The sequence below is a fragment of the Aythya marila genome (genome assembly GCF_965140915.1).
Source record: "Aythya marila genome assembly, chromosome: 1".
Taxonomy (NCBI): domain Eukaryota; kingdom Metazoa; phylum Chordata; class Aves; order Anseriformes; family Anatidae; genus Aythya; species Aythya marila.
In genome coordinates this window covers 171,264,212-171,389,781 of record NC_139042.1, presented here as the reverse complement: position 1 = coordinate 171,389,781, position 125,570 = coordinate 171,264,212, and the positions used below count along the sequence as shown (strand labels likewise).

The following is a 125,570-nucleotide window of genomic DNA, read 5'->3' as shown; positions in this document are numbered from 1 at the left end:
TCAGAGCACAGTGTTGGAGTCAGTGTTAGCCAGGTACCATTACCAAGCGCTGTGGTAGGTCTTGTAGGCACTGGATGAACAGATAGAGAGCCAGCTATGCCTCTCCTGCAAGGTATGCAGGGTTGGTTTCCTCCAAGAGGTACGCGTTTCTCCCCTAAGGTGGAGCAGTGTGTATCTTGCTGCCAGGCAGCATAAAAGGATGATAAATTTTAGGGCAAACACAGGCCCATTCAGATATGGTTGAAAATCACCACAGAAGTACCTAAAGAGATGTATCTTAGATTTGGGGTTTCTCAGCAGGGAGGTAAAATGGCAAACTCTCCTGGCAACCCACTTGCCCTCCTTTGGCAGACCACCAGAAAAGCCAACTCCCCCTTCCACCCAAGACTTCTGAAACTATCCAGCTCCTTCCCTGTGACAAAATTGTCTGGAAGCTTCTGTAAAGAAATGTCTCTGTTCCCTTGGGTTATGTCTTTTCAAATGCAGTGTCCAAGATAAAGTTTGAGATAAAGAGTTCGCCTAAAGGTGGGAGCTGAATCCATTTCTGAATGTGATAAATTCACTGCTGCATTGAGCACCCCTTTGCCAAGCCTGCTGTAAAAGCTTGGGGAAAGGAGAAGAGGATCACAGTGTTCCTTTTCGATATGTAAATGCTGCTGGATGTTTGTCTGAAGCACTTGGTTCCCTGTAATTGCAGTTTTGACTTTAGGACTAAAATGTGTATTTGTTTACTTTAGATTTCTAATCCTGTTCATTCTGTCATGGAACTGCACACATTATTCCAATCATAGCAGGGCAGTCCATAGCTTCTTGACTTACCATGTAGCCAGCCCAGCCTCTTTGAAATCAAAGGCTTGGGGCTTATTTTGTTTCTTTTGCTTCTTTTAAATAAAGAGACTTTCCAAACAAAAAGCCAAGCAAATTTTCCTGTGGCCTTCCTAGATTTGTTCTGCTTCAGTTAAAGAAAGATGTAGGACAAGTTAAAGTATGTTAAGAAACAATGGAAAAAAAAAAAAAAAACAAAAAAAAACCACCAACAAAGAGTAATCCACTTTTTCTGTGCTCAACCTTTTAGGGTTTGAATCTGGGCGTCCTTGCAATCTGCGTCTGACCTCACCTCCCAGAACAATGAACCCCCTCACAAAGCGAGTGCCAACTGCGAGCTGAGTGTTCATTTGAACTTCCTCCAGCTCGAGAAGAAAGGGAAGCAAGAAATTCCTCTTGAGATGCCAGCGGGTCTCCTATGTGTGACTGGCAGCTCTGAGGGATTCCAGATGGCTTAAGCCCTTCTTTTGAACATATCTTTTGATCTCATTTAAATTTCCTCCTGATTTCACCTGCTCTGTGTTTACCAACTGGAGAATACGCAGGTGGATGTATTAACTCCACCATAGGGTACAAAGGGATTAAAGGGAAGTTATGCGCAGGATGGAGTTTGTGTAGTACAGCTAATAGAGCTCCAGCTCTGCTCCATGATTTATGATTCAGAAACCACAGTATAATTTTAACAGACAGAACAAACAAATGAAAAACTTTCTCCATCCCCAGCGTGTGTTTTCTGAATGGTACATTGTTTACTCTTCAATCTGGTGGTCACCTAGAAAATCAAGTAAGACCAAGAAACTTTTTTAGAATTAACTTTTGGGATCACAAATTTTATCCTGTTCCTTGTTAACATATTTACAGCTCTCTCTATTCACAAACTTAGACAAAGTCATCCTTCAAACTTTCAAACTATGCTTAGCTGTCAGACTTTTTTTTCCATAACAAGTAGCAACAAATAACAGCACTTGTGCTAATGACAGTGATCTTGTAACATCAATGTTTTAGCTGAATGAACCATACACATTGCAGAAGGAGGCAGAACAGTCAGGATCATGCCCTGGATGCAAGAAAACCTCAGAATCAAACAGATAAACAAGACAGATGCACTGGGTCCTTGTTAAGGAGGTCATGAAGCAGGTCAGTCTGCAGAGACAAAGACTTTCTTTGGTTGGGTTAGTGTGTACTTTCATCTGAGAAGGGATTTTCTTGCTCCATTTAAACTCATGACTGTAGAGCACTTCTTAACTTTGGTGTAGGTAGGCACCCCATCTGTATCTCAGCTGTGTCAAGATGAGACCCAGGTGTAAAATTTTCCCCATAGTGTGGTTTCTGTGGAGTATATAAGCTAGGAGAAAGCTGTTTCACACTTTTTCCATGTTTATGGTGCACTGCCATGGACTTCAGACATCAGGTATTTAAGTATGTGTTTGTACGTCACTTCGTGCAGTCTCAGTCTCAGGCACTGCAGATAAAATAGGTATTTTAATCTTAAGCTGATGGTGGAATCAGATAACTATACGTCAAGACTGCACAAGCTACTGGCACAAGTACAGTGATGCAAATGTGAATGGCACGGCCAGATAAAATTAACTCTACCTCATCTGAAACTGAAAGAGGTACATTTCAGGATAACCCCCTCATCTGCTTAGTGGTGTCTAGCATAGCAGATGTACGCAGCCCTTATGTTGTGTCTCTACTTCAGACTTTCATTGACTTCAGTGGGAATTGTGCATAGATGTGATAACATTTGCCTATCACTTGGTCCAAAAAAACTTAATAATAATAGTACTTGCAACAGACAACAGAGAAGATGAGATTTGGAGTTTTCCTACTGGAAACAGGAAGACCTGAAGTTTTACTCTCATCAAAATCACTGGAAAGGAGTACAAGAGATGACATTACTCATCAAAAATAGGTCTAAAAACCCTGTGCAGATGAGGTTTGCGCCTACTGTGTCCCTATGCTATACCAGATTTTTCTGTGATCCAACATTAGAGCTAAGAGAAACTGAATTCACCTAGCGACTCTAGGTGAATAGAGACTCATCTGCTTCCTCAGCTATCATGCACAGCAGCAGCTCCCATGCCTGTCCTTCCACCCCTCCTTGGCCCTAATATTGCATCTCCTTTAGAGGATGGGACTGTCAGAGTCAATGACATGGTGGACACCATTGATGATGCATACCAGCCAGAGAACATGCATCGCTTAATGACTGTTTTGTTACTTGTTTTTAAGTAAAACCCCAATCATGTTGTTTTCCAGAAATACATGAGCCTTCCCCTGCCACATGATTCATACCTGCTGGAAAGATATGGTTAGGTCCTCAGCCAAGTCACCCAAACACCCTGAGCTTGCCCTTTCTGACTGCTTGCTTCAGAAGAGTCATCTGACCAGCGTAGATGTTTGTAACTCAGAGAGCCTTCCAGACGCCATCTCTAATTAAAGGAGAGAAACAGGCACTTCCACAGCATGATTCTTCCCATCCTAAATAAACAAACAGAGCAGTCGCTCCAGCAAACAGCTCCGCTGACTAGAGAGGGAACATGTGGCAGCCAGCATAAATTTAACTCCCTGCCTAACATCAAGCGAGAGGAGACCTACCACTTATTGATGGCAGAGTCACACTTGTTCCTTGTCCTCCCCTCGGGGTAAGTCAGTAGGGATGCCTCTATTTTCTTATTTTCACTCGGTGTGGTGCCCAAACCAGCTTGGCACGAGGCAGGCTGAGAGCCCTGCCTGCAGCCATTCCTGTGGCTGGCAGCTGGACGGGTCTCCCCTGGCCGTGGCATCTTCTCATCCATTCACATCGTCGCTGAGCAATGCGAGGCACCTCCCGCTCCTCATCTCTCGAGGACTGAACATGTTGCTTTTCAAACGTTCCCAGCTCTTGCTGCTACAGCTGCTGAAGAGCTGCCGTGGGTTTCTCTTCTGAAGAGCCCAGTCTGCTGGTCCGCAATCACACCAGCCAGCCAGCTCCAGGTTCTCCTGACCTAAACATGGGAAGGAAAAACCCTGCTTGGGCTTTGCTCTGTTTCCAAGTTCCCGTGGAGCTTGTCTGTTTAATTAAGGCTTCAAACCCACAACCTATAGAAGGCAAAGAGAGCATTTGATGATGTGTACATCTATACCTTTGGTTTTCAGATAGACAGCACGGTGACAACATCCTCCTTGTTATGCCCTGGCTGGTGACTGCGGCCTGCAGTCAGTATATGCTGTCAATTTTCAGCCTTGGAGAGCCAGGTCTGGCGGCAAATGTTTCTCACCATTTCTTCATGGTAGACAATATTCCAGAGGCTACAGACAAGATGGAACGGTTTAAAGAACAGCCTTTTGAAACACAGACATGAAAACGAAGCTCTGTTTAGCTGCGCTGTGTGGCAGATGTATCTCTCAGCTCTGGGTACAATGCTGGTAGTAAAACCACGTGAGCTTTCAGGCGATGTCCCAGGAAAATGTTCACATGTTGACTTTATGTGCATGAACGTTCTACATGGTGTGGAAATCCTTTTGTTACCCAGTATTCAAAACATTTTCTTAGAAGAAAAGTGGGAAAATAAATGTCTGAGAGGAATAAGCAGCTGTTTGCTGTTAAAGATCAGCATGTTATACAATCAAGTTTACAATAACTGCTTTTAAATATAAACTAACTTCTGACCAGTGTTTTCCAACGTACTGCAAAATCTGCATGTCATTCTTTTTGTCATTTACAAGTAAACACCCACTGGAGTGTTTTATAGTTTGTAAAATATGAAAAGGGCTTTGTTCATGAGAGACCACTTTGATTTACGGTAAGATGAAAACCTATGTGCCAGGAGCTTTTTTGTTTTTCTTGATCAGAACCGAGCAAACTTTTCTGCAGCTTGACCACTCTGGTCTCGTTGCCTAAACACACCAGCAAACAGCTAACAATTGTGGTGTCTTTTTTTTTCCTTTCCTTTAACATAGCTTTGCTTCCCTCTGGACAGGGCAGATGTTGGAGAATGGCTTCGGCAGCCAGGAAAGGCCTCTTAATCTCCTGACAGGCCCACAGTACTTGAACCCACAAAAACAACAATAATGAGGAAGCTTGAAAAATAAACAAACCAAGTGGGTGCATCTCCATCTTCCCAGTGCCTCCACGCCAGACAGTAATGCTTAGCTACTGTGTAGAGCCAGCAACTGCAGCTATAAAAATAATGTAAGGTTAGAAAAGGTGGGGAAAAAAAAATCCCTCAGAGTCACTGATAAAAAGGTAGAGTTGCCACACCTTTAAAATTTTATTGTTACAAAGGAAACACTGCCAGCATTGTTGGATTTGCCAACCTCATTATAACATTAGACAAAGAAAATGTCTTGTACACTACATGCTAGCAGCAAGAGCAACTTCTACAGATAACAACTTCCTTTCTTCTCCTTTGTTTTCACAGGAGGGAGAGGGAAAAAAAATATTAATAAATAAATAAATAAATTAGTGTTGATTTGAATATGAAGCAAGGATCTGCAATTATCTTGAAATGTCTCCTACCCATTTCTGAAGCAGGTTTGAAACTTTTGCAAACAGCAACTTCCCCAGTTCCTGTTGTATGGCTGTTTGCATGGCATTGCTTTGCTACCCTTTCGGACACTTTCCCTATTATACGAGTCCCTGTTTCTCCCATTGCTTAATCAGAAGGCGAGACCAGGACTTTGCTCCATTGGCTCTGAAGTTCGAAAGATTTTTATAGAATTATTTCCTCTCATGGAGAAAAAAAATTAAAGAAGTGGATAAGGGGTAGTGACTATTGCAATGTTTACCACAGAGAATGGGAGTACTTTGGATACAGCTCGTTTAACAGAGAAGAAAAAAAGAATAAGCCTTGCCTAGGGTATGTTCACAATGCCATAGGACACCATGCGAGACAGACACCTCCTTTGTCTGTCTGTCTGTCTTCCCAGGCAAGGCTACCTGGAGACTTCTGACTTTTTCCTGCCCTTGTCTAGTGCAGAGACATCCTCCTCAGCTGAGGTCACGGGGAGCCAGCACCAAGCCTCTTTCTCATCCCAGTCCCTTGCAGGCAGAGAAGGGCAGAGTCTGCCCTACAGCTTCTGTGCTTAGGGAATTACTCATTTATTTTTGAATGACCTTAATCTAAAAGTCTTGTGGGCAAGAGTAGATGGTGGGCAAACTATGGGCACTGCTGGGTCTGTTGTAGAGCACAGTAGTCGTGAACGATGTCTCGATAAATCCGCTGCAACTCTTTTGGTTGGTTATTAGTTGTTAAATTGGCCACAGCTGGGCCAGGTGGCACTTTGGAAGGCAGGAAATAGCTGACGGGATCTGGATCAAGCACGACCAAGTAACAGCCTCAGCACTTTCTCATTCTGGGGCTGAATAATTGGTATGGACTGGGAGGTGTGGGGGAAGAGAGGGAAGAAAAATGCTATGTGCAAGGCTTTCTTTTTCCAGTGAATTCCAGCAAAGTTTGCATGTTATATCATGTCCCGTTGGGTTTGAGTCTTAAATGGGAGATAAAAATAAACTTCTTTATGTTCTGTGAGTAGATCACTGAAAGAGTGATTTAGGAGGAAGGAAAGCTAAGCCCTTTTTCCTAACCATCCATATGTTTATCATATGCGCATGGGAGCAGACAGGGACTTCTCACCCTGGAGAAGGAGCTAAGGCACGGGAGAAATTCCCAGGGACTTGGAGAAAATTTGGAGCTTCTGCTCTTTCTTTTCTAGAAGCTCTATTCTCAGGAATCCCTAGACAGACAAAAAAAGGGGTGGCAAAAGATGAATTATGTGCTGGAACAATAGCTGGGTTTTAAAAGAGGTTTATGTGTGGCTCAGCAGGGCTTTGTGCTGGATCGCTCCCTGAGAACCTGCTGGGACTTCCAGCCTGGCACCAGGCAGTTCTGGGTGTATGACTAAGTTCATGGATAAAGTTAATCTTTGATCTAAACATCTGGAAAGAGGGTCATTTTCAGGTATCTGAGTATTCAACAGGAAACCATCTATGCCAGCAGGGTGATGGCAGGCAGGCCAGAGATGTACATCTCCTTTTGCTTCTGAAGATCAGTAACAAATGCTCTCCCCTCCTGCATTTACACCCATGGTTTCCAAAAAAAAAACTTCAGCTGTCCTTACTCAATACTATAAAATGTGGTGGTTGGCGCATTCACATGAGAGGTTAGAGATGTATATGTGAAGCTGGATCATGACACAACAAGGAATTCAAGACATGATGTAGGAAAATAATCTAAAAGGGTGTTGGGGGTGGTGACAAGGAAGGAGACAGTCCCACGGTATGCTTTCCTGTCTAATAGGAGTCCTGTATTTTATGTGAAACGTTCCTTGGACAGGAGCCCTTGGAGAAGGCATCCACAGGTGTCTGTGTTAGCCACCGAGCTGGAGACCAGCTCCCCCACAGAGGCACGAGCACCTGGTGCAGCGTGCTGGGCTCCACAGCTTGGGTGGCTGCAAACCTCAGAGCCAGATACTAACAGGTGAAACCCATAAAAACAATCCAAGTGCTTTTTCAAGCTTACTTGGGGAGCAGTAAAGCATCTCCCCTCATCTTCCTTATGCTCTGAGTCTCAGGCACAGGAAGGATATGTACAGCTCCATGGAGCTGCCAAATTGCATACTCACTTCACAGATCACACCCCAAATCTGTTATGCATCTAAGCATCAACCTCAAATTTTGGTGCTGCTTTTCCAGCAGCTGAAATAAAATGTCTTGTCCTGCAGTCCCTGCTCCCACAGCTGTTTGTGTAGCACTGAGGAGCCACCAGCACCCCCTCCATGTGCTGTGGCATCCCAGGCACAGCCTGAGCACTGACCACCTTCCCTCTCCCATTTACAAGTCTTTCTTTTAGATTTTCTGGGCTCCAGCTGGATCTGAGAGCTCTGAGCAGCTGTGAAGCTGTATCTGACTACAATACCGTGACTGCTTTGCCAATGCTAAGGAGAGGGAACATAAATGTTTAGGAGATTTGTAGCTGTAGGAATAAGGTGGCACACAAATTTGAAGCTGAGAATGATTCTTGCAGGACCAGTATGTTTACCCGGTTCCTTGAAGAGTCTATCCAAATAATTTGAGAGCTAAAAATGATTGTTTCGGAGCACTTTCATAGCCGCAGACAATTTTAGCATCTTGTTAATTGCATATTTTGCAGGAACGTTACTTTTGGCTCAGGAAGAGGCCACAAGATGCATTGTTTGTTACTGGAGTTGTAGCCTTGGTGTCCTGGGTGACTTTCTCCAGAAGAGAGGTGCTTCTCAGGACTCTTTGACCCTTTTCTGTTGAACTCTGATCTTCCAGCTACGTGGTATGTAGGTCTGCTCATGACTACCCTCACACAGGTTGTCGTGGGCTTTAAGCAGTTGCTTGCTCAAGGACAAAAGGACAAAACTAAGTCTGTGAAAGACAATTGTTACCTGTATTTCACAGATGGAGATTTACAAAGTTTTTTGACTGAGGTCACTTAGCTATGTTTCCACAAGAGCAGAGGACTGAACCCAATGCTCTTCAGATCAGAGAAGAGCATGACCACAGTCTAGTTTGCTCTCATTAAAATTTCCATGGAACAATGTATGTAGCACAACATTGCTTGATTGTGCTATAATGGGCTCGGTTTAGTAGGTTAACTTCTATGGTGCTATGGTGTCTTTTCCTTCATTTAGGATGAAAAGTGAGCTAAAAGCCTGTGCTTCTTTTTATTTATTTATTAATTATTATCTGTTTTTATACAAGTTTTTTTTCAGAACAGAAAGGGAAGGTGGAGGGATTTATTTATTTTATTTTTAAAGAAATCTTATAGATGAGACCCATCTGGCAAAGACTGATGTGCACTCTTACCTCCTGTCTGTGATGGACACCTCACAACTAGTTAACACAAGCACGGCCCTACTGAGCCTGGACCCATGGTCGTAAAGGGTGCCTTATGAGATTTGGGCTTAAAGGTATAAAATGGATAGAAACCCTTCTTAATACTCCAAAGAACTGAAAGAGGCCAGCTTACTGTGGAGTCAGACTTACTCTGTGAATTTGGCTTGGCTGATTTAACTTGAAAATAATAATGCACACAAATAAGAACCTGAACTCCTTCCCCTAGGGTTTCCTGCCCTGATCTTTTGCTTGAAGAGACAATTCACATTTTTCATCTCTCTCAAAACAAATTAGGCCCACATGCCAGCATGACTTAGTGATTATGTAGTAATTACCTTGAATATTTATGCAGGATTTCAGTAGATAAGCTCAGGGTGAGTCATCAGAGGGATTTTATTCTCTTGCACAGTTTAGTCCCTAACTCCTTAAAAACATCACTTAGTTTCTACTGAAATGCCTTCTGCTTGGCTTGAATTTCAACAGGATTTTTATGCTGTCTGCGTTATTGTTCTTATTGCAAATGACAATTTTATGAGCCATTCAGTGTTTGAATAACTCTTTTATTTGCATCAGTTCAGACTGGATTTTGATTGAGAGCCACAGACTTTATCTTGGTGTGTTTAATGTGGATGTTAAATCACAGAAATAAGATTTGAATTAGAAAGAAAAGTAAATCAGAACTTAAAAGTTAGACTCTGGCTTTGTATAGCTCTCCATATTAAGGCAAAAAGAATGTATGTATCTAATTTGTTTGCCTCAGTCTTCCTGATGTAATTGCACTTCATTTATTTTTGTTTTTGTTTTTGTTTTTTCTTTAAAAAGTGCAAGACCAAAATTTCATCTTCTAAGCCCAGTTTTTATGTCTCTTCAAATGAATAAGAATTTGAAAATGGTTTCAGATTGCTTCCTTTTTTTTTTTTTCTTTTCTTTTTTTTTCCTTTTTTTTTTTCCCCCAATTCATTGCAAGTTTTCCTTACCTTAGTTCTACTCTGAATCATCAGCCAAAGGTCTGGGATGACTTTCTTTCAATTGTTGACAATAAAAAGGGACATTTTATGTCAGCTTGTGACACTCTTTCGTAACTCGGAAGCATGCAGAAAAGCTTATCTATGTTTTTGTGTAGTGAAAAACTTCTGTTCCTTTGACTTTTATTTTATTATTATTCTTTTTTTTTCCCCAGAGTATAACTGCTACATACCTGCAAATGAATTGTATGTGCCTGTTCTGCAGCTCCTCGGTGCTGTTGTGGTGTACTGCTAAATTAGTGACCCTGCATTTCCTTTTCCTAAATGAAGCCTCTTTTTGCAGTCAGGTTTTTGGGGCAGAGCTTGCACATAGAGCATCTAGGACTAGGTGCCACGTGGCAAGAGCTTTCTTTCTTAGCTGTGCTGAAGGGTTCTCTGCTCTTGCACTCAGGCCTGTAACTGTTTAATATGAGAAATGGGGACTTCGTGTGTTTGACTGCAGCAGAAGAAACCCAAACCGGCCACTTTTAAACACTGGAAGCACGCAGTCCAGCTCATGCCCTAGTGAGCTAGTCTGTGGCAAATGTTCAAGAGAGCTATCTTTGGCTAGTCTTTCAATTTTATTTTTTGACCCATCTACTCTGTTTTGTTTCTCAGTTTCCTTCATTTTCTCACATCTGTTTTTCTCCTTTCTGTGCTCGCTTCCCATGTCGTTATATTCCTTTAATCTCTCCGATTTTCTCTCTCTCTCTCTTTTTTTTTTTTCTTTCCTCTTTTCCCTTTCAACAGCAGTCTCTCTCCCTTTCTCTCCTCTTTCTCTTTCCTTCCTGTTGTTCTTGCCATCCCCCCAACCTGCCTGCTTCTGGCTTTTGTACCCCCACACCTTCTCCCTCCGTCCTGCGCTGCTGCTGTAGTTGGCAGTTGATTTCTGTCAGGCAGCCCAGCCAAAATTGCAGCTAAAGATGGACATTTTTTTTTTTTTTTAAATCAACTGGACTAGTAATAATTGCAGTTTGTCGCACATTCTCAGTGGGAAATGTTTTGTGAGTAAATCTCAGTCAATCATACTCTGGCACTGGAATAGGCACCTTGTTTAGTCTAGGGGCACTGCAGAAATTGGCCTTACATCTTTGCTTTCAAGCTGCATTTGAGCCCTGTTGTGTAATTGCCATTTGCATGCCAGAGGGATTGCGTAGGGGTGCTACCCAGATCAAAGTTGCATTCATCTGGGCTTGGGTGTATTAGCTGTAATTAGTAATGTAATTTTAGGAGACAATGCCACATTTATAAGGTGAACTGAAACTACAGCAGCACTTCAGCAGAAAAGCAGTGGTGGTGCTGCCTGTTCCTCTCCCAGTAGCAGAAACTAATTGCAGTGGGAGGTATTCATCTTATACACACGCACACAAAAATAATAAAATCTGACATATTTCCAAACTAGCATGAAATACTAACTGAAATGCAGGTACTTTAGGTTTGTGGCTCTTCCCGGTGGAAAGAAAGTGCTGCAAGGAGTGGGTATTTGCTTTGTGCTGAGCAGGGAAATGGGAGGTAAGTGGCCACCTGTCAGAGTGAAAGGCAGTAGGATTTGGGGGAGGTATTTCAGGTTCCTCTCTGTCCTCTCTTCAGCTTGTTGCTGCTCTTCCCCTTCTAAGGACAGTCCTGCTTGGACATTTCTTTCTCTGCTCAGAAAATGTCAAGACAACAAGCCTAGATTTCACCTGTCCCCATATTTAATAATAAAATATAATAATAATAATAATAAAAGATTAAGTGTTATAAATATTATGGTAGGCTTTTTTTTTTTTTTTTTTGCCCTACTAGCTCATCTTGCTCTTCTCCCCATCCAATTCCCTACTTTGACACTAGTGTCCAGCAGGGAGAGTGGCCAAAGACCCTGAGGAAACCACAGTCCTAAGGGGTTATGGTCACTGCAAACCATGGCTGTGTGCAAAGCACATCACTAATTAATGATAGGTGTGATTATGACTGTTGCACAGCATGGCAAGTCATGGTGAAATCATGCCTTAATTTGCAGTGGGTCTTGCAAATGAAAAGGTATCTAATGAAGCATGGCTTTTGGACATGTGTATCCAAGGGGCTAAATTATCTCAAATTCTAGGTGACTTCAGGTACAGTTACGTAGCAGGAGTTTGGATCTGAGCACTACATGTGATGCTTTTGCATCCCAAGAATTGAACTGATCTGTGCTGTATCTTTAAAAACCAAACCAAGTCTGAAGGAATCACTCCGGCTGGGCTTGTCTGATGTGGATAGCTTTTTATTGTCTCAGACCTATCTCCACACAGTGAGCAGAACACGAACAGCACACACTGAAGGACAGTTCGGAGCTGCCTGTGATTCTATTATAGGTCTCAGACATCAGAGGGTGCAGGGCTGTGTCTGGGTGCAAGTATGGACTGAGGGTACGGACCCTTTCCATCCTCGGAGAATCCACTCCTTCCGTGAATGCCTGGACCAGTGTTTGACCACCCTTGTGGTAATTCATGCCACACAGGAATTTTTTCATTCAATTCAAGTTTCAAGATGTTCTTCCCTGAATATGCAATAAAATATGGGTGGGGGTGGGTGGGGGGAAGGAACTAAGAAAAACAATTGTTATTAAAAATCAGGTTTTCTAAGCAAAAAAAAAAAAGAGATACAGTTTATTACTTTTTTATGTAAACATATTACTTTACCAATGTGAAACAAATTATTTTAATTTAATTGCAATAACATTTTAATCTACTTATTGTTTTGGAATTTGTATTTACAATTGTAAGCTTTCAATTCAAAAGCCCGGCACTTGGCTTGTTTTGTTTTCAATGCACTGTCTCACATGATTGTCACTCAGTAAGGTTTATTACTCAATTCTAAATGTTTTCCTTTCGCAAAGGCTCACTGGTGGTAGAGGTATTTATGTAACCCAGGCAATTTGGAACTTACTTGGGGTCTGCAGTAAAATGCTCAGCCAAATGGTTTTGATAGTAAAAGGAACCTCTTTTTTTTTTTTTTTTTTAATGGGTAGATCACAATGGTGGCTGAGAAATCTTTGTTGCTCCCTTTTCTCCCATCAGCAACACTCATATCCAGGCTGAATAAATCCTTCGACGGCATTCTTTGCGTGTGGCTGTTTGATGTGCTTCCAGCAGCTTCAAACACAGGAGGCATCCAAACTGTAAAGAGCCAAAACGGCCGAAACTCCACCGTGGCAGGAGCCTTGAACAGCAGTGGGGCAGGCTGTCAGCGCCTTGCAGGACCGAAGATGCTCACCCAGCAGGCAAGGAGGCAGCTGAATCCCTCTGCTCTTTCGTGACGTGGCAGTGCTGGGAGTGCCTTTCTTAGCGCGGACTTTATTAAGCCACTCCAAACCAACAAGCCAAGCTCCCCACCAGCATTCGACCACTGCGCCAAGAGGAAAATAATGAGGTTAAAAGCACTGCACAGCAGAAACATATGGGACTACAAAGAGGTTGGGATTGCCAGAGAGTCCAGCACGGTCATATCAGGGTGCTAGGGATGGTACTACTGCTACTGCAGTGCTTGTTGAGGCTGGTGGAGGCAATATGTGGCTGGTGGCTGTGAGCACCTTCCTTGGACAGAAAGCGATACCTCTGATAAGCTTTGGCCACTTCTGAGTGTCGCAGGAGCCTGGGGAGCCCAGCTTTCTCCTTTGCTTGGTCTTCTAACTTCAGAGCTTGGCCTTCCTTTTTAGTTGCCTTCTGTGTTTATAACGGGCCAAACTGCCCGCATACTGGGTGAGGATGCTTCTGAGTGGAGCGATTTAGGGGTTTTGAATAAAGCAGCTCTTGTTAAAAATGCTGATTTGTCAAAGACAACTTTTTATTTCCCATAAGAACGTGGGCATTTTTTTATTTGATTTGATAAAAGTGTTTATAGGAAGCATTTCTTCATACCCAGAAGACTAAAAGCAGACCCTCGCCAAGGACCAGAGTATTTGAGGATGAGTGAAGAGAGTCATTGTTTCTTGCTGTTCGTCCCAGACTCTTTCTTCATTTCTCATGCCTGCATAATGGGAAGTGCATGAGGTTTGCTACTGCCCCTGCTGAACTGTGGTGCGGATAGTCTTTGTCTTCCTCAGCTAGCATTCTGTCACCTTTCAAGAGGGAAAAATTCATTTTAAAAACAAAGATCCCAAGTAAGAAACCTCAAATAATTGTAGGAAACCACCACAGAGGTATACAATATCCAGCTGAAGACCTTGTTGAAAACCGAACAGATTATGCTTCTTATATGTGGTTAAACTGTGCCATTAATGTTAAAAACTGTTCAAAGCACAAAATAAATTCTGATTTTTTTTTTTCTGTCAAAGTTTGTGGTTCGATGTTCACACATTCTAGGCTCCAGTTAAATGATTTACTGTACAATTTAATGTCTTTCAGCTGTCACTCGCATAAAAGAGATCCCTTGAATGATCTGCCAGCAAATGAAGGCAACACTTGTCCAGGGTGGAGGTTAGCCAGGCCTGGAAAACCCAACTTGCCAAGATATGCAGGAGCAATCACGTCAGCCACCGTGACCCATACGTGGAACCCAGAAAACATACACGGTGGTACGCAGCCACGCGGCTGTGATCAGATCTGCAAAAACACTTCATTTAAAATACACTGAGCCTTTCACTCAGTCTTTGCAGTGGTTCATACTGTAGGCATGCTGCTATTCTTTGTCCTTCTTTTGAACTTTTCTCTGTTCCTGAGCTTCAGATGGTGTGATTTTTTGAAGTTTTCCTCAAAACTTCTTCACAAAGGCTTTTTAAAATCCCAATTCTCACATACCAGCATATGGAGGAGAAACAGTTACCATGGGACTGTGAAAAACATACCTCAGGAGCTTGGGAGCAAGAGAGGAAATAAAAAAGCCACAGCTCGTCAGAAATTACACATTCTGTTGTTTGGCACAGCTTTGGGTTCGTGGCTTTGCCACTAGCTGGGGTGCTGCTGTGCCTCTCGTGCACAGGGCATGGGGGCACGAGCAGCACCCAGCGGTGACCCCAGCCCCTGACCTGCTCCATCCACCTCTGGGACGGGGAGCAACACTGCCCTGACATGCTCTGCAGGACAGAGGGAGGAGAACGAGGAAGCCATCTGAAACCAAAGAGTACACCTGGATTGGGATTTGGCCCTAGTTCTGGGGTCATTAACCATTTAGTATGTTCTGCATGGGTGATGCAGAATCTGCCCCAGGTAAAACCTAATGGTTACTGAATTCACAGTGAAACGTGTACCCTGGATCCAGTGTGAAATTTCTTTAGGTTCAATCTTTCAGCCCACAGGATGCTTTTGTAAAAGGGAGTTGATCTTGTGAGTAGCCAAGGAGTGTGGCTGAAATACCTGTTAAGGATCTCCCCCTTTTTGCTGATCTGCTGTAAGGCTGGTTGAGGGTGCTTACCTGGCAGAAAACTGCTTTTTCTTGTGAGGATGGGCTGTGGGGTGGAGGAGAGACCCCTCTTCTAGCAGCAGGGAGTTATATGGCCGGCTCTGCTGGTCCTGTTGAATTGTGTTCAGAGTCTGTCAGTCTGACACGCTTCCCCATGATTCTGAATAGCTCTTGCTGCTTTCTTCTCAATTCTCATAAATTTTCCAGGATCTCTTTTGAAATATGGGTACTGGAAGCAGATTTTTTTTTTTTTTTTTTTTTTTTTTTTTTTTCCCTGGGACTAGCGCAACACCTCCTTAATAACAACATCTGGTTAGGATCTTTAATCCTGTCTGTCACAGAAAATTACATCAGCATAGCTGTAAGGTCCTCTCTTGCCCTTTCATGTGAGCGATGATTCAGTACGGTATGAAAAAGAAGAGAGCCACTGTCAGATCTTCACTGCTCCTGCTTTGATGGGTAGCTCAGCTGGGAGAGCTCTATTAAGCTGGGGAAAGCAGGCAGGATCGCATAGCTCAAGGATCTGGGATGAGCTCAAGGGCAGTGGCCAACACAGCAGTCCCAGAACGGCTTGCAAGTCAAACAAACACTCATGCATGCAGCAGAAGTCACTTCTAGGCTCCAAACACATCCCATAAAAGAGCCAAATCAGGTTTGTGCTGTGCAGCTCTGCTGCCAGATTCAAAGCAACGAGGCAGCAGCTGTATAGCTGCACTTTGGCTTCCCAGCAAAATTGAAGTAACACTGTTGTATCATCTTTTTATAAGAGGAGAAAGCCTCAGTGGAGTGTTACACAGCGGATAGGAAGGCGCCATTAATAACAGATAAGGTTATAATTAATATATATAATTAGATTGCAAGGTTTTGAAAGGTCCCCCTCCTTCCTCTTTTTCAAGGGGACATTGAAAGTTGTCTTTTAGGGACCTTGCTTGTTGAACTAAGACAGACGGATAATACGTACCTCCCAGTTAGCCACTTTTTCCTTGTAATTATTCTCTATTTTCTGGGATGCTGGAGGGGACACATACAAAAATTTATTTATTTATTTATTTATTTTTCTTTTTTTTTCTTTTTTTTTTTTTTCCCTAGGAGAGGAAGCAGAGTTAAACAGAAATGTGGGGTTTTGCATTCCTCTTTCCATCAAGATGTGGCATGCAGCAGGTCCTTTCCTTTTATCTTAAACTCTTCCAGAACAACCTGTACAATGGATCTGAGAGTACTGCAGCATAGCCGGAGCTGTTACATGAGGACACATCAAATCCACTTAAAAAGTGAAGAGGGATCTAAATATTTAACTACCCTCCTGTCTCTTTTCAGGTACTTTCTGCACTCAGCAGCTCAGCCGTTTGATTTAGGTGTTTGTGCTACTCATTTGCTTCAGAGAAGGCTGCTCTCCCTCAAGCAGAACAGACTCGTCTGAGCGATCAAAACCTATTGCAGTCAAAATACGAACCAACAAACTGTTTTCTTATTGTCCCCTAAATCCCCAAGGAAACGCCACATTCAAGGCACTCTGCTGGCCACATGGTTGCTGCTCTCTTTGCTTGTGGGTGGTCCATGAGGTGCTCAAAGCCGCTGCAGTACCATGGTACTGCTGGGGAAAAGTGCAGTCAAACGCAGTGTTACTGCCGTACTGAGAGGCTTCTCCTAACAGGCAGGAGGGGGGACTTCTGAGCATATGCAGTTCTGGTGGATTTCCTGTTACTTGGGGTCAATCTGACTTTTGTTCCTGTTATTTACTTGAAGTTACTGAGATTTAACTCAACAACAACAACAAAAAATGTAGTAGTAGAGGGAGAAAACCTAAATCAAATGCTTGCTATTAATAAATCATGCATTGTGAAGATGTTCAGGCAGAGCTACAGAGGCCCACAGGGTTTATGGTGATCCCAGTTTCAGCTCTTTGGTGGCAACAGAGCTGCGTTTGCTTCCAGAGCATCAGTGCACCCACCTCACCTGGGAGCGCTGTGGGACTCCACAGGGCGCTGGGAAGTTCTTGCTCCCACTGATCTTAAAGAAACCCAGGAAAGGAAAAACAACAACAACAACAACAAAAAACAACAACCACCTGGAAAACCCTCACACCATATTGCCAGATGAATCATTAAATCAGTTTAGCCGATGGTATCTGAAACATTGATAATTTTGAAGGGGAGAAAGTGTCAAACTAGGTCAGCATTTCCACTGTATTTCCAACACAGTACAAGCTGGCCTCTCTGTTCAGGGATAAGATCCTCCAAGGATACACCAGGAAAGCAAGTGTTAGAAGGGATTTATAAGAATGTTTTTCATAAGCATCTAAACTGCCCATGAGCTTGGCCAGACATGGTATGCGTGTTAAACCCTGTGAAACATTCACATTTCCATGGAAAGATTTGTGCAACAAGGCTGTTCCTGTCTTCTGATGGGTTATCTGGAAAGGAATTAAGATACACTTTCTGCAATTAGTATAAATAACAGAATACGTTGCTTTAATTCAAAAGATAGAGTGCTTTAAAAAAACTGTAAAAACTTTAAATTGTGATGCCTCATTTGAATTAATATAAAGTGGATGTTGTGAACTACGGAAAGTCACAGGTAAGCAGTAAATCTGCTCAGCTCTGCCAGCAAGCCTTTTCCAAACCCCGCTGTTCCCCTGCCCTGCTGCTCTCTGTGCCTCAGAAAGCAACCTGAGGAGAGCCCCTGGCTTCTGGTTTGGCTACGAACCTTTCTAAACTCTCTTAACAAAGACATGTCTCTTTCCTCTCCACTTTCTGCTGTGATAAGCACCTGCTTAAGAGCATACGAGAGTTTGCACAGCAGCACTGGGCCCTGTGGGGCAAGCAAGGAGCAATGCTCCAGCAACTTGGCCCTGGAAGCCATGCAGGGATTTCATGCAACCACCCTGTCAGAGCTGCAAAAAAAGATCAACAGCAACTGGGACTCATTTTACTTGAGAGGTTTTTTGTTTGTTTGTTTAACTAGCTGCTGTTGCATTACTGCACTTGAAAATATCCTCTAAGGAAATCAAGTTGGTGCAGTTTAGAGCTGGAGAGGGTACTGCTGGTCAAATCATGATCAATGATTATGGTAGAAAATTTCTCTGTGGGGAGTTGATGTAATTTAAGAAAAAATAGTTGTGTTACAGTGCACATGCACTGGGAATCTTTGAGGATCATTTTTCTTTTTTCTTTTTGTACTATTTCTGACCATATTCTACATTTGAGTAATGATCTTTCCCAAAATCAGCAGTGAAAATCGAAAAACAAAGCAGCAGCACTTAGTGTCTCTGGAACAAATAACAAAATAAATTATTCAGTTTCAAAGAATACACTTGTTATTTTTAAGGAAGCACTTTCTAAGAAATTGACAGGATCAGGAGAAGTTCAGCCAAAATTTCTGAGGAATCTTAAGTCAGAAATTTCTTCATTTTTTCCTGCCATGTGTGACTGATCTCATCAGCCAATCTTTGCCTCACAAAGAGCAAAAAGCTGGAAAATGTGACATCTGAGTTTGTGAACAGCTCCTGGAGCATCCCTGGAAGCACAGAGCAGTGGATGTGTTTTATGTTCAGGGCAAATAGTTCAGTCCTTTAATAAATGGTTGAATTTGTAAATGTGAAGATAAATACACCAGCGTGAGAAAGAAGCAAATGGATTAAAAACAGATATGCCTTGCAAGAGTGTGTTTGTTTACCAGTGTGTTGGACACACAGCTGAACCAGACTTGTATTTCAAGATAACTTCTCTTGATGGAAACATCCCAGGACCCAGAGGAGTCAGTTGTCCCATGTAGTGGGCAGTGGTTGGGGTTACACATTTAACCTCATCCTAGTATCATTCTATTTCTTTCATTGCTTTTCGGTAAAATCTCAAAAAATACTTCCTTCTTCATTTCCTTCTTCCCTGGTTTCCATCAGTCAAGTGTCTCCCCCTGTGCCTCATGCTCTCCATTTTTTACCTTCTTAGGATTTTAAGAGGGAGCTTTTGGGAGAGCACTGAGTTGGGACAGCAGCTGGGCTCCTCTCCTGTCCCACAGAAGCCCCGGTTACACCACTGCCTGGTGTTTTGCCCTCTTGCCTGCAGATCCAGCCAATGATCCTTTCCACAGGAGAGCTGATGTGGTGAGGAGTGCTCCACAGGCTGCAAGGGCAGAGGTAAGAGCAGAGGGGGTGCTCTGGGGACTGTGGGTTGCTCCTCAACCCCCCCCCCCCCCCCAGCACAACAAGCACCCCATGCCCCAGCCAGCCCCTGGCAGGCTGGAGAGGTGCCGAGGGTCCTGTGGGAGGCACAGGCCCAGGGCTGGGTAGAGGTCACGGCTTTGGGGTCCACCAGCCACAGCAGTCACACATCTACACCAAGGAAGCAAACCTGAGCTTCCCCACCCACATTTCTCCCTGCACTGGACCCAGAGAGCACTGAGAGGTGGTCTCCTGTGGGACCAGGCTTGCGGGGTCACATCTGCAGTCACACCACAGGAAGGCTGTGTAAGAACGGCCCCTCAGAGAGCTGACCTCCCTCTCTGGCCAAAGCATGTCCTTTCCATTGGCTTGTGGGTCCCTTGCTTAAATAAGACCAGCAAGATCAGGCTAATAAATTGGTCTTTTCCCTTTGTATCTCAAAACCTTTCACTCATTAAGACTGATTTTGTGCCCAAAATTCTGTGTATTTCTTTATTCATGTTTCTCCCAGATAATAAGGCTCCCAGAACTGCAGTAAAGCAAGGGTCAATATTTATTTGTTGAATTAATGTTGTTCTTCAGCATGGAAAGTACCATCTGCATTTCCCTCTGTCCACATCACACTACAAATGGTCTGTGTCTGTCACAGGATGGAGCACCCAGACCTTACAAATACCGAGCACACCAGGACATGAGAGCATCACCCTGGGATAGCAAACATCCCCGGGGATGGACAATTTCCTCCTTTCCTGCCTTTCCAAGGCAGCACCTGAAAGGAAGCCTATAGAGCAAGTGAAACCTGAGTCTCCACATCTGGAACTCTGCTTGAGAGACGCAAAGAGGGACACAACCAGGCCAAAACTTGGCTCTTCTGGATGTGCAATGCCCAATGCCAGCGTCCAACAGCACTGCCATTGAGACTGGTGCAGTAAAACCAGCAGCAGGGAAGCGGGGATGGGGAAACCAGTCCATGCCTGGTTTATGAGAGTCCTCTGGAGAAGCCATCATCCCAAACCAGCACTGATGAGACTGGAGCAGGCCCCGCAGAGCAGTACTCGAAAAACTACAGCAGCATCTTTATTTTACACATAACCGTCAGTATAAAAAAGTTTATTACATAAGAGCTGTTTTGTTTACAATATATTATATTGCTTCAAGCCAATGCAAAAAGTCCATACATTATAGTTCTACTTTGTTTTAAATATATTATATTGCTTACATGGCACTGCCGCAGTGTATTTTTAATACACAACACTTTGCAAAACTGTAAGGCCAAAAATAATGCTGAATTGAGTAGTTCAGTTTTTAAATTAGGTAACATTTATTTATTTTTCTTAGGGAAAAGTCTAAATACATAATAGCAAAAATGTAAAAGGCAACTTTCCTTTGACTTAGACAAGCTAAATCTGCAGTCACTGAAATGATTCAGGTTAGCATCTAGGAGGTTTTCTGCTTGAATATTGTTACTTAATTTTTGGAAAATGTTATATTGCAGGTATATAATAAAAACAAATGCAGTTTAAACATAACCAAAGTATAGTACAAAACACCATCCAAAGCACTGAAAGAAGAAGCCTATATAATCATGCTATAGAAGTATTTATAAAACTTAAAAGGAGCAGTAAATATCAGCTCAGTGGTTTATAATGAAGCTAATAAAATTCCAGCCAGTAATCTTAACTGTAGTGAACAGCATTTTAACATCCCATCCATGAAAGGTTAATGAAGGCTATGAACTTTGTGTAACACGAACCATTTCAGATGTTGGAGTTCACCAGATATAATTGGATTCGGGTGGAGCGTGCCTCTCCTCCGCCTTTTTGGGTGAAGGCGTGTGCTGCCTGTGCTTGGTGCCGGCCGGCCTCAGGGCGCTCAGACCACTGGCTCCATACCCTGGAAAATTACCCAGCTCAAAAGAGAAGAAACCACAGAGGCAGCCTCGCGATGTGCTGCTAATATTTGAAGTGGGAATGGTCCCCCTGCTTGAAGAAAGACTTCGAGCTGCACCTCACACACATGTGGTCCCTTCCCCATTCTCCCCCTGGCTCTGGAAAGCGCAGGATGCTGTTGGGCAGGCTTAACCCAAAAAGATGGGGACCATCAGCCCTCTCAGGCTGTCACCCGGCTACAGATTCACACCTGCATAGCCCACAGCAGTGTGTACATCAGCCATGAGCCCCAGCGAGCACTATGGCTTGCCTTGAGCATCTTTTGGGTTCAACCTGCATTAGGCATGCAAACTTTGCTTTGTCTTATAGCAGGACAAAAAAAGAAAGAACAGCAGCAACAACAAGCATGTAGGGGGAAGAAAGTAGTCTGAAACAGGCTTAGCAGAGCTGTTTTTTGATGAAAGTAAAAACAAACAATAAATATGGAATTCGAAGTATTGTGTTGTCATTGTTTGTAGTGTCATTTATCCATTGCACTCCATAAAGCTCATATAAATGACTATGAAAACCTGAGTCCAAGGTTCAGTTTTCTTAACCACTTATTTTTAAGAAAATGTCATGACTGAGAAGCCATTCATTTGATATAAACATGAACTTTTTTAAGATGGTCCTTTCAAACTGTGATGTTCCCCATGTGAACTGCCATCCCACACAGACTTGAATGTGCCATTCAAGCTCCGTGTAGGCACTTAAAATGGAGGTAAATTTTACTCTGATGGTCTATTTTCAGTGTCTTTGCTGAATACAGAGAGTTTTGCAGTGCCAAATGCAGCAGGTTTGTGCCCAAACTCCACATAATGAAGGTTCCAAAACCTTAGAGCTAGCAATAATGTGAAACTACTTAATCTTCATTCATTGGTGCTCTGTATTTTGTTTTTGTTTTGCAGACATTTACTTCTTCAGTGCTGTTTATTCCTAGTACATAATTTTTTCACTTGCTATCTCAGTTCTTTAAAAACAAGAGTGTTATAGGAAGAAAAAGTGTGTATTGAACTTATGAATTGAAGTCTATCTTGATTTCCATGTAACCTTTTTTCTAACCATAGCTTATACTGATGGAATTTATCCTTCAGAGAACGACATAAATAGTTAAATACAGATCTACTAGCTAACAGCAGAAAAACAGACTCCCCAAATGTAATTTTTATGGCATAATTCATTTCAGTTATCTAATACTCAATTTTACTGAAACAACTACATATATTCTGATACATTTTAACATGATACACATCACAGGCATCAACAGCTTTTAATAAAAAAGATCATTCTGTTGATGCTGCCATGTAAGATTTACATTTCTTATGGCTAGATGATGCATTTTATAGCTGCAAAATATTGCAAAGTTTTTTATCATTACTACTGAATATATTAAATGTGAATAGTCTGCCAACAGTGCTTAAGATAAATGTTAATCCCTCATGGGAGAATGTACAGAATATCTCTTGAAGATTTGCTTATAAAGCCCTATTGCACATCAACTATAAAGTTAAGTCTGAATTTATTACTGGATATATACAACTGTATTTCAAATAATTTTATAGTGCTGTTTCAAATCCAGTGAAATGTTGCAACTGATGATCGGTTGCCTCATTAGATATCAAATAAGCACAACAGAAACTAATTTTCAGGACTTCAACCTTGCTTTGAGACAATATATTTCAGAGTCTGTGGAGCACAAATGGGGAAGAGTAGAAGAAAATATGAAAGATGGTAAGCTTAGATTTTGCATAAGCCTGCAAATTTTCCCTCAAGTTTCTAAAGAACACTTATTTTTTTGTACCTTTTAATGGGCTCTAAGATCTGACAGAGCTTTATGCATAAAAATGCCTATTTGATGCTTTAAAGCCAGCTGGGGAGTACTGAAGGACTTCCAACCTGCCCTGCACCACATGTAGAAGACACAGGAGGTCACCCAGAGGCCTGGTTGACACAAGGCTCTAGATGTTCTGATACATAAAGAAAGGAAGGGCCAGTTTTGTAAAACAATTTTAAATAGTTCTGAGTTTTTTTGTTTGTTTGTTTGGTTTTTTTTTAAGTAGTTAGCATTATGGAGAATTGAAAGTCTCTTTTATTGTTGGGATTAAAGATGAAGAAAAAAAGATGAGTGAGGTACTACTGATGATGGTGGAAAGGCTCTGGAAGCCACCATTTTTGCATGGCATGTATAAACAGCCCCGGCACAGACTCGGGGGACTGGTTCTCACTTACGTTTATTGCAGTGCCTCCCGTGCCAGCCTTCCTTGCACTGGCACTTGTTGGGTTCAGTGCAGGTCCCGTACAGCCCACAGCTGGGCTCGCAGACAGCTGTAACAGAGAGGGCACATGTTGGACTTGGTGACATGGTTCCCCGTGCTCCTGACAACACGCTGCAGGTCTTGGTGTTGGCGGGGGTCCCCACAGAGAAGGCACAGGGGCAGCTCACCCCACCATGGCAGCGGCAGCTCCGGCCTGGCCACTGGCAGGGGGAAGCAAGCCCAGAGGCCGAGCAGGCCCTTGCCATCACGGGTGGTACAGGACACTGGCCCAGCACCATGCTCATAGGCGGCCAGCTGAGTGCTCCTGTCAGGTTTTAATGTCGCAACGTCCCGGTGTTTCATTAAGCGTTTCTCTAGGAACATCTGTTATTGCTACACTGACACATTGCTGGTTTATAGGAGCCCAGAATGCAGACCAGACTGCGGGGAGGCTTTTGTAAAGATGTGTCTGGTTTCATAATTCCCCAAAGCCTAGTGTATGCTGTATGTCGAGGAAGTCAATTAACCTGAAATACTTTGACAACAAGCAGCTAGTGCTGCTGTCATGGAAGAGGTCCTGTGTGAGCTCGATGCTCCAGCAAGGACCAACTGAGCACTTTGGTACTTACGCTTTGAACACAGGTCTCCTTGGTAGCCTTTGGAGCACTTGCATTTATTCTTACCGGTACATTTACCTCCATTTCGACAGGGCTGATGGCATTTACCTAGAAATTGAAAACATGAAAACAAGGGGCTTACCCCCCAGAAGAGTCCCCCTGTACTCGTGATGGCTGTCTGAGAGGCCTGCCTTGTACCCAAAAAACTCATCGGGCTCTAGTGTAAATGTGATATTACACTGTAGATCTGTCAGGAGGACTCCAGCAGAAGTTTTTGCTCCCCATTTACATACTTTCTTTTGCTTTGAAAATAGCACAAGAAGGGAGCATGCCCAAAGCTCATGTATACAAGCAGCATTCACCTAGACTTGAACCACTGGGACTCTGCTGTGTCCCCATGCCACCAGTCAATGTCACCTCTGCTCTCCTCACCCTCCATGGGCGAGGAGGTTCCCCTTGGTGGTTGCAAAGTGTGGAATCCAGAAGAAAATCTGGTGGTGCAGTAGAAAGATTTTAAGCAATGGGAAGCTCAGGAACTGTCAGGTATGGCAGCCACTTGCAGAAAATAAGTAGATCGTCTGGGCCTGGCAGCTTGTGACAAGAGGCTGTGGAGGACCAGGATGCTGTGGGTGGTGCCATGAGGAATGTTGCATGCCATGGCTCAGAAACTAAAGGCACATTACAAAAATGTGCCCTTCTTTCCTGTTTGCCAAGAACAGATCATCATTGGTGACAGTAATTAGGATTGGCAGATATTTTTCAAGGCTTTTGGTCCGGAAATTACTTTCCCTCACATTCATACATTGCCAAAGGAAGAAGCTGGGTCTGACTATGTATGATGGTTTGCTTGGCCCTGACTCACCCAGGATGGAAGAGATCCATGCTGATGGAGCAGAGCCACATGCAAGTTCTGCTGGGCCTGATTCATGCCAAGAAGCCTCCAAGGGCCTTCCTCACACTTAACATGAAGTCCCCAATCACCAGGTTTTCAGTCCCTTGTTAGAATTTGTCTGTATCATTTACCTAATTAAATCTCTAACATTTAGCACTAATACTGACCTAAGTTTGTGAGCAAACAAAAGCTGGAATCTGGGGCAGCAAACTTCCCTTCCCTTCCCTTCCCTTCCCTTCCCTTCCCTTCCCTTCCCTTCCCTTCCCTTCCCTTCCCTTCCCTTCCCTTCCCTTCCCTTCCCTTCCCTTCCCTTCCCTTCCCTTCCCTTCCCTTCCCTTCCCTTCCCTTCCCTTCCCTTCCCTTCCCTTCCCTTCCCTTCCCTTCCCTTCCCTTCCCTTCCCTTCCCTTCCCTTCCCTTCCCTTCCCTTCCCTTCCCTTCCCTTCCCTTCCCTTCCCTTCCCCTTAGGATAGCAACAGAGACTTGCACACAATAATCTGAGCACCAGCACTCCTTCTTTCCACTGCTGGTGTGCTGTGGTGAAAACTTCAGGAAATGCACTCATCTCACGATCACAGACTGCCCCCTTGGGAACTAAACACCCCAAGGACTGCCTGCTGGGCTCTCAACCCCACCAGACTTCTGTGATGCATGTGTGCATTGTCAATATAAAAGAAACATTTGTTCCTGATGTGCATAATTATTTTAATAGCCCCAAAACAAGTTTATAATCAGTCAGAGGAACAAACTGTGCTAAGGAGAGTTTCTGCAAAAACACAATTTCCCTGCAGAAACTTCTGGAGAGGGAACCTGTAGGCCTTCTACTTTGTAGGCAATTGGATCTGGAGTAATGACTGAAAGGAGCAATGCTAAGGAAATCCAGGAATTTTCCTAGTTCTTGAAATAAATCTGGAGAACATAGGTCAAGACATGCAATACAGACTTCCACAGGGAAGCATTAGGCAAGCATTTGACTCAGCACAGCTCAGTTAAATTCAGAGTAAAATATTTCCACAGAATGGAGGAAACTCTCTGCTATTAACTGAGAAATGAAAAGCAACAAAACAGTGGGTGACAAATGGAGGAGGAATCCAAAACAAAGTAAAACTCTCCGTTCTCAAACTGCAACACTAATTAGAGGCAATGCACAACTATAGCTAGAGAAAAAGTCTGGAAGACTGTGAATGCTTGCTAGTATGGTAGGCTGGGCCCAGTAAATTTCCCAAGAGTCCTGGAGAGTGATTCAACTGTCAGACAAGCACTCAAAATCTTTAAACAACACTGGGAAGAAGAAAAAAAAAAAAAAAAAAAAAAAAAACTTCTCAGTTTTCTGAAGGTGGCTTTCTGCCTGTTGAAAAGTTTTCTCCGCTTGTTATTTCAAGACCCCCATGACTGAATGTAGCTGGCTCTGGATCTAAGAAAAGAGAAGGAGTTGTGTTTCCCCTCTGAAGTTTTTAAGCCTCATCTAGCATTTCTTGCAGTCCTCCACTGTTGTGCCGGTGCTGGGGCAGTGCCCAGAGGTGGTAGCAGCCATCCATCACATACAAACAATTGCTGTCCAGCTTTACAAAAGACAAAGCAAGTGCAAAGCTTTCCTTGCTCTCATCAAAAGATCCTCAGTTTAGCTCTGAGCATCCTCTCAACCTGAACAACATTCTTTTGTACAGAAACTGGTTTACTGCTTGTATTTTAATTAATTTAATTGAATTTGCACAGGTAAGCCTTTGCAGGAAGCCAAAGTCAATTGCACCTGTTCCAAGCAGCAGTAGACAATGATGAGCTTTAGAGACCCAGGGACTGACCAATTAAATGGAGTGCCCTTCATTATACATTCTGCAATATCAGTTCTAAGGATTCTCCCCAACCCCAATAACCAACAACACTGGCATAAAATGACCTACTCCTTGAACTTTGAACCAAGCCTTACTCCTTATCTGAGAAGTATCAACATAGTTGACTTTCTGGGGAAGGAAGGAAGAAATGACATTCTATCAGTGTCACATATGAACTCGATATAAACAAAGGTAAATTCAGTAGAAACTCACTCTGTTGTTCTTGGTGACACCTGATCTGAATTAATAGCAAAGGGCCATCTTTGTTAATAATTTCATAAAAATACAGCTTTACTGCTTCTATTTGGCTCAGATTTTGATCAGGTAAAAACGAGTTGCAAAATACCTTGCAATGCATAGAAATATGGTGAAACATTTGCATACCTTTTATCTACACTTAAATACTGTGCAAAATGTAGGTCCTAAGGTATCTGTGTCCTTTCTTTGCATAGTAATTAATGTATTGTCCCGTATTGGCTGACAACGTGTTAGAGTTTATTCCCATATGTTTCCAAGTCTTTGCTGCTAGGCACTTTGTCACTGCGAGAGAGCCTGTCTCTACTGATGCATACAAAGGAATTACCTCATACACATCCCAGGCCAAATGCTGCTCTCTGTGCTCCTGTGATGGCTCTTTGAAAGTCAGTGGGATTATATACAACAGAAAGGTAAGGAAGCTCCACACACTGTGTCCTGGCAGAAGCTTTAAGCCCAGAATGAACAATGTGGGTGTATGTCCCCAAAACCCAAATGCTCATACTCCATTCAAGTGTGGGGATCTATAGGATTAATCCAATTTAACAGAGTGGTGAGAAAACTCTTCTTTTAGCAAGATCAAATGCCTGACAGCTGACCTCCCAGGTCTGTTCCAGCCTGGCCACATCTCCACCCCCAGCTTTACACAGCACACTTAGATCAGCCATGAGCTAAAATATTTTCAATTGCTTTGATGCTAAACTTCTGAAAATAGCAAGTCTTTTGATGTTTGCGACTCAGATTTTCAAGTTGCCATGTGAATGCAACTTAATACATTAAGTGAAAGTTCTCAGCTCTTACGGTTCAGTCCTCCCTTTTCCACAAATCCATCCACTCCACGTTTATCACAGCCCTTTTAGAGGCATGGGCTTAAACCTAATCTGCTGTGCACAAGTGTGAATTGCTGCAACTTTTGAAAACAGCTGCCCCGCATGGACTTGGGGCAACAGTGCATCAGTCTGCCACAGCGGAGTGCTTGCATACCTACGTTTCGAAGGTAGTCACCAAGCCCAGTTACTAGTGAAACCAGAACAAGGTAGGGGGTGAGGCAGTCTAGCAGTGAGTCAAACTTATCAGTAAGGGTCTCACTTGGAGGCACCTGGCTCTCTGGGGATCCCAACCAGTAGAGGCAGGCAATGCTCGATAATTTAGACACCGACAACAGAATAAGTTGATGTAAGGAAAAGCAAGCACATGGAGATGCTACTCACTGATTTCGCATTGGTCTCCTTCAAATCCTGAAGGACAAATGCATTTTCCCAGATAGAAGCATGTTCCTCCATTGAAACAGGTTGTTGTACAATTTGCTGAAACAAATAAAACAGGAATGAACTAAATTGCTAATATGAACTCAGTCTGACTTGCCTTTAATGTTTTCTGCTGCTCACCCTAAATAAACATTGAGTAGGTTTCAAAAAGTTGCATTAAAACATTTTCACCTGGTTTACAAAGAAAGACTGAAGTGCAGATTTCCTACATAATGTTTTACAGGGACACACGTGCACACACGTCCATAGAAAGAGACAAACAAGTGAACAATACAGCAATGAGATTCCCAAGGACAGGTTGTGTTACATCTTCATCAATCCTCATGTGTGGAGCTCACTGAAGGATCAAGTCATTATTGCTATTGAAACTGGTCATGTGTGGTATAAAGAGCACAATCTAGGACTGGAAGTCACTTCCACAAGAAGATACTTCATCACAGCTCTTAATTAATGCCATGGGAGATTTGAGGTTTAACAGGAAACCTTTATAAATTTTTGCTGTGTGGTGACATAGATACAAATGCTGTCCCTCTCACTTGCTAAATTACTTACATTGTGTTGGATGTGACTTTTCACCAAACATCTGAGATTCACATTAATCTCGGGTTAAACTTTCTTCAAGACATTGGAAGAATTTCATTGAAATATTGAAATATTTTCACTTTGGAAATATTTTCAAAATGCAGTAAAGGTCTCAGAAAGAGCTACATACAAATCAGAAGGATTTTGACTCCAGCAGTTTGTACAAACATTTCTTAAGGCCTAGGAATGTTCCCACTATTTTGCTGGAAAGACTACACGGACCTTTTGCATTTGCTCTCTACTTCATGTAGTTGCGCAACAACAAAAGCAATGTGGTGTTCTGCAATCTTCTCCGCCATGAGCAGGTCAGTGGTATTTCTGCAGCAAACCACTTGGTTTTCTCTATGTGGTCGCTTGCAGTGTTCCAAATTACTGTTCTGAACAACTGATTGCTCCTTTTTATCCCTGAGCCACAGTGCAGCAACAACAACAGAAGATGAATAGACCATTTTTTGTATGTGTGTGTGTCTAGATGCAGCAAATTAGTGTACTAACTAATTAGTAAAACTAATTCTACTCCAGGAAACCAAAGTTCAAATACAGATTACTTATTTTCCTAAGTGAATTTTGTGGTAGGTCCCATGGCTTTCAGTGGGTCAGCTAAAGAGATTACCTAAATTACCCCTCACTCAGCTGGCAGGTACGGATGCCTGCACATGTAGCTGCAAAAGCATTGTGTGCCCCTGTGTGCTTCCTGCAGCTCTTAGCCTCAGGAAGAATCGTGAAATTATGTCCTGTAAAACTTACTTCACCGCTTGGTTGCCTTTCCAAAAGGCACTCCTAGAAGGAAATTAGCACAGGGAGGAATGAGCATCCACAGGAGGTGGCACCCAGGGGTTTGGCTGCAGTTACCTTTGTCGCAGTTGATGCCATAGAAGCCGGGGGGGCAGATGCACAAGCCAGGGGTGATACAGAGCCCACCGTTCATGCAGCGAGGAGCACACAGCGCTGACGAGAAGGAAGAAAAGGAGAATTATCACTGGTGTGACTGGGAATGTGCTCAGAGGTGTCAGCAATTTAGTGGGGTTCCCAGGCAGGCTCTACAATGAACTCTTCCCTCCTACCACTCCATACCTGTGCATAAGCACTGCTACATAATTTAGGGGAGGGGAGGCTCTAGTGTGGCCTGGTTTGATGACCAGACTGTCCTGCATGCTTCCTCTCAATTCTTTCCAGAGCCCCTGCTCTCTCCCAAGATTCCTCTGCAGTCGTGGCCACCCCACGAGGCCCTTCCAGGGAGGCATGTCAGGCAGCAATGTTTCATTTCGTGGTTGCCCACAATTGGTACATGCTGCGAGGCTGCGTCCATACGAGAGAGTTCAAAAGTGCCTGGACATGGGGCCAAGTGGGGGCACAGGATCATCCATCTTGTGAAATTGTTGGTGCTGTTCCTGGCATGGCTTTGTCCTTGGCTGCCCGGGCACAGCCCTGGGGCGAGCAGCAGCCACGGCTTCCTCCCAGCCAGGAGTTTGGAGGTTTTTGCTTTGGAAGCTAGGAGAGTTTATTAAACATGCAAATGCAAACTGTGTCATGCCAGTTGGCCTCCAGGCCGAAGAACAGTCCCTGACCCTTTGTATTTAATATTTCGGATGCAGCCAGAGCATCTGGGAACTGAGAGGAGAATGACATTGAAGTAGGATGCCCACAGGGGGGGGTTGCTCCATCTCAGGCCACCCTGGCGAGGGTCTCCCACTGGTGGAGGAGGAAAGAAGAAACAGAAAGAAGAGCTACTTTCCTCACCAAGTCACACCAATGTCCTGTGTCCTGGCCCCTCACTCTTGGAAATGTTATTTGGAGCTATTAGTCACTAATAGAAGGAAAAAGGAGACTCTTTCCTTCATCTCCCTATCTTCATTGTCGGTCTGTCTCCAAATTAGATCTTATCTCCAAATAAACCAATGCAGAACAAAAGTCCCATGCTTTGTTTTCCAGCTAGTCCTTATTAGCAGAAGAATTTTATTTAATCTTTTTGCCAGATGGATTCTCTGTGATTAAGGACCCCTTAACAATTGTGTCAGCTTTTGTTAAAAACAATCCCTTAGCAAGAAAGCATCTTTTTTTTTTTTTTTCCTGAACAGTTTGTGTTTCCATTAGAACATGGATCATAACAGTAATTCACTTAGATATGTGGACTCAAAATGTATGAAAACTTAAAAATAGGCCGTTCATATTTTTAGGAGTGGCTACAATGCACTAGCTACAGTTTTGCTGAGATTATTGTAAAGAAGAGAGTTGAGAAGATTTTTTTAAGTTACCTTTCTCGCAGTGAGGCCCATAAAATCCATCCGGACATTCACAGACATGTCTCTCGTTGCAAAACCCTCCATTTCTGCATCCTCCTGGACACTCCGCTTCATAAAATATAACAACAATCTTAGTTGGATATTTCATACTTCAGCTGTTGCTCAACTTTCCCTAGTACCAATATACACCTTTGATAATAATGACAAAAATATTTGCTGACAGACAGACAAATGCTGGCCAAAGTGGAGATTCACCTTTCCTCAAAAGAAATTGTTTCCCTTTGTGTTCATCTACAAATACGGGTTTGATCATGTGTGCAGACACATGCACGATGTGCTCGTTGGCGGATCATGCACATCTATCGCTCTGCTGTTCTGCAAGTGAATGAGCAACGTGGGTGCTCTGCACACCCTAGCCCCATTTTCTCCACGTGGAAAGAAGCAGGCAGCTGCTGCGGGACCTGCATTACTGCTCAGACCTCCCCCAGCATGCGGGGCTGGTCTCAAGTTCTGCAGCCTGAAGTTGGCTGCACTGCAACTTGCATTGCATTAATTGCTACATCTGTTGCTCCTAAGGTGGCAAAGTGATGAAATCTGTCTTCAAATGAAAGAGTCAGCTTCAAGGCTAGATGAAAGAAGGCCAGAAAGGAAGATGAAAGCATTCCTGCACAGTGATCCTGTATCATCATCCAACTCTTATTCACATCTCAACTATTGATCAAACACTGGTTAAAGCGTTTAGCAACACTGGCTGGATTACACAAGGAAGAGAAATACATCTGGGTATCATCACCATCCTCAAAACACTGGAGTCCATCAAACAAGAGGCAAAATGAACCCAGTGGAACTCCACAAAAACACAACTGCCAGGCAGAAAAGCAATTCCTCAAAAATGCCTTCCCAGATATCCCACAGAAAAGAAGGAAGGCAGGAGGGGATGCCTACTCCCATTAGAAAATGTATGTCACTTGTGATCAGTGGGACCAGGGCCATGAGGCAGCTCTAGCAGAGTAGGCACGACCTTCTCCTGTGGATGCTATACTGCACGACACTCCGAATGACCAGGTTCAAAAAATTCTGAGGTAAGGTAGATCTTCACTCAGATACTGCAACCTATTCAACCCAAACTCAAAGATCACCCATTAGACTGCAGTTGGATGTAATTTTGGCACTGTGCTTTTTTATCCTTTGGTCTAGCAGTGCTGTAAACAAAAGTAGCTGGTGACACCTGCCAACATCATCATTAACTGCTTAACATCTTTGTTGGTGCCATGGACAGTGGGAACGAGTGCACCCTCAGCAAGTCTGCCCATGCCACCCACCTGTGTTGTGTGGTCGACGTGCTGGAGGGTAGGGATGCCATCCAGAGGGACCTGGGCAGGCCTGAGAGCTGGGCCTGTGCAAACCTCATGAGGTTCAACAAGGCCAAGTGCAAGGTCCTGCAGCTGGGCCAAGGCAATCCCAAGCACAAACACAGGCTGGGTGGGGAATGGATTGAGAACAGCCCTGAGGAGAAGGACCTGGGGGTGTTGGTTAACGAGAAGCTTGACATGAGCCAGCAATGTGTGCTTGCAGCCCAGAAAGATTCTTCAAACCATAACTTAACACAAAGGAAAACATAACCCTGGACTTAAATACATTTGAATTATTCTGCCTCTTCCTAATAGTTATCAGGTGACATATCCATCAGCTATGGCTATGAGCAGTATTACTTTCTGCCACACTCAGGTAATATTGCTCTCTTCACTGGAATATGAAGGGTAACCCCAAGACTACACAGAAGGTAAGAACATCTGATGTATCATTCAGGTGGCTGGGTGCTATGTGCAACTGCGAAACAGACAGGAAGGAGAGAGGATAGAAGGGGTAATTTTAAAATACTCTTCCATCTAAGGCCATAGATACACAGGGAAAAAAAAGTGTTACTTTAAAAGTAAATCTGTTTGCAGTGGCATTAATAATAGTAAGGGCTTCGTAATCTTATTTGTTCTAACAGTATACTCTAGGACTCTTTCTGGAAATGTTTCTCCCTTTGTACCAAATGCAGAGCTGCTATTCATTACAGAAAATGCATGCTTAAATACATGCCATTTCAAACAGAAAAATAGGAAAACACAATTTTTTGTGCGGTCACCTCTGAGCCACAACAAAGCCTCTCTTCTCCCACAAAATTGCTGCCTCACTCTGCTCACTTCCTCTGGTGGGGGCCCCTCTGGCTGGCCACGAAAGACTGGAAACAGTGACTCGGGGCCCAGGCAGGAGGAATCTGAGCTCCTCACCACAAACGGCAGCTTTCAGAGGGAGGAAACTCACCCTTACACTAATACAAACTGGTAGGAACATCCTCGTCCTTTGCAGTATCTGTCCCAAAATGCTGCGGCGTCCACCTCATTGGACATAGAGCAGCAATGGGAGCTACCCCAGTATGAGCTGGGGTGAGATGTCTCCTCCTCTGCCCACCTCTACAGTTTGTAAAACCATCCTTGTGCCTCTCAGCTGGCTCAGGGTCAGTGACTGCCCTCAGCTTTCCTGAGTTTTATGATGCAATACGCCTAAATTTTGAATTTTATTTATTTATTGTACCAGAATTGTAATAATAAAAATAATTAAAGCACGGAAACCATAGCTCAGATGAATGCTGCTAAGACACTGAGTTTGGAGCCTTTCCAGGACAAGCCACGATGCAGACCTGTAACTGCTGTCTCTATTAGATTACCCCAACACTATTTCCAAAGTTTATTAAGTTCAGTATCTTTGGACTGAGCTGGCAATGAAAAGGCATTAAATGTTCTGTGCTGTGTTTACATCAGGAACAACTTTGTGCTCAAGGTCTGATTGTTTTTACTTCCATTCGGCCCCCATTTTCCTTCCTCTTCCTCTCCCTACTTCTCCCCCCTCCCCTGCTTTCCCTGGGCTAATTGGCAGCAGCAAGGAGATGCAGCCTGGCTATTCAGGTGCAGCGAGCTTTCAAAGAATAAACAGCTCCTGCTCCTGCTGCTTGCTCTTTGAAGCCACACTCCAGCCAATTATCTCAGAGAAAAGAGCGCAGGGAAGAAAGTGCAGTACTGGGAACAGAGGTTTAATAGGAGAAGAATAAAAATATCACTCTTTGTACGTCAGCTGTGCCATGGGTTAATTTGATACAATTGCACACAGCAAGGGATAACTGCCTGATCTTGGATATGGATTTTTTCAATCTCCACAGCCTCAGTTCAAAGTGATAATTACAGCTGTTCATGATGTATCAAATGAATCCAGAAAGTCTTATTACATACTGTCTATAGTTCATAGATTGGCTGATTAAACATGTTTCCTGCTTTCCAAGTAAACACCGCAATAGCTTCATGGTGCCCTTCCTCTATCGATGCATCTTGTGTGTGCTTCTTGCTTGGTGCTTGCAAATACTGAGGACCAGCTTCCATCACCTTCCCTGAGTGATGCTTTACTATGCAAACAATTCTATCAAAATTAAATCAACAACACACATAGTAAAGTGTTAATAAAAGAAGAGGGAATTTTCTTATTGCCTCAAGTGTCTCATAAACTTTGTAATTATCAGACCAGCAACGCAACCTGCTGATGAGGCTGGTGAACAATGTAGTATCCCAAACCAAGACGTTGCCATCTTGAGCTCCAGAGGAGGTAAGCCAACTTTTGCAAAAATTCTCTGATTTTTGCTTTTTTGATTCAATTGGGATGTGCAAGTTGAGATTTAAAGGAATGTTGAACTACGACACCAAACAGTGTTACCTGAAAACAGTGTCCCCACTACAGATCCCAGAAGTTAAGTCCTCAAAATTATGTCATTTCTGAAAATGTGAGCATCAGCTTTTTTTTCCCATAATACTGACTCTCCTCCAAATGCTTCAAATCATTTACTGACATTTGCTTCTCATATGATCCATTTCTATCAACATCCTTGAAATGATGAGCTGTGAACAGGAGGAGGAATGCCTCCAACCCAGTCTGCTAAGGGAGATGTAGTTCACAGTAAGAAAAAGCTTAGTAAACACATAGTAAATGAACAGCAAATGCAAATGAGCTGCAAACCTACACATAGAGCCAGAACAGCCTGGAATTCATAGCTTTTGCTACACATTGTGTGACCACATTATTATCCTGAATGATTATTATCCTGAATGAAAGAGAAGAAAGTTAGGTGACCTGGTCTAACAGTTTTTGTCATGTCCTCATTAGTGTTACCTTGCTGACAGGTCTTAAAGAAGATGGCGTTCTGAGGGGTCTGGAGAATGATATTGCCTTCTGAGTTCATTATGATCACATTGACTTCAAATGCAGCCACCCCATCTTGCTTGCCGAGGCAAGGAAATCCAACCTGGACAACTTACAGGACAACAATAACAACAGTATTCATATTTACATGCATATCTACAAAAGCATACATTGAAATACTAGAGATAATAAGTATTTACAGATAAGCTTTAGAGTCACCTTGTGCACAGACACCTGCAGGGCTGGAACAACTGCAGCACGGGAGGCAAGCCTGGGTTGCTTTGCTGACACAACCCCAACAGTCTGCAGCACAGACACTGATCTTAAGGCAAACATACTTCTGCCTGCAGACAGGGCAGTTACTCATGGAGGTATCTAAGGATACTATTTTCAAAGCCACTAAAATGAGCCAGAAGCCTATATTTAATTTTCTAAGCTGCCTTGATCTCTTCTGAGCCTCACTTGTATGGGCTGTCACATAACTTCTCCAAAAAGATCTCATGCATTTTTATTTTTTTTAAAGCTGCTTTAGGTATGTTTTGCTGTTACAGATCTTGCAATTAAAAATACTTAAATAAAATACTTTTTTAATCAAAACTTTCTCCATAATATGCTGGCAAGACAGTGCACTTAATAAATAAGATTGTGGGTGCAAGTATTTAAAATGAATAGAGGAACATCACTATGACAGAACTTGTTAAGTGTAGCAATATTCGGAGATTGCCTTTCCAGGAAAAGTATTCAAGCACTTTTAAACTACAAAGAGTCCAAGGAAATAATTAAGGCCAGTAAATCTGGAGTATTTTAATGAGGAAGCAAGCCTGATACCTCAGAGCTCTGGAATGCTCCGCTGTGATGGTCACAAGTGATCTCAAATAATCTTCAGATGAAATGATTGTGTCATTTCTTCAAAATTGGCTCTTTCTAGCTCATTTAAAAATTAGATCCAGCTAATAGAGATTGTTTATTCATTTCTTCTGAAGCTGGCCTGAGGTTTCAGAACAAAATGTAGAGCTAACAGCCTTACATTTGGTTTGTTTTAAATTGCTTGTTATGAAAATGTCGCATGTAATAATCAGACAATTTTTGTTATTTTCTGCCTTGGTATAATACCTTGCAATAATTATTGCTGAAACACATTCTGCTTCTGGTAAGTCCTATGGACTGAACAGTCTGTTGCAGTTTTCATTATAAAGCAATTTCATTGCTGAAGTGCCTTTACACTGGTCTTTTAAAAGACCATTACGAAAAGCATGTAACCATGTGGTAAGAAAAAAAAACCTCTTACAAGGGATAAAAAGCAGTTTAAATGCAGCGAACTTCTCAAACTGCAGTAACCTCCTCATAGCTTAAGTGCAGGACATAATTCAGTGCTTGTATGAGGATGTGTGTGACTTAGCTGAACAAATTGCTGTGGGGATGAAGGCACAGGAGAAATTCCTAGACTTCATTGCATCAGTAGCAAAACCCCAATCTGCCTGGAGATTTGACAGCAAATGACATCAGCCTGTAGGTTTAAGTGCCCAGGGCAAGGACCAGTCATGCATCTGAAGTTGAAGGGGACAGGTCAGAAACCCTCCAGCACTCCCCAAACTGGAAGTGTCCATATTTCTGAACTTTCCACGTGCCCAAACTCCTCAGCACACAAAAATGCATTAAAGGCCCTCCTGACTGAGCTCCGTGGTGGCTCACATTGCATTTGTCCCACCACAGAATTGCCCCTTTTGCACATTTACACTCCTGCCTCCCATGGAGTGCTCACAGAAGTGAGGAAAATTTAACTGATTCCTAACTGTGGAGTGAGCAGAGATGCTGCTGGGGAAGGTACCAGGCATGCCAGCTCATGTGGAGCCACATTGGCACCAGCATGGTACTTGTGTGGTGCTCGAAGTTAATCACTGCCACCATCAAAAATGCCTGACTTGGTTTTGAACTTGCTGACTCTTGTTTGAACCACTGGATCTTTGTAGGTGTTCCCTTGTGAAATGAGCAGTCTTTTGTCATTGAACAGATATCTACTTGCTCAAGGCTTCTCTCAAACACCTCTTTTTGGCTAAGCTGAGTAGTCTTAGTTCTTTAAACTCTCACTGAAAGGCATCTTCTTCAGCCCTCTTACCATATATCAGTATTGTACCGTGTGGCTAGGTTTAACAACCCTAACCCACGTAGCAATACTGGGATGCGGGGATAGGATTTTCAAAGGAGTCTAAGGAACCTGAGTGATTTAAATCCAGTTTAAATTGCTTCACTATTTTTATAGCATTTATTTATTTAAGTCAACTTACAAGCAGCATAAAAAAAAGCCTTCACACCAGTGGCTCATTGCTAAATACTGAACATGCTTGGAATACTCTGCATGTACCAATTATCAATTGCTGTTAAAGACCAGATGCAGTATAATGCCACACAGGACTTCAACACAGCTGATATATCCTAAGTACAGCAGTGCACTGCTCACTGTCTGCATAAGGGAACACCGTGGACATACCCGTATTAGTCCTGGAACTGAGCTACCAGCACCACAGACAGGGTAAGTCCATCTCGGTTTCAATCAGACCTCCCATTGTGATGGTTACCAGACCTTCTGCTGGAACTAGGAGATCTCATCCCTGGCCTCCCTGCATTTGTAGATTAGATGTTTTCCTAAACACAGTCAGTCAGGGGTCATTTTGATCTAGCCTCTCTAGATAGTTAAAAATTAAAGGAGAAACTAATTTATATTAGAGGATGCTGAGTGCACAGCCTTCCACATTTCTCACCTGCTTTATATGGAGATGGAAATAATCTTAATGCTTAATATGAATTTCACCTTCCTGACTGACTTCTTGGTTACTTTGAGTCAATGTCTGTATTTGCAAACTTATTGGGCTTGCAATCAATTAAATTGCAGCAATTATGATATGAATATTATAACACTCTTCAATGAAATCCATTTTCAACACCACTAAAGTTTCACATACATTAATTTTATGTAAAAATTTTGCACTATTTTCTGCTGGTTTATCTACATACAAAAGCTTCGTGTGACTTGGCTCAAGCAAAATATGCTGCTGTAGTCAGGCAAGGCACTCACGCTGTTCATTGTCAAGCACCATGACAAGCATTTCTTTAGCAATAAAATTCAAAACTTCTATTAAAAAGAAGGTGTGTAGACTTTACTGGCTGTGGGATATTTTTTACAGGAACAAAATTTATAATACCAACAGCACAAACCTGATGCTTTATGAGGAACTGTTCCGAGCAGAGGGATATTTATAGTTGGATCAGCCATTATGCCTTTATCCAAAGAGCGCAGAGACAGGAACTCGTAGAAGTACTCAGCCTATGACAAAAGACATGAGAAATCATTATGTGTTTTAATTGCATTCACAGAAGCAAACCATTTAGCACATAAGCTACAGCAGAAAAATACTACACTTTCATTATGTCATTCACTGGATTTGTTTTAATTTTTTCCACAATTGCTTCTTTACCTAAGCATAGTTTTCTCTCATCTCAGAAATTGCAAATGACCATACAGTAAAATCCAATACCTGGATAACAGCAAGGAAAATAGCATGCATATGGCAAATTAATGTTAATCAGAGAATCCATTTTTTTTACAACCCACACCTTTCATCTAAACACTGAAAATAAAAATAAAAAAAAAGTATGAACACTGGGCTACTTCTTAAAGCTGTTTTTTTTTTTTTTTTTTTTTTTTTTTTTTTTTTTTTTTGTGCAGAATCCCCCTGGAACAGCTGGTGAGCCTGGACAGCCTGCCTTGTGCTTCGTTCCACCAGATCCTGGCCTCTCTGTTAAGTCACCTGCTCAGTCTTTCTTCGTATTTGCTACAAAGTGGGATTCCTCCTGCCTTGTGTCATGCATCTGCAGTGTAGATGTGCACACTGTGTACATCTGAGGTGTTTGCATCTTAGCAGGGCACTTGAGGCTTCCACGGCTGTTAATGGAGTTGGGCATTCCCACAGCACAGCTGCAGGTGCACAGATCAAGTGGAAACAAACCTTTTCCCTAAAGTCAGGCTTTTCATTTACCTGAAACATGTACGATTATAGGTAGCTTTAGCTGCTGCTCTCAGAAAAATACTTGAATCCTTAGCATGGGAACTGTCAAAAAAGTATTTTCATACAGCAACTTATTAATAATATACAGTGTTGCTAAACCTGTCTTTTATCTAGGACTGTGAAGTAAAGAAAGATTAAAGCCAAAATGTTATGAGAACTTTGGGCCAATAAATGGCAGTTAGTTCTCCTATGAGATGGCAGTCAATGTCCTTAGCCAGAAGGCTGTTCTTTTTCTCTCGTAATAACCAGTTTCCATAGCACGGACTTACTGGAGAGAGACCAGTGAACAGCCACAACAATGACTAGAGGGATTGGAGCACCTGACATATAGAGAGAGGCTATTCTATCTCGAGATCATCTCATCTCAGGTCATCCTCAGACCTTCTGTGATTCTGTGTTAACTTGAGCAGAAGCCCTGTCAGAGGCACCATACTCCTTTGGTGGCACCAGCAAAGCTCTCCAAAGCTGCTTAAAAAGGTTGTTATGTAGGGTGCTGTGTAAGCATGGAGACCTCAGAGGAGGACTCACAAAGCAACAGTAGGGAAGGAAGTCATGAAAGTTGTTAAGGGTGGGTTAAACACATGGAGCATATGTGGGAGGGAGAGGGGACATGGAGAGAAGTAGTAAAACAGGAGATGAAAATTGAAGTCTGGGGTGCTATTCAAAAGGCTGCTTTTAATTAAAGATTTTTTTTTCCAATACATTATACAATGCCAAAATATGAAAACAAGCCATAAAGTCTTAGATTGTGAACATTTTTGTTTTCAAATAAAACTTTGGTTCAGAAAAATAATTATATGTCTCCACACATCTATAGAATACTACAGCGACTGAGTCAATGCTGTACTGTCTGTTTCTCATTGGTTAGCTTTGATGTTTGGTTATATCTAAAACAGGTCATAATAGGCTGGGATATTAAAACATTATGTTCTTACTATTCTAGTAAACAACAACTGGTAACTAAACCAAATAGCTCCACTCCCATGTTTCCACTCTAGCCGGGCTGCTGTAGCAGGTCAGCCTGTGAGCCAAAGCTCTGATGTGTAGCAAAGGAACTGGAATTCCATTTTCTGGAGTTAAAACGATGCTTAAAGACAAAGACAAAAAGCAAGTTCTCTGTGGGAAAGGGGATCGATTGCACCATGAGTTACAATCTTTACTGCCTTTCAAGGAAGGAATTCTTTTAACCAGAATAGAGGCACAGCAGCAATTAATGCCCGAGGCAGGATTAAAATGATGGGAAGAGATGCTGCACAAGCAAAGGCTTCTCAGGAGGAAAACCACTCTCTGCACTGGGGATAGATACCTGCTCTCACCATTTCTGAAGAAAGGTCCATACAACTTCTTGAAATGACATTATCTAAGAAGTCCTCAGGTAGACTCAGCTAGTACGATTTCGAGGTTATGAAGCCACGTGCTACAGAGCATATTTGCCATTCACTTGTGCTGGACTGAGTTTGTTAAATTTTGGCTTAAAAATACCATACAAAATCAGCCTAGAGAGGCTGCAAGGAGGGTAGTTGAGCTCCTCAAACCTGCCAATCTGAGGTTTGGCTGCCATAAATCTTATCAGTTTGGAAGCAATCTGTCTTGACACAATCTCCACATCCAGTCTCCAGCATTGTCCTGGTGTAATTTGAGTTGATTGCCAATTAACTTGCATTAATCATCATGACTGAAAAGCAAACAACACATTCTCAGCAAATATTTACCATGCGTCAGTGTAGCATGAAATTCGGTCATGATGGTTAATTGAGGAGATAGGCCTGTGCAATTAAAATCCGGACATTTGGGTACTGTATAGTGACTGCCACAATTCATACTGTACGTGGTCATTGTGAATGACCTGCTAGTGCAAACAAAATTTCTTCAGATATTGTTTGAGGGATAATGGGGAAAAACCACAATCTATAATCCATTTTCCTGTACAGAAACATTCTTGTGACTTTGTTTTTGAAGCCAGCCTGTGCAGTGTCTGGTGTTTGGTGGGCAAAATTCGGCACTGAAGCTAAATCTTAAAGAAGCAGTGTTATCAGAGGTGATGGAGAAACTGGGGTTTGCAAAAAAGTGTTGATCCTTGACAATTGCGCACTATATGAGCAAGAGAATTTTCAGTTTTGTCTTGACTTCAGTATGCACCCGAGGAAGAGTGTGAACACTTTCCCTGCATGTGAACACTTTGTCTGGGACCCTAAAAAACTGAGGGAAAGTCCCCTGCAGCCCCTGTGTGAGCAGTCTGGGGACTTTGTGCCTCGAGGCAGCAGGTAGCTGCATACAGCCACCCTGCAACTCTTCCCCATGGGGGCAAAGCCCTCGGCAAAGGCAGGAAATTTCATTCTAGGCAAATAATTCCATGGTCAGGATTAACTTTTATGGACTTTAAGTGGACGCTTTCTATAAATCAGAGGAATTTAAAAGGTTATAAATATAACGAAGCCCTCTAACAAGTATGGTAGCGAACATCTGTCGGCAGTTTGGCTTTACACTTAAAATTCCTGCAGAACTCCCTTCTTCAGGGCAAGATCTACTGCATTATAGTTTTCTCATCACTTAAATGCCATGCCATGCCCAGTTTGGTTTTGTTTCATATTTAATCAAAACATTCACAGAAAAGTGTTTTATGTTTTCTTCATTTTACATGAAAGATGTAAGATTAGAAGTAATGGCAGCACCTTAAAGCAAACCAGAGAAGCTTAAACAGCTGTATGTCACAGCTCAATAGCCTAATGAAATCTACAGCCTTTCTAACAAAAACAAAACATAACAACAACAAAAAAGAGATGTGTTACCTTTGCAAGGAGATGTAAGAAATTAACCATGTTTCCTTCTCATTTTTTTGAAGAGATCATCTCTGAGTATTCTGTTCTATATACCCTAACACTGATTTTCTTCATTTAAAGAAAGAAACTCACTTAAGAAGTTCCTTTTTATCCCAGATCCGTGGATATTTCTGGCTATGCACACACCAGAAGATTCTAGCATGGATCATACACAGCAGATGCTCACAGCTGCATATGCCATAAATAAAATCACAAAGTGAGGCAATGTATGTGCTTGTTAGGTGTTTACAGCATGGACCATTGCTTCTCCAAGATATTAACTGCATTAGGTCAGAGGAGTGGGTCTTCTATGTTCCAAGATGAAACATGAAGCAAAATGAGAAGAATTTCAACAAAGGGGGAAGGCTCTCGCTGTACTGCATGTACCAGGCTATTGAAGGAGTTTGGCCAGAGTATGAGTATGTCTGCAGCACATTTTGTTATTGCAGTGCAGTCTAGACACTGCTGTAATGAACAACATAATGATCCCTCCTTAGACAGTAGATAATAAACCGTCTGCCTAGAAGGTTTTGTTTTCTGCCAGCAAAGGCAGCTTGGCCTTACCTGCTAATTGGTCCCCTCCCAGAATGTGGAAACCATTTTTTGCACCTCAGAGTGAACTCAATGATACCTGCCAGCAGCCTCACGAGGTAGCCCCAAAGTGGGAGGCACGCTTAACATTGCTGAGAAAGTGATGTGCAGCCCTCATAGGAATGTTCTCCATTAAAACCAATCTACACAGAGGACAGGATAACCTTAATCCCAGCCAACTGCCAGATTTCCATTAGGTGTAAAGGACTGGAAAGCTGTTAGGGTATGGGAATGAAGTGAAGCAGTAGGATTAACAAAAAGAGATGCACACGAAAGGCAAAATAGAGAGTTTTTTTGTGTGTTTCTAAAAAAAAAAAAAAAGGACCCAAATTAGAATTGAGCAAAATATCTCAAGGAAAAATGCAGTGTGTTACAGTGTTAATTACACATTGATGTGCTGAGATGCTCACGGCTCTGCAGAGTCTATCTTAAGCCTTTCTTCTTCACGTTATAAAACTGTGGAGGACTGAGGAAAACCTATGCATGACGACAAAGACAACTTTTTAACAATCCCTACATGCAACTTTAAACAATGACAACTTCTGGTTATAATGGTTTTGTATTTTATAAGAAGAATGGTACAAAAACTCTCTGACTGTGTCAATGGAAGATAATTAACTGGTCCTTAATGTCTCCTGTGGCATGTCATTGTGGATGGCAGTGCAGATCCTTCAAGGGAATGATTTAGAAAGCAATCAAAGAAATATTTCCTGATTACTATCAAAAGGAGATCCAAGTTTTGGCAGATGATGCCACAAGGTACCAAGAATGCTTTGTGCAGGGAAGAAGGACATAATTGTTTTCAGAATGTATTGGCCTTTCCTCCAAGAAATGAGACAAGAATTTCTTTAAAGGTAAGTAATATGAAGAAACTGCTGTCAGGAAACATGGTGAGAACCAAATTCATGGATTTAGATTACCTTTAGCAATTATGTTTCTGGTAGATGTCTGTTCTTTGGATGATGGGAGAAACTGGGCAAACACTTTGTCATTTTGAACGGATATTTTCTCTTGTTAGACTTCGAGCTCTGGAAGAACTCTAGCATTTGAAGAGCTCATTTGAAATCCACCCGAGACTGGAAAATGACTTGGCAGAAAGAGCAAGGATCTAGTGGGACACCATTGAAAAGAAATAACACAAATACCTGAGCAGAGAGTTAACTTTGAAACTTGTCCTCACGTGACAAAAAAATCAGGCTGCCTGAAACACAATGCCAAAAAAACACCTATTGCATGCTCCTTCCCATTGCCAGTCTGCTAACGAAAATACGCCTTTGGGGTAGATCAGAGCCAATCCCTTGGTGCAGGAACAGCAATGGGGACAGAGGCTCAAAATGCAGAGGGGATGTTTACCAAGGCTGGCACCTTGGAAAGCAGCACATGAAAGAACAGATCCACAGCAATCTCCAGGTAACTACAAGAGCACTGCTATAAAGGCATGCAGCATGCAGGATTTCTTAAAGAAAGAAGTCACAACAAATTGACAGCACTTGTTGAGGAAAGATTTGGAGTTTCTTACTCTTTCTCTATCTTGCTTTACTCAACAACAAAAGGTTCTCCCCAGTTTTATTCCAGCTTCACCAGAGTTACTTTCTAAAAAATTAAGCTACAAGAAAACGAAATCATTAAGGCTTCTATCAATATGCACAGCTAATTTCATCATGAAAGTATTTATCAAGGAATGATATTTTTCAGCATGAACCAGGCTGGAATGTGTACATGGTACACAAGTGCCCTTCAGATTGTTTCCTCCTATATCCTTCACATGAAAATTAGATCTCTCTGCTTTGGAGAAGGGGAGAGAAGCAAGTGGTACACCAAAAGAACTAGTATTTAGAGTTCAGATTAAAAAATTAAAGATATACTAGTCTACATTATTTCGAAATGTCTGATGAAACACACTTTTCTGGTATCCAGTGAATTGGTAAAAGTCTTTCTGCTGAAAAGTTATTTCTTGTTCCGGCACAACAAGAGCTAATTCATTCTTTTGTCATTCAACAAAAGATCAGTGCTGTCTCCAATGGAGATTTCATGATCAGGGATGTTCAAAATGCCAATTTCCTAAGGCTAATAAAAAAGGCAGAAATTATCACCGCTCCTCAGAGGAAGAATATAAATAAATAAAGTCTTATCACATCAGTTCCTAACAAAACAATGCTGTACAGTTCTGCTACCTTCACCTGTAATGCATCTATGCAGCTCTAAATACACTGAGATTAAACTGGGAGGTAACTTTCTTCCCCTTGCTGCTTGAAAAATAAATGTAAACCTGGGCTGGATGGTCCTAGGCATGCGTTTTTACGTAATTACAAACTGTTTGCAGTTTGAAGCTATGGATAGATTTATTTGTATTTAATAAATTAGTCACAGTCTTCTCAGAGAATGTAAAATAATTTCAATAAAACCTCTACAGTTAGGGAAATTATTGCACTCAAGCATGGCACACAAGTATTGCACACAAGTATTTAGACAAGTTACGATGGAGATCTGAGCAAGCAGTAAATTTAATTAAATGGAATTTTTTTTAAAAGCACAAATGTAAACCTTAGAGATGGTGGCTCGTCTGATGTGCTGAGAGAAAGTTCACAGCCGAAGAATAGGCTAAGCCTCCTCCTGCATGGTGGTAAACACGGATAATGCACACAGATTCATTTTGGCTGTGCTTCAAACTTCCACCCGTTTGTTCTTAAGCCTCCCAGGACAGCTTTGAAGTGGAGGATAAAGCTCCTCTAGCACACCATTACCAAAGAACAACCTTCTGATTATGATCTCATGAAAGTGTAATCAATAACTTACACAAGTTAAAAGCATGGCAAACAGCAAAGGTCACGTAATTGGACCTTTATTGAGTCCATGTGTTTTGCTCTTGGCTTTAACTGGCACTCCTCTATCATAAATATCTCCCCCGAAATATAAGCAATGAGCTCTCTCAAAAATTATGAAATCTCACAGCAGCTTCTGTCGGACTTGAGTCCTTCTGTGGTCTCAAAGGGTGATGCTTCCACTTGTGGGTATCTAAGTGAAAGAAAGCTTGCGGCACCTTGAAGGTGAGGCTGTTTATTTACTGCTCCACAGATAATGGTCTTTTGCATTGTACCCTAAGCAAACAAGTGATTAAAAGGTTTTGAAAAAAAAAATCAGCTCTTTTCTGACTAGTTGTTAGCGCTTCTTAGACTTCCCTAACACTGCTCTCTTTTAATATCTGCCACGTGGATTATAAATGCCTATTTTTGAAAATCCAGAGATATTTTGTAAGGTTAAAGAAAGCCTTGTGTGTTTGCTGTGTACCTGAAATCGCACTGATTTTTCTGTTGAGATAAGACCTCTGTCTGCGGGCAGGTATTACTGTAATATTTCCATGTAGGAAATGAGGACCTGAGCAGTTTCTGCACACAACTTTTCTGTCTTTCAGACTGTTTGCACAGGCAGTGTCTGTACAGTTTCATTCCTGAGTTATAGTACTAGTCTGATAGACTCTTTGGAGTTAAGGTACAGCAGTCCCTGGAATTTTCCAGCAGTGAAATGAAGCATCTTCTTTAAAGCCAAGTCATCCTCAACTTCCTACACGCTCGGTGGATAGAGAGCAGCATTTGCAGGTGACGATTCAGCCCAGCTCACTGGCCTGGTTGAAGCTGCTTTGGAACCACACTGGGAGTGTGGCATGGAGTTCCCTTGTCATTAGCAGATGTCAGATATTTTCATCACACCCTCAGATTTCATTATGCTGGAGTGGGGAAGAAACTAAGCTGTGAAAAATTGGATAGAAGGTGGTTTCACCAGACCGTGGCCCCCAAATAGGACATGCACGTTCCTGATGGTACTGTCAGTGCCACCAAGCAGACAAAATGAAAACGAACAATCCACACACTTGATTCCACCCCCAGAAATGTGATCTTGCTATTGCTTATGAAGTTAAGCACTGGGAATAATGCAAGTTGACTCATGTTTGTCATGCTTTTAAGCTTGAGTTTAAAGCTCCAGGTTTCTTTGGAGCAGCACCAGATTATGAAGACATTCCTGAGTGCAGTTGGGGAGCTGTACTCTTCACATGGAAAATGGCATACCTCTCAGCAATGTGAGAAACATGCCAGGTACTTCACAAGCCTTTCTGCCTGTGGCATGCCACTAAGGTGTACTGTGCAGATGAATTGAGGGCAGGCTGCACATCTGCTTTCAAGTGGCTGTCTTGTCACAGCTTTGGAAAACGTTGCCCAAAGAGTTACAGAAGAGAGTGGACAGGTCTGCTGCACCAGGAGGCTTTTGTGATCATACAGGGTATGCATGGCCTGTCTTGGCTGTTTTGGTGCAAAGGTGAGGCCTGTGCTCTGCTACTTTTGCTGCCAAGCTGCTCAAGCAAAGCAGACTGGATCAAGAGAGCCTGACACTCCTCCTGCAGCCTTCTCAGTTTCGGTGGTGCACACAGCATATGGGCTCCCTCATGTGGATCTCCTCAGACGTACCAGAGGAGGACCAGGCAAGCACAGCTTGGAGCGAGAGGCCCCAGGAGCAGCTCCCCAGCCCTGCTTGGGGGGCCAGGGAAGGATGGAGCTCCTCTCTGCACCCCTCTCCCACTGAGGAGGGAAGGATGCGCGGCTGTCTAGACAACGGGATTAAGTTATGGAACATGCAAACTATTTGCAAACTTTTAAGGCTCTGAGAAACAAAGCTATTTCTTTTTTCCTTCCCTAAACCACTTATGGTAATAAAAGAAAGTTTGGAGAATTCTTATTGTATCCAGTCAAACAGTCAAAATTCAGGAAATACCAGTGAATGATGCTGTATGCAAGACTTAATGCTGTCTCCTTGTTTTTACAGGACATTAAAACCTCGTTAAGTATATGATCCCATACTACCTCTCAATTAAGACACACAACTTTGTTCAGCTTCTTCAAAAACTGAGCATCTTACAAACCCGGAGAAGTGGTGCTGAAGTCCTGCAGGTTTCCTCAGAGCAAGGGGCTGTTATAAACGCTGAGTAGCCTTTGAAAGTCTGGCCCATTAAGTCAACCGGATGCATTAATATGCAGATACACAGCAAACCACACGGTTGCATGCTGTGCAGTACAAGACTTGAAGAGGTCTAGGGAAAATATGCTTGCACATAGAGGCCAACTACCTTAATTTAATAGCTTGAAGAGGTCTAGGGAAAATATGCTTGCACACAGAGGCTGACTACCTTAATTTAATAGCTTCTGCTGTAACCTTTTGGCTATATCTAACAAACTGAGATGCATATGAACTGGAGGTGGCAGAAACTGGGATGCTGCAACTTGTTGAACACAAGATTTGTTGGAAATGTTTTTTTGGGAAATGCGTATGGTAGAAAATTGTCAAACCCAAATCATGTTGGTCATATGCACATAGACACCTGCATTTTCAAATACAGATTTTTTAAAGTAGTAGAAATCTGTTTTCAGAAATATGACAGTTTAACTGCAGGCTATTAACATACTCCAAAGGACAACAGGTGAACAACACACCTCAGTGAGAAGGTGGATTTTCCATGTTATACTGAAAGATGTGTTTAGTTAACGAGTGAACGTTCAATGGGTGGGCTGTACAAATTTCAGTCCAAGGCTTTACTTCCTATGCATTGGGAGTGCTCAACAGCTCATCTTGCACTTGCCAGAAATATAACTTAGATTTTACAATAGGAACTAATTTAACCACACCATTACTAGACCTTCTGGATTACCTGTGATATTAATGTGTGAAACAGTGGTGCAAACTCTCATAATCCAGTATCAGTTCAATAAATTCTGCTCAGACTGTAAGAAAAGCTGCAGCCCTCCTTCCCCTGTCTCAGCATGTTTAGGGAAACCTCTGGACTGGCTGCTTCCTCCATTGTCCCCTCTCCTGTGAAGCAATAACCAGACACAACCCATGCAGGAGACTCACACAACTGTCTCTTCAGACCAGAGAGGATTAGTTTGGGGATCTTATTTTGTTTTGATTAGAGAGGTTATAAAAGAATCAGAGAAGGAAGAAATTTGCAATGTCATTTTCAGAGAAGGACAACGGCTGTCCCTTTGTCTCTCACTCACAAAATTTGCTCTCTGCTTCCCACTCTTCACGAGTCCTCTGGCCTGGGGAAGAACCTGGCTATGCCCCATCCCCTACTCTAAACCAAGAAGGGGGCAAAGACCTTACTGCACTTATCCCAGTCTTTGTGCACGGGTACAAGGGAGACGTATAAAACCAGAGACAGAAATTTCTGTTTGAGAAATGTTAGGGGTGGAAAGAGGTAGAGAAACAGATTTCATGAGAACTTGCAGATGCTTCAAGCTCTATGCCTCCAGGTAACCATGCACCCTGCCAGCAAACTTCAGGATTTCTTATCCTTTTAAATATTTCCCCATTAACCTAAGCGATTGAACTTGTACTAATGAATTATATTTTACAGGATGAGAAAAACTCACTTTTGGATGAATAAAGCTCTTATATAAACAAGTTAAATGCTTAGAAATGTTTTAAACATTGCAATTACACTGTGAGGTTTCAGTTAATTGCTGTCTGAACAAACCACAGTAACAGTGGCAGCATGGCACCCACTACATAAATGATGAAGTTTACCTGACTGCAGATGTTTGGCTGCACGATTTTGAAGGAACCATTAAGTAAGCAGCATATTCACACTGACATGATTCAAATGTGAACTCTGTCAGTGGGCAGGATAACACACAGACTTCATCCCATCAGAAGAATGCTGTTGTTACATCAAATGAAATAGTGAAACCCCAGTGGTCCCTGATGTGATGCTTTCTGTCTGGGAGGGACTGTGCAAGCTTCTGCACCCTGTACCTACCACCATCACATCACAGCTCTGACTGGAAGGGAGCAATGTCTTAGGCCCTAAGCTTTCAGCTGTGCTCCCTTGCCAATGCAGAAATCTGATCAGATCTACTCAATCTGAATAGATGTTCCTGTGCAAAACTAAAAGGAAGGGGGAAAAAATTAAAACAGCACCATATATATATATAATATATATATATATCTCAACCAAGATAACGAGCAACATGCCCTGCTAGTAAATTATTTCCCATCTCTTGATGTGACTATGCATATCATCTGTTGCTTGTGATTACAGATCCAGATAACTGAATTTCTCCTCTCTTTTCTCTCTGACACATCCTGATGTGCTCTGTGTGCAACCTGTCTGTTCTCCCTGAAGGTCCCTGCCTTGAATCCTGCAGGCACGTAGCTGCTTGCAGCTACTCAATGTACGTGTGGCTTCACAAGGAAAAAATAAATTTGGTTCAGCCTGGTCACTCAAGTGGACTCTGTTTCAACAGTTTGATTTATTTCCCAGAACCTCTGCAAGAAAGAGAACTGGCTAAGGCTCAAACCTGGAAAAATGAGAGCAGTGTTTACTGAAGTTTAAAAGGAACAGACTGAAGGTGGTACTTGTACTCCTTACTGAAGCTGTTCAGTGGACTTGATTATTTGCTTATGTGGTTTTTAGTCTCAGATTCCCATTGAGTATATCAATATTCACACATTCGCAAGCTGAGAGCAAGTAGGTGGATTGCAATGAGCAAGTAGGCTCACTGCAGGTAGAGCCTATCTTCTCCTGCTCATCAAAAGATGGTGATCTCCCCATGCCTTCCTCATGAAAACAGGTTCATAATCACAGGACTGAAAGCTGTGAAGTGGTTCTCTGTTCTGATGGCCAGGATGGTCCAAGAGCCTGCCATCTCCTCCTCCAGCCAACCATCACTGCAAGGGCTGGCTCTGCTGCTCTTGCTACCGGTCTCTCTGTCTGAGTGCTCAGACCTGGTGACAGGTCTTCTCATTAGTGGGCTGCTGTTTGGGGAATTTATTTTCCCTGGTGCTGGGCCAAACCCTGAGGCTGGGAGATTGCCAGGTTTGATGTCAGGCATATTTATTTCCTTTAGCATCGGCTAGGTTGAGCTAGCTCTTTATCCAGGCTAAGGGGTAACTTCAGAGGATTTGTGGGAGCAGTTCTGAACGCACTGTTTGGTCTCTAAGTTATTGATTGCAGTATTTGGCAGTGATGGCAGCAAGTGCTGGAGCAGCTGGAAGGTAATTGCCCACTTCTCCTTGTATGGCCAAACAGGCTGGGTTCCACCAGTCGGTTACAAAACAAAGCACACTTTCATACATAGATGGAAAAAAAATCAGGGTTTTTCTTGTTCGGCTGAAACAAATCCACCTCAAATCTTTGTAAGCCTTTACTAAGGCATGTCTATCCCCCAAGTGTCTCTTCTCCAAGTCAGGCAGACTTGTCAGGCTAACTCCTCAGCATTTCTGTGTAGCTAAGTGGTCTCCTATGAACAGGCTTTAAATAAGCACATACTGTGGTGGATTTTGGATATCATAGATGTATAAAGTCTTCTCAGTGCCTTCATACAACAGTATCACTGTCTTTGCTTCATTTGTAATATTTTCTGAGGCAGATTTTTGTTTGCTGCTTTGCTGTGATTGTACAAGGCAGTCTCAGTTTTGTGTTAGCCCATTCTGTGTTTATGACTGGCTTGGTGCATGAGAGGAGAGCAGTGCATTTTGTTTGTCTTGACTTTAGGAAGGCTTTCAACACAGCCTCCCACAACATCCTCACAGAAGAAGCGAAAAAAGTGGAATTTCTGTAGGTGGACTCTGAGGTGGACTGCTGCATTGCTCGGCTCAGGGGGTTGTGATCAGCAGCATGAAGTCCAGCTGGAGACCAGTCAGTAGTGGTGCACCTCAAGGGTTCATACTGGATCCCAGACTGCTTAACATCTTCATTAATGACCAGTATGCTATGACAGAGAGCACCCTCAGCAAGTCTGCATATGACACAAAACTGAGAGGTGTGGCTGGTACGCCAGAAGGTTGTGCTTCATTCAGGGGGACCTTGACAAGCTGGAGAAATAGGCTGGCAAGAAGCTCAACAAGGGGAACAGCAAAGTCCTTTGCCTGGGGAGGAACAACCCCATGTAGCAGTACACACTAGGAGCTAATCAGCTGTGAAAGAGTTTGCTAGAAAAGGTCCTGGGGGTCCTGATGAACATAAAAATGACCATGAGCCAGCAACATTGCGTGGGTGGCAAAGAAGGCCAATGGCCTCCTGCGCTGCATTAGGAAGACTGTTACCAGCAAGAAGATTCACAATTTCTTCTTCTCATAATTGTTCTCATCTACTCAGTCCTGGTGAGGCATATCTGTAGTGCTGGGTCCAGGCCTGGACTCTCCAGTACAAGAAAGGCATGGACATACCACAGAGAGACCATCAGAAGGGCTTGAAGGGATGGGAACATGCCCCGCAGAAGTTTGAAAACATGACTGTTTTGACCTATTTTAGCTCTTTCTTCAATTAAATAAGTGTAAGGAAAGAAGTGGCTCTTCATCAGGTTCTCCTCCAGTCTGCCAGGTCTCGTTAAAGGCTGGGAGGGCCAGCACCACAGTCAGGCCCTGGAGGACTGTCAGCTCACACACATCAGCTGCCAAGGTGCTACCCAAGGGGAAAATGTGTCAGACCTCAGTGCCTGTGTACCCACTGAACTGGGCTTCTGTTACTTGACACAATGGGCTCAGCCCAAATTGTCACAGATAGCCCAGACACTTTTTGTGCATGGGTCTGAACGATATTTTACATGGGAAGAGGCAGTCTTTCATTACATTGTTACATACATTTTATTACAATCACAGTTAATTACAGCTGAGATTTCAAAATGTCAGTTTCCACAAACCAAAGAGAAGGGAAAAAATGTGAAGTTAACCACACATTTAGAAACTTACCCAAAATGTGATTGATTTTGTGTTTCTTCAATTTACCTTACAATTTTCAAAAAAGGCACTTACGTAACAGAAAATACCAATAAAACTATCTTCTGCTTTTACTGAAATGTATACCCATACCCCCAGATATCTACTGAACTTTATGCACATAATTCATTGCAAAGGACGCTGTTGGTTTTGTTACAAAAAACTAAGGATTGCACTGCAACTGTCTTTGCTGTTGTTCTTTTCTGTGCGCTTTGGGTGACTGCGTTTTCCACTATGTCTGGGATGCATTCTGTTGTAGTGAAGAGTTTGGCCACAAATAAACAGTTTCAGTTCCCTGAACCTTAAAAAAGAAACAAACAAACAAAAACAACTAAACAACAAATTCCAATATGGTTGAACAGAGAGGTTGAATAAAAGAGACTGATAGAAATCAAATAGCATCTTTCAGAAAGTGGAATTTGAATGAAAAAGGGAGATAAATAAAAAACAAACCTTGGCAAACTAAATGTAAAACCACAATAAGGTAAATAAAAAATATTTTGGGATGCATTTTCTTGAAAGCTTTCAAAATGCTAATAAAATTGTTTTGAGAGCAGACCACTGTCAAGTCAATGGGGCTAACAGCTGAAGACAGAGCAAATAAAACCTCACTGAAAAAGACAAGTGTGAAAAAGCTAAATGAATGTTTTGCACTTGTGCTCGTGGAGGAAAACTTTAGTAAATTCCTACACTAGAGCTTTACTTCATGAAGCTTAAGGGGTTGTTTCAAACTGAAAAGTCATTAACAGAGCTTTTTGAGGGTGCAGGACAGGGTGGAGAATAGTGACAAATTGTATGAACCAGGTGGTGTAACCTAAGAGTTTGGAGGTAGTCAATATTATACTGCAGAGATCCCACGTGTTGGGACAAAACTTATTGTTAGAGGAACATGTCAAGAATAACGCCAATTTTTGCATAAGGCTCTGATAGGGACTTGGAGAGCTAAGTGACATCTCTGCTAAGGAAAAGGGCACAAAGAGTAGACACACAACTCAGAATGACATCTAGGGAAGGCAGAGCAATGCATCTTCAGGATCCAGTAAGATCTCAACAAGTATATAGGAACGGCCTGGTCAGTACTGCCTAGCTGGGTTTCTAAAGGGATTTTCACAATGACACTCACAGAAATTATCACATTTAAAGCAAAAGGAAAAGCAATGTTTCACACAGCACATACAAAGTTGTACAAGGTGCTTGCCTCTGCACCCATCTCTTCCCAGCCAGGCCATAACACAACAGTCAAAAAACGCAGTCTCCCTACACCCAAACCTGCATCCCGTTTCCACACCAAAGGCTCCCTTAGACAACTAGTTTCCATTACTTTTGTAACAGGGAAAGCAGATTGCAGCTACATTAAAATGAAAACTCTGGGGTACTTTGGCAACTCATTGCTGCTGTGAGCAAAGGTACACAATAGTTAAAGCTAAGTTCAACTTGGTGCAAGTACTTAGTATGCTGCTTTGAAAGTTCTGGATCACACCATATCCCTCATGTCTGTGCATGGACTAAGAAGAAGGTGGTTTCATATATTTATATGTACATAGGTCACTTTGCTAGAAGCATGTCATTCATGCTTGTTCCAAAGTCAAGCTACACCAAAAAACTCCATGGGAAGCCTGGTACCAATAGAAGTAAATACATTAAGAAATTCTTCCATTTAGTTTTCATTATGGTTAGTTTGTTCTTTTAATTCCATGGCATTACTTGTAATGGCATTAACTTCAGGCCACTAAAAACATACTTAAGAAATTGCCTCTGAAAAAGAGGTGATGTTGACAGAAAACATTGTCATTTGCGTAAAGGAGATGAAAGCCAAACATCATGGATTTTATATTTCAGAAAAACTGTTAGCAATATGGGGAGAAAAATCTGTACACATTCACAAAATACAGTCTTGAAACTTTGGGGTGCCCTGTTAGTTCCAGTGCTTTTCAACAGTTGTGTTGTACAGCGCAACTACTACTGTAAAAGTAGTGAAAATATTTTATTACTTAAGCTTTTTTCTTAAAAATGTATTAGAATATTTATAGCAAGGATAAACAATGGGAATCTTGAAGAACAGTTTATTTAACACAGCTTTACACTGCTGTGTAAAAAGAATAATTGTGTAGTTTACACATATACCATGTAAATTACTATGGAAACCAGATGTAGCTTACACTACAAGGTGCCTTGTAACTCATCTCTGCTGAGCAATAAATCCCCCCTTTACTTCTTGGCCAAACTTTGAGAAACTTTACTGCTGTTTTCTATCAGCAGATACAACAGATGGCTGGCACATGCCTGCTTTACTAAGTGAAGTGGGATCTCTACAGCATTACTTTGATCCCTGGTGGCATGTCTACAACACTGAGATGCAAAATACCACAGCTGAACAGAATCTAAATATTAAAGGTTTGGAGCTGTGTTCTCGATAGGCGAGCCCCCTGTCTAAAAATCATGCTCACAGTATGTAAACATCTTCACATTCCACATTGAAATTTTGGTACAGAGGTCAGAAAACAAAGTATTTCCTCTGTTTGGTGACATGAAAATGCAGTAAAGGTACTACTGGAAATCCAGGGAAGATACTACTGTAAATCCCAGGAGTACAAGTTTACGTGATTGCCTTGACCAAAATTCCAGACCAGCCATAGGAAAAATAACGAGCTGTGAGTATTAGGCACTTCTTAAGCTGGAAAGCATCACTGTAATCACTGGGTATGAATAAGATATTTACAAAAAGTTTGGCAGTCTCTTTGAAAAACGTTTCCTTTGAAGAATTATTTGTTTTGAAATTCACTGTTCTTTGCTTTCTTTTAGTTCATCAAGCAAACAGTAATGTTTGAAAGGAGCACCCTATTGTCACAATACTGCCTTTAAATCTGTAGTTTATTAGCTTTCCTCAGGTCAGAGAAACAAAAATTCTCCTGGCATAGCTGGTATTCCTTTTTATCTTCACAGTCAAGCTAGGTCTTGGCAATATAAGGTAATCCCAGAGGCATCACTGAGCTGTTTGGGGTTGATGGTCACATTGCTGACATCAGAATTAGCCTCCAAGAGCTGTAATTATATCTCTTTCCTAAGCTCCAGTTCAAAATATGGAAATGATAGTGGAAAATATACTTGGTGTATACACTAGTTTACAAATATATATATATATATACATGTATAGAAATGTATATGAATGTATAGAATATGTATAGAAAATATACACTAGTGGTGTATATCCTCTCTCCCTAAGAGGTGGGTATCATTTCCCTTTACTCATGGTTATCAATAACGTTTTTCACAGAGGTATCCCAGTTTTTCCAGCAGGTACAGATTTCATTGCATCATGTATCAGCCCTGAGAACTACGTGCTGGGATGTCCCCTTTCCTCCTGTCTCTAGGGCTTCCCTGACCAGAAGCACTCCCAGACTCCCAGACCAAAGGCATGTCCCCAACATCTTCCTATGCAGATTTACCTTTTTATTTATCTATCTATTTATTTATTTATTTATTTTGGATATGGTTTTCCCCCACCTACCCTCACTCACGTCAAGTTAATTTTCTTGCTATCAGAAATGCCACAGAAAGTTAATCAATGTACTGGTGTTCATGGATTTGGAGCTTAAATAAGCTTCTAAGCGCTGTTGAGATGACGTTATCACCACAACCTTTGGTACCTTCCAGTGGTTTCCCTGGGGTGAAACATGGAGTACCAGTTAGCATAATAGGGTCTGTTCTTCTCTCTGGGAAGTCTATAAGGGCAATCTTTCCCATAGGACAAGAGCCCAAAAGCCATTATTCTCTCTTTTGTAAAACAAACAAACAAACAAAACAAACAAACAAACAAACATACAGAATACATGTAAGAGCATGAAGCAACACCAGTGAGTTTTAGTGGTTACACGGACGGTTACTGTATGCTATATAGTACCACTAATTTTTGTTTTTGTAATCTTCCCTATCAAGGGCCAATCTTTCTAGTTGCCAATTCACTGATAATTTTTTTTTTTTTTTTTTTTTAAACAAAACACAACATCTGTAATTATATGTTAAAATTCTCAGGTAGAAACATAAAGTGCATAAAGACATAGTGATCCCGTTCTGCAGCTCTCTAGCCTCTCATATTCCCTGCTTGCCTCATCTTGACTTAGCCAGAAAAAAACAGGGATTCAGCATCTGGAGATACTTACATTTTGGGATTTCCCTAATATTTCCTAATACTTAATTAGGACTAATGGAACAGGGATTAAAAGCAACAAGTGTTTTTCTTTGATTAATATTTTCCAGTAAAAACAGCTTTAACTGTCTGTTATCATATACCAGTCACAGCATTAGAAACGTAACATCCAAATGCAATGGGATTTTACCACTTTACTTTACACAGCATGCAGCCATAATGCAGTCCTCAAAGCGTGGCATTCAACATGCATTTTTGACCTAGAACCTGGACAGAGACAGCAGCACAGGACAGAGAAGAGAAGCATCGCCACTCTCTGGGTTGGATTGCTTACTAACCCACACTTTATGTGGCTGTTTATCCCAGGACCGGGTAGTTGTGACCTGCCCACGGGATATTTATCCCCACAGGTGCAAGCAGGGACACAAGATGTGTGGCAGGGGAGACTTGGCCCCACAGTGCTCCCTCCCTCCCTGCCTGCCTTGGTGATCCCAGGGCTAGGAACTGTGTCAGGGCACTGACGTGATCTCCTATACACACTCAGGAGAAGTCTGGAATCTACAGACCCAAAAGGGGTCTAGATACTGCTAGGGGCTGTGGCAGATACCATTGCCAGCCCCCAAAACCTTGGAGCCCTGGAGAAATGTCTTCAAATCTCAAGTGGGATACAAGAGTAAGAGGTCTGTAAGGCACAAGACACGAGACTCACAGAAGAAAAAGTTTCAGTTTTCATTTTTTGCCAAATAGGAGACAACTGGATGCTAGTTAATGGCTGTTTTACAGGAAGCAGTCTAGTACTTCAATGTCTTACGTGTCCTTCTTCTTTTGAAAAGTAATAGTGTTTTTGCATTTTCCTCTCCTCTCCTCTCCTCTCCTCTCCTCTCCTCTCCTCTCCCTTTCCTTGACATAGGAAGTTCCCAGACAAAAAAGTGTTCTGACAGAATAAAAGTAGCAGGTGTTTAACTTTTTCCTGGATGTCAGGGAATGTCTTCTAAGACATTCAGGGATGTCAGGGATGTCTTCTAAGAACCTTTGTATCTAAAAACTAAACACTACCATGATAAACCACTGGTAACACCTACAGTCTCATCTCTCCCCTTTACAAAATATGGGAAATTCTGGAGAAACTCTTTTCTTTTGTCACAAGCAACTTTTATCCTACTCCAGCTGCGCCACTGCTGTGGGCACTGTCCAGTTAAGATGTATAAAATGGTTCCTCAGTGAGCGTTGTTGCCCCATGGGCAGCAGAAATCCTTGTGTTTGTTCCTGTTCCTTCTCACCAGGTAAAGGCTTGGGTGGCACGGGGACAGTCAGTGACTTTGCTATCCCCACAGGGTCACAAGAGCTGTGGGGAACAAGCAGCTGTACTTGAGCACCTCTAAGGGGCTGCAGAAACCAACAGGGCTTGTAGTGCTACCAAAAAGTAGATGGTTTCTCTAGGATATAAGTCCATTTCTTAACCCAGCTCCTAAAACACCAGAGGGCTAAAATCCCTTCCCTAGCTTAGGCTGCTGTTTGAAACCTTGCCCTTCATCTGCAGACCTGCATCAGTATTGAAATATCCACAGCCATGAGAGCAGAGTGCCAAAGTTTGTACTGACTGCACACACAGATGCGCTGGTGAGGAGGAGCTAGGTGGGATTATGAGACCTGTGAAGGCAGAGTCTCTCCATTTTAGTACTTTTTTGACCCATAAAGATCTAAAAGGTAACACTGTTGTAGGAACAGGGATATTGAATATATTGCTTTAACCATTTATGTATTTCATTTGCAAATTTTCTTCTGTCTAACAGGAATTCAGTAATTCAGCAAAGAGGAGGAGGAAAAATTGGTTAAACATCTATGCTGCAGCTCAGAAGGGGTTTTTCACATAGAACACTTCTCTACATTGTCTTTAACCTGCGACTCTTTTCCAATCTGTTACAATTGCCTTTCCCTAACGAGCTGTCTGAAGGCAGCCAAAGAGGGAGAACAGAGCACGAGAAAGAAGGACAAGAGAAGAGGGACAGGGCTCAATCTGACACCTCGAACCTCCTTTCCAAAAAGAGGTATTTTCATCATGTACAATAACAGATGTTGATAGAGAAACAGCAGGGAATACAGTCCTGAAACACACCAATTATTCCTGGTTATTTAAATCCCACCCCTAGGCATACAAACTCTTTTTCTTTGTAAAGCTGGATGGGAACTCCAACAACCTTGAGCCGGTCTCTCTCCATATCCCCTCCCTCTCTAACAGAGGAGGTAAAGTGTTTTGGGAACTCAAAGACATTGTGAGGACAGCAGAAATTACAAGAGCCTCAGACAAGCCAAAGCCAAACAAGTCCTGTAGCTAGAAAGAATGATTTAAAACAACCAAAACCACAACCAAATTTGTTATGCTGCAATCAGCTGAATTATACTCCCAATTTTCACATTTTTTAGTGAAGGTATATATTGTTTTATCTTTACCAAGCTCTTTATGATAAAATAAAATATAGAATGTATGAAAACAAACAAACAAACAAACAAACAAAAAACATAAAAACAATGTTCAGCACTGTAAAAATGAATTCATTTTCTCCATAACGTTTGCTAGGATGGATTTTTTCAGTACCCATGATAACTTGGGCTAACGTGGTTCAGCTTTGTGCCCAAGTAACACATGTTGTCAGCGTGTCAAACCGTGTTTGCTCATGAAGGCGCATCACCAAAGCTTATCTTTTCAACAGAGGAATCCGGGAGATGTGGGCTCGCTGTGGATTTGGGGGGTTAAAGGTCCTAAAATGAGGTGTGCACGAGAGAACCATCTTCACCTCTCAGAACCTCAGGTGCAGGGGTTGGAGGAGCAGGGGTCGGAGGGCGACCCCAGCTCAGGGGGACCGGCTGCCTCTAGGGTCACCCCCGAGCTGGGGCTGCCTGGCCACAGCTCGGCTTGGGGAGCAGTGAGGTGCAGTGAGGTGCAGTGGGGCGCAATGGGGCGCAATGGAGAGCAACGGGGAGCAATGGGGTGCCCCGGAGGGGCTTCCCCAGGGGGAAGAGCAGCACCTGCCTGGCTCCGCATCCCGGCTCCGCACCTACCCGTCCCGTCGCCTGCCAGGTGAAGTTCATGGCGTGGATGTTGACGGGGATGGCGGGCATCCTCTGCTGGGCTTTCCTGAAGTCGTGAGTGAACGGGGCCATCTTCCCCTCGGACACGATCAGGATGTCCTCCTCGAAGCCTGCGAAGGGCAGAGGAGGAAGGGAGCGATGCAGGGCGGCTGCGGGAAGCCCTCCGCGGCACCCCGGGCGGGCAGGGGACCCCGGCTTACCGATGAGGACCCGGGCTTGCTGCGCCTCGATCCACAGGTACAGGGTGTCGGGCTGCCGCCCCGCCGCCCGCAGGCTGCACAGGCTGAGGGCACCGCAGAGCAGCGCCGCGCACAGCCGCCCCGCCGGGGCCATGCTCCCCGCTCCGCTTTGCTTTGCTCCGCTTTGCTTTGCTTTGCTTTGCTTTGCTTTGCTTTGCTTTGCTTTGCTTTGCTCCGCTTCGCTTCGCTCCCGCTCCGGCTCCGCTCCGGCTCCGCCCGCCCTCTGCCGCTGCGGGGCGGGAGGGACGGGAGGGACCGGGCGGGGCGGGGCGGGGCGAGGGGGGGCTTGGGGTCACCCCCCCAACCCGTGGGAACACGTATCCCCCGTAGGAACCCCCCCAAAGGAGCATCCCCCCCGTGGGAGCACCCCCTTGGGAGCACATCCCCGTGGGAACCCCCCTATGGGAGCATCACCCCCGTGGGGAACCCCCCGTGGGTGTCCCGCGGGGATGCCCGTGGATTTTGCGGCTCACGGTGCGTGGCCCTGTCCCTCTCCTGGAGCTGCAGCATCCCCACAAGTGACAAAGGTGGGTTTTGGGGGAATAAATCCCCGCGTGGGGCCGGCCGGCACACGCCGTGCTCCAGCTGGGGGTCGGGGCGCGTATGGTGAAAGGAGGAAAGGGTTTTTTTTGGGGGGGGGGGATCAAAACGTTGCCATTTAGGCAGAAAGCGGGACTCGTCCTAGGGAAGCTGAAAGAATTTTTCTGTTCAAAAAGTTATTTAAACAGAGCCGCGGGTTTTAAATCGAAAACAAATATATATAGTAAATTGTTTCTAAATTTTCTGCATCCTTTCAGAAGGAATATATATATATATTATTTTTTGGGGGTTAAAATATATATATTGGTTAATATATATATATTAACCAAATCTAACCAGAATAAAGTTAAAATAACCCCCCTAACTTTCCCCCTGTAACACTCCAGCAGGGCGCTGGAGATTATTTTCTGCCTCTGAGTGTTTCCCTGGATGCTCCTGCGCTCCATCCCATCCCGGTGGCGGGGCTGCAGACTCTCGGTTAATTAATTATTGCTTATCCTGATCAGCCACCTGGGCACAGCTCCGGGCAGCGCCGTGGAGCTGTCCCGCCTCGGCTTCAGCCTCTGCTCCCACGGCGGCCTCCGTGCCGAGGCCGCCCTCTGCCGGCAGCGGCCTCCGGGACGGGCGGTCAGGGGAGGCTTCGAAGTAATAAAATAAAATAAAATAAAATAAAATAAAATAAAATAAAATAAAATAAAATAAAATAAAATAAAATAAAATAAAATAAAATAAAACAAAATATAGAAAAGGAAATGGAAGGGGGAAGGAAATGGAAAGGAGATGGAAAGGGGAAGGGAAGGGAAGGGAAGGGAAGGGAAGGGAAGGGAAGGGAAGGGAAGGGAAGGGAAGGGAAGGGAAGGGAAGGGAAGGGAAGCCCACACCACACAAATTTCTATCATGCAGAGACCCACGATATCTATAGGTGAATGGCTATTAATTATTTCAGAAATGTTACTGCTAATGGATTTGATCTTGTGCTCCCATGTAGATTTTTTTTTTAATTAAATATATATATATATTTTTTTCATAACTCCAACTTACACAAGCAATATTAAGTTTGCAGCTACAGAGGAAAGCAGTGAGGAGAAATTATATCTGAATGATAACACTTTTAGGAAGAAGTTAAAAGAGGACCTCAATATCGGAAGAATTTTGTATATTCTAATACGGTGCATTGTGTTCTTATTTATTACTTAAAGGGGCTTCCTTGAGATCTGGCAGCGGAGTGGAATTGGATTGCCAAGTAACAGCTCTGGAACAGCATCATCTCTGCAAATGCAGTGGCACAGCACAAACTCTCCTGTGTAGAAAATGCCACAGTGATCTGCTTAGATTCTGCAGAAATAAGTGATGCTGACTGAAACATTGCTCGGTGGGTAGGTACTTGTGCCTGCAGAGTGTGTGAGGTGCTTGCACCTCGTGCACCCCTCCTCCAGCTGCACCTGCAAGGCTCAGTGCAGGGGCTGGGCTGCTGCAGGGCACTGCCTGCTGCCCTGGGCTGCTTTCCTTTTAGCACCATGAGGACATACATTGAGGATACAGCCTGCAAAGCTTGTATTGAAGTGCAAAGAGATAGATCTTGATTTTCTTCTTGATTCCTTATTTAAATGCCCCTTTATCCCAACTCCCATTCCCGTCTGCTCCCTATGGATAGCCGACGGGAATATACTTGGAAAAGCTAAACTTCTGTGGTTCTTTATTTAGTGACGTGGGAAACATACATGAAAAGAGAACTATTTTGTGAATGTGGCTGCAAGTCCCACTCACTTGCATAGGAATGCATCTATGGTGTATTTGTGGCCCACTCTGATCTTCATTGCAGCTGACAGCATCCCCCTGATGACAGCCCTGGAATGAATGAAGGGATGGTTTGAATGATGATACGTCGAGGGAGGGATATGCAAGTCAGAGCCTGATGCCCTTTGATCATCACTGATGATTCATAAAAAGAGAAAAGGGCATAAATAATAATATTAATGGGCATAAATACAGCCTGAGGTGATAATTTTCATCCCCCAAATTATACATTCTGCTTCCCCTCAGATGTGTAGAAATGGTAAATACATCTGTACTTGTTTGTTTCTTTGCGGTGAACATCAGTAGGTAATAACTAACATCTGCATCATTTCAATAGGGAGAAAGATACCAGACTGCAGCAGGATTTTCAGAAGTGCTCAGCCTTCACTGGGTTCACTTCAGTGAATCACAAAATTCCCACCACTTTCAGCAGAAACAAAGGTTAGTCAGTGCAAATTAGATCTCTTTACAGTCCTGCTGGCCAGGCCAAAGCAGCAAGCATTAAGAGCTGGCAGGAGAAAAAAAAAAAAAAGAGAGAGAGAGAGAGAAAAGAGAGAAAAAAAAAAAAAGTAGAACTATTTGTATTTTAAATCAGTTTTGCTGAAATTGGAATATGTTGAAATTTCTGAAATTTTGCATGGAAAATTAAAGACTCTGCATTCAATTAGTCTGAATATAACGTGATTTTAAAATATATTATGTAATGTAGTGTTAAAAATATGTGAAAGCAGCACTTCAAAGATTGTAATTTCACACAGTCTAGATGTAGGTGACGTCTCCTATTTTATATTACATATGATACAGCTTTCCATTGTCTGTTCTGTTTATTTTCCTACAATAGTCCTGGCTCACCATTTGGAGAGCATGGAATTGGCCCAGCTTTGAATCAGTCTGGCTACTGAAGATGACAATTATTTTTAGAGCTATTGCCTCATCTGCTGCTGAATTTTAAAAGTGTGTAGCAAATGAGACAGAAATAAAAGTGATCATTTAATTGTTGAAGAGACAGGCAGCCTTGTCCTTGTTTCTGTTATGTTCCTAGGAGGCAATAAGCAAGTTACTGAATTATTTTTCCCAGACAGTGACCAATTCTTGTTCTTCATTTCTTGGTGCCTGGCTTCAGACCTTCAGTCTTGTCTGCAGCATCCCAGAATCCAGGCAGATAATCCTGGAGGTGGTGTGAAAACATACAATTATGTCATTAAAATTGATAGTATAGCAGAGATTAGGGCAAGCTTAAGAATGGTTGGGATAAAATAAAGTATCAAGTAGGCATTTTTTGTTTTATGCTACTGTATTATTAACTACCACCTTACGATGCATGGATGTGTTACGTGCACAGTGTCAGTTTGGGGAGTTTTAAAAGTTTTCACATTGTTGGATTTGTGATGTTTTGCATGCTTCTTATAACTCATGTACCATTTCTTGACTTTTAAAAGGGAGATAAAACCTTCTTTTAAACTTCAAAACACACTGGTTTAGATTAGTGAATTTTTACTGTTCTCTCATTATCTTAATAGATTGTTGCAAGTTTAGATTTTAGTGGCTTTTTAGTGTACACCATTTTATCAATTAATTCCAAAATTGGCCATTGCTATCAACCTGGAGGCTTTGGTTCCCAGCTCCTTCTCCTGGTGACATGATTTCTAACTTTGCGTTGGGTTGCAGGTTCCATTTCTGGAGTCGATTTCGTGTTTGACTGAGAGATGTGAACCCTTGTTTTGAAACTATCGGACCAAAGTCATCATAATCAAAGAGATGTAGACCTTTTGTTTTCAGTTTTATTGCATGTTTACAAATCATTTCTATGCAGTTGTGGTTTCAACTGTTTCAGATTTCTCAAATCTCGATGAGCAAATTCGTTTGATGATCGTCACCCCTTCTCCTGGGGAAGAAGGAGAAATCCCATGTCCTTTACCGTGTTGTTCTGCTTACCAGGGTGGATTTCTGAAGTAGTACAAAGCAGAAATATAATTAATAATAATAATAAATAAATAAATAAAATTCACTGAAGGCTCCCCTGAAGGAGGGCACTAGGGGGAGCCAGGATCCGGCCGGGCCTGGGAAGCGCTGGGGGTGCTGCAGGCCGGCTTTGTGGCCTGGCTTTGAGCAGGATCACTTCCAGATTTCATCTGGCTTTTCCAGGATGAAGGGGAAATCCTCCCCCCGTTTTGTAGTGGCTAAGGAAACCAGACGTTTTTGAAGGCTAAGGAAACCAAAGTCCTCTTGCCCTGCTCTTCTCCACTTCTTGGTGTTCTGTGTGTTACCAAACTCCAGCTGTTTCTCCCTCTCCCACAGTGGGAATATACCCTCTAAATATATAGCCTCTGATATATACCCTCTTTATGTATACCCTTGATATACCCTCTAAATGCCCTGCTTGTGACAGAAGATGCAGTCTGTTCTCACACATTACTACATATCAGAAAAAATTATGAGACCTTACAGATGTCCCAAATGCAGGGGAATTTCAGTCAAAGATTGCACCTTCTCAGGTAGAAAATCAATCTGTTATGAGATGCAAGCAGTAGTAATCCAGTCTATGTTAGATTCAGGGCTCTCTGAGGTTGCTAATATTGTTTGTTAACCTATTTCTGCATAAACTAACTCTCCTTTAGCTCTTTTTTGACAGTCCCAGTTGCTTAAATCTGGGATAAATAGCCTCCTTCAGTCTTACAAAGAGGTACTGGGATTTATTTCTTCCACACTAGAGAGCAGTGTTTTGTGCTAAGCAATGATGAATTTAATACAGTTTTAGAGAGAAAATTAAAGGATCTTAGCAAAGTAAAAAAAATAAAAGGGAAGAAGAAAAGAGTGGCTGCAATTAAGTTTCTACCTTAGAAATGGCAGAGCATTAACTACTAACATCGATTCATCCTTTACAAAATGTTTATTGTATTGTACCAAAAGAAAAAACATCCATTTTGAACCTTACTTTATTTACAACATCACCTTCAGAGAGTGTAACAGCTACATATAGTGGAGGAGATAATGGGCAGATTTAATAAATATTGCTCACTGGAAAGGAATGAAATGTATGAGGCCATACAATTTGTTGCTGAATGTGGCTGCTTACAAGGCCTTTGATGCACGTAATCTCATGCACTTGAGATTGAAAGCTCAGCTTCTGCAACTATGGGATCATGCTAGCATCTTTCATAAGAGGTCTTTGACGTGCCTAGCAAGAAAGCTCTAAGTGCTTGCAAAATCCAAATTAAAACTAATCATAAGGTTAAAATTTCTCAGGAAAATAATCAAAAAGCATATTGAAATCTTTTAGGAGCATTCTTGGCAAATTAACCAATGTCTGAAAAGACCATCAGAGTGACACTGCCTTAGGAGCAGGAAAATAAAATGTATGTTGTCCACCCTGTGGTAGGGAAGACTAGATATGGAAACGATTGCAAGTGCCATAGTGTGAAATCATGTCTTGCATGTGGTAAAGAATATGTGTATTATAAATTGGGAAAATATCACTTTGGGCCATATGTTCCCCTCTGGCATCAGACTGCGTGGGTAAAGGAAATAATCAAAAAATCATGTGGTTTTCAAAGCGCAGCCATTCAACTGCATTCTCCAGCTGCCTTCATACACTGCATGGCGTGTTGGGCACATTCAATGCTTTGAGCAGTGCTAAGGAAGGGGCTGCGTGGCCCTGCTAACCTCCCTGTTCAAACCTGGGGGGGGTGCCATCCTGGCCTCAGTAAAGGCAGCAGTAAAACTGGTGTGGACCTAAGGGGGCCAGAATGCTGGTCTCACTGTACGTTGTGTTGACAGACTGTGGGTGCAGGTGCTGCTGTGATGATGTCCTGGCTGCCTCTCACCTCCAGGCTGCACAGCTCTTCCAACTGAATCAGAGTATGACAGAACATGGAGTGGTTTGGGATGGAGGGGACCTTAAAGCCCACCCAGCTCCATCCCCCTGACATGGGCAGGGACACCTCCCACCAGACCAGGTTGCCCAAAGCCCCATCCAGCCTGGCCTTGAGCACCTCCAGGGATGGGGCATCCACAGCTGCTTTGGGCAACCTGTTTCAGTTGCCATACCTCATAGTAAAGAATTTCTTCCTTATATCTAATCTAGATCTACTCTATTTTAGTTTAAAGCCATTACTTCCTGTCCTATCAATATCTGCCGGAGCAAAAAGTTGTACTCCATCTTTTTCATAAGACCCCTTCAAGTACTGAAAAGCTTCCATGAGGTCTCCCCGGAGCCTTCTCTTCTCCAGGCTGAACATCCCCAGCTCTCTCAGCCTGTCTTCACAGCAGAGGTGCTCCAGGCCTCCGATCAACTTCGTGGCCCTCCTCTGGACCCACTCTAGCAGATCCTCATTCCTCTTGTGCTGAAGGCCCCAGACCTGGATGCAGTACTCCAGGTGGGGCCTCACAAGGGCAGAGCAGAGGGGCATAATCACCTCCCTTGACCTGCTGGCCCCTGCTCTTCAGTCAGCCTTCTGGACTGCAAGCACACACTGCTGGCTCATGTCAAGCTTTTTGTCCACCAGAACTCTCTCAAGTATTTCTCTTCAGGGCTGCTCTCAATGACTTCTTCTCCCAGTCTCTACTCATGTCTGGGATTGCCCCGGCCCAGGTGCAGCACCTTGCATGTGGATTTGTTGAACCTCATTAGGTTCACCTTGGCCCAATTGTCAAGCTTGTCCAGGTCCCTTTGGATGGCATCCCTTCCTTCTGATGTATTGACTGCACCACTCAGTGTAGTGTCATCTGCAAACTTGCTGAGGGTGCACTCAATCCCACTGTCTATGTTGTTGATGAAGGTATTAAGCAATACTGGTCCCAGGACAGACCCCTGAAGGACACCACTCATCACCGGCCTCCACCTGGACATATAATCACTGACCACCACTCTCTGGGAGCAGCCATACAACCAATTCCTTCTTTATCCTCTGAATGGTCCATGCTTAAAATCCACGTCTCTTCAATTTAGAGATCATAATGTTATGTGGGACCACGTCAAAGGCCTTACAGAAGTACGGGTAGATGGCATCGGTCAGTCTTCCCTTGTTGACTGATGTGGACAACATCAAATGCTTGGAGTGGGACTGCCTATACCCTGGACTTCATGTACATTTAAGGATGTATTTAAGTATGACAGGGTAGAGAGCTGCTGATCTCTCAGCTCTTTCCTGTCATTTTTTTTTTCTTCTTCTTTTTGGCCATGTTTTTGCAGAATAGAAAATAGAGTTGCTTTTCTCCTTGAAATAAAAACCCATAGTTTCCTTAGTTCTCCTTCTTTCTTACCATGCAGCGAGAGAGGTGGGAGCACAGAAATGAGAAACCTGGAAGGAGTGTTTTCTAGGAGCTCCATTCAAGATCCATGTGTTAGCAGAAGATGGGACATATGGCAGTTCTGCTTACATGGCATGCAGGCAAAGGTAGAATGACGTGTCCCAGTAGGAGGAAAGCTGTAAAACATAACATTGCTCAAAAATAAGTGAGGTATCTTGAGCTATAGACAAAGATAGTTGTAGGAAAAAATTGAGACAGTGAGGTGGTTGGAACCAGCAGAGAACTACACCATGAAAATATTGAGCTTATCATTAGGGTCTCTAACATTTTCTAGCTGTGGAATATTCTTTCCCCAGCAAATTATTTTCTGCCACAGAAGTCTTGATTTCTCTGTTCCCCGGGGAATTCAAGTGTTACTTTCTGTTTTACATCTTGTAGAGTTTCTAGCACTTGCTAAGCTTAATTTCTTCCACCTGAAGGAATAAAACCTTCAGCAACTTTGAACTGCAGCATCGTTTGGTGGGGGAGAGACTATGAGGGGGGTTTTGTGTAGGAGGAGTACAGAGAACCCAGACATCTAGGCTGAGGGCAAAGGCTTTGCAGTCCCCTTAGTAATGAAGGTAAGGGATCTGGAGAACTGAATGCCAAGGGTTGTGATCTTGACATCCAGGGAAAAAAGCCAAGGGAAGAAATGCACTAACAGACGTAGAAGGACAGGGTGTCAGCAAATTCAAAAAGTGCAAAAGGCAAAAATCAGCAAGAGAATATGACATCCTTGGCATTATGCATAACTGCAAAACTTTTTAATCACATTAATGGTCTTTCATATTTACTCAATGACACATCTGAAAATTATCTAATTAAAACAGGGTATTCTGAGAAAATAATAGACTACTGAACCTCTGCAGAAGGCTGGTGATGTTTTTTTGCTGAAGTCAGTAGGCATTGCAGAGGACTTTTGGGTTGTGATGAGGGCAGGTAGTGAGAGCAGGTGCCTGAGTGACGTACAAGAGGCCTATACTGCTTGTACACCAGGATTTTTAATCATTAAAATTCCCAAAGAAGTAGGTTTGCTCAATAGACAGGACTCAGAAATATTTTCACACAAGTGGCAGACTGCAGAGAGCAAGCAAGAGCCTTTCTGGTTCCAAATGACACAGGCAGCACCTGAAGTAAGCAACCCATTCATTATATCAGGTACGGTACTACAGCACTACCAGATATCAAAAGGGGAAGAAATAATGTGAGATTGTGAAGTAGCTGGAAGTTAGATGCAAATTCTGAGAGCAACAGGTGGATAAGGAAACTGTTGAAATGTATACGTATATCTGTGATGTGCATGTAGCCACTTTTGTCTGGGATGAGTTCTTCAGAAAACCATAACGACAACTGCAAATAACCCCTTTAGAAGGGCCCAGACTTCTACAGTTAACAAAATGGATGAGGGATCTTGTACAGCCAACACAACATCAATATGAATGATGTAAAATGATGTAAAAAGTACTGTACTGTGCATGGTAAATCATTTCATAAGGGAAGCAATAAGGAGTAATATGTCCTTAAGCATGGCTTCAGTAAATGAAAACTGAAATAGGAAATGCTCCAGAGAGTCAGTAAAAAAAGCAATGGAAAACAAAGATATGTTATAGAAGAAAGCTAAAACTGAGTTACAAGACAATAGCACAAAATAAATGTCACAGTGTCATGCGAAATTTATGGAAGCAATTGAAGTGCTTACAGATTTCATGGAACAATTTGGTTTTAAAATTATTTTTATATTCTTTCACAAGATCAAAATAGATCCAGATGTATCTGAGAATGGGCATGCAGTTGCTTCTGAGCTTAAGAACCATAAAGGAGCTTGGAAAACTTGCCCAGGTAAGATAAAATGTAAAATTATGTTTAAGACCTATTCGGGTTGGTTTTACTGAGATTGCATAACATTCTCAATGCCAAAGAGTTTAAAATGCTTTATTAAAAAAATAATAATAATTGAAGCATAATTTCTAAATTGCACATGTTCAGTTGCTTATGTAAAATGAAGATTTAATCATGAATTTGAAGGTACCATCTTGATCAACATAGCTAGCTCAGATACAGTTGGCTAATTATCTGATTGTGGATTGTCATATGGTTATAACAAATAGCAGATGTACACTAAGTTGAAAATGTGCTTGTATGATTTTGAAAATTTGCATACAAGTAATTAATAATGGCAATTATAGTTTTTAGCTGGAAGAGTTTCCCTCCTATATTTTACTAGATGATTTTCCATTTAATTTCTTTTAGATCTGGCAAGAACATTTCTAAAAATTGGTCTTGTATTCATCTGAACCTGGACATTTAGAAAATAATGAAGACATTGCAAAAGGCTCACTGAGAAGTTTGGTTTGCTCATCTTCCCCCTGTTGCTTAGTGAGTTTGTAGCAGGGTTAGTTCAGTTTCCCTGGCCACAAACCCACAATGCAAGGCCTGTACCCATTTTTGTCCTCGTCTAGCACCTTACCTCTACTGCAATGTGTTTTCTTGTTTCTGCTGTTAAAAAACTTGTTGGCTTTAAAAATCTTCCTTTCATGATCTAACACTGTCTCACTCAGCTCTTCTTATCTCTACCTGTTTCAACACAACTCATAAAGGCATAATAACATCCATCTACCTTGTTTCTGATTATGTTATGACAACTTTTAAAATTACATAGTTACATACTGTTTTTCCCTCTGGATTGAGTAGCCAACTGGCATTTTATTTTTTGGCTGACTGACTGCAACATGGAGAATTTTCTTTCAGAACATCTTCTGTTTGTTTATAGCAAAAAATAATAGTCACCCTGCATTTAATTCTGTATAATTTGCTGTTTTGTTATCTCTAACAAGGATACCATTCACAGTAACAAAGGTACCATTCTCCAAAAAATCCAGCAAGTGGAGGACAAAGGATGGGGTGGGGAAGCACTGGGATGGAATTCCAACTTTTCTAGAACATTTTCCATTATCATTCTTACAGGACTTTTACAAAGGTGAATCATTATTTCCATTTGCCTGTGGGAGAAACTGAGTCACCTGAAGAGGAAGTGATTTGCCACACAGCAAGTCAGTGGCACAGCCAAGAGCGAAGTACAAGTCTCTTCACTTCCCGTCTGGTGCCCTCGTGCCATGAACTTAGTTCACAGACCTGCCACAGTTGTCTTTACAACCTCTGGTGAGTCATTTGGATCCTTTATTCTGCTAACACTGAAATGCATGCTTAATTTAAGCAGTTTTAAAGGATTATTCATAGTGCTTAAGGTAAAGTAGAAACTTAAATGTAGAAGTTTGTATCTTACCCTGTGTTCCCTATCTGTAAAATACAGTATCAATATTTATTTTATGCCATTGGCAGACTCTTTTGACTATTTTGGGTTGAGAGTGCAGAAAGCTATCCTGTTCTCCTTTCTCACTCTGCTCAGATCACAGCTGTCTGAGCACCCTCCACTTGTACACTGGCTGCATACGGGGTGGTTCGCCATTTCTCACAGGTTCTTTGCAGGGAAGAATTGTTCAGATCACTCTTACATTGGGTAGCATTTTATTTTTCCTACTGTATTTATTTATTTTTTTCCTGGAAAGCATTCACACATGCTAGTTTTAGCCAGGGGAAACCTGGCTTGATAAACAGTGGTAAGCTAGAGGAGCCTCTACCCTGTTTTTCAGAGGGTGCATTACCTGGTGTGGTCTGGGTTCCCAGTTCTTCAGCTCTGCAAGAACTATTTTCCTTCTCCATAGACATCTGGAGCACAACTGTTTGCCCTCCAGATGAAGTCATGGTGCAGATGACAGGAGCGTTCACTCCTCCACCTACTGCTCCCTAAGCAGTGGGGATGGGTAGCAGAAACAAGCCCTCTTCCCCCTGCCCTACCTCACGCCATTAGCACGTAGAGCTCCTCCAAACGTTTCCTCTAGATTTTCTTATAAGAACAGCTCTGCACTGTGGCTCAAAGCAACCATTTCAGTATTTGGCTCTTAATTTGTTGTGTGTTTTGCTATTGCTATTTTCTGCTCTTCCCTCTGCTTTTTTCTACTCCTTTTACCTCCCTTCTTTTTGATACTCTTTCCCCTATTTCTACTGTCTTATCCCTGATTGACTTTTATGTAGTATTTTTTTTTTCTTCTTTTTATGCTTCTTTTCCATGAGAAAAGGGAGGTATTCCACACCAGCCCAATTCCAGTCACACAAAGGTGAGCTGGAGATCAGGCAGGAAGCATTGCTCCTGTCTGGCTACGCAGGGAGAGGACTAGGGTTTTGTGGCTGTGTGGATTTCCCAGAAGTAATATTGGAGCTGGTCCAACAATTTACAGTAAAAGGACTGCAGTTCTAATGCAAGTTCAACAAGGTGAAGGCCATCTTTTTTTTCAGGTCACATACAATAACCAAAGTGGCTCATCAGATGTGTCTCTGGTCTGAGAAATTGCATAAAATCTTTGGCCAGGATGCTACACGGTACACAATGGACTTGAAGGATCTGGCCTTCATATGAAATCTGACATGTGAGGGGAAAAGGGAGATCTCTGGCCTGCAATGACCATGCAGAATTAAGAACAATAGGCCACATAAGCGGAGGATGTTACTGTGGGGCCAAGTCATCAGTTTCTGGGCATCCTTAGCTCCAGTCTCCAGTCAGGATGCTCAGTCATGTTGACAAAGGAGCCCAACTCTGAAGAGTGTTTTATTTTGGTTACATTTATGCCAAACTGAGACTACTAGTAGAGGGGGAATGTGTATTCAGGTTATAGTCACATTTTGCCTTGCAGAGGACAGACACATTACATGACTTCCAGCATGGTGAAACCTGTCCCCCTCTGCCATTCAGTGCCCAGGCACTGGGAACAGCAGCTCCCTGCTGGCATATCGAGTTCAGCACCTCTGAAGGATGGATGTGGCCCCCTGATGGGCTTGTCACCATGGCATGCTCCACAGAGCAGCAGCTGAAGCAGTGGGGCAGAATTGATTAGCGGCATTGTTTGTGGGGGACATGAAGTTTGTGGGTGAGCAGTGACAAAGGAAAAACTTCAGTGCATCATTCTCACAGAGGGTAAACGAATGCAACAGTGTCATCTACATGTGGCAGGCAAACGGAGCACGTAGTGCATGCTAAAAACTCCCATGGTGTGTGACACGGCAGCTTTGGTTCAGGTAGGACCGGGTTGCCTTTAGAGTGCAGATGTGTATAACCTACCTACCTGGAGGCAAACATTCATTTGTCATGAACACTCCCTAAATGTTCTTGATTTTTATGAGAGCAAACAAAAGCAAAGTCATAGAAATGCAGCATATACACGTACTTGGAGTAGGAAACAGCAGACCTTAGAGCTAGAGGGACTTTATTCCCATTGCCTGTGAGCTGTTCTTATGGAATTTCTTTCTCCCGCTATGGGAGAAATGTTCTAAGTGGGTGAAGTTATTGACAGAGAAAATTGCACAGCTTAAGGAAATCTTTTAAATATGCAAGGCCCATACCACTGAGCACTAGCAACAAAAGGATTGATTCAGTACTCAGTAAGAAGCTGAGAGCAGGAGATACCGATACATTTGTGGCAGCCTGTGCTGCAGAGATGTAAAGTGCTTCCATGGACACATGGGATTTTCTAAGGGCTGCTGGCTTCCTGCCTATGGATCTTGCATGCAGTTCTGACGGGAGGTCATGGAGGTAAGTGTGCATTCATGAGACAGGGAATACTTGCTCTCATCTTTGTATAGTACAAGAAAGCAGTGGAACTGGGTGAAGTCTCCATGAGCTAAAATTGCATAGATAGTAGGGCTAATAATTCTTCGGAACACACTGAATTTGGTCCTCTGCTTATTCATTGAACAAATTGAAAGCAGAGCCTTGTGGCAAGAAAAATGTATTACACAATTAGCCTTAAAATGAAAATGTAAAAAGAAAACTTCATTTCTTCTGTTCCATGAATGATGGCGCTTCTTCTAAATGTTATTACATGAATGAAATAAACGTAAGTTTTCAAGATGTTAGCATTGGATCAAAGTCAAGGATAGAATCGTAAACAGCGAGCTCTTTATGGCTATGACTACACTGTTCTTTGTGTTGCTGCCAAACACTATCGAGGTCCCAGACTAAAGTGCCATGTCTACACCTATATCAAAGGTTGTTTAGGACATCATCAAAAATCTCCTCACGTCTGTTCAACACGTCTGCATCCTACACGGTGCAGACAGCTATTGTCCTTTAGAAAGAAAGGTACAGGAGTGTAGGAAATGAAACTTCTCTGCTTTTCATTGTTCTGTTGATTTCAGACTGATGGGATCCCTTCCCAATATCCTCCTGAGGTTAAGGGTGCATCTCTAGCTTTTATCAGTCCTCTGTCCTTGAAAGCAAGCTTTTGTGAGGGGTACCTAATAAAAGGAAAGTAAATGTTCAAAACCCTGAAGAGTGTATTGTCGGGAAGTTTGGCCACAACTATGCTAGTAGGGCATCATATATGTGTAAAAATAACTCTGCCAATTCTGGATCACAAATGAGTATTATACCTAGCCAGAGTTTCTGTGTGCTGGGACTAGGCAACCAATCTGAAAAACACTCTGTCTGACCACCAAACTAAGCTTCACTTTTTCCTTTTCAAATTTAAATGAAATACTCTGGAGGCAATCTGCAGCAATAATTTAGAGAATAGGTGACACAACTGATTTGTCACCCACCTTAACTGTCGCTTACAGAAGTCTTCTTGCAACAACTACTTTGTGAACAGGGCAAGAAGGCTTTAGGGACCAGCAGCTGACTGCCATTTTGATACCATACGAAATTTATCCTTTCATTGTGAATAACTCAGGGTGGACCCCTCAACCATTTAACTGCCTCTGTGACAACTACAATGTTTCTGGTAGCTTCCCAAAAGAAGAGGCTAGAAGGTAAAAATTGACTACCATAATATACATCAGATGTAAGCCACCATTTTTTCTTTATTTTATTCCTAAAGCCCATGTATCTTTTGGTTTTGGTTTGATTTGGCTTGGTTTCCCTATATTCTTATTTATTTTCTTATAACTTCTTTGTCACTCTTTCGTGAAATCTCCTGTCATATAATATCTGGCATTCTTCTTTAAACTCAGTTGCTGGGGAGCTGGACAGTTTGGGTTCAAGTTTTAAAATAAATATACCTAGCCATTCTGGTTCCTGAGGAAAGTATTGAACACACAAAGTAAATTTTAATGAAAGCCCCAAATGTAAATAAAGCCCCCTTTTAAAAATAAATACAACTTTTAAAAGCCATTCTTAAGGGTGGTATTTTGTTCAAAACACAGTCAGCAGTAATGCCTCCAGCAGGCCCATTAAAGGACAGGAATAGAGCCATAGTAAAGTGTGCCAGGAATTACAGATCCTGGTCACAGATAAATACCCAACTGAGATATAAATAACCTATATATGAATGTAGGTTATATAAAAGGCAAAGTATTACCTGTGGGAGGGGATTCTGTTGTCTTACGAAGTCTCAGACTTATGAACTAAGGTTGTTTACTTTTAGAGACAGGACACGCACAGTCACAGCAGGTTATCACACAGTTTGTGGGAGTGGAACTACTGTGGGACACTGGGGCAAGACCTGCAAAATGGAGACGTGGCTGCTTTGTGGGGATGAAGGTTATCTAGCATGCTGTGCTCACACTGTTGTGATACGCACACAGCCCGGAACAAGTGGGAAGTATGAGCATTAGACATCTTGTGGGTGCCCACATCTTAGCAACAAACAAGCAGCAATCCAAAGGCAAGAGATGGCATAAGGCTTTTGAACATGAATAGGATGCCCTCAGGAAAGAAAAGCGTATCTGCAAAAGATATATCAGCAAAACACCAAGTTGCAACGAGACATGCTAATTGTAGAAAGGCAAATTGTCAGTGAGAGATTCTCAATACTTACGAAAAATCACAAACATCGCACAAATGTGAAATCAGGAAAGAAAGATATAAGAGGTACTGAGACACTACTTCAAACCCCAGGCCCAATGAGGTTGATAGAAGCATTGTTGTTGACTTGCAGAAGAATGTGATTTCACCTGATGGAAGAACTGGAAGTTTCCTTAGAGCCCCAGTCCTTAAGGATGACATGGAAAATACAAAATATCTTGTTTGGAAACCAACAGCCAGTTTTTCCTGATGAAGAACAGTCTCTACAGTCCCTGCAGTCAAGTTACCTTTAAAAGAGTATCTACTGAAAAATCTACTACCTGGAGATACCGATACTAATCTATGCTATTAAATAAATGCAGAGATTTTGGATTGGTAGCATCCTTACTTCAATATCAACCAGAACACGTATTTTTTGAAACATTTCAAAATATTTTGGCAGACATTTTAAAATATGACTTGGAATATACACACTTTTCAGTCAGCTGATTTGTTTATCTACACGCTATAGTTTTGCAGGAGGTGACTAATTTGTTAGCAATTTGTAGTATTTACTGCGCTCCTATTGCTAAGTAAACAGGTTTATAAATTAATTAATGCCCTTGCTGTAATAAAAAGATGGAATGTACGAGTTGTATTGGTAAGATCAAGGGATCTTCACCTCTTTTAGGGCAGCATACGCTCTTCTAATGAAAGAAGGGTGCCAGAGTGGGCACTAGCCAGATACACACTTGTCTTAATGGTATCAGACCTGGGACTGACTGCTGGTGGTTTAGCCAGTGTCAGATGTAGTTAGAAGTAAGCAGTGATCCTGGGGTGCGTATTCAAATGTGTATTTCAGGTGGCTGCTGGAAGCTTTAGGTTGCTCCTCCCTAAAGAGGAGTGGAATGTCAGAGGCGTTTGGAATATCAATTAGCTATTTACCAATGGGAAGGTGGGGCAGGGCGGGTGCATTTATGTTAGTGGTTTAATGTGTGATGGAACTCTTTCAAATGTCATCCTCCTTACATGTGGAGCTCTGTGTGTTGCTGTAATGGCACAGCACTGTAACATTTGAAATTATTCCTCTGCAGGTGTTACAAGCAGGAAGTTGTGCACAGTGGTACCATGAAGAGCACCCCTGTAACAGAGACCCTGCTATATTCTTCAGCTTCAGAATGTTGAAGGAGGTTTCGGTGAGCAATATGATGATCGGTTCTCTGTTTCCAGGTGTGGCAGGTCGGATGGCAGGTGGGGTGCAGTGGTTAATCATCACCATTCATCATCACCATTATGAAAGATAGTTTCAAGCTACTCTTGTAGTTCTGTAGACTGGCCTGGTGTTTAGCACGCAGCTACCTCAACTCCAGCTCTGTAAACGTTCCTCCATAACTGAGGTTAGCAACTTCAGCTTTGATGTTAGCAGGGCACATGCACATTACCTTCACTGTGGCAGACTGTGAGGGAGAAAAGTGTAACTGTGCTTACAGGTGGATACTGTTTCTGGACCACTTCTGCCCATATTGTTAAAAGGCCAGTTGTGGTCAGGCTGAAATGTAAACTCAGGTTGCTGCATTTATGATGTGATTATCAGTAGGGAAGTCCAAACTTTTCCTGTTTGGGGATGGAGAGACAGAGGCATGCAGGTCAGAAGGAGATTTTGAGGTCTCCACATGAGGCCTGCAGCCAAAGGGACAACCTAGGGTAATCATCACACACCTCATGCTCTGAGAAATGCCGGGATGACGTATCCTCATATGGGTACAATCATCTTGACAAAGAGGCATTCATATTGTTAATTTTTGCTGTATTTGAAGGAGTATATTTTCCCAAAGAGCCACAAGCATCCGGATAGTTGTAAGACCTGAATTGTAAACCTAAACTGTAAACCTAATGAGGGTGATGCTTGACAATTGTCAAGAAGCAGCTTCCCAGAGCATTTATTTCTCTGCACATCATCTGTTTCCTCACAGGAGGGGACAGGTCCTTCCTTGTTTGCTGTCTTGCCCTCCCGCAAGAGGAAAGTTCACCGAGCGGTGGGTGAGGAGCGGGATGGCGGGGACAAGGCAGCCTCCTGGGGAGAGGTGCACAGGGGGCTTTCGGGGCTCGTTCAGCGCGGCGAGGCTGCAACCAGCACACGGGTGAGCTGTCGGGGCTGAGAGCACCCCGTGGGCTCCCTGCGGTGCCCTCCCAGACTCCCTGGGGACCCGCTGTCTGTGTGCGTCCCGCCGCCACCCCGCGCGGGGACCGCCCCGCCGCGCCCCCTCCTCCCTCCCTGCCCCGGCGGGGCCGGGCGGCGCCTGGTGCCGCCGGGCGGGCCCAGGCCGCGGCCGAGTGCGCACGCGTCAGTTCCGGCGGGGAGCGCGGCGCGTGGGTAGGAAACGGCGGCGGCGGCGGCGGGGGCCGGGGGAGCGCAAAATGGCGGCGGCCGCGCAGCTGACGGACGAGGAGCTCTTCGCCGAGCTGCGGCGCTTCGGGCTGTCGCCGGGGCTGGTGACGGAGAGCACGCGGCCCGTCTACCTCAAGAAGCTGAAGAAGCTGCGCGAGGAGGAGCGGGCGGGCAAGCCGCGCAACGGCAGCAGCAGCAGCAAGGCGGCGGCGGCGGGCGGAGCGGCGGCGCGGCTGGGGGAGCGCCCCTACCTCAGGGGGACCGCGGCCGGGGCCGGGGCCGGGTCCGGGAAGGTGCTGCTGGGCTTCAGCTCGGACGAGTCGGACGCCGAGGCCGGCCCGCGGGGCCCGGCGGGCGGCAGGAGGGAGCGGGCTGCGCCCCTCGGCCGCGGCCCCAGGCCCGGCGCCCCCCCGGCGGCCGAGGAGGCGGCGCGGAGGAAGGGCAGCGCCTGGTGGGGGGCGGCGGCGGCCCGCAGAGCGGCGGCGGCGGCGGCGCCTCAGGGAGGCGGGGAGCCCGCGGCAGGCGGCCGGCAGCAGCAGGAGGAGGAGGAGGAGGAAGAGGAGGAGGAGGAGGGCGAGCAGCAGCAGCAGCAGCGCTGGAAGAACCGGGCGGTGAACGGCAGCCGGCTGCTGGCCTACGGCGGCAGGGACAAGTACTCCGACTCGGAGGAGGAGGAGGAGGAGGAGGAGGAGGAGGGGGCTCGGGCCAGGCAGCAGGTACCCAAGGAGGAGCCGGCCGCGGCTCGGCGGCCCAGACGGAGCCTCGGCAGGTCTCCGGCTCCATTCATAGCGAGCAAATGCGCCGCGGCCGGCGCTGGCGTGATGGAGACGGGCCAAGAGAGGGCTGGCGGAGGCTGCGGGGCCGGGGTAGCCGCAACGAATGACAGGGCGGCGGCGGAGGCGGCTGCCGGGAGTCTAGACAGGGGCAGGAACCATGAGGAGGCGGCGGCCGTGGGGGGAGGAGGAGGAGGAGGATGCGAGAATCTGGACTCGAGCCCTCCCGGCCCTCGGTACCGCCTCGGCCTCTCGAAGAAATCCCCTACGGCGTTGTTGCTGCCGCCGCCGATCGCAGACGTGGACAGCAGCGGTAAAATCGCCGACCCTCCGGGCACCGTTAGGAAAACGAGCAACAATCACGTCCTCGGCAGCACGGCTGGTAGCTATAACGTGGAGTCCAGGATCTATTCAGCAACCAACAGCCTCCCCCCGGGTGGCATCATCTCCTCCCTTAGACTCAACCACTCCAATCATACGGGTTCGAATCATACCTACCTGAAAAACACCTACAAGAAGAATCTCTCAGAGCCCGAGGAGGAGCTTCTCCAACAGTTCAAAAGAGAGGAGGTATCCACCACTGGAGGCTTCAGTGCACATTACCTGTCCATGTTCCTCTTAACTGCTGCATGCTTGTTCTTTCTGATACTGGGATTCACATACCTGAGAATGAGAGGTTCTGGCGTAGCTGAGGATGTGGGAGTCAACAGTAAGTATTAGGTCAAGGGTAAGGGCAGTTTCTGTCTGCAACTAGATGTACTGCTGTTAATTCAACTCTGCATTTCCAGGTATACCCTGCTGAGCAGTTCTGGGTTCCACTTCGCCGTAAACTTCCCCTGTAGGATGGAGCACAGAGAAGTTGACTGGCTTTCCTAAAGCAATATAGTAAAGATTGCTAGACGTCTGGGGATAAATTCAAACCCTGGCTATTCCGTGCTGTGATCTATTGATACCCTGTTTTCTAGCATGTTTTCTTCACAAAGTGATTTCACGTTTTCTTCAGTGTGTAAGATACATGGTTAATAGCATAAAGCCTTACTTATCAGTTCCATAATCTGAAAGAAGTAAGCATGCACATTGGGATACCTGGGATTTCAGCAAGGCTAAGATTTAGGTATAGTTTGGCAGTGAGGCAGGTTGTGTACTGGGGTTTGAGAAGGATGCTAAGCTCAGATTTTCGTTAAACACTCCAAGAAACTCTGTGTGGTGAATGCTAGACATACTACGTGTTGTTTTCTAATGTGCTTTTTTTCTATATTTAGAATATGACCATACACAAAATAATGTTGTGCTTTAGTTTGAATTTCAGAGCATTTTTTAATCCCAAACTCTCTGGGGGCTTCTCAAGGAAGCAACTGACTGGAATGGATTTAGAAACTACCTTTTTTCTATTTACAAGGCATACGAAAATGGAATTGTACCACCTAAGGGTGGTGATTCATGCTAATTCAATTTGTGGCTGCTCTGAAATGGTCAGTGGAGACTCTTAACACCAGAAAGAAAATCAGGCTGTTGCTGTCTCATCAGGAGCAATGAAAAAACATGTGAAAAACTGGTTTTGGGATGTGAGAGCATTAGAAGGTTCCTGGGGAACTTGTATTGTTCTTGAAATGATTGAGTAAGGTATGTGGGGTGCATATAAATATTTCTTTGTATGGACAGTGTAGGGTCTGTATATACCCACATGTGGACACGAATATTGTGCCTTGTATGGAGTGATCCTACTGGTAGTTTGGGATCTGCTAGATGTTATAGGGTAGAATTAGCAGTGCAGGTTCTTTTTTTTTTTTTTTTTTTTTTTTCCCCCCCCTTTTCAAGCCTTATTCGTTGCATTATAATAGCAGAATAGGTTTTAATTCTGTTTTGCACTCTTTGCCTCTCCATATTCCCCCTCCCCCCGGTTTGGTGTTTAGGAGATGATAGCAGTAAAGACGAGAGCATTTGTCATAGTTTCTTTGCTTGTTCACATGGCTCTTAGTACCTGCTGGTCAGTCCTGGCTTGGGGAAGGTGCTGAACGTAACGTGGGCTCAGATTAGATACAGTGACTGGGACCATTCATCCTGATATTCTGTTACTAACTTCTGACCATAATTGCTAGAGACGTACATAAATGTTTTTATGTATTGATAAGTTGTGTAATTCCACAAATACGTATCAGATTTTTTTCTAGTCTTAAAATCTGATGATTTTAATAGGGGATTCCAGCATACTAGGGTAAACTTCCTAACTCACATTCAGTGGTTAAAACTCGTCTGTCATGCTGATTGGTAAAGCTGAATGTCTCAGCTATGCAGATAGCAATAATGCTGTGAAAAGAAGTCTGCTGTGAAAATGTAGTCTGGGGAAAAAAAAAGCTTCTGTTTTGAATGTGTGAACTTCCCTACCGAACATACGGGATCGCTGTCTTGAGCATATTGTTCTTACAAAGTTAACAGGGCTGGAACTGCTAGGCAGGGAAAGTTGTTCTCCTTGCTTTGTTCTGGCTGCCCAGCCAAAGGCTTGGTGGTCCAGTGTTGCTCCTTAGTTCAATTAAGGCAGTCCTTGGCCTGCTTCTTTTTATTCGTTCGCTTTTCAGCAGAACTCCTGAAGGTGGATTTCCTGAGGATTTGAAACATGAGCGCCACTGCCAGAACATCTATCCTCTTTCCTTGCAGCTCTGGGCTAGTGACATGAACAGGGGCAGTAGGATGCGTTGGAAGCAGCAAACAGCGGTTCTTGTAGCTAGCTCCTTTGACAGGAAGAAGAATGGGACACTTCAGAAAAATGTGGTAATGAGCAGGGAATTACCTTGCTCATACACTTAGCACACAGTTCTGGAATTGGGTGTATGTGACGAAAACATGGTGGGTCCCTAGAACTGACAAGAAACAGACAAGATAGGCTAAAATGAACTGGTACCTACTGGAAAGGGAAGGAAGCCTGTCTTCTGTTAGATGCTTCCCAAAGCTTTGTTAAATATCATCAGAATGAATCCTTTGTTTCTTGCACTTACGTGGGTGTATTGTGCGTTTTCTTCTCAGAAGCAGAACTGATTGGTATGCTTTAATAATTGTATAGCTCAAGGAACAAACTTACAGTTAGGTAGTTGGATACAGTTTTCATTACTGTCTGTTAGGTGGCTGTAAGTAAGATTCCATTGGCTGTGAGTGGTTTGACTATGAAAAACTCAGTTATTTTCAACTTCAGACTGCTATTGTAAATGGGTCTGGGATTCAGTTGTGTTGGACTATACGTACCTCCAGAATCACCAGTTACTCATGGTTACAGTGAGAAAGTAAAAAAGCAGCTCAAAGATACAAACAACTGCTTTTTTTTTTCTCTTGCAGGAAGTGGTACGCAGTGAGCTTAGTGTTGGATGTTTTAATTGTTGCTCATCTAAAATGAAATTCAATCAAAATAAGGTACTATCCTTAGTGTGGCATACGGAAAAACATTCATCACCAACTGCAGCTAATATTGGCACTTAGATTCGTCAGGCTGTAGTGTGAGAGCAGAGGAGATGCTTGTGATGGGGGAGGCTTAGAACAAGGCATTGGAGTTGGATTTAGGCTAGGTAAAGTAGTATAGATGAGAAGCGATAAGCAGAAAACTTTAGAAGGGGATTATGCATGACGTAAATGACAATGTTCAAGTGTTTTCTTACTCAGAACTATAAAATAGTTATAAAGTACTTTTTCTGCATAGGGGATAGACAGTGTTCAAAGACAAACTTGAATTGGGCTCATTCTTCTAAATCTAACCCATATACGGTCACTTGAGGTATGATTTTTCTAGACATTTGGTTATCTAAAATGCAGATGAATATCTGTGGGGCTTTTCCCAAAGCGTTTTAAGCTCTTGAAATAAATGACTCAGATCATATAAGAGACCAGCTGCTGTGTAAGCACACGTGCTTGCTGTCCCTGACAGCATTATATATGAAAAGAAAGGTCCGTTCAGGCTTTGTACTGGTAAGTTCATTCATGTGGCTCTCACTGTGTGTTGTCCTTCACCTGCCTTCACAATGCAATGGGATTGTGTCAACTTCTTGTCGAGTCAGCATAGTATTTTGTCAGGAGAAGGGCAAATTTGACTTCTGTCTGCATCCTAGGGTTCTCTTTATCCTGGAGTTGGATATCTCTTCCTGCTTTGTTTTTGTTTTGTGATGTTACTCAGAACCTCAAGTGTCTATGGGCACTTCTGGGAGTTGGGTCTGAAGTTATTTCTCATGGAAAGTTGCTGCTAAGATCAGTAGGTGTTACTCTGAGGTCTGGCATACTGTCTGAAAGACGAGATCACCCAGTACAGGTGCTGCTTAAGGTTGTGATCTGAAATAGGTGGCAGTTAAGTTGCTCTCGCTGTTTCTGCTACAATAATTTGTCTGGGGAGTGGTTGATGCAGTGAAAAAAAAAATCTTTGGAAATTTCAGGAAGTTCTTGTGTGTCCTCTTAAGTCCTTAGAGGAGAGGCATCTCTTCCTAGTGTTTTTGATCTTTCCGCATTACTTGTTACAGAAACAACTGTTAGGGTAATCCTTACTATATTTGCTATAACTTTTGACATGCTAATTCAGAGAAACTTTTAATAGTTACCTATGTTTTAAGTGGAAGCTTACACAAAGCACAACTTTAAGAGTAATTCTCTTCCACTGACATTCCTTTCTTTAGATTTCTAAATCTCTCAGGTGTTAAAACTTGCATGGAATTTCGTGCAGGGAATTTCATTGATAACAAGCTAGACTTGCTGTATGAAAGACAAGAAGCGGATTATTCTGCTCCCAGGCCTGCAGATTGCTATTAAAGTTGTGTGGTATTTCACAAATACCTGTTAAAACTCTGCTTGCCTTCTAAGATCACCCTCTCAGAAGAGTTGTCGTGGTGGTGTTTGGAGAGTTCCTGTGTTGTGTGGATATTTATGTTGCCTGTGCTTGGCAACTCTGGCTTGGTACTCTGACTTACCTTTGGCAATATAACAGCTTATTCTATTGACATGTGAGCACATGGCTCTGTTTCACCTTTTGTATATTGCTTTAAACTTTAGTTAGCAAATAAAAACATCTGCTTTAGGTGATGCAGAAGGAAATCTGGATGAGTATCCTCAAGACTAATTTCTGACCTCGCTTTCTTCTGCATTTGGTGACTTTTGGATCAAGATCAGTAGATAGGAAAAACTCTGGACTGCCTTGATGAGGAAAAGCCAAACAGAATAGTTAACTTTCTGTAGGATTCCTGACAATTGTAAACTCTGGCATTCTTTGTGGTGTGTCAGAAACAGCTCTTAAAAATGAGGAACAAATTTGTCAAGACTCATAGCAGAGTATACCAGAAAAGTCCAAACAAATGTTACGTAGTGCAAAATAGTTCGTCTTAGCTGAGAAATTCAGAACTTTTTAGTTCTAAAGGAAAGAAAACAGCCTATTCACCTTTGCAGTGGATTTTTAGTAAAAAAACAACAACAACAACAACAACAAATTGTTATGAAAAGTGTATTTGAAACAAAAATGTTGCAACTTTATAGTTAGTGTATTTTAAGGAGATAGCTGTTTGCTTCTGTCAGAGTATTTAGAACTAACTTGGTGACATACCTTAAAATGCTGCTGTTTGTAGGCATGCACAGAACTTCCCTTATGCCAAGACTTTAGATTTTCTTAAAATACTTCTTCAACATTACTATTGTAGGCCATGCTTTTTGCGGAGTAACGTCATGAGAAATTACAAGTAAGACTGCTTGCTCAGGGAGCAGGCATGCAGAAGAGGTCTGGCAGGATCTGATTTCAAAAGCTATCAAAATGAATTGAAAATTTGCATTCCATCCCCCAGTGCGTGGTAGTTTTCACAACAGAAAAATCAGTTTCTGATGAGAGAATTAAGGGTGATCTAGGATCCGACAGGTCTGTAACTTTTCCATGGTTTATGGAGAATTGCAGACCAGACAGGAGTGGGAAAGCAAAAAGCAAACTTGTGTTTCTTCTGTTAAGAGCCTCTGCCAACTCTGATAGCATTCTTCAAGTGTGGTGCAAATTTCTTTCTGCTGAGGACAGATAGCGCAATAATGGTTGTGGTGGAGGCCTTTTAAGGAGGAGCCCGTGATAATCAAGGACTTAAATTTAGCGTAGCGTTGTAGGGACCCCCCTTCGCACTGTTTCCTGAAGTATCCTGGTAGGAGGGGAGAATCATGCCTGCAGTCATTCTATTCCTGGGGTCCAATTGTATTTCTCGTGTGCATTTAACACATGTTGACGTGTATTTCATGTGGGAGTACTAGGTTGCAAAACTTTGGCTTAATGCTTACCCAGCGAAGCTGGCAGGAGTGCTGGAGTTGTACCAGACTGATCCCTGTCACGCTTCGAGCCTTGTGCTTCAGAAATGGTGTGGACATGTGAACGGCAGGCTAGAGCTGCTGTTTGGAAAAGTTGTTTGATCACTTCACAAAAGAGCTTAGGCAAGTAAATTAAACAAGTACCTCGATTCTTGCTAATGAAAATGCTGGTCCAGTGCTGTGGAGAAGCACAAAGTCCACTGAAATCATGAGGCATTTATTCCTTACAGATTTAAAACTCCTGCAAGTGTTTGCATTCTCTGGTAAAATTACTTGTGTTTTTGTGATTTGTGTTAGATTGAGAGGGGTAAGTTGATTCTGAAATCAAGGTACATCAAGAAGAAAAAGTGATTTTCAAGGGATTCATGTTCTCTAAGAACTTCTGTAGCAGTATCTTTGCCCTGACTCTTCTCTTCTTGGCTTCTGTTGTTGCTGCTGGTAGGTCTAGTGTTGTGGAAGCAGGTGACAAAGCCTTTACTGTGATTATAATAAATGAGGACAGGATGTAACTCTGCCTCTGATCAAAGTAACCGTGATGTCTGCTGTCCACTGAAGAATTTGGATTAAGAAAAACTTGGAAAAGAAAAGGGTCGAAGGATGGAAGGAAGCGTGCTGCTGGATGCAAGAGTAGATGGGAGAAGGACTGCACAACTTGAAGGTGACTTCAGATGGGTCCCTTCTGTGTAAAGGGCTTGTTCTAGTTTATAATGTCTGATCCTGAGCCCTGTTGTAAACAAAAAGATGAAGTTTTTGGGAGAAACTGATGACATGAAAGGTGTGCAGTCAATGTCAGAGCGCAATCTCTTTCTGGAAAATGAAGAATTGCAAAACAATCCAGATGCTTTGACTCCATGCAGGTATAGCCTCTGTGCTGCTGATACAGTGCTGCCTTGACGTTGTCTCAGTACTTCTAGTTTCTGTCCAGGTCAATACAGGCTTTGGGCTCACGCTTCACTAGTCTGAGGTGCTGCTAGTATTCTTTCCTAGAAACTTTGGGGATTTTTTAGAAGCTTGTCCATTCAGTCAGTTTCTCAGCCCAGCTGGAGGAGTTAAAGACATGTTGGTAATGGAGGTGGAAGGCTGAATCAAGTATTTTTGGATAACTTGAGCATACCATGTCATGAGTAAGAAATCTGTCCTCATCAAGAGATACCAGCTGTAATAAGGAAAAATAGGGGTGAGGAGACTATGGCTCTGACCTCCTGCACTTTGATACGATGGCTGCTTTTCTCCAAGATCCTCGTCATTGTCCCCTTTTCCCTACTACTGTGCTGTACTTGCTGCAGTGCTTTTTAGTGCCATTTCTCAGTTCTGCTGTGTTTAGTCTACTGTGGAGGGTGAGAGGAGCAAGAGTGTGTGTGCATGCTAGATGTGTAAGGGGCAAACTGAACGTGACTGGGTGTAGTTGGAGGAGAAGTACTGTACTGTGTGGCGTTTTCAAGAAACGAATACTTTGCAGAGGAAAGAATCAAATTTTCTGCTTACTTGGGAGCTTCTCGTATTGCAAGTATCTTGAAATAAAGTGTCTTTTTGGAGTCTTAAATTCCTTTAAGTGAACTCTGAGTAGCACTCTGAATTGATGTAGAAGGGTCATCTGATGTGGGAAGAGGAAGAGATGGGGTAAAGAGGTTTAATGTTGAATTAAGTGGCATTAAAACCTACTGAGTAGATCAGTTGTATTTCAGTGATGTGCTAGATAAGAAGCATAACTTTATAAATGAATGGTTGTAGAGAAGAACTGCCTTAGCAATTCTTCCGTTTTAGAAATAGAGAAGGGTGTTTATTTAAGTAAAGGTTGGAAGACGGCTTCTTACAAAGCAGTTGCTTGATGTGCATTCTGAGGCTTCCTTCATGCTGCCTTTATTCACTTAATACAGGGTTTATATGCAGGGCACATCTCCATAACGTTTTCCTTATTGAAAGGTACAAAAAACTTTTATACTTGGACTTTGTAGCACCTTGGGTGAATGCAGCATCAGTCTGTCCTCTTTAGGCAGGTGAGTAATAAGACTTATCACAAGAGGACTGTAGGGATGGATTGCATAAAACAGGCTGGTTTCTAACGCCACACCTGGGTCTTAATTTTCCTTTTTTCCACAGAAGGTCAGTCAAATCTCTGAATCGTTTATCTGAGAAGCCTCAGACTTTACATTGACTTGTTAATGCATATATTGGCCTTTGGATATTGGAATAGGCAGCTGAGGAAAACCACTCACCTTAACCATCCGCCTCCTCAATAGCCATCATCTCCCTCTGTTGTTACACCACAAAACATGCCTCAGCACACTCGTTCAGCATTACTTACCCTGCTGTCTGCTCAGTGTCATCAGGCCGTACAACAGGAACCTCTCATGGCCAGGATTCCCAAAAGCACATCACATCCCCAGCAAACGAAGCTTTATCTGAGTGTCTAGGCCTCTGTTTCTGCTGCTGGTTGTAGAGGACAGAAACCTAGCTAGGCCTAACCCCAAAACCCTCTGGCAGAAATTGTATCACGGAACACTTACTGCCAGCAAGGGGTTGGTTGCAGATCCCAGAAGGTGGCTGTGTGGATGTTGGTGGCGATGCGAGGTGGGCTGTCGCTGCCGGTTGTGAATCCCTCGCGTGTCTGCTGGGAAGTGGTGGAACACTTTGTGAAACTTTGGGATCATCTCTGGGGTTTGACCTACATCTAAAAGTTTGTTCTTCTTCAGACAGCACGCTCCAGACGCCCACGGAGGGGAATTGTTAATTTTTGAGTGACAAACAGGGCGGTGCATGGGTGACAAAGCCTTGAGAGGCCTCCTCCGGGCCCTGTCAGTCCTGCTTGTGCTGCTTCCCCTGCAGATGCCTTGGAAGGAGTTTGCTGTTACTTCGTAAAGAAGGGGGAATGATTAATGAAATTCCTCGGCGTGCTATTGAGGAGGAGAGCGTGAGGTCAGGTTTATCGGGTCTGTTTCTGTATCAGCTTGGACCTGCTGGGTGATCAAAGGCAGCTTCTGGAGGTGAGAGGCACGGCGCGTCTCAATGACAAAGCTGGAAGGGGGAAGCTTGCTTTTAAGACAATGCCACTCTGGGGAAAGTTTGCCTAGCTAAGAAAAAAAGGTTAGAGATGCAGACGTCCTTCTGGACAAGAAACTAATGGTGCATCTTATTTAGGGGTTTTCTGTTGATTTCTAAAAGGCTGTGGGCTGCTGCTTATCTGGGAGCAGCTCTGGGTAAAGCTGTGCCTGAACTCTTGTGGGAAATGGGAAGCTGAGTTGTATCTAAAGGGTATTTCGTGTTTGCCTGCTTCATATTTTGTATAATACATCAACCACTTGTTAATCCTGATAAAACCCTAGGAAAAAAAAAAGGAAATGGAGCATTAAGAACATGGGAAAGAGCCCTAGTGCTGTATTGTCTGTACAGTGCCCTTTTTGCTCCTAGTTTTTTTTTCCTCAGAAAACCAGAAATACCAGCCTGCTGAGTACTGCTGAGAGCTCAGCCCTTCAGGATGGGCTCAGTATATGCACAGCCTGACTCGATGATCCTGGCTGTATTGTGACCTCTGTCTGATCAACACCGTGGGCATTTTTTTAGCTTCACCTTGAGAGCAAATGTGGTTGCGTGCTAGGGAATTGCCCACAAAGCAGCTCCCAATGTGGTTTTTTTTATGTATAACTTGAAAAGCTGTTTTTCTCTTGACCTTCAGATAAAAGTGCTGTTTATGAAGTAACAACAAAAATGCGCAGATTTAGTACGTGGCATATGAAGTAAGGAAGGACAATGGGATGTTAAATCCAGGCTTGTTTTATTGCGCTCTTTATGTTGCGTGGTGCTAAAGTCATTGCTTTGTGGGAAGACCAAACTGGAAAAAAATAATTGCATAAAAATAGCAGCTCTGGAAACAAGGTGTCCTGGTGATTTGAGGTGTAAAGGCCAAATAGGGTCTGTCTGTCCCTTTTGTAAGGGAATGAATAAATGTGTTGTGTTCTTGGCCATTCAAGAGAGGGCAACGCGCTGAGCTTCTTACACAAACTGTGGCATTATACTAGCAGCTGTATGGCCTGCTATGCTGCCTTAAAGCATGAGAGAAATGGCTTGTTTTGAGGAAGGAGAGTTAATTTTTGCTTTTGTGAGCTTTGTTGTATAGTTTAAACACCTAGCTTTGGAACACTGTAGCCTTTTTAGCCAGTCTGGTTACTTCTAGGAGACCAGGCTGTTGCTTGCTCTGAAAGCTCACCTTCGTCATGGCACGGCACCTGCTAGCAGCTAAACCTGTGTCTTGCACAAAAGCAAGCAAGCTGTCTTCCTCCCTAGGATCCTCTAGGGCACCTATTTTCAGAGGTTTATGGACACTTCCAGGCTTTGTACGGACAGACCATTGTGTAGCAGTTCTGCTACTGTTGGTGCAGCAAGCAGTGATGGTCAGACCAATGTCTGAACAGTTAAAAGGACAGGTACAGTAGAAAGCAGGTTTTGAATACAAAAAAATCCTTATGTGAGCTGTATCTTGAATCGGTTAATGGCTTTGCTCTGGTAACTGAGGGCCTTTTAAGAGTTCTTGCCTCAGTGCTCTCCATTTGAATGTTGCCTTTGCTGCAAGCTGGCCATAGTACTATAGTGTAGTACTAATATTTTGCACCTGAAGTCTGTCTGGAAGGAGAGTGACTGTATTTTTACATTGGAATCCCTTTAAGACAGGAATCTTTCCTGCTTGTGCACGATTGCAAGGAGTGTTTCTATACAGACCAAGCCCCTCGGGGGAATGGCAGTATATTTAATTGCAGCTTCCTGATAGTTCGTAGACCTTCTGTGTTTTAATAACACTTGCATTACGAGTTTGCTCTCCATCTTGAACTTTGGAGTTTGAAGAAATCAGACAGCTTCCTACTCGAATGTTTTAGCTGCTTGGGCTGCAGTGTTTTCAAGGTGGTGTTTCCCTTCTGAATATCTTGTTTTTTACGTTTCAGTGTTCATTTATCAAAGTCTTTTAAGTCTTTTTCTTTGCCTTATGATGTATACAGAGCTAAAATATTAGGGAGAGAGGAGAGAAGAGCTAATACAGGAGCCTGTTGTGATTCTCTTGCAAACAAAGGTATTCTAACCATTGTAAAGTTCTGGTGGGTGTCTGAAGTGCGATGTTTTTCCTTACAATATTTGGCAACTGCTAATAAAAGCAGCCTCGGTGTTTTTTCTGCTTTTCCTCCTACATAAAGCAGCAGCCTATAATGGAGACCATTTGTGTATGTGTGTGCAAGGAATGTAATATTAACGATTTTTTTTATAATGCATGGCAAATGCACTTCTGAGCCTTTTTTCTAACAGAACACAGACAGCTGTTTCCTCATTGAAATACAGTCTGCTTTGTAGCATGGTGTAAAAGAATGTAAGTGCAAGTTTGGGTGCCATAAAACAATTTCTTACACTGGTAGAAATAAAACTGGGGAAGAGAATGCTTTCGTGACAGTTGCTTTAACCTTCCACAAACAGGGATGGTGGAAAATAATTTTGTAAATAACCTAACAGCTTAATGTGCTCTTGCTCAAATGTGCTGTTTTACTGCATGTGCTCCCCTGGAATTAATGTAGGCACAGAGGAGATGGTGTTGGGTGTGAAGACCACCACCTGGGGGTGTGTGGGAACTGGAAACAGTAGGGTGAGTGTTTGGGGCCTGGCCCTTGGTTCTTCTAATGCATATCCCCCTGCAGCTGTGTGTGAGGTGTGAAGCACAACCAGACTCTTCTGCCTGGGTTTCTCACCTTTCTATACAACTGGAGATGTAAAGTGCAGTATTATTTTCTTGCTCATAGTGATGTTCTCAAGTTTGGTCTGTTTCATGGCGTGGCTGCACTGATTCTTGTTTAAGCTCGTTTACCTGTACCTTCACCATTTGTCTACAGTTATTTTTACAGGGTCTTCTAGTAGAAAAAGTCAACTCCCATGCTTTCTTCGTACACTCAGCTTACACATTTTTCCTCCTTTTTGAAACGAGCAGTATCTATACTACAGCTCTGCAGGGTTTTTTCCTGAGTCTTGCTTTGGTTGATGGTGATATTTAAGAAACAGGAGACCAGAAAGAAGGAAAGACAGACTCTTTCTTAATATTTGCAGGAGTCGGTGTGAGATGTCAGCTCTGCTTGAAATAGGTACTTCAGCACAGTAGGTTCTAGCTGCTAGCGCTGTTCCTGGAGTGAAAGTGGCAATAAGGTAGACAAAACTTTTCTCTGAAGTCAGCTCTGATGTCTTGGCAACTGTTTCAGTTTTGGATTTAATTCATAAGGCTTCTTGCTTTTTTTTTTTTTTTTAAAGTGAACTTTTTAAGAACTGACAGCCAACTCTTCTGTTTCTATTTTTTACAGCCATTACACAGATCAAAATAATTTAGTTTTATCTTTAAAACACAAACTTACTATTTCTAGTGTTTTTGGTGATTAATGCAAGTAGAGGACTGAAACTAGTATTTTTATTTCAGTGAAACTCAACCTAATGAGAAGCTCTTCCAAAACACTAGTCACCATAAGTATGGACTGAATTAATGTGGCTCTCTTAAGAGCATCTCTCAGTGTTCAGGTCTGTGCAAACCAGTATTGAAATAGGCAAGAGTAGATCCAACTGCTTCTAGGCAGGGTGATACAGCCACAAGATAGAGGTGTTGTGAAGAAGCAGTGAAGAACTTGGAAGAAAAATTCTGGTATTTCCATCTCTTTTACCTAAAATACTGAAAGCTTTACTATTATTGGGGCTGATAGGAAATGTCTGGAAGTTTATTTAAAAAAAAAAAAAAAGGAAAAACTTTCATTCTTTGACATAAGGGTTTTGTCAAAAAAAAAAAATCATAATTTGGTTACATCATCAACCCTTCTCACCCATCTCACCTGTTCACAAACAGAATTAATTCCAATTATATTGGGGGAAAAATATTAATGAAAGCTTTCTAACCTGGCTGAGACAGTTGAAAAACTGACTTGATGTCAAGGAGAGATTCAGCTGCTTATAAGTTCCCCAGCCCTTTGGGCAGGTTGTGCTGCTGCTCCAAATGGCATGGCCAAGGAGTGGTCAAACTGTACTCGTCTTACAGGTTGGCCCCTCCTGAAGGCTCTGCCAATTTAGGAGTACATTTTTTTTTTTTTTTTTTTAATCTAAAGCACACAAAGATGATCGGTAATGAAGGAATTGCTCGGCCTGGCACATGGCTTTGTGTCTACATATAAAAGCACAGAGATTTTGTCTCCTTGTGGTTTTCATCTGAAGTTGAACAACCTGGAGATGGAGGTCATCCAAAGCTACCCATTTGTTTTGAGTATTGCAGAGAGGAAAATACATGCGGGATTACTTTCTTTAAGCTGTCTGAAAGCTGGAGCTCCAGAATCACAAAGGGACTGTTTACTTTCAATGGGAGATACTCATGGAAAAGCATCCTCTTAGGAGAAACTCCTCTTAAAAGCCTAAGCATATTACAGAAAAAGTGCAGAGAGATCCTGTGTGCCTATCTCAGGAGCTGTACTAACTCTTGCTCCCTGCGCCCTGAATGTTAGGGGTTAGAAGCTTTAAGAGACAACATCTTAGGGCTGCCTCTGACACCTACACAACGTGTCACCAGGTGGAATCAGTACTTGGCTGGAGTTACCCAAATAAAATGGTAGGACTCTTGGTTGATGTTGAGAGTACTCAGGATATAAAATTACTGAAGACTTGTTCCTGAGGTCATGTAGGAAAAGGCAGCACTAAGGGTCTGTTGTGGGTAGCTGTGCTTCCAGTGGTGTGACTTCCTCTGTTAACAATGCATTATCCAGATAATTGCGTTTTTTGTTTTCATCCTGAGGAAAATGATAATGGAAAGCCTTGAGTTACCCACTTACTGAGCACAAGCCTTCTCCAAGGCAAAATCTGGAAAAAATACAGCTTGTGTTTTGAGATTAGTCTGCTTGTGTCTTGGTAGACTGAGGGGAGAAAAGGAGCTTTCTGCTTGCAGGGAGGAACGTGCTTGCTTCTGCAGAGCCTGCTGGCTTGGAAGTGCGTGTCACAGTGTGTGCGCTCCCTGACTTCTTTTGGAGGTGATGTCTGGCACCTCTCTGCCATCACACTGAGAAAACTGCCTACAGGTTAATCGGGATCATTCTTGTTTCTGCCCCTGTAGCTCTATAGCTTGCTAAAGCTGCTTTGGAAAGACAATTTTTGGCTTATATCGAATCATCTGTTCTTTTAGAAGTAGATGGTGGGACTACAATGGGTCTGTTAAAAATGCTAGCTTGAGCAGTAGTGAGCAAGAAACAAGTTTAATAGGAATTTCTAGCTTTTAGGAAGGGAATTAAGAACAAAGTATATTTAAATAATACACATTGGAGAACATCAGTGTAACATTAGTAATCAATCCATGGTGTTCCTGTGTTTTGAAGGGTGCCCAACCTCAGAAAAAATGTAGTAGAGCTCAAAAAAGGTTCAGGGAACAGTAACGTGATGAAAAGCACCATGAAAAGCACCATATGGCTTCCTTAGCAAGGAGGACTGGGACCCTTCAGTGTGGAAGGGTGAGAACTGAGGGATGGGCTGGGCGATGAAGTAAAGGGATGAGTAGCATGGAGAAGGTGAACACAGCCTGATTACTCACTGCTTCCCGTAACATGAGGAGGAATTTCTCATGTTAGCAAGTGGTAAGTTCAGAAGAAGCAAAGAAAATGTTTTTTTATTTTTTATTTTTTTCCTCTCCATGTGTGCCCATTTAACTTGTGGACCACTGTCACTGTGTGTTGCTGAAGCTAAAAGTTTGGGGTTAGTGTGGGACTAGGCTAACAAGGGGCTGGGAACACTGGTATCAATCCATCTAGGGAAGGAAAGCCATGCTTCTGTCCACCTCAGGAATCTTGCAGTGTGGATCTTCTTGTGGCTGGGAGAATGCTTTCTTGCCATATCAACATAGATGCTATGGTTTTATGCTTGGACGTTCATATTTGCCAGTGTTCTTTTGATTTCCCTGTCCATTGAGGAGCAGGTGGCTCTCCAATGAGCACAACACCCTGACACTGCTCGTGAATCTTTGGTTTGTTCCCATGTTGCTTTCCTTCCTATGTCAGTTTTGATGTTACCCACTGAAGCGTGGTGAGTGCTGTGGCTGCAAGATGGTAACGCTGCTCAGGGTGAGGTACCACAGCCTCCAAGAGCTGCCTGTAGTGGAAGGACTGGCTGCTTCTTGGCATCTAAGTTTAGTGTCTGGAAAATAAATCTTGCTTTAGAAAAGAGGAGGAATGCTGCTTTGAGCTGTTTGTCCTACTGGAAAAACTAAAGGAACCCCTGTAAACACCGCGTCTGTCAGCAATTGTCACTGATGTATTAGGCAGGAAAACGGGGGTGGTGAGTGGTTTTATTGTTGCTTTTAAGATAATTTTCATGGGTATGCAGAAACTAACCTTGTATGTTGATGCTGACTCTTTGTTTTCCTAAAATCCAGTATCTCTGTGAGATGGCTCAGTCTGAGCATTTGTGTTGACAGCTTTGGCTGGAGTGCTGTGGGGCTTTGCTGTGACCCTTCGTGTTGTGGTGGTGACTTCTTGTTACTGGAGGCTGAGCAGTTTTGCCACCCCCAGAGAGTTCAGTCTGTAAGTCATCATTTACAGGTTGTCCCCAGAGTGGTACCTGTAAATTAGATATTTTTAGGGTCATTGGTAGTCTTTTTAGTTAACCAGAATAATATTTGTGTGCTGTTTTTATTTCTTTCACAGGCTTTTCGGTGATGTTGTTGTCTTGTTCTTGATTAACTAGCATTTAAATCAGGCCACTTCTTAAAAATGGAGTTTAAATAGCATTTCTCTTCCTGTTCAGATAGCAAGTTTAATTTGAAGATGATAATCCCTTAATGTTTTTACTTTTTGTTTCGTCCTGAGTCAGGCACAATGATCCTGTTATCAGGCAGGCTATTGCCTTGCTAGGAATAATGCTCTTCTCCCAAGGAATCCAACTCCCCTTCAGGATGTTCAGCTGTTACAGTATTTTTGGGGAGTAGATACTGTTCCCTTTTCAGGTTTTTGTCATTTTTCCTTCCAGGAAGATACTCAAGCTTTTTCATCCTGCAACTTGTATTCCTGTGTAGCAAAGAAAAATTAACATGCTTCTCAGTTTGGCTTCTCTCTGGGTGTCTGAGATGCTGTGTTCAGGAACTGTTGGTCGCATCCTTTCTTCCTGAGGGCAGCAGATCTTGGTTGGCTAACCTGGGAGAAGATCCCCAGAACAACAGCCTGGAGATCATTTGGAGAATGATCTCCATAGCTTTTAGTTTTGTCATATAAATAGGTGACAATTTGTTCTTTGAAGCTCGTAAACATTTGCACTTGATAGATAAGCCACTGTGAAGTTGTTGCTGTATAGTCGAGGTCTTGAACCCTTTTTGAGGAGAAGCCTCAAAAGTGTATTGCCACACAAACTTTTCCATTAGTAATTATCTATTAAATACTTACTTTGGTAGAATAAGAACTTGTTAGTGTTGGAAGTAAACTTGTGTATTTTAAGAATTCTGAAAAAACTTTCTGAACCAATAGAACCAATAATACGTAGATAGATGTCATATGAAATAACTGAGACGTGTTGGAGGAGGTGATGAAAATTTTAAATCCTGGACAAAATACTCAGAGGGTTGGAGCACCTCTTGTGAGGAGAGGGCTGGGGATGGATGTTCAGCCCGGAGAAGAGAAGGCTCCAGGGAGAGAGACCTCATTGCAGCCTTTCAGTACTGAAAGGGAGCTTATAAAAAAGATGGAGAACAACTTTTTACTCGGGCAGATATTGATAGGACAAGGAGGAATGGTTTTAAATTTAAAGAGGGTGGATTTTAAATAGATGTTAGGAGGAAATTCTTTACTGTGAGGGTGCCCAGAGCAGCTGTGGGTGCCCCATCCCTGGAGGTGCTCAAGGCCAGGCTGGATGGGGTTTTGGGCAATGTGGTCTGGTGGGAGGTGTCCCTGCCCATGGCAGGGGGGTACTGGGTGGTTTTTAAGGTCCCTTCCAACCTAAGCCATTGTATGAAATTTTAAATAATAGAAAAAGATGTGGTGGTGGTGGGGAATTCAGAACCAGAGGAGTTATTGAAGTAGTTGAGGAATTACCTTATTGACTGAAGTTAATCAAGGTTCTGGGTTCATTATCAGTTGTTAATTGCATGTGCAGGTGATAAATTGCTACGGTTGCATTTTGCATACTTACCTCTTAAGGCACTGGGCATCCAACCTAATGTTAACATCTTACGTGACATGTATCTATCTCACTGGTTAATTGCCTATAAAATCACAAACTTCGGAAATCCTACTATATGAGTTATAATAATCAATTACAGGGACTAACTCAATTTTGTCAGATCATTTTGGCGGAAAGTGATTTTTTTGCCTCTCTTTAACAAACACAAATGGCGATCAAGCATTGACATACCTCATCTGGATTGCTTCATAAAGTCAATGCTTTAATTTATTTAAATATGAAGCTGCTCACAGGACAGACTTTACACTGAGAGTGGGGAAGTTGTGATCTTACATAACCGTTGCTTCACTTACGTGCTGTCCTGTACTGGGGTACGTGGAACTGCAGCAGGTAGTTTCCAATTTGCATATTTACAGCTGGGCATATGCTGTGTTTGTTCCTGAAACAAACACTGCTGAAATACCTTTGTCAGATACATGGAAATCTGCACATTGTTTGGGCTTCTGTGGCCTCTCCCCATGTAAAACCATACAGTCAAGATTTCAGGTCTGCTCAGTGAGGCTGACTTTGGGAAAAGTCCACAGCTCTCCTGTCTGGGTAAGTAATGATCAGACTGGGAGGCTGGCAGTCAGCTACAGCCTTGGCTGGGTTTCTCTAATCCCGTTTTAGGCTATTCAGATTAAAAGTTCAGTGTGCTGGAAATGTTCTGCTGAGTTAATGAATGAAGTTCGTAGGAGCTTTGTGAAGTCGGTAGCTCGATAGCCTGGTAGGCAATGGCTGAGAATTTGCACGTATAGAATGAAGTTGTGTAGGGCTTGGCTTTACACAAGTGCTTGAGCATCCTCTGCTTGGATCGTGTTTATTGATCTGCTATCCAAATCAAATATTCATGGCTGCAAATCAGCATGGAGCAGTGCGTCCCTTCAAAAGCTACATGGTTTTGGTGTGCTTTCACCATCAGCCTGATGGCACTTGCAGCCTAGACCCTCAAGTCTGTGTCAGGTTTCCCAGGACATTTCCTTTTTCTCTTTTGTGTTTGAGCTTGGTGAACCGAGGTCAGTAGGAACTTTGTTTCCTGTTTGAACAGGACGCAGAGCTGCTCACTTCTGTGTCGACTCAGACTGGGGGTGGCAGATTTTGCAGCTCAGCAAGGCGAGGTGATGTGTTTTAATGGGGATTGCTTCCTACCCTGGTAATTTTTCAGCCACTAGGAGATCATTCTCAAGTATAAGTGTAGGACAAATAACTTGACTAGCTTCAGCTTCTCTAGCTTGAAAATTTTATTCTTGTAGCTAAGAGGAATGTAATAAACCAGCTTCTGTTTTCAGGAGCTGTGGAAACTCGTATTTAGGATGGAATGATCATTTAGGCACGTTGCACTCTTCACTGATGCTCTGTGCATAATCTCCTACTCCCATCAAAACAGAAAATGCTGCTGAGTTGTACAGCTTTGTGTTATGTAGGTTATTATTGTTAAAAAAAAAAAAAAGCAGTTATACTCTTTTTGAACTAGACACCTTAAGAATGTAAACTCCTCAGATTATTATTTCAATACAGCTGAGACATTAAAGCAAGAATTTAGCAAACGGCAAACACATTTTTTATGTTTGCATGCCAATAGCTGTGAAATACGTAGATAAATGAGGTTCTGGTTTAACTTAAATGCTACCACAATGTGATATAAAATGCAGAGTTTAAGTCAAATGTTAATAGCTGTCTAATTGTCATTTTTCATGTTATGGACTTGTTTGTTTTTATCTAAAGAATTGTTATAAACTTACAATGATTGTATTTTTTTTTTTTTTTACTGTTTTCAGACTATAGAATGAATTAATTTTTTCTCTTTGTTTTGATAGTCAAGAATCCCTTCAGTGATGAACTACGAGATATAGAAGTAAGTAAAAAATAAAAAATAAAAAATTGAGATATTAGTCTTGAGTGATTGTATAAAAACATACTAGATCTGTTCAGAAGGGTGCGGGTTCCAGAATGTTTTGTATAAGGTGTTTCTTGCTACTTTAATGTTTTAATTTTTTGCTTTTTCATTTTGGGCAACATAACCAGTATTATAATATTTGGTTGATTGCTTTATATACTGACAAAATGTCACATAACTTTTCTTGTAGAGCTATGAGGAAAAAATGCGTTGTAGTAAGATTTTTGAGGCTAAATTTAATCAATTTTCCCTTAATATTTCTATTTGGCTTTTCAGCCACGGAAACACAAGCTGGTAAGAGATAATTGTCTTGAAACTCCAGGATCTTATTTAGTGCCATGGAAGAGTGAGAGCTAGGTCATCTACAGAAAATGGATTAGAAAATTTGTCTTTTTCACTTGGAGTCAGTTCTATTATTTGTTCCTATATTTACTCTTTGAACTGGAATATGAGAATAGCCTGTTTTGAGATGTCACCACTGAAGGTATCTGGGTTATTGAGTTCTGAAGCATGGATTTTGGTGCTTCTCTCTTCTGGCCTTTCTGCCTGGGCTGTAAACAGTGGTCTTCTCCTAAGCATGTCCATGCAAACACCATGAGATAATTGTATGGTTTTTTTTTTTGTCTAAGGTTGAGCTCTCCGAAAGTAAATTGTTGCATATTTTCAGATTTCACTGAAATCTTTCTTAGAAGAAAGAATCTTTCTGAACAAATGAAATTTTGAGGGGTAAATTATGTGGTACCCCCAGGCAAACAAACTGACCTTAGAGCGCTGCTCTTTGGGTACGCATGTGGTAGGGGACTGACTTCCCTCTTCTGCCATGCCTGACCAGGCAGGGGATGGGTTAACAAGGTTGGTTAACTTCCTGGGGAGTACCACTGTAATACCAATTTAATCTTAGTGATGAATTTGTAGGACCAGAATATGGGAGGCAATGCTGGCAATTTTTGGTATTGGCTATGGGAAATGATGTGTCAAATGTCTGATCAAAGAAATGAAGCTTTCTTCCTTTTGGTAGCAGTTTTCTTGCGGAAAATAATGGGACCATTCACATTTTAAAATGTTGTCATGTAGCACTAGTGCAACAGGGAGTTACACTAAAAATATGTATTTTTTTCAATGTGAGTAAAATCAGATATAAAAACTGTCAAAACTGGAAAATCAGATGTAAAAATTTCAGCATATCTTTGAACAAAGTAAAGTCTTTATTCATATCTCATCCATTTGAGTCTGCCCCAGGAAGAACTTAAAAACAAATAAAAATCTGCAGCCTTTTAGAAATTTATTACTTAGTGCATATAAGTGCTTCTTACCTTCGTGTTTTGAATAATTTATTCTAATGCAAAAGGTTTCTGCCTGTATTTCAATGAAACTGCTCAATGTCTTGGTAAAGGAGTTTAACTCTTGTAAGTAACAGTTGGGACATCTCATTTTCATCCTTGTTCTGGGAAACAGGCCTTTTTATACTAGCAGTATATGCAGGAAGCATTAACAAGAGTGTGTAGACCACTTTTTGTAGATGGCAAAAAATCTAACGTTTCTATGAATCTCACGTGGGGAATATGGCCATAACACACACCAGTGTGGCTTGCATGAAGTGTCACTTCATGTTTTTAAGAGTAAAACTTAAAAATATACATAGTAGCTTTCAGAAAAGCTACTTATTTTTATTTTTACATAGTAGCTTTCAAAAAAACAAAAATAGTAAATAACCTTCTGAGCTGTCAGTTTCAACTTGGAGATCCAACGGAGTCCAGGCTGCAGTCCAGTTCAACTTGTCATGATCTGAAATACTTGTATTGTAAATAAATATTTTGATTCAGAGTCTATTTTTTACATCATTGTTGATGTGTAAAACATTATAGCCTTCCACTTGTGTGTGTATATATATTTTTACAAAAAAAAATCTGATGGTTTATAAAGTCTGAACTAGAAGAAAATGCATCTTTAGTAATGCTTATTTTAATGTTAATGTGTTTTTCTAATTCTAGGCAGATGAAATAAGTCTCATGATGAACAGCTTATATGCACTTCATGATAAGTTGGCACAAGTAGCAGGTAACAAAAATTATTGTGACTAAGTGTTATTGTAACAGATACAAAGAAGTCCATGCTCAGATAGTGATTTGTAACAATTGATATATTCTGAGGCCCTGATAACTTTTAAGAGTTCCATTTGAGGAAACCAGAAATCTTATTTCACTTACAGTGCCCTTTTTCATCACTGTAGCATCTTTCATTGCAGCATTTTTGGGTTAATGGTATAGGCTGCGTGTTTTGATCTCGAGGTTTTTGATTTACCTTAATGCTTTATTAAACTGATGTTAGTAAAGATTTAAATTTGCTGTATGTCACGAGGAATATGTATGTCTTTTAAAGGTAGCTATTTCATTCTAGTGGAAAAATGCTTGAAATAATATTTTACAACAATAAAAAAGATGAATACAATGAACAGTAGTGGTTAAACAAGGTTGCCTTGTTAGACAGATTAGTGCAACTTAACCAAACTAATTATATACTAATGCAAAGTTCTCTGTATAGTAATGTGTTAGAGATGGTGTTTAGGCTTAATATTAATTACTGACTATTCCAAGCTATTGTGCTTTTGCCTAGTGTCATAATTAACATGGCTTTAAATTGCACAGAAATTTACACAGCACAGTAGAGAAATGGTGAAGTTAAGACTGGATTTATAGCTTTGACATCTGGTGAATATGGGGTTACAGCAGGGTCTGTTTCATGCTTATTAGGCCATTTATTTCTCATCCCTGCTTATTTAATCCGTATAGTGTTTAAGAGGCAGTGATTCAGTGTGGTTTTAAGTCTTACTGTTCTTTGTGCCACCTATTTGTTTTGCAACAGCAAGTGTCATTGAGAAGCCTTTTCCACGTATCCACTATTGTCAGGTGCTACGGAGACTTCTCAAAGGGTGAAAGTGTGGAAACAGCTGTCCCAGATACAAAGCTGATGATTTGATATGCCCAGGACTTTATAGTAAATCTGTAACTTTGAGCAGCTCTGTAATACTTTTAAATTGCATGAGTAATCTTCCTGCAGAAGTATGTTTCCAGAGTATTTACAATATCTGTGGTGAATAAAATAGATGATTAGATAAACTCCACAAATTTCTCCTTGTTTACATTTTGCTTTAACCCAAAGTAGTGTTAGAATGTTATTCCTGGATGTGTGCAAAATGTTTTTCTTTAGTTTTAAATTTGTTGCTTTCTGACTGTGTGCGCCTTGCAGTGCTGATCTTTCGCTGTTCACTTATGTCTTGGTATCTTTTTGTTTCAAACCATTTCATACTTAATGGATGGTGGTAGTTAATTCTGTGCTACAAGTCATTGGGGCCAAAATATTTTTTCTTAGCTAATCTGTGCTGCTAATCTGTGGTGTGCAGGAACATCGCCTGAGACCCACAGCTGTGTGCTGTAAAGCACCGAGTTGTGTGAAGCGGAAGTACTGAGTTATGCTGCTTCTTTTCCCTCTTGGAGAGAGAATATAACAGCTTTCAGTTTCCTCAGTGTTATCTGGCCCTCCAGTGGCTGTACAGTAAATGATGTATTTGCCTGGATAAAAAGGTTTGGCACTCATTTCTTGCGTCTGTGAAGGACAGTGAATTTTCTTCATTAGCTGGAATATATCTATGGGGCTGTGCATCTATTTAAATAAGTATATATTTAAATATATACATAAACACACCTGTCTGTCTTACAAAAAAAGTTTATATGCTTCAGGATGACAGACTACTTTCTTCCTCTAACACAAAAGATGTGTTAGTCCCTGTTAGTCTAGTCTATTCCTGGCCAGAAGAATCTTTAACACTTAGCTTCAAAAAATATAATCATGCCTTGTGACAGGATGATCCCCCAGATTGAAACCACATTGTAAGATTACCTGGTTGCTCAGCAGAGTAGCTTTCACACAGTCTGAAAAATGACTTAACTTCTGTCTGAGTATCAGTAAATTATCCTCCGTGCCAGGTCTCATTAAGGTATCAGAGAAAGGAGCCTGCCATCCATCTTTCAGTCCTGCATTGATGTAGACCTGGCACAATGGGTGGAAGCTGCTTAAAAGTCATAAAACACAGAAGGCTGCCAGAAAGATGCAGGGTTTAAGAGTGTTGATCTTGTACATAGTGCAGCACTTCAGAATAGAGGAGTAGGGGAATGCAGTTTTACTAAAGTGCTTCTCTTCAGTCTCCCTGTCACATATTTGGAAAAGTTTCCCTCATTTTGTACTTGGCTATGAGTCACTTGTTCATGTTTTAACTATTAGTATTAAAAAAGAGGGATGGAAACTTGCACTAGTGTCTTCTGTTAGGCTTTATTCAATGTCCTGGATTGCCTTGAGGAAGGCCAGTTCAGAATTTGGTTTGTAGCCCTGTTTGTTTAATTAGGCTTCTTACATTTTTATTGAGCTAGTTTCTTGCTTTGTCATCTTCAGTTGAAGATCAAATGATGGGGCTTTTCATATAGAAGATGAAACACAAAAGTTGTTTGAAGGAAGAAAAAGTCAGGGTAACAATTATTTTTTATGTAACTTCATATACTATGTTCCAACTGTAGCTGCCATTTTTGTACTGTGGTGCTCTGATATTATGTAAAACGATTTAATTATCCTGTGTAAAAATAGATTGCCCTTAATGCATCGTTGTTTTCAGAATTATTAGTCTGCCAAGCCTATGGTGAGTAATGCCTACCTCAAAAGAAACTGCAGGGAGAAGCAGAATCTACTCACTCAGTTTTGGGTTGAGGTTTATGTTCTCGTCCAACGGTTCTCTTAAAAGCAACTTTTTGTTGGTACTGTATAGTTCTGTACCTAACACTTTGTCCTAAAACAAAATCCATGCTTTATTTAAATCAGACTTCCTTTAGACATGTATTAATTACTGGATGTTTTTGTCTTTTATGGAGAGACTTCAATAAATAACATCCACTCTCAGACAGGCTCACAAAATGAACAATGCTAATCCCCATGCCCACAAGCAGCAGCTACCTACAGATATGACCCTATTTTTTTGTACATAAAGAATTTTTACGTAGTAAGATGCCGCTTCTGTTTGGCGTTCTGCACAGAGTGCTTTGGCAGATTCAGATGGCTTTCTTCTGTGCTAAAGGACAGCACAGGTCCTTGAGATGCGGGGTGAACTAGACTTCAGTAGGTAATAAGGCTTACTGATAAAGCTGTGGCTGGAAGGAAATCTTGAAAAAACACCAGCTGTTTCTTAACACAAATTTCAAGTGTTAGCTACTGTACCTGATTGCTGTCTCAGGCTTTGTTCTGTCACTCTCCTTAATCTTTAGTTCTTCAGGTTATTGGTATTTTGCTGCTTATTGAGTGATTTCAAGACCATTTAGTGAGTTCTGATTCTCCTCAGCGTCAGACTGTTGAACTTGCCTTTGGGAGATCAGGTGTTCGTATTTGCTCTCACAACGTTTATTCTTCTTAGTTTTTTTGGCTACCCACTTTAGCAGCCTGCTGCTTAACCTCTAAGCAGGAGATCTGCTACACGACTGTTTTCGAAGCTGTTTGCTTTTGTACTGGTTGACTGCGTTGCAGCAAGATACCTGCTAGAGATCTGTGTTAAATCCATGGGTTCCTTAAAGTCTTACTTGCTTCTTGTTAATATTTCTGGGAGAAGAACCTAGCTTCTTAAACGGCTTGCACAAGTGCATTAACATAAGCTAAAAGGTAATTCTGTGATCACTGCTGGGATGTGTGCTACCTGCATCACCTCCGTACAAATGCAGCTGGAACCGTTCTCTGATGGCACTTGAAACTGAAGTGGCATGTCCAAGAAAAGGCTGAGCAGGAAGGTCCGTGCTCCCTAAGTTTGCAGTAAGCATTTTAGCAGAATGGCAACAGAGGAGCTCTTTTAGAAAAGTGCTCAAATATGTCTTGCAGGAGACCTGTGTGAAGATTTTTGCCCTGCTTCAATTTTATTCCTGGATATAGGGCCTCAAATGGCTCATTTTTGACATTTTTGGCTCAGGCCATGGAAAGTGGGTTTCCAAGCCAAGTGGTTAATGATTGCACCAAAGTAATTCAAAATAAGCCTTCACTTACAGAACTACTAGCTAAAGGAGCGACAGAAATGGCATAGAGGAATATCCAGCTGTTTGCAGTAAAGGTTGTCTGACTTGTGACCTGCCTAACTTTCTGCAGGCTTTCAAAGTCATGAGTTTCTCAGAAGAAAGCTTTAAATGGTTCCCAGCAATAGGTAAGTTAGAATGAGAACTGCATCTCCAGCAGCTTTTTGTACAGGACTCAATCTACATGACTCTGAGTTGCTTTCTGGTATCAGGAGTGAGATGAAAGTGACATTTTTATTTTTTTCCCCTGTGATTGTATGTGAGTAATTGGAACTGATGGGCCTTAAGCTTTGTCAGATCTTGAGCAGCAAAACCGTTTTCTAAGGGGTAAATTTGCTCAGAGGGAGTATAGTCAGGAAAAAAAAATATTCAAAAGCAGTACTGTGAAGAAACTGTCTGCTGGCTTCTTAAAAATGAGACGAGAAGCTGTGAAGTCAGTGTGTTGGCTGCATGCTGCATAAATGTAATTCCTGGAAGGAGGCAAAGAAGATTAGAATTTAAAACTATTAAAGTAGTCTAGTCTGCATCTAAGGGAGCTTTTGTCCACTTGTAAGGTGTAGTGCTGTGTTCTCAGAAGAGTGAAAATCTTAAGATGAACCCTGCAGCTTGTTTTAAAAATGCCTTTTTCACAGTCTTGCCTTCTGATTGCTTTTTTTTCTTTGTGTATTAATGTCATCCTTCTTGTTGTTTTTTGTTTTGATTCATACTTGAGCTTTCCTAGTTATCTAGATTCTTACTAAGCAACCCCTGAAAACCCCAAACTCCTTAGCAGAATTTTCTTCCTCCTGCTCCCCCAAGCTGTTATGTTAAATCAAAATACGACTGATGTGCTTCAAGACTTCAGGCCTTACCAAACAAAAAAGTGTAAAAGAACAAGTACTTATCAGACATGTCAATGTCATACAACCTAATACCTGGGTGTGATCATATGTAAGGCTTCTACAGAGATCTGTTTTGGTTTTGTTGCATTCATTCCATCTGTTCTAGATCTAAAACTATGCTTATACCAGAGATTGTAGGAATATGATATGGTTCTCCCAAATGTGCTGATCTCGAAACATGAAATGACAGCACATGTAAATGTACAGGTTGTAGTGTTAATGCAGCACAAAACCAAGTAATTCTGTGAATGTCTACCTAAATTCCTTAAGAGAATAACCTGTAACTCCAATTCCTGTGCTGACTTCTAAATTTAGTGTTTTTTCAAAGGTGCTGTCAGTATTCACCAGTGACCTCTGCAGTTTTCCTGTCACAGTAGACCTGAGGAGCTTTGACTAAGTCTCAGATGTTCTGTGCTAATTATCGAGTGAAACAACTTTCAAAATAGTGTCTCTTCTGCTCAGTATTTGATTGAAAATGCACACATGCACGCAAGCAGGGAGGCTTAGTTCTAGGCCGGAGAAATATGAGCGCTCCTAAAAACTGTAACCCAGCAGTAGAAGCCCATCTCTACTATGGTGATGCGCTTGCAAAGCAAAATTCAGTTGCCTGTTGAAGTGTATTAAACAGAACATTACTTTAGCAGTCTGTGAAAGACTTTTGCTTCATAAAAACATGTATTTTTGTGGAACTCTACTGTGAATGAGACGTGAAGATGCTTTCCCATAACTTGCTAGTGTTTGCTGATTTTGTCAGGTTGCCTTGGATGTGTTGGTAGTAAATATCTGCAGTTGCTCCATTTAAAGGGTAATCCTGTCTGGAATAGTTTCAACTTTAAATACTTTTTTGAGAGTGTAAGCAAAAGTTCAAGGTACTCATGCATATACAAAATACAAACTTTCCTAGCATTGCTATAGCGCTGGGAATGATCATTTGGCATGGATTGAGGAAGGTAAGGTAGGCCTAACCCTGACTCAGTGACAGGCTAGTTTTCATTTTTAATGTTTTGGCACAGTAAAATTGCAGGGATGGGTACTAAGATTATTTTTCAGAGATCAAGGAAAAAAAGGATTTGCCATTCTCTAACAGTTCTTCAGAGCTACCAGCCAAGTGTTAGATAAAACTGGAGTTAGACTTCGCCTTTTCTGTATGACTGATACCAGATTATTTTTATTTTTTTTGGCGTAAATTGGATGCATTCAGTTAAGTAGAAGTAAATCAGGAAGAAGATGGCATGTGGCTATGAAGATTGACTGTACCTTATTTCTTGACTGCCTCTGCAAACTTTCTGAAATACTTAGGGAGATGGTAAAACCAGCAGTTTGAGGGCATATTGGTATGTTGTGTATGTTCAGGAAGGTGATGAATTACTGTGGTGACTTGGAGCAAACTGAAATGTGGTAAATTCATAGTGCTGGAAATACTGCTGTGGATATGCTAGAACTATAAGTTGGTCTGTTTAATAGCTAATACATGTTTCAAAGTAAATAGAAATTGTTTGGAAGAAGTTGAGGCAGGATATGGCAGCAACTCTTTAATACTTTTGATTGCTCTTCATACGATCTTTTGTTCTAATTTCAGTGTAAATATTGAAGTATATTTTCTGATCACATGAATTTCTATTGATGTTATTTGTATTTATTGTTAGCTGTGACAATCTTTTTTTCATTGGCAGGGTGCACTTCTGATTTTTTTCCATATATTTTTAAAGAATTATTTGGCTATAGCTGCTTGTGTAGATTATGTTAACCTTTAGCTTCTGTTAGGTGATTTTATTCTATATAGTGCAGAAATAAGGTGATCAAAATAAACAATTTTATTTTTACCAGGGGAACATGAATGTGGAAGCTCTATTCAAAGGAACCTTACCGTCCAGGAGGCAGCTGCATATTTAAAAGTAAGCAATTGCAGTATTTTTCATTGGTTATATCTAAAAGTTGTATAACTTAAAATTTTACTGTCTGGTTTGGTATTAGTGTCGTTTCAATTTAATGTAGTAACTGACATTCTATACTAATAAAACTAAGTCAAGTATTATTCAGAGATGTTTATAATTGACTTCTTCAATACATGCTACTTACCATTTTTATTTCATGAGATATGGAGATTTTGTAGAAAAAGGAAGGGAAAAGAAAAGTGGGGTTAATTGCAATGCAAGTGTAGATAGCAGTGCTTCAGTGTCATGAAGGTTTTTTTCCCCTTTAATTAAAACACCAGGGTATAATGTCATTTGATGGAGCTGCTGACCAACATAAAAAAAAGTATGAAACTCAAATCTCTAGAAGCTTTTCCAGAAATCAGTATGCAATGTTTGAGACATTTTTCAGCTCTTAGTCTCTTAGTTTTAGCTCTTATCTTGGAAAAGATACTGTCTTCCCTTCTTTGGGAGAAGAGGCTAAGAGGCTGAAGCATGGCTCTGCAGTGAGCCTGACAGGCAGCAGCTGTGTTACCTTTATGGTAACTTGGTAGGCTTGCAATATTAGGATCTCTCTCTGCCCTGTCATTTGCCCTGCCTCCCTCCCTAAATAAAAAATGATTTCTTGTCTTTTCTTAGCAGCTGTAGTGTTTATTTTAGCCCACATCGGTCTTCCCTTCAGTAGGAAGCTACTTTCACATTTTAAAATGGTATAAGATCTTGTATGGCTTTTTTTGGGTGGAGGAAGTTAAGCCCATGTGACTTCTAATATACAAATGTACAAAAATACTGCATTTTGGCAAACATTTACATAGTAAACAAAAAGGAGGCGATGTTAAGAGCTTGCTGAAGAAGCTGTTAAAAACTGTTTTATCTCAGATTATAATTCTGGATTGGCAATGATGTTCTGTATCTGTTAAAAACAGTGCATTGTGAGAATACATGGAAAAAAATAGGTTGATGCCAGGTAACATAATAGACAAGACCGTTGGTTAAAAGAATGCCAGTTATCAAAGCTGGAAAAAAAAAAAATTATAAATCCAAGTTTCATATGCAAATTTGTCACTTCATGTAAAACCGTGTTTAACCCTGCAGTTCCTAATTTTTGGATTATAAATGCGTGGGGTTTTTTTTACTTTTTTTGGTGGAATTTCAGTGTTTGATAGAACTTTTTCCTTAAAGTGAAAATAAGTTAGCTGCTCCTATTTTTTTTCTGAAGTACTTGCCGTAGAGCCTCATTAAAAATTAAGGAGAGAAAACCTTTTTGGACAGTTTCAGTTCAAATACAGTATTTTTTTTTTTTTTTTTTTTTTTTTTTTTTTTGCTTTTTCTACAAAAGGATATAAGGTGAACTCTGGAGGCGCTGCTCAGGCTGCAGTGAATGCTCTCCTGTGATTACTGATAGCAGATAACTTAAATTTGTAAATTCCTATGTAGTGATATCAGTTCTTGAACTACAAACATAACTGGTATTTTCAAATAATCTTAAGAAGCTTGAGGAAAATCATTTAAAAATTTACCTCAGCTGATTTTTTAGGAGCTATTTTCAGCTAAGTTTATATCTAGTTTGAGTTTTATTCCTGAAAGAGACTTTCAATGAGCACCGCCTAGTGGCTGATTTTTTTTTTTTCCTTTGTAGGTTAGTTTTCTCTGTAGGTTAGAATTTTTGAAGTGTGATCATGACTAGAGTTTTCATATAGTCCTTAATTTGAAGAATATTAGTAAGTCCCATAGCTGCTCCTAGCATGGGTGGATTTGCTTTGCCTATTGAACAGTTATGCAAAAAGTGAAGCTTCAAGATCAAAGTCACACAGGTTTGACTACTAACATGTGCAGTATCTGTATTTTATTGTGGCATGGTAACTTTCTGCTTATTTAGAGAATTGCTCACTAATGTTTGTCTTCTGACAGAATTTAGATCCAGAATACGAAAGTGTACTTAACACAGCACTACAATGGATCTTGAATAGTGGGGAAGATGTTGGCATAAAGTAAGTGGTCTTTATTGTATAACAGTGTGTTCTGATAGACTGTATCCTTTTTTTGTAAATGCCATATATTTTTAACAGGTGTATTGGCAGTGACCCTAATGAGATGGATGTCGTCAATGTGACAGATGTAAAGTACCTGGAATCCACTAGTCCAAAGATGTCTTTCAGGTGTCGTTTTCGCCGTGCATTTATTAATGTAACTCACAGATTATCAATATTGCTTTTGGGTAAGTTATTTAAACAATCACTTTTTTGTTATAACTTGTGTAAATTCATGGTGGAAGGAGCAGTGTGTTCACTGGAAGTTCTTATTCAGCCATACAACTTGTAGCCAGGATAGTGACAGAAGCTCTAACATGGTCTGTTTTGCACTTTTTTGCCACTGTATTTTCATATTACTTGCTATCATCTGTTGTTGTAGTCAGCTGAACCAATTCCTTCTCTAGGAACTCTTGCCTTTTCCTGCCAAAGCACTACCTTTTGAGTTTTAAAAAATTCCAAATCCAGTGGTTCTTTTTTTGGGGAAAAAGATGTGGTGGCCTTCATTTTTTGAGGATGTTTCACTGTTGTTCTGGGAACTTCAGGAAAAATCATCTTCTCTGTAGTTAAAGTTCCAGGAGAAGTTGAATTACTTGTCTCCAAAAATTCTTAACCTTTTCTGCAACAGATGTACAGGTATTTATCCTTCAGTAAGACTTACTCATTTAATCTGTGATAGTTCTCTAATTAAGTTTCAAATAATTTCATTATGGCCAAGAATTAAGTAAACTTGAAAGTGATGCAGAATAATGATGTGGTCCAGCTGAGTGCAAGCACAGTCATTTTTGTGTGGCCAGTTAGAAATATTGAAGATGCAGAATCGATCTCATGCACATGATGAATATTCATTTATTATATATTAATATATATTATAAATGATCATTATACATGATCATTTATTCCAGTATTTTAACAACCTCATAGTTAAAAATAGAAGACCGCCTTCATTAGCCTTCTGACAAACCAAAATAATTGAAGGCAAGTTGACCCAGATGGCTGTCTTCTTGATAATAGTGGGTATGAGCTGTACTGGAATATGGAGACAAAACTTAGTATCTGAGTCAGCCACCAGTCTCATCAGTCATGCTGAGCAAATTGCTTAGTGTTCCAACTTTCTCATCTGTATTTGAGATTCATATGCAGTACCTTTCCAGAAATGAAGCATTGTGTAAAAACTGGATCTATTTTCATTAATTAATAGCCATTTTGGCCTAAAGTGATGTCCCTCAGTCTCTGTCTATCAGTTAACACTGCTGTGTGATCACTCACACTGTGTATTTTTTTTTTTGTTTGAAACCGTGGGTGAATGATGCCCTCAGTTTGAGATGAAAGAAATAAGATTTTTATTCTCAGCTTATCCTGTTGGCCTTCTTAACTATATTCCCCCAAAAAGGACAATCATCTTTAAGATAATAGAAAAGAAACATTTATCATGGTAAGAAATACAAATTTGTAGCTGAACCAAAGCAGTCCAAACTAATTAGTTTTGACCTGTATAAATAAAGCACGTGACTTGTCCTTAAATTAGTGAATATTATGCATTTTTAAATCTTAACATATTCTAAATTATGAATTTATACAACTTTTAATATGATTTTGAATTTTTCCAAGGTAATAGTTTTAATGCTTTTCATCACAAATGAGTAAAATTTCAAACCCCAATAATGCCAATTAACAATGCTATTGTTAAAATAATTAAACATTTTCATAAAGGTAGCTACTCTTCGAAGGTTGAGTTGGTGTTGCTATGCTAGTAAAATATAAAAATACTGGCAGCAAGTACAGTATGCATCACTAGCTTTGAATTTTGATTTTAAAATGCTAGCTAGTTCAACCAAGTTCTGAAGTATGTGGTGTAAAATTTGTTAAACAACTGATGTTCTAATTCTGTTTAAAGAGTGTTTTACATCTTAATGCAGGAGTAGCAATGGTTTGGGGAGTCTTGCACTACATGAAATATCGTTGGGCAAAAGAAGAAGAGGAAACAAGGCAGATGTATGATATGGTGGTAAAAATCATAGGTATGGCTTCTTTATTCTTATATGTGATGTATCAGCACTGTATAAGCTTTCAAAGTACTTGACTTCATTCAATCAATTGGGTTTTCTGCCTGTTCAGTTGTCATCATACTGTGACAGCTCTTGGAAAAGTGCCTGCTTTGTGGTTTTTTATACATTGTACATTAAACCTAATCAAAGTTTTTCTTATGGAGATTTAAACCTAAGTAATAGCTGTAATAAATCCACATTGGCATGGCAGTATTTTATCTGTATTGAAAAAACTACGAATGTGATGTTTGTTGACTAGACGTGGCAACAATGATGCAAGACTAAACAGATACAGGAAGCAATCTGTATGCAAAACACCAACACCTAAAATGTTGCTAAAACAGAATGCGTGGTTGAATTCTGATATTCTGCCTTTCCACTTCAAACAGTGGTTTTAGTAGTTTGTGTTCATAGCTTTTAGTGTTGTTTTGGGGGATGCAGTTTTACTTAAATTGTCATACTACTTTCAGCTATGACAGTCATAAATACAGAGGTAGTAGAACTGTTTTCTTACTTTAACGTTTTCATACTTCTTTTGTCAGTCAAGTTTTGTTGGGGTAGGGGGAAAGCACTTGATTTCCAAAGGTGGCTGTCTTTGTTAGCAATTAAATGTAGCAATTGAATAACTGTAAAAACTCTTTTCCTGTGTTTCAAAGTTCTTTGGGGTACTTGGAGGCATTGGATGTATGGTTAGTTTTCTTGATTTGCTTTCAGTGTGGTTAGGAGCAAAAACGCTTCAAAACTATAAATTACTGAAATTTGGAAGGGGGCCTTGGAGTAGCTGTTCATAGCCAGAATTGATATTTTTCTCTGTATAAACTGTGTAATTATGTTTTTCTTACGGTGTTCTCAGATGTTCTAAGAAGTCACAGTGAGGCATGTTCTGAAAATAAAGACTTGCAGCCTTATATGCCTATTTTACACGTGCGTGATTCTCTAATACCATCTCAGGAAAGGTACGTACCCGCTATACATACTGAATTTCGGTGCATGGAATAAAGCATATAGCTTAGTAAAACCAAATTGGTCAATTAATTTAATGTTAGTAGGTTACATAGTGTAATGTCCTTGTATACACCTGGGGAAAAAACACCGGTTTTCTATAAAGTTATGCATGTCAATTGTGCAGGTTGTTATAATGCTAACGTTGTAATTCTTCATTTTTTTAAGGAGGAAAATGAAGAAAGTCTGGAATAGAGCAGTTGACTTCCTTGCAGCAAATGAATCTAGAATTCACACGGAGACACAAAGAATAGGTGATGCTGAGTTCCTGGTATGGAAATGGATGCAACCTTCTGTACCATGTGACAAAATTTTAGTAATACCATCGAAAGTGTGGCAAGGCCAAGGTATTGCAAATACAATTGTTTTAATTTCTGCTTCTAACTTCTAAGAGGTCACTTGAGAATAGAAGACATTTTCTGTCATAATTATGAACTGTGCCATTTTTCTGTCGTCTTGTTCAGTAGATTTGTCACATGCATTCAGCGTCTGCCTTGTTTTCAAGCAAGATAAGCTTTTCTAGTGTAACTAAGGGTATACAGCCAAAATGAGTTCCTTGTTCCTTTCCATAAATTAAAAAACAAATGAAAACCCACCCAAGCCTTTTCCTTTAATTGGTTGAATTCTAACATCCTTTAGACTCATTGGAAATTACGTAATCATTTTTATCTGAATGCAGGTAGATCAGAGCTTTTTAGATCAGAATTTCCTACCATTTAGTTATCAGTTGAGTACCCTAAGGCAGAGTTGGGAGGAAGAGCAGCATACTTATCCCAGTAGATTCCCTTTCAAAATATAAGACTTCTCAATCAGCAGAATGTACATTTTGAGCATCTCCTAGCAGTGTTCTGGTTCTGCATATTCTGCATTCATATTTCAAGCTCTTTGGCACAAAAAAGCACTTGCTTTATTAGGGGAGGCTGTCATGTGAATTTTGCGATGGTCTGTCACTTAAACTTTATCATGGAGCCAAGTGGCAAGAATCCAGTGGGCTGCATTTGCCTGCTGTGGTCATCTTTTCATAGTTCTTTTTTTCATGTAAAGCTTTAGTCGATGGAAAATATAAGCCAGAAGTCTCGAGTTCTGGGTTGCAACATAAAAGAATAATTTATATCCAAATCTGAGTAGGGAAGGTAAACATTTAAAGTTAAATCTTTACCAATTGTTTAAATCTTGAGAGTCTAAAAGAATTTGTCTTGCATATTATGTTCTTGAACTCTGCATTCTTTCATCAGTGTGACTGTTGAAAGCTCTGTACAGAATCCTCATTTATAAACTTGGTGGCTTATTTTGATGGCAAGGGAAGAAGGAGCTGCTGCTTGTACAATTTTTAGTTCGACTTATTTGCTAATTGGATGTTACCAAGGTTGAATCGTGTGTTACTTCTATGACATTGAACTAGATGTTGAAAGAAGCTTTGTTTAAAAACAACAGACTTTTTGCCCTTTTTGGGCACTTAAGCAAAATTCCTACTGACAAGCAATTACACTATAGTTTTATGCTCTTCTGGAGCATGCTAATTTTGACCTTGGTTTAACTAATGCATATAGTAACCAGCTGAAGTCTCTTTGCTTTTATTGGTACACATCTTTATTTGTAAGAAACAGTATTTTTATTGTTCCCTACAAAAGAGGGTATAGTCTAAAGTGACCTCTTCAAATGTAATTATTGCCTTTCCAGACAGAAAGAGCTTCTTTGTGGCCTGGAACAGTTATACTGAAGCAGACCTGATTGCCTGAATAGGACTGCTAACATTTCAGTTTTGTCCCAGGGCATTTGTACATGTCCATATGTTACGTGTATGCTTTCATCCCCTGGGTCTTAAGTTTTGCTTTTTGTATGTTCAAAGCAAAACCAAGCAATTCTTTCCCATCAAAACCAAATATTTTCGAGACATTTGCAAATACTTGAAGTGTTATTTGATGAGGGTCTGAGTTTCTTGCTTCTCTGCAAAACGTTATGTTGGGATATGATTAAATATCAAAGTTATGCCATTGTTTCTTAGCTTTATACTTCTCATTTTTAATCATTCGTTGGAAATGAGATTTTTTTTTTTAACCTTGTAAATAATACTACAGGCTCAAGGTTTTGCAGTCACTGTCTTGAAAAAATAATAGCATAGCAATGTGCTGTGACAACTATATCACTGATTTCAGTTCTTCAAAATTTTAGTAAGAAGTGAGTAGTAACTTTTTATGAGAGTTGCAGAGCTTTTTTTCCAGGACATTGTCTATCAGGGATATGTGAGTGTTTTAGGTACAGTGCAGAAGTGGTGGATGTTTACAGCTGTCTCTGTTTCATCTCTATAATACTGTCACGATTAATTTTCAGACATTTAAAATGAATAGTGTCTGCAAGCTATGTATATCGCAGTGCTGAATCTTTTATGTTGTGTATTCGTCAATACAGGCTATGAAACATGATGCTCCAGTTCTGGAATTTCTCATTTACTACTCATTTGCGCTTTCAACTTTTTCTTGTCATGTGTGATTGCGATATAAATCACTTCATAAAATTCTGTCCTGTATCAGAAATCAGTCTGGATTTTCCTTCATGTGGAAGACTTCTCAGTTGTGATAGCCCAGGTGCTGCGTGAAATATTCATTCAAGACTCCAACAGAATTGTAGCTTCCAAAACTTCATAGAAAGCTACTATGGTAGCTACTGTTAGGTATCATATGAATTTGAGCATTGAATATCTACTGCCACATACTGTACATGTAGTAGACAAAATAGTTTTACCTGTCAGCTGCGGTTTTTAGCTAGAATGTGTATTTGATAGGTTCCTTCTATGCTTTTACTGCTGCATAGGATATGTTAAGTGCTATCCTGTTTCAATTCTTTCAACAGCTATTTTCCTAGTTCTCATTAGGTTTGTAGTTCAGCCTTAGTACCCAGTTAGCATCACAGTTTAAAAAAACAAAACTTGAGATCTGGTGTAGGTCTGTAGCAGAACACAATACTGACGAGTATGTGCAATTGAAGAAGAAAGCCTCTTGACCTGTCCACGTGTACTAGGTTATTGATGTATGATACCATGCATTTTAAGTATGGGACCTGTAGCATGTGTGAGGATCTAGCCTCTGCTGTATCTGTGTTAGCATCCAGAATTCAGTGTTGTGGTGTTTTGTTCAGTCCTGCAGGTGCAGCCTGCACTTTTACAAGTGGTAGCTTGTGTTTTGCTTTTCCCAGTCTGTCTGGTGATGGGGATCTTACTGTGAGATACCATCTACTGGTATGGTTGGCGTGTCTGTCAAAAGAAGAATGGGTAGGTAAACTCACTGTAAGATGGGCAAATATGAGCAGTATTCTGAAAACAACGTACAGGGTAATTGTCAATTCAAAAATCTTGTTCATGCTGAAGTATAATTTAATTAGAGCAGTGAAAGAAATATATTTTAGTGTTGAATTTGCTTTTGAAAGAAGCACGTCTTCAGTAACAGGAGCTCTAAGGAAAAAATACGTAGGGTGAGCTGCAAGGTAGCTAAACTAACAGTGATAGCTAAAGTTGCTTTACAGTTCAAGAGACGAGATAAAAAGGTTTTCTGAACCTTTGGATTCACCCTGAGTTACCACATCTGGGGTGATATTTCATCCTGCAGAATGCAAGATAATCTGTTACCTTGAGTGAACGATAGCCCTCCTCCACCACTCGTGAGAATACAGTCCTTCCTCCGTGTTGAAAAGGCTCTCTTTACTGCAAGAAGATTGTGGAAAATATTTATGCTTGAGGGAGAATGCTGTACCCATCCCATGTTGGTTTTCTGTAGGTAAACTTAGCTGAATTAAACCTCATCAACCACATTGTCCTTTCTTAACAACATTTAGTAGTAATACTTCAATATCTTTTCTTTCTACTGAAGAACCTTGTGTGTTTGAAAGTACATAAGTTCAGCACATTCAACTAAGCATTTTATCTTTTTTCTCTTGACTTTAATAAGAAGGGTTAGTATTTCATAAGTGATCTGGGACTTAATGTGAATAAATCTGTTCCTCAGAAATGTATTTATCTTCACCTTGTGAAAGTCTTCAATCTTACCATGTGCCTCAAATCCACGTCTAAAGATCTGTTGGGCTGTTTTATAGATCATGGTAGAGATGACAGGGAAACTTTTTTTTTGCAATAATATACTAGTGAATCAAGAGGTAGAGCAAGCTGTACCTTAGGTGTTTCCTTAGGTGTTCATTTTGAAGTCGGTGCATTTGCCTCTTCTTCCATCATAGACATATTCCAGAATTGTTATAGACATCTCTTGAACTTCACTGCATATCTGTTTACTACACTATTTTGAATCTTGCTACATAGGTACAGTACTTTGCCCGTTTCTTTGTTTAGCCTCCCTTTTCAGTCTGATTTCCAGTATACGTTTTAATGTATGTTACTGTGATAGCAATTATTTTGTACTTCACTAATTTCTGTAGTTATTTTTTCCGTTCAACATAGATGGAGCTTTTTATCTGTAAAAACTTTTTTAGCTTATGATGACTTAGAAACGTTTTTGAGAAAAAGCACAATTCCTCTTTATTTTCATATACTGCACTGGTCTGGGCACATTTGTACTAGTAAGAGGTTACACTAAATAGGTAGCAGGTTAGTTTTGCACAAAAGCTGGTGTTCTGCTCTGGCTGAAGTAATCTTTGCAAGCACCTGAAATCCTTGTGGGCTTTTGTTTTGAAGGTTACTAGAAATTGGAGCTGGTAGAGCTTGGTTTTATTAGTGTTTACGCTAAAATACAAATTTCTTTTTTGGTTACTCTTGCATCGCTTAGCTGACTTCTTAAATTACAGCATCTTTTTTGGAGGTCAAAAACAACCTTGCGGAAATGTTGGTCCTGTGCACCTAGGGTTTCTGCAAATAATCTCACCATTCTTGATCATTGGATTAAAAGGATGTGCTGAATAAACCTAGCTATTAACAATCAGCACATAATTTCCTCAACCCCGCACCTTTTCAGGTCCAGGTCCATGACTAGGCCACCCCAGATCACCTTCTCCAGTGTGGTGTGGTGCCCCAGTGTACAATATGCTGGTGACATTTCACCCTCCCTTGATCTGCTGGAGCCAACCTACCAGAGTAAGGTAAGTCCATCTATTTTTCAATGTTGCTTAGTTCTGTAAAGTTTTTATTGTATACCCTACATATAATTTTTAATCAAGGGCAAAAAACTTTACAAAACCATGTGCTATTGAAAAAAGGACTTGTCCTTAAGCTATAGGCAGCTCAGAGATAGATGCAGTGTCACCAGCATATTTAGAAAAACATTCCCAAGAAAAGCTGGACAATTGTAGGTGTTGGTGACTTGGATAATGTGTGTATGTCTTCTTATTAGAGCATTTCTAGTTATTTGTGGAGGTTAAGGTTAGATTCAGAGCCCACATTTTCTAACTTCTAGTTGATAACTGTATGTTGTTTTTTTTATTTTTTTTGCTTTGAACTTAGTTCTTACATAAGTCGTCTATGCTATATCTTCAGGCAGTGAACTTTCTCGTGGTTAGTGCTTGCCTTTCACATGCAGTATCTTCTGGGTGACAATAGGTGTTTTTTGGTGGATTATGGAAGAACAGTGGTGTTCATATATGTTGGGTATACTTCCAAGATTCTGTTTTTAAAGTTCAGCAATAAGAAGCACTGCTGCCTAAAACTTAGACTTGAAATGTAATGTCTTGAATCTGTCAGACTTCAGCAAAGTAGGGACTGAAAAAGGAGAGGCATTAGCCTCAGCTTGGTGCATCATTACATCTTGAGATTTATAATCTTACATTTAAACTCTTCCATTGACTCATCTCCAGATCTTCAAAGTAAAACTTCCTTCAAGCCTTGAAAGTTGTTTCAGTAGGTTATGCAATTTGTTGGGCCTTCTCATGGCACGGAACTACCTTATTTGAATCTGAAGGGTCCTGTATTCCTTTTCTTACGATGCAATCTTCTGTTGTGACTCCGAAAGGGAGAACTTGGGAACTTTAGAAAGAAGATAATATTATCTGAGCTTCTAAAATGAATATTTGATGGGACTGTTTAGCTTTGAAGGAGTTACTCAGCTGTTATTTTTAATTTCCATTTTTCTTGCATCTTTTATGTCTTCTGCTGCATTTTGTGTTTTTCTCAAGTTTCTCAACATGCGTGTAGAGTATCTAGGGTTATGCAAGCTCTATCCTCGTAGAGGGCTACTTGACAGTTGTTACTGAAACAAATGCAATGACACATCCATCTAAGTATCTCCCTGTCTCTTAGACAAGTGGACAGTAGACTGCCCCAGAAGTGGAAGAAATGAAAATTTATTAGGTATTTAAAACTGGATAACCTGCAGCTCTGAAAATTTGCTCCAGATGTTAAGGATATCTGTCTTTTCACAGACACACGATGCCAACGCTTTCTTTTCAACTGCATAGTATTTAAAATACCTTCCATTCCTTCCATTTACTATGGCCCAAACATAAGTGAATGCATTATCTCTTTAAATCTAGAAGTTATAAATATTAAAAAATAAAATAAAATACTGGGTATGATCCACTTTTGTCAGTGTGGTAGAATACTAGGGAGACTTATTTGCTTGAAGGTTTTTCAGATGTGGATGAAAGTATTATTTAGAGTAACACCCTTCTGTTTTTAATGTATCAAATGGTTAGCTAGATGTATTTATTGACTTCCATAATACCTATTAAATTTGTTTATCTTATAGCATTTCATCTAGATAGAAGAAATTCGCCGCCAAACAGCTTGACACCATGCCTAAAGATTCGCAATATGTTCGACCCAATTGTGTAAGTTTAAAAAAAACTCTCTATTTTTGTATTCAATTGCAAGTGTCTACTTTTGTTCTCTGAGAGGGGTTTGGAAGAAGAGTCAACATGCATACCTTGAAAGAAGTGTAAGTATGTAGTGTATTTGAATGAATAACAAACTGCTTCAGGTGCCAAGAGTTAAGGTAGAATAAATAATTGTAGCCTTTTAAAGCTTCACCTTCTGTCATGTTATATCCTCATGGGCTGTGGACTAGATCATGTTAGGAGTTGAGGTCTGACATTTAGGGCACTGACACATTGGTTATGCCAGCTACACCTCTGTGGTCTTTGAAATCTGGTTTGTCCAGGGCAGAGACTCCAGAAACCTCTGAAGTAATTTATTCCCTGATATGATTACATAATGGAGAAAAGAGGATGCTACCTTACAGAGTAAAAATAACGTGCTAATTGAGACTGAGGAATATGAGAAGCTGAATGCAAAGCAAAAGCTATTGATAAGAATAGGGAATAACAGGAAGTAGGGAAAAAAAACAGCAGAGACACAAGCGATTGCTAACTTCAGATATGTCTTCCAGTCTGTTTCTTTTCTGTTTCTAAATAGGCTTAATTATTTTAGTTTCTTGCCATATTAATTGAAAAGCTGCTAGTTAATTTAGTTGAGGACCTTGTTATCCCTACTCTAGAAACTGTTTTCAGTGGCTTTAAGACCTTATGACTATTATGGGCAGAAACCCCTACTGTTGCTTCTTTCATCGCTTCCAGCTTGCAGTAGGGTGAGTAAGACTGAACTTTTAGGTGTTTTGAGGCAAATTGATAGCTCCTTCACTAGAAAAATGGGAGAAAAAAAAAAGATTTAATGAGAGTTTTGGGTGACATCAATTGTCCTTGCTACAAAGGAGACTGTGAGCTATGTTGATTGGTCTGAGTAGTGCTGAAACCCAGTCCTGAAGCTTCACTGTAATATTTATGGGAATAGTGCATTGGTTTTATTGTTTCCAAATGTTAGCTGTTCAAAATGTATCCCCTTAATGGAACTGGTAACTAGGATGTTTCTTTCTTCAAAATAGCACCTCCTTATAGGCTATGCCTTTGCTGTAGACTTCAGTGTTGCTTGACATAGATTGGGTCAGTATTAGAAAGTACATCTAAGCTAAATTTTATAAACTAGTTGTTCTAGTTCTGTAATCCAGTTGTGGCCCTCAGGCCGCAGCATCTGACTTAAAATGTTGAGTAGTTTTGGTGTATGTTCTAGGCATTTACTATGCCAGGCACAAACCTGTGTTCTAAAGCAGTCTAGGCATCATTTGGATAAACCATTTTTGTTTTTCTGCATCTGTCCACCAAATCGGTGACAAGAGTTGGTCACAAAACGTGGTTAGCGTTCCTGCAAGAACCGCATTGCCAGCTGATGGAACATACGTGTGCAGGACCAAGGAAGGGCAAGTCCTGCCTTTTGGGGGGCTTGTTTCATTACGGGAAATTCCAAGTTGGTTTCAACTGTTAATGTTTCGTGTGCAAGTTCTGTAAAACACACACACAAAAAACAGACTAGACTAAGAATACACTTCTGTTTAATTTCCAAACAGGAAATGAGCACTTGGGAGTAATTCAGTGACTTGCAGTATTTGGGGGAAAAAAATGTCTGGTTTATACCAAACCAGCAGAAGAGCTGATTGCCTACCCTACTCTTCTTGTGTTAGCTGGCTTTCTGCTGATAACAGCATGCTTCTCAAGAAAATCTGACCCCTTGGACATGAGTCCTGAGCTGGGAGGGAGGGAATGCACCCAGGGCAAAATTTCTAGGCATTTTCAATTTTGACTTTAGTTCCCTAACATCCTGAGCACAGCATGAAAATTTAGAAAATACCACTGTTCAAACTGTTACGGAACTGGAAGGAATTGGTTATTCCCTTCATAGAATCGATTCAGAATACAGAATCACAGAATATCCCAAGTTGGAAGGGACCCACGAGGATCATCAAGTCCACAAGTTCCCAGTTTAGGTTGGAAAAGGCCTCTGAGATGATCAAGTCCAACTGTTAACCTAGCACTTCCAAATCTACAGCTGTACCATGTCCTTAAGCACCGCATCTACGTGTTTTTTAAATACCTCCAGGTATAGTGAGTCAACCACTTCCCTAGACAGCCTGCTTGAATACATCACAACCCTTTCAGTGAAGAAATCTTCCTTAATATCCAACTGAAACATCCCCTGGCACAACTTGAGGCCATCTCCTCTTGTCCTGTCGCTTGTTGTTTGGGAGAAGAGACCGATCCCCATCCCGCTACAACCTCCTGTGGGGTAATTGTAGAGAGCAATAAGGTCTCCCCTGAGCCTCCTTTTCTCTAGGGTGAATAAACACAGTTCCCCCAACTGCTTCTCATAGGATTTATTCTTTAGACCCTTTGTCAGCTCTGTTGTTCTTCTTTGGACACGTTCCAGTATTTTGTTTCAGGTGAGGGGCCCAAACCTGAACTCGGCATTTGAGGTGCAGCCTCACCAGAACTAAGTACAGGGGGACAATCACTTACCTAGTCTTGCTGGCCACACTATTCCTGACATAAGCCATTCATTTTGAGCTGTCTAGCACAAAGAAAATATCCTACTTAGACTGAAAGACCAAATATATCTTCTAATTTTTGCAGGGTTTTAAGCTGTAGGTGTTTTCCACTGGTAGGTCTCCTTGCCACTGGAACCTTCATTTGCATCTTTTACACACTTGTGTCCATGTCCCACTTTGTTTATATGCAATCTTCCTGAGTAAGTGGCATTGATTCTCTAACCAGTCAACATCAAATACCAGAAGCAAATCTGACATTCGGTGTTACCAAAGTCCATCAAGTGTTCTTAGACTGTCTTGACACAAGTAGATGCAGATAAATAAGTTTATGGCTGCTTGTAGTTTCAGACAAGAAGGTGATGGCAGGCAGGTAGAAGGGGAGGACAAACCCCTAAAATATGGATTGCTTGTTTGATTCTTAGGACTGAATTTTTTAAAGCACACTATGAGACCCAATTTACCAAATATTCAATAGCTGAAGTACTAAGTAGGCCCCAAAGGCAAGAAGCTGATGTCAAGTTTTAAAGAAACCACTCAGCTGGCAAGGATGAGATTGTTGGGAATGTGGGGAAGGAGGATGTTTACTCTCTGTGGACTAAACATGAGTAGACTTTACGTTGGTTTTCAGCTAAACAATTTGGTCCACAGGGGGGAAAAAAAAAATCATTGAAAGTGACAGAAGTTACCTTTCAAGAAAAAAGCTATGATTCTGTAGCAAGCTGCAGTGGAATGAAGCCTGAAAAATCCAAGCATACTTACTGGCTGTGTATAGCTCTAAGTAGTTTCTTTAATCAAGAGCAGTATAAAATGTTTTCTTTTAGAGGAGAAAAATGAAAACAAGTCACATAACTAAAACTTGTGTGGCTGTTGACAGAGTATATGCTCTGTAGCTGCCCATAAATTTGGTATTCGTATGTAAGGAGTTGTACTTGCATGCAAGTACTTGTATGCACAATTTTATCCTTAAGGGTTTTGAACTTTAGTATCATATGCTTCACACCCGAAGGAAACTTTCTGTATTTTCTCACAGATTGTTCCAATGTCAGATTGAATAATTTTAGGTACTGAATGGAGAATGCTCAAAACCTCAGTTTTTATTCTAAATTTGTTGTAAGGAGGTACCTCTTAAAATGTAGCTTTGCACTTTATCCAAGTTCTTGATCTCAGCTCTATGTTATAGATCAAAAATGTACAGAGTAGCCTAGTGTTAGAGGAAAAGATCTGTAGAGCACAATAATGGATGCTAAGGACCTGGCATGATGCTGTATGCACTTTGAAGAGTTAGACTTTGGACCACTCTACTCTAGTCCTACTCTAGACTGAATGCCTGTTAGCAGCTGTGGTACATTAAATGCCCTCTTGATGACATCACAGAGTTAAAACCGAAAATAATTTTAGTTGGCCTACTCTGAGGTGATTCAGTAATGCAAACCAAAGCATGGGGCATGGGGATGGGGAAGAGATTTGCTTCAGGAGCTCACCTGGTCAGGCTTGGAATTCTAACATAAACTCACCCAAATTTGGCACTTCTTTGAACCATTTTAATACTACAACATTGATCATTTGTTTTGTTAGCATATGGAAATGTACTTCAAATTAACTGTTGTATTGCAGCTTTTAGGTGTGGTTTTGTCGGGTTTCATGGGAAGCACAAAATAAAGTATATGTGAGAAAATATTTTTTATGAAAACTATTGGATCATAATCTGTATACTTCAGACTAGCGTTCTTTCATGTTGCTAGAGTTACTAGCACATCTATTTCTATGTCATGTTTTGCAAGTTTTTAATAGATGTTGTGCTTGATTAAACCTTTCATTGTTTGCTTAGGGAAATAGGTGATCACTGGCATCTAGCAATTCAAGAAGCAATCTTGGAGAAATGCAGTGATAACGATGGAATTGTTCATATTGCCGTGGACAAAAATTCACGTGAGGTGAGTGTCTTTCCAGAGACACCTTAATACTGTTTCTCCTTGTGAGCTGGACTTTAACAAAAACTCTCTTTCTTAATGCAGGGTTGTGTATATGTCAAGTGTCTATCTCCAGAGTATGCTGGAAAGGCTTTTAAGGCATTACATGGCTCTTGGTTTGATGGTAAGAAATCGGGGTTTATGACAAAACTTGTAGAAATGGCAGAGGATGGGTGTGGTTTTAATTATCCTTTTAAATGTGCTTTATATCTGAAGTATTTTTAAAGTGTAAAAACACACTTAAAACACTTAAGTGTTTTATATCTGAAATATTGAGCTGTAACAAAAAAAAGTCTTTTTAGTAGTCGTTATCACCTGGTAAGCTAATTTCCGTGTAATGAAAATGTTTGGGTTTATTTGCTATATCCTGAAGCAAAATTAATAATCCTAAACTAGAAGATGTTTTTTCTATTTGCCTTATAGGAAAGCTGGTAACAGTAAAATACCTGCGGCTAGATCGATATCATCATCGTTTTCCCCAGGCTCTTACCTGCAACACTCCACTAAAGCCATCAAACAAACACATGAACTCTATGTCACATCTCCGTCTTCGGACAGGCACAACTAATTCTCAGGGAAGCTCCTGAGAAGACTTTCTACAACTGCTAGGACTGTTACTTGCAACAGGAAATTTCCTGTTTGGCTGCCGTCTTCCTTTTTTAGTGCTTTTTGTATGTAATACTTTAATGAATTAAATAAAAGTTTGAACGTTCCAGAAATCTTGTTTCCAAAGGGACTTAGCAATGAGGCAGTAATACTGAGCTGACAGGAAAAAAAAAAAATTGCTTCAGGAAGTTTTCTGGGGCTATAGTAAACCAGTGCATTTAAGTTTTGCATGAGGAATACCGAATTCATTAAACATTTTCAGATGTGGTGACTGTATTTTTGCACCAAGACGTGTTTTTGATAATACAAAAGCATGGAGAAAAGACTTCCTGTATTTCCATAGTTTCCTGTGAAATAATCTTGTGGGTATTTTGTAACAAACAACCTACAGTTCCTGATGGTGAATAAGTTTAATTTTTTTTTTCTCAGTCAATATTAGTTTTTTTTTTTTTTTTCCTTGCCGTAAAATAATAATTATCTGCAGCTAGGGTATGGGGAAAGTTAATTTGGCATTAGTGGTTGCATTGTAAGTGTGAGGGAAAACATACTGAATGAGGATGTACTAGGTTTTGTATATAAATGTAAATGCTGGTGGTGGCAAAACTGGTTGTGTTCTGTGAGGATGTCTGCATTGAAGCAGTGAATAAGCTTCCTATTTTATTCAAAACCTAATGTTTTATATGGTTTTGGCTATACCATGACAAGAGGCCAAATACCTTAAAGTGTTAGATACAAGTTAAATATCTTTTATAGGTTTTATATTAAAATATCTTATGATTTTGTGTGAGAGGTCTGATACCAATTGTATTGAATTCAAATTTGTGAGCAATAAAGAAGCAATTGGCAGATACTGGAAAAATATTTTGTGAAAAGCTGTATTTATTATGACAATTGCCAGGGCTGTGACAAAATACCATTTGGGATTAAGTGACTTTCCCAATATGCTGTAACTTGTTGTACTGAACCAGTTACCTGACAAACTGTTAAAAGGTACATACTTCCTTGCAACAATTTTGGTTGATACAAACTTAGAAGTACAGCTGACAGTAAATTTTGTGATACCAAACTCTAAATTTACTAATGTTTACCCCGAACTCCAAAATTGTTGCTGAGAAGTTTAGTTGCAAATCTAAGATTATTGGCTTTACTGATCCCAACTTCCACAGTGATTTTTATCGAAGTATCCAGCTGAATATCCCGTAGGGGTTGAGACTGGAAGCACACCAGTCCAGAAAATGTTATCGTTAACTCACTTTACTTTGTAGATATGATGGATTTGCAGCATGGACTTGCACAAATAATGCACGTTTTTCTTATGGTTAAGTAAACATGATGCACACTATTCTGCAACAGAAAATCCTATTGTGCCTTACCTTTGTGCTTTTGTGGGCACCATGTTTATTATTGGAGTTTGTTAACTGAAAAATTTTAAATCCTCAGTTTTATGTCTCAGATGCTAATGAATGAGTATATATAATATATAATCAGCCATGCAGAATTCTACTTACCGAGGACAAGTACATATTTTTGATGGGTAAGTGGATTGTGCCAGGTCTGGTAGATTTTGATGAGTTTTACTATATACATATATGTATATGTATAATATACATGTATATGTATTATATATATGTATATAAACTAATTTTGTTGTATTTGATGTGCATCATAGTGATTTGTTAACCTGACCTTAGTGACCCCATCTTGTGA

The 125,570-nt window shown here is 41.5% G+C and overlaps 2 protein-coding genes across 5 annotated transcripts; one reads left to right on the top strand and one right to left on the bottom strand.

Moving 5' to 3' along the window:
• Positions 1-20,290: 20,290 nt before the first annotated feature.
• WIF1 (WNT inhibitory factor 1) lies at positions 20,291-78,248 on the bottom strand. Of its 3 annotated transcripts, none has more exons than XM_082755170.1 (10): positions 78,114-78,248; positions 59,745-59,884; positions 38,512-38,620; positions 35,269-35,409; positions 31,078-31,173; positions 29,675-29,770; positions 28,184-28,279; positions 24,008-24,103; positions 23,353-23,448; positions 20,291-21,088 (listed from the first exon to the last, which is right to left on the bottom strand). In XM_082755170.1, exons 2-10 carry the CDS (start codon positions 59,844-59,846, stop codon positions 20,967-20,969), a joined length of 954 nt encoding a protein of 317 aa, XP_082611296.1. In that variant the 5' UTR covers positions 59,847-59,884; positions 78,114-78,248; the 3' UTR covers positions 20,291-20,966. The 3 variants fall into 3 exon arrangements, with proteins under 3 accessions (XP_082611296.1, XP_082611295.1, XP_082611297.1); XM_082755169.1 differs by lacking the exon at positions 78,114-78,248 and adding an exon at positions 59,975-60,166; XM_082755171.1 differs by lacking the exons at positions 29,675-29,770; positions 31,078-31,173; positions 78,114-78,248 and adding an exon at positions 59,975-60,166.
• On the top strand, positions 77,530-124,722 carry LEMD3 (LEM domain containing 3). 2 transcript variants are annotated; one of them, XM_082755159.1, is made up of 13 exons: positions 77,535-79,344; positions 97,934-97,971; positions 100,005-100,071; positions 106,817-106,884; positions 108,814-108,893; positions 108,972-109,120; positions 110,852-110,953; positions 111,834-111,936; positions 112,151-112,329; positions 118,663-118,744; positions 123,116-123,221; positions 123,303-123,381; positions 123,681-124,722. In XM_082755159.1, the coding sequence occupies exons 1-13, from the start codon at positions 77,892-77,894 to the stop codon at positions 123,842-123,844; spliced, it is 2,670 nt and encodes an 889-aa protein (XP_082611285.1). In that variant the 5' UTR covers positions 77,535-77,891; the 3' UTR covers positions 123,845-124,722. The 2 variants fall into 2 exon arrangements, 1 of the variants encoding a protein (XP_082611285.1); XR_014317057.1 differs by lacking the exons at positions 123,303-123,381; positions 123,681-124,722 and adding an exon at positions 116,938-117,061 and having other exon boundaries at positions 77,530-79,344; positions 123,116-123,155.
• Positions 124,723-125,570: the final 848 nt, after the last annotated feature.

Bases quoted from the DNA above. Each gene is read 5' to 3' on its own strand.
- WIF1 (XM_082755169.1), bottom strand. From the start codon at position 60,107: ATGGCCCCGGCGGGGCGGCTGTGCGCGGCGCTGCTCTGCGGTGCCCTC. The intron at 28,280-29,674 runs GTAACTGCAGCC...TATTTGTTTCAG, and splicing joins TGGCATCAACTGCGACAAAG to CAAATTGTACAACAACCTGT. The intron at 21,089-23,352 runs GTAAGTGAGAAC...GTAATTTTCCAG, and splicing joins CGGGAGGCACTGCAATAAAC to GGTATGGAGCCAGTGGTCTG.
- LEMD3 (XM_082755159.1), top strand. From the start codon at position 77,892: ATGGCGGCGGCCGCGCAGCTGACGGACGAGGAGCTCTTCGCCGAGCTG. The intron at 97,972-100,004 runs GTAAGTAAAAAA...TTCTAATTCTAG, and splicing joins ATGAACTACGAGATATAGAA to GCAGATGAAATAAGTCTCAT. The intron at 123,382-123,680 runs GTAAGAAATCGG...TTTGCCTTATAG, and splicing joins ACATGGCTCTTGGTTTGATG to GAAAGCTGGTAACAGTAAAA.